Source organism: Sitophilus oryzae, unplaced genomic scaffold (assembly GCF_002938485.1).
Source record: "Sitophilus oryzae breed Bouriz unplaced genomic scaffold, Soryzae_2.0 scaffold_808_pilon_pilon, whole genome shotgun sequence".
Classification (NCBI taxonomy): domain Eukaryota; kingdom Metazoa; phylum Arthropoda; class Insecta; order Coleoptera; family Curculionidae; genus Sitophilus; species Sitophilus oryzae.
The window spans coordinates 2973420-3081782 of NW_022147426.1; the positions used below are offsets into that span (position 1 = coordinate 2973420).

The window sequence follows — 108363 nt, forward strand, 5'->3', positions numbered from 1 at the left end:
TATCTTGGATTCCACATAGACCGTGCACTCACGATGGGCCTGCACATCAAGGAGGTGTGTCTGAAATCACAACGAACTGCTAAAGCGTTGTCCGCAATACTGCCAAACGTTCGGGGCCCAACACCAGCAAAGAGAAGAGTGTTAGCATATGCGTGCCAGAATATTATTATGTATGGAGCACCTGTGTGGAACGAAGCAACCAATATGCACGTAAATAAAAAAAGACTTGAAGGTGCACAGAGAGGTCATGGCTTTGAGGGTCTGCTCGGCGTATCGGACAACTTCAACTGAGGCAGCCTTGGTGATATCGAGCCTGGTACCCTTGCATCTTCTCTCAAGAGAAAGAGAACGACTCTTTCCCAAGGGTGAAGTACAAACCAGGGCAAGCAGAGAGATGGAGGGAAACCGCACAGTGCAGCAGTGGCAGGCAGAATGGGAAGTATCACAAAAAGGAAGATGGACATATAAGCTCATCCCAAATATAAATATGTGGATTAAAAGAAAGCATGGAGAGGTCAACTTCTATCTTACTCAAATATTGAGTAGCCACGGAAATTTTGGGAGTTACCTGTGTAAAATTGGAAAGAGGGAAGTCGCGGAATGCCGATACTGTGCTGAACCCAATGATACTCCAGAACACACAATGTTTGCTTGTCCAAGATGGGAACAGGAAAGATGTGAGGCACGCATGACGATTGGTGGCAACATCTCCGCAGATACCCTCTTAAAATCGGTAACAGAAAGAAGAGAAAACTTTGAAGCCATCTCAAAACTGGCCCAAAATATACTAGAGGCAAAATACAGCGAAGAGCAGGGCTACAAAAAAGGAACAGTCCGGCGTTTACTTGAGGAGATGCGTCCAGCGGGTCCAGGTAGACGTGGCAGGACCGAGGGGGTGACGTTTAGTGGGTAGTGTCCTCCAGGCAGCTTAAGGAGAGATTGAGTCCCACACTCCGTACGTAAAGGTATTTTACACCTCCAAAAAAAAAAAAAAAAAAAAGCAAAACCTTGGGTCGGCGTTTACATGTATAGGAGTGAATCGCTATGGCAATCTAGTAAGTCGGAGAGAGCAAAAATACGAAGTATTTATTACATAACCTCTTAACCTGACGCTAGATTTCATGCGCTTGGGAAAATACTTGCCTTCTGTCTTTATTCAGTACATCTTATTTTGCTAAGCGTGTTGACCGTACTCTTCGTACACACGAAAATCGGCACCCAAGACCAGAAATGCCAGCCCTAGTATATTGTGTTATCGTTGATTGAAAGAACTGATTACATCAAAATCAAATTTCTGATGCCAAAAAACTTCAAGACACCAACTGACATCCAAATATTGACGCTACTATATAAATTATTTGAAAAAATCAAAATAAAAATGAAATTTCTACACTCTGTATCTCCGAAATTAAGCATTTTCGGACATACATTTATACGAACTTTTTTACTCATTTTTATGTGCAGTATATGCGGCCAAAGTTTCCGGAATACAGTTCGGACCTCCCTGTATAATACTTTAAACTTGACGAACGACTTTTCCGTTGCGTTTTTTTGCATATGAGTGTATTATTAGACCAACCACTTGTGGACGAAAATTTCGACCTGACAGAGCTGTAATTTTCCTCCACCTACGCCTATGCCTTTGTTCAGTTCTATTTGCATGAAACCGTGATATTTTGAGAAGTACCGACCGGTCCAAAGACCGTCTGCTCGCGGTCTACGCGCGTTTAAAATTAAATCACAGGAAATGTCTTTTTCTCTTTTCCAAATTGGAATGGCACTTAAAATGTCGACAGCGGCAGCGAAAAAAATGGAGGGAGATGGCTGACACGTTTGAAAAAGGTCGTTAAGTGGCAGATAAAAGAAAGAACGTCAAACATATCGGTAGGTCCTTAAAACGACGTGTGTGTGAGCAAGGACTTATTAGAAATGGGCTGGTATTTAGTATACCTACCATAATCTCAATTTAACTTGGCACTAATCATTATCTATACTAATTATAAAATCCTTAAGTCACTGACTCACTGATTAATCACGATCCTGCTCAAACCACTCAGCGTAAGAAGCTCAATTTTGGCATAGAGGTTGATTCTAGGGTGTAGAGGTTCGATAAGAAGGGATTTTTCGAAATTTCAGTTCCAAGGGGGTGAAACTATACTCCTCAAATATTACAATACTTTTTATTTAAAAAATGGTCAAGTTTCCGAAAAAAAAACGCTTAAACACGTATATTTTATTTTGTTTTTTACATATTTTAAGATTTTTTTAAAATGTATACAGGGTGTTTCGAAAAATCTGATCATTGATTAATCACGATCCTGCCTAAAGCGCTTGACGTAAAAAGCTGATTTTTGGAAAACGGATTGACTTTAGGGTGTAGAGGTTCGATAAGAAGGGATTTTTCGAAACTCGAATTCTAAGGGGGTGAAACCACCCCTCAAATATTAGAATATTTTTAATTTAAAAACCGGTGAGTTTTTCGGAAAAACTCTTAAGCACGTATATTTTATTTTGTTGTTTTACATATTTTAAGACTTTTTAAAAATGTATACAGGGTGTTTCATAAAATATTACCATTGAGTAATCACGACTCTGCTTAAACTGCTTGACATTTAAAGCTGATTTTTGGCAAACGGATTGACTGTGGCTTGTAGAGGTTCGATAAGCAGGGGTTTCTCGAATCCCAAATTCCACAAGAGGGTGAAAACGCCCCTCAAATACTATAATATTTCTTATTTAAAAAACGGTTAGTCTTTCGGGAAAACGCTTGGACACGCATAATTTATTTTGTTTTTTTTTACATATTTTGAAATTTTTTAAAAGAATCATACAGGGTGTTCTAAAAAGTTGGGTAATTGATAAACCAAGATTCTGCTTAAACTGCTTGACGTAAAAAGCTTATTTTTGGCAAACGGATTTTTCGAAAGTCAAATTTTAACGAGATGAAACTACCACTCAAATATTACCAAGTTATATAATAATATCGCCATATTGTTTTTTCTCATGCTGACATAAATGTGAGAAAATTTTATCCAGTTTGTATATTAATGAAAATTCTTGCTTTACTTTATCATCACCATTACAAATGATTAATTCGACGCGAACGAAGTTGCGGGTATACACTACTATTCCAATAAAACCACTTCCTATCATTCCTACTTACTAGATACACCTTTATTAAAATTTAATATACGTATTGTTTATCTATTTAAAAATCTAACTTTTCCAATTAAAGCAATTTCTGTTTCCGCTAAATCCCGATAGCTTGAAGAAGAAAGCAAAAATTTATTACACCCAGTTCTGTATAAACAATTATCACATAAAAAACTGTAAATACAACAAACAGGTGTTTTTCCTCTTTTGCTGAATCTCTTCCTCGACTATCTTAAACAAATGTTAAATAACGATTATACACGTTTTTCTTTAAACTTTCATCAAATCATTAAGTGAAAACGGTTAATGATCGCAGCTGTGTGGAAATCCAAACATGACAATAGAGAAAGAAATTTAATAAATAAAAGCAAGAAATTCTTAAACACCTGGTTTATGGAATCGTTCATGTATGCAGGTGTCCATTAAATAATTAAATTTTGAAATATCAAAGTCTATTCTTTTGTCAGTTGGGTTTCAGAAATACCTCAGTAGCACCATAGTAGAATGAAAAGAGTAGTTGCACTCTCCCAAATATTTTCTGCCAGTTTTTACAATCTGTCGAATATCGGTAGATTGCAGAGCATTTCAGGTGAGTTCCGTCCCGTCCGTCGACCTGCGAGGTTCGAGCGTTGCGTCCCAGCACAGAGACGGATTAACAAAAAATGAGTGCCTTACTGTGTGCTGCTATTGGTTGTAGTAATAATTCAAAAAATTGTTCTTTGAGTTTTTTGGGAGTCATTTGTGTTCAGGTTAATTTTCTCATGACTGATTAACTACTTAATAATTTGATACTATTTTCATTTAAACCTCAATTTTTTATCGATTTTACTTTTGACAACCATCCCTTGCTTGCTGTTTAACGAACTGCACCACCGTTGAACAAAAATTTGCTAGTATCGAAAAAAACTGGAAATCCCGGTTCCTTAGAGGTATGGTACCGAAATTACCGGTTCCGAAAAACAGCTCCGGTTCCGGAAGTAACGGGTAGTATATTTTGGCCCCAGAAATATGAGGATTTTTCAATGCAATTTTTTTTTCAGACAAAAAAATGGAAATTTTTTTAGTTTTAAGTTAAAAAACATAATTTCTTGATAATATGGTAACTATAGGGTTCAGAACCGGAAATTCCCGGTCCCTTTGAGATATCAAAGAACCGGGACTCGAAATTATTAATTCCCGGTTCTTTCTATACCTTCGGGACTCGGTAACAATAACTAAAAAATTGTTCTTTTATTACGTGAGAAAGTAGTGATGCTATTTCTCATTGTTCTTGCTTCTTTTCTATTTTGAAATTTCTGTAATGTTTATTAGCAATTATTGAAATTTAAATATGTTATTTTATTATTACTTGTTTTAAATTTAAAAAAAAGTTATAGAAAATCTTTGAAATAGATAATAATATAAAAATATGTCATTAAATATTTTTTCCGCATTTCTTCCCATCAGAAGATTTTCAGATACAGAAGAATTGTTACTTACACGAAATGTGAAAATATTCTGTTTTCAAGCAAATTTTTACTCGATGATCAATTTTATATATATTGTGAACTCATATTTTCCTAAATACATCTCTGTGTAACTATGGCGAGTGCCACGATTATACTTTGCCTAGTTATAGACCACGACTATACAGAACAAAGGATTTGACAAGGAGTAAATCTGCTAGTTTCCTTATACTATGGTAGCACCAAGGTAGCACTGACGTTTTCCATTGAAACAAATGTACATCCTGCATCTTCTTTTTTTTTTTCGTTTATCTATCTCTCAATTTATCTTAAAATATCAATCGTAAAACAATAAATGGAAAGAAATAAACAAAACTGATGTTATTGTATCTGTATTTAGAGTGGCAGTTTCCAACGGTGATATTTTTATACGTGTTATAAATATAACCCGGAAAAGAAGTCAAATATTTGCTTTAAAAATAACACGATAATAATATTTGATTAATATTTTTGTATGTAATAAAAGCATATGTATAGTGTATGTATCACAAATCATTTATTTAGGTGATTACGATATCAGTATTTGTTATTGTTGATTAAATAATTTAATAAATAATACTTGGTAGGTGCTGTAGTGACATACCTACATGGATGATGATGATAATATATTCTTTAAGAGTCCATTACACTAGTCTGAAAAAGTAGCAAAATACGCATTCGGCATTTAACGTTTTATGTAAAACTGGCCAGGTATTTTTACACAAATGAAGAATGAAATTGAAGATAAAGGATTATACTATATCCGTATTGTAGCGCATTTTTAGACAACTTCTTTATTTTTAAGATTTTGATGGCCAAGGTTAGGTTACGTTAGGTTGCTGGGGTTTGGGATCATATTTGATCCCTAACTCGGAGGCCTTGGGCCCATTGCGATACCCCTGTATTGTTTTACCAAACCTTCCTCTCATTCTTTCTTTGCGTTTAAGCACTTCCAGCTCTTTGCAAAGTTCCTGATGTCGCTGATGTTGGCTTTTGCTGCTTCCTCTAGTCCCTCCAAAAAACCTTGCCCTAAAGTTTTAAAGCGTCGGTATTCCACTGCCGGACAGTGGCACAGCAGGATTCCCTTAATCTTAGGACACCCTTAGCGGTCAGATCCTTCACGAGCTAGTCGATTGATTGCAAGTCCAGAATTGCTTCTAGCGCAGCTTGCGCTGTGTTGTTCCTTGCTCCAGTTGTACCTAGAGCTGCCAATCGCTGTACTTTTGTAAGGTTTTTTCTATTAGTCTCTTTAAGTACCGCTTCCCACCATACTAGTGCTCCATAAGTGATGATTGGTCTAACTATAGCAGTGTACATCCAGTGTATAATGTACGGTTGCAGACCCCAACTCTTTCCAAATAGTTTTTTACATGCATAGAATGCATTTATTCCCTTTATCATCCTTTCCTCCGTGTCCCTTTTCCAGGAAAGCTTCGAGCCCAGAATGATTCCTAAATATTTTGGCTCCTTAGCAAGTACAAGTGTCTTCCCTTCCAGCTTTGGTAGCGTGAACTTGGGTATCTAGTATTTTCTTCTAAACAGAATGAGTTCGGTTTTGTCTGGGTTGATGCCCAAACCATTCCTTTTTGCCCATTCCGTTAGCCCCTTTAGAGCAGATTCCATGATGTCACTGATCGTCTGCAAGTTTTTGCCAACGATCGATATTACCACGTCGTCTGCATATGCCTTTATCCTAATTCCCTTCATTGTTAGAGAGGTCAGGATCGGGTTCATTACAATCAGCCACAGTAGAGGTGATAATACCCCTCCTTGTGTGTGGCGTGCCTCTTGTTGCACACTTTTTGGCTGAGCTGTTTCCCATCTCCGATGTGAGTTTTGATCGTCAAACATCAATAAAATATTCCTTATGTTTAGACTAAATTTTCTCGAAAATAAAGGCATCATTTAAAATTCCGTTACAATACGGAAATAGATTAAAGTTTTGTGATTACAGTGATATATAATGATTTATAAGGTTGTGTTAACAAATTGCTCCCTATTTTATGGCCAATGCTGAAGCTCTGCAAACCTTAATCAATTTTTAGCAGGGATAACTTGGGCCAACAATATTATTTGTATTTAAGGACTATTGCAGCAATTAGACTATGTTTGGATGGTTCTTTTTGTAGTTTTTTTTTGTGTCTATAATATTGCAAATATCTCAATTGAAAAAATGAAAATCAAAATTTATTTACTTTTTTGTTATTTATTCGTTAAAACATTTGTTTTAGTTTAAAACTCAATAAAAGTAAATGTACATTAACAGATCAAAATAAGGTCAATGTCTTATAAATTTATCTACAAATAACAAATATAATACGAATCGTATATTATATCGAAGATTATTATCTATTTACTATACGAATTTTATGTTTCTCAGTGAACTAAATTATCAGAAAATCTGAAATCTCTTTTGATTAATGATTAATGTCAATTAATACATAAACTTAAGTGGGTTAAACGCTTGTAACGTGTTGAAATAGCAATTTGTTACTGTAAATGTTAAGGAATTTATGATATGAATGTGCATATACGATGAAACTGATTAGGGGATTGGTTGATAACTTATTTATAGCTTATAGAAATTCCGACGAAGGTATCTACTCTCAGTTGCAAAAAAACGCAACGGAGAAATTTTCGGTCAAATTTGAAGTGTTTTTTTTCTGTTATTTTTAGCCCCATTTTCATGAATTTTTTAGCAAGCTGTATATAATTATATCACTTTTTATTCGTAAACTTAGTTTTTTTTATAAACTTTAGTATTTGGCGTATTATACAGGGTTAATCGAGGGATTGTTTTTTAACCCTAACTTTAAAACACCCTGTGCAATAATTTATTGTGTAAACTCTGACCGTAAAATATAATTTTACGGTCAGAACTATGCGTCCTGAGCAGAGTTGTTAAACTACACGTAGTAATTAATAAACTACATTTACTACATGTCACAAGTAGTTTTTTAAATGTCGAGTAGTAAATGTGTAGATTGTGTAACTAATATAGTTTTTTTAAATAACAGTGAAAACATAACCTAAAAACTTTGTTTGTTGGTCAATTTAAAGAAATAAAAAATCTATATTTTGTGAATTTGTTCCTTATTATGTGATATTTTTGATATTTAGTAGTTAAAAATGCTTGGAAGACGTCGATGTCTCCATACCTTCTGGGAAGAGGGGAATTATGAAGTTGTGCCTTTAGATGTAAAAAATCATATATTCTCCTGGAGAATGTCTATGGAGAATTTCTCCATAAATAATTTATAGTTTATTTTGTCTTCAATGTTACTTTGTATTTCGTAGAAAATACACTTTTGTTGAAAAAAAATTGTCTTTTTTTCTGATGTTTAATTTATAACAAATATAATATAACTTCATACTTCCATGATAAGAATTTGGCTTGATTTTTGTTTAAAGTCTAAATTGTTTATGTTTTACTATATTTTTGTAGGTAGTTTTCAACGTAGGTTTTGTGTAGTTTTTGAAGGTAGTTTTTAAAATTTTAAAAAGTAGTTAATACAAAAAACTACGCGTAGTTTTTGGCGTAGTTTTTTGCTTCATAAACTACTTAACAACCCTGGTCCTGAGCACTTTGTTTTTTGGATTATGTCAATACATGCCTTGGTTAATTTTTAACAGCGAAATGAGCTTGCCACCAACAATATGCAATTTTTTCAATTATTATCATTTCTTTTTTTAAGTTATTTTTCAATGTGACAAGGCGGCTTTGGTGATTATTGTGAACTATATATTATCATGAACTGCTCATCATGTTCGACGTTTGGCAAAAGCTTGGCAGGAGGGTAATAGGTCGCGAAGCAATACCAGCTTCATTAAATGAACTTCGCTTGGTCTTTAAAGGAGAATAGGAAAACATAACGCAATATGTTATATGCAGCTTCAATGACAGTATGAACGGACGTATACAGGCAGTTATAGCAGCCAAGGTGGCAATACAAAGTGTTAGCAAAGAGTAGATAAGACAAGAGACGACAGTGAACAAAGAAGTCGAATTTCGCGAGAGAGACGCAGATATATTAAAATTTAAAGGTCCCATCAAGTCCCATTTTGTCTGTTGTCTGTATATTTCTTTGAAAAATAAACAAGATTTTCTGAAAATAAATTAATAATATAAGAAGGAATAAGTAACGTATGTTAATACGGAAATGTAAATTTTTAGTTTAGGTTGGTTTAGATTCTTTTTTCGCAATGTACTGATAATATCAAAGAAACAGAATGACTACGTTGATCGATTTCAAAGATAAACAGATAAAATCTGAAAATCTGACAACGGCGAATTTTATTTATTTTAACCTATGATTTTAGGACGCTAATCAGCTGTGCTAATCAGGCTTAAACATAAACAAATCTTATTAGTTGTTTTCTTGCATTTTTGCCTTTTTAAAGTGTGTTTTCAGAGTTTTTCGATATATTATCGTTTTGAGAGTTTTCAAGGTTTAATTTTAGTATTGTTTTTGTTGCGTACTAATTTGTAATTATTGTTAAATATGAATACTGGACAGGACACGAGTAGCAGGAAAAGACAAGATGGTGGCAATGTGTGTGCTTATAAAGACTGAAAAAATAGATCTTATTCTTCGACAAACATAATATTTCACTCTTTTCCAAAGGATCCTGAAAAGTATTTTTATAGAAATATACTATATAATTATGTTATTAAACTAAATGCAGTCCAAAGATCGAAGACATGGTTAGAAGCTTGTAATATAATTTTACAAAAAAAATTGAGCAACTCTATTTTTTTGTACATAAACTCCACATTGTGATATTACACTTGTTCAAGTCCATATGTAAAAAAAATACACGTAAATAATTAAATAAAACATTTCTTACAAATCGACTTGGTCACTTTATCTTGTTTACCAACGATATACAAAATATTGCTTTTATTATCTTTATTCCCCGACAAATATGTTTCTAATTATAATTTATTTTATATAATATTTAGAAAACTCATTTTTTTTTCGTTTCTATTTATTTCTTTACCCATACAGTATAACTATTTATAAGCTATACAGGCAAGTTTTAATAATAGCCTATTTCAAATTTCCCGCGAAAAAATTACGAAAATTTAAAGGGACAAGTGACCTCACTCTCCCCACCACTCAAACATGAAAGGTACCGCGCGAACTGTCGTCTCTTGTCTTATCTACTCTTTGGTGTTAGGGTATTTTTTCCAATTTGTTTTTCTGTTTGTATACTTGAGTATTACAGATATTTTCGTTAATATCGTTAGTTGAGTTATCGTTATTAATGTTTATAAAAACCCGGACTGTATCATTAGTTTTTAACGGTTTCTTTTAATTTAGTATAGAGTATCTAATGCAAGAACGGTACACTAATAAAACTGCTCATCCTCATAAGACGTACGTTCGCCTCTTCCCGCGCTGTTGTGACGTCATTGTAGTCCTTGTCATGAGAGTGTGTATTATTAGTTGCATATGGTATACTTATAAAAATAACAGCTGAGAAATTTTGAGTTAATTATTTTGTCAATTTTAACTTATTATTAAATTTTAATATTAATTTATTTTTGTGGATTGTGACAAAGTGCTTACTAGGTGCTTACGATATTGTTTATTAATTATTTTAAAGCAAAATATGGAAATACTCTAAAAAGAATGCCTGAAAAAGGTGATGCTGGGAACTACTCTTCTTAAAAATGCATTATCGGAGTATTTAATACGATTTATACAGTTAATTTTCTATACTGCATACATATAAGGTGTTTAAATAAATAAACTAAATAATGAACGTTTTGCACCCGGCAACCAATAATGCACGTGTGTGTATTATTGGTTGCCGGATAAGGACTAATAACCAAGGACTACAATGGCGTCACAAAGCGAGGAATTTTCGCATACACCTAGCTGACACTTGGCTGAATGAGCAGTCCTTTGTATCCAATGCAGTGTAATATAACGTTACGACAATAGTCACCAAAACCATCTCGTCATATTAAAAAATTACATCAAAAAGTAATGATAATTAGAAAAATTTCAAATTGTTGGTGGCAAGTTCATTTCGCTCTTAAAAATTAACCAAGGCATGTATTGACATGATCCAAAAAACGAAATGCTCGGGATTCATGGTTCTGACTTTACAATTATATTTTAGGAAAATTTACACACGAAATTATTGCACAGGGTGTTTTAAAGTTAAAGTAAAAAAAACAACTCCTCCATTAACCCTGTATAATATAAGTATATAAAAATCTGAGTTTACGAATAAAAATTTGCTTTAAAAAAACGTAAACTTAGATCAGTAGACTAATCTAGTATTCAGAATAAGTACACTAATTACATATTTTTTAACTTAATTGTTTACTTTGTTTACTTTCCTGGCTCTTATAACTAATTATTTAATCTAGCTTAAAGTTACCTTGAAGAAACTTGACAATGGAATATAAGTATTATTTTACTCTTGACTTTTGTAAAAAAACATAATTGTGTGAAACATATTGTATGCAAATTGTATTGTTCAGACGAAAGAATTTATTATTTTTTTTAATTTGCACACCACAATTTAGAAGAAAATATGTGAATATCGGTATCTTTTGATGGTAAAGCTTGATTTACATAAATTTCGACCCTGCTACCATCAACCCCTATTTTTCAATAGCGATATTAGTAATTCAATAATTATATATGCATATACAGGGTGTTTCAAAACAAATGCGAAAAACTTCAGGGGGTGATTCCCTGTTCAAAATAAAGGGTAGTTTGCTTCATAAACGTTGGGTCAAAAGTCAACCATTAGGGAGATATCGCGGTACAAAGATGGCGGAAAAATAATGTTTTTATTTTTTATCTTGAAAACGAAAAGAGATAGACTAATAAAATTTTATGGAAGCATTACTGGTATGAAAACACACTTTCTGGTAATTTTTTCACTTTTTTAAAATGAGTGGAAGGGGTTGAAATAAACTACCCCTATCATTCTTGTTAACGAAATTTAAAGAAAAATCTTATCAAACACATGCAAAAAAATTAATTTGGATAGTTTAGTTTGTTTAGAAACTTTAGCTCTTGTATTTTTTTGGTAAAACTCACCGATTTGAAATTAAAAAATAAAATGTAAAGCATTACATGCCAGGACAAAAAACATTTTCTGATAAAGAATCTAGTGGGCTGCTGTAATTTTTTTAGGAAAAAATCTAGTCGGCCGCTGTTACTTTTTAGGATGTTCCTAATATTATTTTATTTGACATTACTCTACTGCAATACGTTATCATCTAGATGATTATTATTATCGTTATTTTATATCTTTATCACTAGATTCTTAATCTAAAAATGTTTTTTGTCCTGACATGTAATGCTTTACATTTTATTTTTTAATTTCAAATCGGTGAGTTTTATCAAAAAAACACAAGAGATAAAAAAGTTTCTAAACAAACTAAACTATCCAAATTAATTTTTTTGCATGTGTTTGATAAGATTTTTCTTTAAATTTCGTTAACAAGAATGATAGGGGTAGTTTATTTCAACCCCTTCCACTCATTTTAAAAAAGTGAAAAAATTACCAGAAAGTGTGTTTTCATACCAGTAATGCTTCCATAAAATTTTATTAGTCTATCTCTTTTCGTTTTCAAGATAAAAAATAAGAACATTATTTTTCCGCCATCTTTGTACCGCGATATCTCCCTAATGGTTGACTTTTGACCCAACGTTTATGAAGCAAACTACCCTTTATTTTGAACAAGGAATCACCCCCTGAAGTTTTTCGCATTTGTTTTGAAACACCCTGTATAGTGTATTTATATAAATGTTTGCATAACAAATAAATTATATCGTTAACCTTCATTAAATATCTTTCTTTTTAATCTGACTAAACTAGAATATCTATTCCTTGTTTGCGGTTTATATAATCTACAATTAAATTAATCAAGCAATTATTACTGAAAGCGAGTTTTACAATTATAGTTGCGTAAGTATTCATATGCAACAAATTTAAAAAAATCAAATCTTAGGCGATATATCTATTTGTTTTTTTTATTGTCGGTTTGTTATTTTGCAATTATTAGTCTTGCATACAAGTAAATAATGCACTCGGTTGAATAACATAATTTAAATACGGCATTAATAATAATAAAATTGCAAAAACTATGACTGTAAATTGGAAACGATCGACCTTGCTTTCAGATTCCGATACCGAATGAATAAAAGAGAATAAATTTATTTCAGTTTGATCTAATAAATTTTATTTTTCCCTATGAATAATCTTGATCTACTCCAACAGTTGTAATTATCAATTTACTTCGAATATAACTGTTCATTAAATAACTTATTTTATTAATAACTTGTATTTTAGAAGAACTTTGACGCAGATTGTGGCTTCTTTGCATTTGTGGTGATTAATATACATTATACGGAAGGGGTTCATGTAAGGGTTGCATGTACAGTGTGGTCGAAATTGGTCTGTTTTAACAAAGAAAACCTATTTCCTGACTAGCTAGAACAAAACCGACTGACCGAACTGAGACACGTTAATGGCGTAAACCGCCTGTTGATATTTTCACTGCCAACTGAGATATGGCGTCTTTTTGAATATTTTATCATTTTGAAAATTGCTCGTAACTTTTGTATTTCGCGGAATAATAGAATTCCGTAAAAACGTTCTTAATGCACTTTTTTAAGCACAATCCAGTGGCGTATTCAGTTTTTTTCTATGCTTGCTCTTTTTATGAGAAATAATAAAAAATATAATTTTTTAAATGGAACTCATAGATAGCTATGAACTTAAAAAAATTCTGGCGTTTAATCCTTTCCAACGATATAAAGTTATGGGTATCTATTTCTAAGAATGAGAGAAACATTAGGTTTTTTTCTTTATATCGAAGCGGGCCTTGATTTTGTGTTGACCTATTTGCCTAATTATTTTTAATCACAATTTAATATTCTATATTATTATTTATCTGCATAATTAAAGACTTTTGAAAAGGTATTTTAATAACTAGCATTATTAAAATACTAATATTTCAAAGATGTTTCACAAAGAACCAAACACAGAGTACTAAAGTGACAGAAATTATTTAAAAGTACTTCATCTTCAAACAACTATCATCTGACTAATTACCTTACAGAAATCGTTAAACCATTGCAAATAGTCAATTTCAAAACAATTATAATTTGAATTATTACAAAATATACGCATTTGTGTGCACAGGAAGTATCGTGCCCATGGCATGAATTGCCTCATTCTCAATGATAAATCTTGCGATGAAACGGAAAAGTGCACAAGTTTGTTTCTTTAAGTGAAAGTATTCGTATATTAATCCGATAAAATTGTCATTTGAAAAAAAATTAGGGGCAAGCTGATTTTTTCAAAGTTTGTCATCTTCTGAATGTAAAATAAACAAAATCGGAAATTTTCTCCTTGCGGTTTTTAAGCAATAGGGGTGTTTTTTTTAAAACTGTACTACAACAAAATAATTAGACGCAAATTGTACATAAGAACATTCTCTAGAAGTTCGCCTAATGATTTTTTTTTATAAGTTTATTTCCGGACTTAGCGGCCGTTTCATGGGCCTTTTGGGGTGGTTTTCAAAAAGTTTGTTTGACAGCAAATTGACCCGTGTGAAAGTTGTTCATAATAAATGGACAAGCAACTTTTCGATAGCGTCCAGTTCATGGACAAATTGGGGTAGTTTTATAATTTTTGTTTAGTTCTACAAATTTACCAACTTAAAGGTGTTTATAACAAAATTACATGCAAACTTCCCTATGATAAGTATTTATTTCTCCAAAACGAAACATGGAATTCATCAATTTTTCCAATAGCACTTGTGAATTTCCTGAAAAAAAAAACACATTTAAAGCTACCGTATGATCGAATAAAAACGGCGTCAGCGATGGCTATGAAATGAAGGTCGCTGTCATTTTATATGTAAATTTATATGGGAAATGTCATCGTTCGTCATTTCCCAGCCAACTGGACGCCGTTTTTTTTCGATCATACGGTACCACCACTTGTTCATGATCTGGCCGCTATCTCCAAAAATAGTCAAGTTACAAAAAAAGTTCATAAGGCAAAGGTATTTTTTTAGAATTAGAATTTAGAATGAGTGGGAGGGGGGTTAATCACTTCGACCTTACAGATCCATTGTGTCCCCCTTTCTTGAATCATAACTCATCATACAGTCCCAGGGCTTTGACAAAAGCCAGTATCTGGGACGGTTTTATAGAGGGTAGTTCTCCATCTCAAAAAATAAAAAAGAAAAGAATTGCTTTGTCGTCGTAAAATGGCACGAATGGTTGTCGTCTCGGCGCACTCAGTGATGAGGTGTACTGGTGTTTCACCATCTTCCCCACAGAATCTGCATTCGCCGTTTCTTCTTGAGTTTCAATCTACTGAGGTGTTCATTGAGGAGACAGTGTCCTGTTAAAACCCCGTAAGACAATCCGAAGATTGTTCTTACTCAGACCCAGGAAGATCTGTGATTTTTCTTGATCATAAGCCTTCAGAAACTTCTTCGAGTCGTCTTAGACCATTGCAAGATTTCCATTCCAGGTTGCGGATGGAATCTTCCAAGTTCTTGAGTTCCGCCTTGAAGGGTGGTTACCACTTGGAAAGCAGAACGGTTCTGGTCCAGTTAGTGGAGTGTTCGCTCCTTTCCTAGCTTATTATTTTGCTTTTTTCTCTGCTTTCTATCCCTTGGTGAGCAGGCACCAAGGCAAAGGTATATGTACTCTTATTTTGAACGAGTTTCCTATTTGCTGAAAAAAGAGTAACATTGAAAACTACCCTAATTTGTTCATGAACTGGACGCTATCTCCAAAAATAATCAAGATACAAAAACAAATCATGAGGAACAGTTGCTTGTGTGCTTCATGAAACGGCCGCTAAGTCCGGAAATAATAAACTTATAAAACAAATTCATTAGGCGAACTTATAGAGAATATTCTTATGTACAATTTGCGTCTAATTATTTTGTTGTAGTACAGTTTTTAAAAAAAACATCCCTATTGCTCAAAAACCGCAAGGGGAAAATTTCCGATTTTGTTAATTTTACACTCAGAAGACTGTCGCTGACAAACTCTGAAAAAATCAGCTTGCCCGTAATAGGTTTTTAATCTGACAAATGAAAAATGTCACACCCGTCAAATAATACTCACGACCCGCTACTGATTAATATACCCTTAAAACAGCAACGAAAAGATTTACGAGTAATGACTAATAATAGAAAATGGGCTTGTCACATTGATTTACAACTCTATCAAGTATTTTTTCGGTTCAGGCAATTGACTTTACGGTAGTTTAACATTAGCTCTAATGGGCGTAATAACCAACAGTAAATATAGTAAGTATGCCGTAAAAATGATACACTTACTGTAGGTCTGCTTAGACCATCCATTTTTAATCTTAAGCTCTTAAGTGTTCGGTAATGTGTTAAATTACAATATAATGGTAAGTAACAGTAATGCTGTAATGATATGCTACAAATTTACAAGATTTCTAAAGGTAGTATAGGTCTCTGTAGATGACTATACAGGGTGAGTCTTAAAGGAGTGCAAATATTTTTAGGGGTAGTATATTTCGACCCCAGGAACACGTCTATGAGGTTAGAAATCAGAAAAGATCCAGTGGCTCTCAAAATTTAATGAAACAATATTTTTTATAATTTTTAAAGAAAAATAACTGGGTTATTTCAGATTTATTTGAAAACGGTAAAGAGAAAATACGTATTACATGCGTATTACCTATGATGAAGCTCGAATATGGGACAGCCTGTACAAATATGTTATACAGGGTTGTTCACCACATACGACACGGGTATTGTAGCTAAACGATTAGATTTTTTACAAATTGTAAGTTTTGGGTTCGTTGAAGGACTATTAGAGCTACAATTTAAAATATATTTTACAAGATACAGAGTGTCCCAAATAAGTAAAAATATCATAGTTGTATTTTTTAAATAGAACACCCTGTATATTATACTATTTTTGGATTCTACGATTGAAATAAAGGTAAATTTGATTAAGGTTTATCATACTTAAACCTTACCGTTTTTGAAATATTTTCAATTTTAAGAAATTGCAGTAAAAATTTTAATGCTTCATTTCTCCAAGGGTATCAAAGTTTTTAATACTAAATATTTACTGAAGATTATTTATTGATCAGATATTGTGTTGCAATAATAAAAATTTTACTACCTTATACAGAGTGTCCAAAATTTATATTAAATTATTAGCTTTAAACAGCAATAACGTGTTTAAGTTAAATGGAACACCCTGTATATTTTACGTGAATCATATGCACAATTTAATTGTCTATCAAATTTTATTATACCATTTTTTACCTATCTCTGCAACTTTTCGTAGAAAATGCATTTTCTTATAATTTAGACCTCATTTATCACTATGCCCATGGAATATTGACATTTCAGATTTTTTTTAAGCAACATATATGCACAAAATGTACAGGTGGTAAATACTGCAAGCCTATTAGTATACCAAAAAAACTATTTAAATCTTTATAAAAGAGTATACGTATTATAAATATACCACCATTATTTTCGACCAAAAATTAGTTAATTACATACTTTTAAATTGTTTTAATTAATAAAGTATTCTAAATAAATGTGGATTTGGCTCAGAAATCAATATAATAATAAATTATGAAAATAAACGTCTCTGTTTTTATAAATCAGCATTCGTCAAAAAATGAAATAAAATTTATAAGGCGTTACTTTTTACCACACTGTCTAATACACACACAAAATTCAGTTTTTTAGTATTTGGAGCAATTATTATTAATCAACATAAACAGTCAATTAATGTAGTCTGAATACTGGGATCATATTAATTGGTCCTTTTTAACAAAAATATTTAAACAGTTTTTTTAATTTTTTTTATGAAATAAGCGAGCTATATCGACAATATTAGTATCTGTACTCTTGGAAAATTTGTTACATCTTTAAAAATAATCTAAAATGTCAATATTCCATGGGTATAGTGATAAATGAGGTCTAAATTATAAGAAAATGCATTTTCTACGAAAACTCGAAGAGATAGGTAAAAAATTGTATAATACAATTTGATAGACAATTACATTGTGCATCTGATTCACGCAAAGTATATATAGGGTGTTCCATTTAAATTAAACACGCTATTGCCGTTTAAAGCTAGTAATTATTTAATATACATTTTGGACACTCTGTATAAGGTAGTAAATTTTTATTATTGCAACACAATATCTGATCAATAAATAATCTTCAGTAAATATTTAGTATTAAAAACTTTGAAACCCTTGGAGAAATGAAGCCTTAAAATTTTTACTGCAATTTCATAAAATTGAAAATATTTCAAAAACGGTAAGGTTTAAGTATGATGAACCTTAATCAAATTTACCTTTATTTTAATCGTAGAATCTAAAAATAGAATAATATACAGGGAGTTCCATTTAAAAAAATACAACTATAATATTTTTTACTTAGTTGGGACACTCTGTATCTTTTGAAAATATTTTTAAATTGTAGCTCTAATAATCCTTCAACGAACCCAAAACTTACAATTTGTAAAAATCTAATCGTTTAGCTACAATACTCCGTGTCGTATGTGGTGAACAACCCTGTATACATTATTAATATACCAAAGCTATTATTTTAACTACATTACATCCAGACTGTATTATAAAATAGTTATTTGCTGATTATTTTAGAAACCCCCATATTTTACATACTTTCAAATTTTTGTGAACATATTTTTTAAAATATATATGCGATAAAAGGAAATAACTAAAAAATCAGTCTATTGTTAATTTTTCTGGACCTTTTTTTTTATAAAAGAATGAAAAGAATAAGGTTCGGCAAGATTTTCTGTATGCTGTACGACCGACAGATGTTGGGTTTTGAGAGTGGGCACATTTAACAATGAATAAAAGAACTATCTAAAATTACCAACAGAGTTCGAATCTTTAAGGTTTAGTCCTGACGTTGAGGATGTAAAGCTTGTTCAATCAGTCAAACAAGATTTTGACAGACGATATCCAAATATGACAGAAAATACAATTTGTATCTGAAGAATTAAGATTCAAGTCAAATATCACTATCACTGTCCTCTTGTTGAATGAGTTTACTAACTTAAAAAAGAGCTTCTTAGTGATTACAAATAAATAGATTTAGTAGTGCTGAATAATTGCTGCTAATTCATATACCAAACTTAGTTGACTTCTCTAATAACAGTAAATTCAACAACGAAACAACATTGTGATGGACACAGAAAAGATGTTTGATAGTTCCATGCTATTAAAAGGTTTAAAATGTGAGAAGCTGGCAGTTAATTCTAATAAAATATTTGACATCTTTAGATTTCATTAGATTAAATTTTAAGGTGTCTATTGACCCGATCTATTTCGACCTTTACAGATATATTAGGACCCTTTCCTGATCTCTAGGATAATCGCACACTATAAGTAAGAAACAGACTAGTTTGTCTCCTCAACGAACACCTAAGTTGATTGAAGCTTAGAAACAAGGGCGAATGCAGATTCTGTGGGGAAAATGGCGAAACACTTGATCACTGATTGCACCGAGACATAAATTTTGGTACGACTTATATCGGAGATGGAGAACTAAGCTCTGTAAAACCGTCTCAGATACTGGCTTTTGTCAAAGCCCTCAGACTGTATGATGAGTTATAACTTAAGAAAGGAAGACACATATTAGATTTGTGTAAGTCTACATTCTACATGTTTGTCTGAGTGTTTCTCTATAATACCTACAGTCTCGATATATCTAATAAAGGGTAATAGTTACGTTATACACAGGGTGTACGAAAAATGCACCGGCAAATTTCAGGTGGGGATTCCTCATAACAAATATGAAAAAAACATTTTCAATATTACTTACATTTAGAGGATGTTTTGTCTCTCAAAATGTACCTGGCAATGGCACTTTTTCTCTTGTTTTGTTGTTTTTGTTTTTTCGGTTTTGTGTTTTTGTTAAACACAGTGTGCCACAGTATTTTTGTGCCAAATTTGGTTAAAATCGGTTTAGCGGTTTTTGAGTTATCGTGTTACAGACGGCAGGCGGACAGACCGACAGACAGACAGACAGACAGACAGACAGACAGACAGACACCATGAAAATATTTTGTATTTTGGTCATTTATGACCCAAATAACTCATTTTGAGTGAAATTAAAAAAACTTTTTTTTGGCCGATCTTAATAGTCTACCATACCTTTTGGTATGGTCGGCTAAAAACAGTACTAATGTTATATTTTTTAAATAAATATGTGGATTTTACAACATATTACTTATAAAAACTACTTTACCTATGTAGAAATAAATTTATTCTATCATTTTTCACAGCATAGTTAGGTTGATTTTAGCTGCACACAAATAATTAATGCAAATATACAGATAACATCTGATTGGTCGAAATGATTTAGGACTTCCTCGAGCCAACCGATCATTTATGAATGTAATGGGTGTGTCGATGTAACTGAACCTTAAATTGTTCACCGCCTAAAGTACTGACTGGTCAAGATAATGGGCTATAAATGCCGCACAGACGAAAATGGTAAGCAAAGCCAAATATGATGTACAACTCTATTATTATTAATTAATAATGTTGTCAGGTTTTGTTTTGCTTCAGATACTTGTCGATAGTAAATAATGTTTTCTATACTTTTGTGTCGGGTTCATTTCTTGCAGATGAAATCGGTAAAGATCGAAATATGCTGGTAAGTAAAAAAATAGAGTAGATACAACAAAAGGCCCAGGGCCCAGGTAAAAGATGACATCTACAGAACCCAATTCCTCAAGTGGCAATGAGGAGGACAATAGATGGACCACAAAAATTAAAGCATGGTACCCACGAAGAAATAAGAGACCTAGAAGATGGGATGGGACATTATTGAATTAGCAGGGATAACTTGGACTCGTATAGCCAACAATAAACAACAATTGGGTCCAATTACAAAGAGATTCTCTAAATGTGTAAGTGTGAATAAGTTGGAAATTATGATGATGATAATTATATGATTTTATACTATAATCTTGATTATAAAATAGTACAGCTAACAGTAGGTATTCAGTATTTTCTTAAAATATTAGTATATTCAAAATTAACATACTTTTCACGTTTAAAAAAACGGCGCCCAGTTGGCTTAGAAATGACGACCGGTGACATTCCCCATAGAATTTTACCTTTGAATAAGAAGACTAAGGAAGGAGCATATCAAAAATCTTAGGTACACCGCGATGGGCCTCAAATATGGCCGACTTAAATTCCGGTTTATCAGTGTCGTTCTAATTTTATTTAAAAAATGTAAAACTATGATATAGGCTAGACGTGGGGTAGACTCAATAATTTGTTGTTTTATTTTACGTTGTGAATAAATGTTGGTAGTTATTAAAATTGTTATAAAAATATATAATTCTAATAAAAATAGATAAGTTATAATAAGTATGTATTAACACAAACATCCGATACGTTACTGAAGCAGGTAAGTCAAATTAACGTATCTAAATTCTTTGACATCTAATCTTTGACAAGTAATAAATAAAAGCTAAAATGCAAGAAAAATATATAATTTAGTTAATTTAAGTGAATTTCATAAATGATCGGTTTACTACACGTACTACACGTATGTATATTATATAGTCACTTACTAGCGAAAAGTTGTTCCATTATTTCACTCAATTTTTGCCGAGATCTACCGCACGCTACACAACCAACTATTTTAGAGTCTTTTTCGATAAATCGCGATAGTGTTTGATTTGTTCTTTACGAGCGACAGATGTTGCGTTCTGAGAGTAGACAGATTACAAAGTATAAAAAACTATCTCAAATTACCCACAGATTTCTACTTTTGGGGATTTAAACCTGCCGTTAGACTTTTATGTGTTTAATTTTAAAGAAATTCAAAACGGAAACTGATTTTTATGAATGAAACGTTTTATGATCTCTGTTAAATTAACACAATTTTTATTAATAGGACCATTAAATCTATTATATCTAATTATACATATAGATATACAGGGTGGTCCAAACTGTATTCCGGAAACTTATAAACTTAAAAACTTAAAAATAAGCAAAAAAGTTCGTATAAATGTATGCCCTTAAATACTTAGTTTCGGAGATACAGGGTGTAGAAGTGTCATTTTTATATCGATTTTTTTCAAATAATTCTGAAGTAACGTCAATATTTGGATGAAAATTGGTGTCTGGGAGTTTTTTGACATTACAAATTTGATTTTGATGTCAATATAACTCCTATTTGTAGGGGGCGCCACCTACATGTGTTTTAACTGTTTTGAAAAGTAATAACTTTTCGTCCGTACCTGTATAAAACTGTTGAGTGAAAAAATATACATTTTCGTGGCGTTTTACATAAAAAATGTCTCTTGGTAAAAATCGTTACGAGCAACCGTTCTCAAGATATTTAGAATGGAAATAGTCAATACATATCATTATTGACAAAAAATAAACACGCATTGAGTATAAATAGTTATTTAACTGAAATAATAAATTTGGGAAATTTTTATTTTTTTAAATTAATCATAAACTTTCTGTGAAAAAATGAGAATCAACCAGTTCCTGTTGAACTTTTGACAAAAAAACATTTCAAATTTATTTGAAATGTTTTCAGGCTAATATCTATTTAGTCAACATGTTTATGTCCATTATGACAGGTATTGATCATTTCGATTCCAAATATCTCGAGAACCATTACTCGTAGCGATTTTTACAAAGAGGTCTTTTTTACGTAAAAAACATCGTAAATGTATATTTTTTTACTCAGTAGTTTTATACAGGTACGGTCGAAAAGTTATTACTCTTCAAACCAGTTAAAAATATGTAGGCGGCGCCCTCTGCAAGTAGGGGTCATATTGACATCAAAATCAAATTTCTCATGTCAAAAAACTCCCAAACACTAATTTTCATCAAAATATTAACGTTACTTCAGAAGTTATTTGGAAAAAATCGAAATAAAAATGAAACACACTGTATATCCGAAACTAAGCATTTTAGGACATACATACATTTATACAAACTTTTTTACTTATTTTTATCTCCAGAATATGCTGCCGAAGTTTCCGGAATACAGTTCGGACCACCCTGTATATTTTTGAAGTCAGTTTGATCAATCTAAAAAATAATTAGTACTGTCCTATAAAGGGTTAATTATATTATCTTTGTATTTCTTCTGACTCACGAGATCCCTTTACTTCTTACATGGGACACCGAGTATACTATAGACTGGCACGACAATGTCTAAATAACGTTATTTCCTAAACTTGTTGAAGCACTTCATTAATGACAATCATCCTAGACAATCCCAGTAAATGCACAATTATATGCATACAACCAGATGGAGATAGATATAGATACAAAAATAATCATAATTTGAAATCACTGAACATTTTGTCTTAAATAATTTGATACATAGGTATATTCTGTGAAAAATATTTTGGATGGATATATACATATAGTTTAAACAGAAAATGACAAAAATAATAGATTAATGTTCGTTTTCAAACTTACCGTAGGAAGACAACTTAAAACGAAGAATTAATCCAAAGAAAGCCAGATTCCTACTTGAACAAAAATGCAAAATAAATATTCAAGTAAAACAACAACAACAATAGTTGACAAGAAAAAGTTTTTTACACACTTTTCGACCGGCGCCGTTTTAAAAAACAAAATAAACAGCCAGACGAACTACCTCGCGACGTACCCAGGTACTCGTCTATACACGTATGTCTTCTACCGAGCCAGCAAAACGACACACTAATCCGCCATCTGATCATATTCTTCGGTTGTTCCCGCTGTTTGTTTTCGTGACCCTGGAAAGGCGGAGGGCGCGCGCCACTGCTTTCTCTTTGCGCCTTTGAAAGGGCGTAGAGTGCGGTACGGCCCCAGCCGGTGGTACCGGTGATGCGCAGTGGGACGAATATCAAAATTACCGGACAAAAACTGTTTTACAATCCTGACACAATTCTTCTGTATACAGGGTTGTTAATCACATAGGACACGGAGTATTGTAGCTAAACGATTAGATTTTTACAAATTATAAGTTTTGACTTCGTTGAAGAGAGCTATTAGAGCTACAATTTAAAAATAATTTTACGAGATACAGGGTGTCCAAAATAAGTAAAAAATATTATAGTTGTATTTTTTAAATCAAACACCCTGTATATTATTCTATTTTTAGATTCTACGATTGAAATAAAGGTAACTTTGATTAAGGTTTATCACACTTAAATCTTACCGTTTTTGAAATATTTTCAATTTTATGAAATTGCAGTAAAAATTTGAAGGTTTCATTTCTTCAAGGGCATCAAAGTTTTTAATACGAAATATTTACTGAAGTTTATTTATTAATCAGATATTGTGTTGCAATAATAAACAAAATAACTTGTTTAATTTAAATGGAACACGCTGTACATTTTACTTATTTTTATTATTTATTATTTATTATTTATTTACTTGGATTAGAATCAGATGCACAATTTAATTGTCTATCAAATTATTCTATTATACTATTTCTTACCTATCTCTTCAAGTTTTTGTAGAAAATGCATTTTCTTATAATTTAGACTTCATTTATCACTATACCTATGGAATATTGACATTTTAGATTATTTTTAAAGATGTAATTCATTAATATTTATTTTAATATTTCCAAAATCTTTCATTCTTTCTAAACAATAATCATATTTTGATTTTTCGCCAGATGCATAGTTTTTGGTTTGGCTATAAGTCCTTTTGCTTCACGGTCCATTAGCTAAAAATAAAAACGCGATAAATATATACAGGGTGCCCTACTAAAAAATACAAATTTAATGTATTTCCTTCAATTTTTTTATTCCTTTTTTCAATTAATCTAGAACATATATGTATTTGGAACAGATATAATGAAGATATAATAAAATAATAATTGTTATGAATTAGATAATCCCTCGAGTTAATGCAGGGTTATTTGATTTTATATCCTATTTTTAAAAATTAAGATATTTGATTTTTTAGTGTAAACCATAGGCAACTCTCTAAACTAAATTTTTTAAGATTATTAGGCAACTAGTAATATCTAATATCTTCAATTTTTTTTAAACCTAACCCCAAACTTTGGAACCAAAACATTAAAAACAAAACTACTGGCTAGAATTGGAAAAGTATGTATTATATTTAAATTACAGTTACGGTATTATTAATTGTTATACCTCGTAGTTATTTCGTTATTTACATTTCGTCTAAATGAACAAAAACTTGACTACACTCAGAGGCCTAATCAGAGAGCTTCGATATGCTGTACCTGATCAAACCCTGAAGAACAATTTATCATATCAATTTATCATGTCCCAGTACAGGAAATACAAAACAACAGATCAGCAATTGTGCAAAGCTAAGTATGTATAGTAAGATATTAATAAAATATGTTTTTTAAAATGGCTCTACAAAAAAACAACTATTTTAATCACAAAGTCTAGCATTCTTGTTTTTAAGCTGTTTACATTTACTAAATATATATTTTCTTTAATAAATAGGGAAGAAATGGAATTTATGGCAAACACATACTTATGCTACCTAAAAAGTTCTCGATTATCTCATGAAATCCAGGCAGAATTTCATGGTAAAGGTGAAAGAACAGTAGATGAGACAGCAAGAATGGTGGGATTCAAATTGCCTCACGATCCTAAGTGAATATATGTAAGAAATAAGACATACTGTATCATAGTCGATTTGCAATGGTTTTGCAAGCTTGTAAATAATTCATTTTAGAAATATAGTGACCACAAGTAAGTCAGTTGTTTTATAAATTTATTTATAAGCAAATTTAAACATTTTTCTGCTATAATAATCTTTTTGCTATATTCTTGAGACTTTGAGACCTACCCAAAACTTTTTGAGACTACTGATAAATATCTTAGAATATTTAAATTTTCTGTTGATATATTCTACATAATTTTGAATATTTCAGTGTATTAAAAAATTTATTTTATCTATGAGCTAATTTTAAATTGGACTTAGTAAAGGGTTATTAAATAGCAAGTCATTCATATTATCAGGTTAATTCATAAAAAAATATATTGAAACATTGTAAATAATACAGGTTATGTATATAAACAGGTATATAAAAAACAGATTTATGAAACTTTATACAAATTCAATTTAGAATTTAAGTTAAAAATTATAACTATTGTTTGTACTGCTTCTCAATTGATTTTGCTATTGTTGTAAGTTGTATATTGCTGGTTCCTTCGTAAATGCTACCTATTTTTTGCATCCCTGAAATTGAAAAACGATATTTTACAAAAGGTTCCAGAAAAACGAATATTCTGATATCTGTGCTAATATTAAGAACTCAAACTTTACCAGAATTTTTTTCATCATCGTGAACGATATTTTCACAGTAATTAAAAAGAAAAAAAATATATTTTTAATAATATACCGGGTGTTGCATCGTCGAGCGGCACATAGGAAATCCCATGTAAATTTTAATGGGGTCAATTATTGGCTTCCCTAATTATTTTAGAGAATAATTCTATTTAGGTTTATTGAAGAGCACTAAAACCCACATTGAAAAGAATAACTTTAGATATTTTTGATTAGCTCGTTTACGAGTTATCGCCGATTTCTTTTTAAATATTTCTGCTTTCTTATGGCCCTGTATTTACTTATGAGCACCAGTCAAGGTAAAAGATAACTGTCAAATGAAGTTGTCATTTACGAAATTTACCTATTTAGTGCTTTATTTGTTATTGAAAACTCATTCCTACATCGGAAATCTTAAAGATGTATTTATAAATACAAATTAATATGAATTAAAGTAAAATAAAGTAATCAATTACAAGGTTAATTATAGTATTATTACAATATTCAATAACTTATTAATTTAGGTACTATTAAATTGTTAGAACTTTAGGATTTAAGAAGATGTTCAAATATTCCTCCATCGACTGCTAGACAATAACCCAGGCGATCATAAAATTCTCTTCTTACATTCGCTAGTTGGTAAACTGAAATTTTATTGCATTCGGCAGAAATAGCATTTTTTAACTCGTCTAGATTTGGGTATTTTTTATCCTTGTATATCCTGTTTTTTAAATGGCCCCAGAGAAAGAAATCATTTGGCGAAATATCAGGAGACCTTGCTGGCCAATTTACTATATGATTTAGGCCAATAACGTTTCCGTTAAAACTATTGTCTAAATATTCCCGAACAGCCAGGGTACTATGTGCCGGGCAGCCATCCATTTGGTACCAAACTGCCTGATTTTCCCTAGCGGCATCATGTAAAGCAGGTAAAATATGATTTTCGAGTACTTCCAAATAATATTCTGCATTTAAATTTCGCGCAAGAAATAATGGCCCGATAATATTGTGTCCGAATATCCCTGCCCAAACATTTACTTTCTGTGGATATTGCGTCCTTGTTTCGACAAACCTGTGTTGGTTTTTTTGTTCCAATATCGATAATTTTGAACATTGGGTTCATTATTTAAGGTAAACGTGCATTCGTCAGTGAAACATATGTTTTTTAAAAATTCCTTATCCGTGTTTGCTCTTTCCATCATATCAAAACAAAACGCCTGCCGCCGTATTTCGTCCCCATCTCGTAGCTCTTGGTGCTTTTCATATTTGAAGGAATAGTATTTATGTCGTTTCAAAATTCGAAACGCTGTAGTGTGATCTATTCCTATTTCATCCTCAAGTTTCCTTGTGCTGATATTTCCATCGTTCTCTTTCACGCACCACGAGATATTTTTTCCAAATAGTAGATACCGAGATATGAATTTTTCTTTCTAATAATAAGGAAAAAATAGAAAGAATCGATTTCCAGTAATTCTATTACGCTGTTACCGGCGAATGAATTTGACGAATAAAATTTCTGACAGATGAATGTTTCAACTAATAGTATTACATGAAATCTATTCAGAATAAATTACACCGTCATCTCCACGCACCATTTTGTGAGGTAACGCTGCACTTCACGCACCACGACATATTTTTTTCAAAATAGTAGATACCGAGATATGAATTTTCATCTTCTAATATCAGGAAAAATAGAAACTGAAAGGCAGAAGACTTTCCTATTAAAATTAAGAGCTCATACTTGAAGATAATTTTTGAGGTGTCCACTGACCTTTTTTTCAGGGTATAAAGTGAAAAAAATAGTCGATTATTGTGACCCACCCTTATAATAGGTATATTAAAATTACCTGTAGAATTTCTCTTGTGGGGAAATCTTTGGTGAATCCCACCCCTCCCATCCAGTCGATACATTTAACAGTGGTTTGTTGGGCTGCTGGGGCTATGTATTTGGCCATGGACACAGCTTCTTTAATGAAGGGCGCTCCCTTTGGTCCAGCAATCTGGCAGCGTTGTATGTTTGTCAGCAATCGTGCCGCTTCAATTTGAGGCGGCCACGTGGGTAGTAATTTGGTGTTGCATTCCTAGAAAATTAAAAAACAATTTGTTAATAGTATTTTTCTTATTACGGTAGTGAATTAAACTTCTTTACGCTGAGTGTAAAAATTCAAAGCTGTGATGCATACACAAGCTAGCGAGACGAAAAGTGGTAAGGGACTGCCCCACGGCTTAGAAATACAGTAGTGACGGGACGTGTATTTGTGAAGCAGTCCATAATATTTATCAAAAATATTGGTATTTTAATTGGTTATTAATTTTTGGTTTTACGCGAATAAAACTATTTGTTACACGTAAAAACTTTGTTGGGCTACTTAAAACAATTTTTTTGTAGTCCTACGGTGGGAAAATCACTAGGCCCCCTACAGTGGGAAAATCACTAGGTCCCTGCAGTGGGAAGATCACTAGGAGCCCCGACGTGGGCAAATCACTAGGTCCCTGCAGTGTGTAAATCACAAGGTTCCTGCAGTAGTATATCACTTGGGTTCCTGCAGTGGGAAATCACTAGATCCCTGCAGTGGGAAAATCACTAGGCCCCCAGCAAAGTGGGAAAATCACTAGCGAGTCCCAAAGTGGTAAAATAACCCAGGTCCCCCAGTGAGGGAAATCACTGGAGGTCTCTGCAGTGGGAAAATCACAAGGTCCCCGCAGTAGGGCAAAATCACTAGGACCCTGCAGTGAGAAAATCACCAGGTCCCCCAGTGTGGAAATCACTAGGCCTCTGCAGTGGGAAAATCACAAGGTCCCCGCAGTAGGGAAATCACTACGTTCCTGTAGTGGGAAATCACTAGGACCCGCAGTGGGAAAATCACTAGGTCCCTGCAGAGAGAAAATCACCATGTCCTCCCAGTAGGGAAATCACTAGGTCCCTGCAGTGAGAAAATCACTAGGCTCCCCAGTGGGGAAATCACTAGGTCTCTACCCACGTGGGAAAAGCTCACAAGGTCCCCTGCAGTAGGTAAAATCACTAGTGAGGCCCCTGTTGTGGGAAAATCACTAGGTCCCTGCAGTTGGGAAAATCACTGGGTCCCTGCAGTGGGAAAGTCACTAGGTCCCTGCAGTGAGAAATCACTAGGTCCCCCTGTGGGCAAATAACTAGGTCCCTGCAGTGAAAAAATCACAAGGACCCCGCAGTGGGAAAATCTCGAGGCCCCGCAGGGGGAAAATGACTAGGACCCCGCAGTGGGAAAATGACTAGGACCCCGCAGTGGGAAAATCACAAGGTCCCCGCAGTAGGAAAATCACTAGGACCCTGCAGTGAGAAAATCACCAGGTCCCCCCAGTGAGGAAATCACTAGGCCTCTGCAGTGGGAAAATCACAAGGTCCCCGCAGTAGGAAAATCACTACGTTCCTGTAGTGGGAAATCACTAGGACCCGCAGTGGGAAAATCACTAGGTAGCCGCAGTGGGAAAATCACTAGGTCCCTGCAGAGAGAAAATTACCATGTCCTCCCAGTAGGGAAATCACTATGTCCCTGCAGTGAGAAAATCACTAGGTCTCTGCAGTGGGAAAGTCACAAGGTCCCCGCAGTAGGTAAATCACTAGGGCCCTGTTGTGGGAAAAATCACTAGGTCCCTGCAGTTGGAAAATCACTAGGTCCCCCTGCAGTGGGAAAATCACTGTGGTCCCTGCAGTGAGAAAATCACCAGGTCCCCCCCTGTGGGAAATCACTAGGTCCCTGCAGTGAAAAAATCACAAGGACCCCTGCAGTGGGAAAATCTCGAGGAGGCTCCGCAGGGGGAAAATGACTAGGACCCCTGCAGTGGGAAAATCACTCCGGTCGGTCCCTGCAGTGAGGTAATCACCAGGTCCCCAATGGGGAAGTCACTAGGTCTCTGCAGTGGGAAAATCACAAGGTCCCCGCAGTAGGAAAATCACTGGGTCCCTGTAGTGGGAAAATCACTAGGTCCCTGCAGTGGGAAAATCACTAAGTCTCATTGCAAATATTATTTTCGTTTTAATTTACACACTCACAGCTAGAATTTTTTTGCATTACAGCTGGCGCGCGGCGCCAGAGTTCAAAGCCTACTTATTTAAAGTGGACGCATTTTTATAAACTCTACCTTTCAAAGAGGAATCGAGCCAAATATCAAGCGTGCTATATATTTTTGGAAAGGTAATTTTAAATTCCCCTTTCAATAAATTAAAAATATACAGTGTGTCCCATATAAAAAATCAATTTTTCTGTTGATAATTCTTAAATTATTAATTTAAAAAAATTATACTTAATCCATTAAATTCTACGTAAAAAGGTGCTTTGAAATGTTTTCATAAAATACAACATTTTCCAAAGTAAAAAAGTTACAACTTGATTTGTTAAAAAATTTTGGCCCACCCTGTACAGTATCTTTTTTTCATAAAAAAGTAGCATATCTAGTAATGTGGAAACCGCATATTTGCATCTCCACTCATAAACGGAGAAACACTGTAAAGCACGCGAAAATGGGACGCTCTGTACTATTTTCAGATTATTATTTTATATCATTTACCTGAAAGTGGAATATAGGTGTCCCAAATTGCTGTCTTTCTAACGTGTAAGGAATGGTAGCATCGAAACATCCTTGAGCTAGACCTAACATTTGTGCCGCTATACCAATTCTACCTTCATTTAATACATCTATGGCAATTTTATACCTAAGATAAAAAGAGAAATTCAAATGTTAAAAAGTAGTAAAATAGTTATTTACGTGTCAAAGGAACAGAACTACAATTAAAATAAATTCTAAAAACAAAACGATTTAAGTCTTCAGTCAAATTCGCCATAAACTTCAAATGGTTTAAATAGTCTTTGACTTAAGTCAAGTCATTTTTGTAAAGACTAAAGAATAAATAAATAAAATAAATATAATTACCCTCAATACCTCACTATTAACCCTCAAGTCAAGACAACCAGAATTCAATATAAGTATCTACCCTTTTTAAATGTTAATATTAATTTTCTTGTATTACCAATTAGCGATTTTCATTCATATTATTAATTTATTGTAGAAGCAGATGAGACTGAAACCACATAAAATAAAACGGTTAATTTTCAGAGCAGCTACAATAAACAATATAAAATACAAAAACGATATAAACTTATTCAGTAAGAAATAAATTATTTTTATTCAATTAAAAAATGTCTGCTAAATTGCTACAATGTTTATTTTCCTTACCCCTGTCCAAATTGACCCACGACATTAGATGCTGGAACTTTGACATCTTCAAATGTCAACATGCACGTGCCCGAAGCTACAATTCCAAGTTTGTCCTCCGGTTTGTTTATCGTAAATCCAGGAGTGTCCCTTTCCACAATGAAACAGGTTATACCTTTGTAGCCCTACAAAAATAATATATATCTTATATTTAATGATTCTACAAACACTTAGAAGATTAATAGCAATCAAAAGTCAAAGAATATACCAATCAAAAGTAATTTGTGTCGGACAGTCAGTTCATATTTATTAATTAATGAATAATTAAATTTTGGGATTTTTCATTTTTCCTTCCCTTCAGGAGGATTCAAATTTTACTAGAGTAACTTCAGGTATCGATAGAACTAACCGAAATAATGATAATTTGTATTATAAACCATACTCCAAAAACTTTACTTTACTTTTTCGTATCCGGATTATATTATAGTTTATTAACCCAGTAATGGGCTACGTCCAATGCTTCCCGTTTAGCCAGCCATAGGTCATCGAGGGTACATCTGTGGGGGCACGCAGGACATTGAAGAAGATGTTCCATGTCCTGAAAGGCGCTGCACTCGCATTTGTCGTCATTTCTGTCCAGCAAACCCCAATTGAGTTGATCAAATTGGATTTTACTGGCCACCCCAGTTCTGATTCGGTTGAGCATTCTCCAGGTTTTCCAGTCGCTAGAAACACCATTTGGTGGGTCCTCTCTAAGGGGGTAGTGGGAGGGAGGTTCATCCAGGGGGTGGCTTAGGAAACGGCGTCTGGATTTAAGATCTACCTGTGCCGCACTCTTTGGCCAAAAATTGAGTGACGAGCATCAAAGGTTTGTTTTAACTTCTCGAGTATGTTCATGAACTTTTCTGCGTAAATCGGGGCTTGTAAAACCTGCGGCCTTGTAAAGGTTTTCTAAGGGGTGGGTTTCATACAACCTGTCACTATTCTGCATGTTTCATTCAGACTGATTTTCACCTTTTGCATGGACAGATCTACACCACACTGGGCAGCCATATTCTGCAGTTGAAAACACAGAGCTTGAGCAGAAGTTGACCACGGTAGGTTTGGCTCCCCATTTACTATTGGTCAGCTTCCTTATAAGGGAATTTCTGTGCTTCTACTTTTTGCGTGTTTTTCGCAGTGATATTTGTAAGACAATGTTCTGTCCAGCACGACGCCAAGATAGGTAGGCTTATTTGTGTGTTCTAGTAGTGTCCCGTCCCATGTAACATTAAGTCTGCGGGTCGCCTGTCTCGAATTAAGGTGGAATGCACTCACTTTAGTTTTGGTGGGGTTGGGTTTTAAAGAATTCTTTTTGTAATAGGTTGACATTGTTTTTAGGGCACTTTCTAGTTTCTCCTCGATATCTTCGAAACCTTTGCCTTCAACTGTTATTGCTAGGTCATCTGAATATGCAAAGGTTCTAGTGTTATCTGGAATAGGTTGGTCATTTGTATATATGTTGAAAAGAATTGGTGCCAGCACGCTCCCTTGTGCCAACCCATTCTTCTGGTTTCGCCATCGACTCTTTTTGCCCTCGAGCGTCACGAAAAACTGCCTGTTTTGGAGCAAGGATTCGAGTATCTTGACTAGGTGGTAATCTTTCAAGGTCTCATTGGCTTTATGCAGTAATATCTTGTGGTTTACCGTGTCATAGGCGGAACTTAGGTCGACTAGGGCCAGCCCTGTGATGTGTTTATTCTCAAAACCCTCCTCGATATATTCTGTCAAATCGAGGATTTGACTGGTGCAGGACTTTCCAGGTCTGAATCCTGCCTGTTGTGGAATCAGCTTTGAATCGACGGTCTTCTCTATTCTGTAGAGGATTAGTCTTTCGTAGAGCTTAAACAGATGGCAAAGGAGGGATATGGGTCGGTAGCTTTTCGGAGACTCTGGATCTTTTCCGGGTTTAAGGAGAGCTACTACTTTTGACTTCCGCCACAGTTTTGGAATTTGAAAGGTTTCGCGACATACGTTGAAAAGTTTAAGTATCCATTTTTTGGTTCCAGGACCGAAATTTTTGATCTGTTCCACGCATACATCGTCAATCACAGCGGCTTTTCCATTCTTCATGGTATTTATACCATTGTTCAACTTTTTCATGGTAAATGATTTCTGAAAGTTGGTGTTTTCAGTTGGTATTAGGCGTTTGATTTTGGTTTTCTGGCGTTTCGAGTTGAATTTGCCATTTAGAAGGAGTTGGTTGGCCACTTGATTGGGTGTTACATTGGAAGGGGCCTTGCTTAGTTTTGGGTCACCATCCAGTTTCTTGATTAGATTCCAAGCTATTTTACTACTATGAGACATGTCCATTCTATCCAGGGTTTCTATCCATTTCTTCCCACGTGCCTCGCTGAGAGCTGTCATTAAAGCTGTTTCGCAGGTGATGGTTTGATCGCTGAATGGATCTTCCGCAAACAATTGTTCGTACTGCTCCAGGGTGTCCTTTGAGGCATTCGAGAGCCCTGGAATGTAATGTTGTCTGCAGCCCCTAGGAATATATCGTCTGGATATCTTTCGCAGGGACTCAACAAAGATGTGGTAGTTGCTTGGTGTTGGGGCCAAATTGGCTATTTCCTCATCCAGCACTTGGGAGTATTCTGGCCACCTGGCTTTCATAAAGTTGAATCTCCTACGGAAAGGTATTTTGGTTGTTTTGATTGTAGAGTAGACTTGGATTCCGATAGGTCGGTGTTGTGTCTTTGGAATTGCATTATATACATTTTTGCAGCAGGTGTCATGGATGTTCCTACTGACAAAGCAATTATCGGGGTTATAACCTCGCTTCCAAATTTTGCTGTTGAAAGAGCAAGGGAGCTTGGGATCGTGAAGTGAGAGGCCAACTCCAGTGACCGCCAGTGAGAGGAAAGACTAAGGAAGGAGCATAATGCTATCCATGTATTCATGCATGGTGGGCGGAAAAAGCACCATAAAAGCACTCTAGGGTGGGGATCCTTGACACATCCTTAACAGTTCTGTTTGACGATTCATTTGACACATTTGAATTTGATTTGAAATTTTGTGGATTTGTCAGTCTTTACGGAGCTTATTTTATGTTATTTATTATTTATTCTACTACTGATAGTTGTATAAAGGTAGTAAATCTAGATGGAAATTGTGGCAGAACTTAAATTAACAGTGACACTATCGCGATTTATCGAAAAAGACTGTAAAATAGTTGGTTGTGTAGCGTGCGGTAGATCTCGGTCAAAAATCGAGGGAAATAATGGAATAACTTTTCGCTAGTAAGTGACTATATAATATACATACGTGTAGTAAACCGATCATTTATGAAATTCACTTAAAATTAACTAATTATATATTTTTTCTTGCATTTTTGCTTTTATTTACTACTTGTCAAAGATTAGATGTGAATGAATTTAGATATGTCAATTTGACTTACCTGGTTCAGTAGTGTATCGGATGTTTGTGTTAATAAATAATTATTATAACTTATCTATTTTTATTAGAATTTTATATTTTTATAACAATTTTAATAACTACCAACATTTATTCACAACGTAAAATAAAACAACAAATTATTGAGTCTACCCCACGTCTACCCTACATCATAGTGTTACATTTTTTAAATAAAATTAGAACGACACTGATAAACCGGAATTTAAGTCGGCCATATTTGAGGCCCATCGCGGTGTACCTAAGGTTTTTGATATGCTCCTTCCTTAGTCTTCTTATTCAAAGGCCTGGAGTTATCAATCTTATTTATAAATTACTTCCTGGGAGGGGTAATTACTAATTACCCTCTTTACCCATCCCGTATATGCGCCCCTGTTTATAGGTCAAACACTAATGCCCCACTATTTAACTAGGGCCCAACTAAAAAGGGCTTATCTAAATATGTGAGGGAGACTACACTATATTTGGAAATAGTTGAATAAGCTGAAAATGATGTTAATATGAAAATCTCATACTTTTGTAACCATTAACACAAAAGCCGCTATATTTATCTTGCCAGTGTTGTTAAACTTTTTATCACTTTGCTAGAACGAGGCTGCGGACTTTGGTTTACAATTATTGCGAGAATAAATAGAATTAGTAAATCCTCGTATCATATCATTACGCGCCTAATTGTAACAGTATTATTTCACTGACAACAGTTCTGTTGTTGATTGGGTGCTCTTATCGCATCCTTGTCGTTGCTTCAGTATATACAGTGTATAATGATAAACATTTATTTCATAATAGGTACATATTTACAGCGTTCTGTTTCACATAGATCTGGAGATAACAAATAATTACATGCGGTTTTGGTTGAACTTGACTTACTAAATGAACTTATTTGTTTAGATAATTTAAAAATATAGAACAAAGAATCTTGCTTAATCGAAGTGTGTTATTATGATTAGATTTGGGGGTTTCAAACTTTTATACCACCGAATATTCCCAAAAAAAATCGGCATCATAGACGCGGCTAGGGAATGAGAATCGATGATAATTTTGACGAGGACTATCTCTAGACGTTATTTACTAAAAATTGACATAATACTTGTCAAAATTACCACTAATTATAGATAGATTAAAAAAGTACAAGTCAGCAAGTATACCGGGTGCATCTCAAAAGTGGCTCACCCCTATAACTTTTTTATTTTTTCAGTTAAAAAAACGATATTTGGTATGTTAGTATATGACATAAATTAGGATGTATTGACGTATTCAATTGTTTTCGGTCACTTCCTGTTTCACCGGAAATGACAACAAGTTTTGATTTTTAAACCGCACCTTCGGTATTTTTTTACTATATTCGATAGAACATAACACTCTGAATAGAATGACATATCATATGTCAACTTTTGACATTTTCACATATGGTTTATTTGAAATTATAACTTGCGGTTCGTAACGAAAATTTGACTCGAAATACCAAGTGTGTGGTATCAAATTATTAGTGAAAAAATGCCTTTTCCAAATATGCTAATGAGCCATCCCCGTTCCATTTGAAAAAATTGAGGTATGATTAAAAATACGAAAGGTTAAACGCAGAAGTGTTTACAAAAAATAACTATTTTATTTTGTAGGTGTTTCTTGCAGTGCAGTGGCGGAATACCCATAAAGGATTTTTTTGGAGAGATGATCCCCCACATAGGAATAGACATTTTTTAAAAATACGATTTGATAATTTTCTGTCCAGGACAAGAGACTAAAAACATTAAACGATCCAATTTATTTTTCCAAGTCTCCTTGATTAAGAATTAGTGTTTTTAACATAGCCATGGCACTCTAGATTGAAATTTAAAACACGATTTTTTATTAAGCGAAAATGTCAAAATCGAATAAAGTAAAAAAATACCGGGGGTGCCATTTAAAAATCAAAAGTTGTAGTCATTTCCGGTGAAACAGGAATTGACCGAAAACAATTGAATACGTCAATCAATCTTAATTTATGTCATATACGAACATACCAAATCTCGTTTTTTTATCTGAAAAAATAAAAAAGTTATAGGGGGTGAGCCACTTTTGAGACGCACCCGGTATACATATAAAATCAAATAGTTTACTGAAAGTAAAAATCCTGATTATATTTTAATATCTATACTATACTTACTACTATTTATACTACTTACTTTTGAGGTATCGGCATTGGCCATAATTAAAAATACTCCTGAGAAATCTGAATTTGAAATCCACATCTTCGACCCATTTATGACATAGTCGTCCCCTACCCGTTTTGCTGTGGTTTTTAATGCGAAGGCATCGGTTCCTGATGATGGTTCTGACAGAGCGAAACTACCTACCTAATATAAAGGAATACATAAGAAAAATAATCGAAAGTGGTTCATTTTTTTCACTCAAGAATCACGGGAATAAATTCATCAATAAAGTGTGCATCTAATTTTCCACAATCCAATAGTAAATTCCCATTTAGGTATCTTGAACTACCCTACTATAATACCACAGATTATACAGATTATAATCTTTGTTTTTTCTTTATTGTTTTTCGTGGTTCCAATTTTCGGAATCGGGCACTAGTTAGGTGACTAGTTTGCGCACATAGCACGCCCACTTATGGCCTCTAAAATTGTGCACAGCGCCTGACCGGTACAGTTATTAGAGAGATATCGGAAAACCGAATAGCGTCATCCAGTATTTAAGCGTACCTTATCATGGTTACGATACGCGCGAGTCAAGAACAGTTAACCTAATAGGACTGCTCATTCAGCCAAAAGTGTCCGCCAGGTGCATGCGAAAACTACTCGCTTTGTGACGTAATTGTAGTCCTTGTCATGATTATTAGTCCTTATCCGGCAACCAATAATATACACACGTGCATTATTGGTTGCCGAATGCAAAACATTCATTATTTAGTTTATTTATTTAAACACCTTATATGTATGCAGTATAGAAAATTAACTGTATAAATCGTATTAAATACTCGGATAATGCATTTTTAAGAACAGCAGTTCCCAGCATCACCTTTTGCAAGCATTCTTTTCAGAATTACTTCCATATTTTGCTTTAAAATAATTAGTAAACAAAATCGTGGGCACTTCAAAGTATGCACTTTGTCACAATCCACAACACAAAAATGAACGTATTTATACACTCTATAGCTCTAAAAACTTTAAAGACACCTTTTTCACATTTAAAATTAACAAAATAATTAACTCAAAATTTCTCAGCTGTTATTTTTATAAGTTTACCATAGACAACTAATAATACACACTATCATGACAAGGCCACGAAGGCTTTGACAAGGACTACAATGACATCACAACTGTCAGCTGAAGCGCGGGAAGAGGCGAACGTACGTCTTATGAGGATGAGCAATCCTATTATTTTACCGTTCTTGCGCGCGAGTCAATTTTTAACGCAACACCCGCTAATAACGTTACCGCTTACCGCCTGACGTAATTTGCGGATCAATTACACCAAGCGCTCTTTCTAAATAACCTCTGATAACGTTTAAAAATCGCTTAAATGGGCATGTGCGGGTATTTGACAACCGGCCGGCGAGATCTTTTATTTTAGGTTATGTTTATGTTTGAATTGTTTTGAATTATTGCTTTAGTTTTATTAGGTAATTTGATATTTAAGTAGCTGGGATTAGTTTTAATTAAATAAATATGGCCCAAAATATGGATTCCACCTCTTCCAATACTAAAGAACCTATAAAGAGTCTTAGGTTTACATCAGATGACGATTTAGCCCTTCTAAGAGAATTTGTTGCTTGTTGCCCTAAACCCACTGGCAGACGTTGAACAATAAAGCACTGGAAATAAAGCACTTTAGCCCTTTTAGTTTTAAAATACCTAGTAAACAAAAAACAATTTCAAAGTTTTAAATTCAAAGTTAAGTTAAGTTTAAAATAGCGGACGCGACGCGATCAGAATTCTTTCTGATCCGATAACTATAAATGAAGAGAGTTAATACCACCTCACGTAAAGGAAATAACACCTGGCCTTATTAACGTCCATGCACGCTATTCGGTTTAGCGATATCTCTCTATTACGCTGTTTATTGTTATTTTACGCGAGTTTATTTTTGCGCACAGGAAATTTGACTCGTTTGCACATCGTCATAAAAAACAATTTTCGTACCACGAATTAGGGATAAGATTTTTATCTGTATACTTATAGGATACCTAATCTGTGATAATACTAACTAAATAAACCGTATTTCTTTCTTACCGTATCTGTTGCTAGACGGGGCAGGTACTTCTCCTTTTGTTCTTTGGTGCCATACCTTAGAAATACACTATTAACTAGTGTATTGTGAATGTCAACGAATGCAGCTATGGACGGGTCTACTTTGGACAATTCTTCTACTATAAGTACAGCCGTCAAAAAGTTACATTCTGATCCATCATACTCGGAAGGAGTTTGAATACCCATAAGCTGAAAATAAAAAAATAAAGAAGTGTAGTAAATAGGCATAGTCAAATATAAATAGAGATATTCTTAAAGAGTTTCATACATTTTTGATATATTGATTCATCCAATTATTATTATCGATCTATAATATCTATACTATTTTGCGATATGGACTAAAAAGGTATAATAGATGGTGAAATAAGTGTACAGAAGAGCATTTACTTGAAGTGAATGATACTATAGCTATGTTTTCTCCCCAAATTACATCTATATATACTGCTCATATATCGGGTGTTTTTCAAAAGTGGTTCACCCCATAACTTTTTTATTTTTTCAGATAATCAGATAAAAAAACGAGATTTGGTATTTTAGTATATGAAATAAATTAGGATTGATTGACGTATTCAGTTGTTTTCGGTCACTTCCTGTTTCACCGGAAATGAATAACTTTTGATTTTTAAACGGCACCCTCTGTATATTTCTACTTTATTCGATAAAAAATAATACTCTTAATAGAATGACATTATATCTCCAGTTTTGACATTTTCGCATATGGTTTATTTGAAATTGTAACATGCGGTTCATAATGACAATTTGACTCAAAATACCAAATGAGTGATACCAAATTATTCGTAAAAAATGCTTCATTGTTCCATTTGAAAAATTCAGTTATGATTTAAAATAGGATTTGGTTGATTCTTAACCCACCAGGAAAAGATAGGAAAAACATTAGACGATCAAATCTATTCTTCCAAGGCTTTTTTAACAGAAAATGTCAAAATTTGTCATATATGATAAGTAATTTTATTCAGCATATTATTTTCTATCACCAAATAAAGTAAAAAAATACCGAGAGTACTATTTTAAATTCAAAAGTTGTCTTTATTTTTGATGAAACATGACGTGACTAATGAGGAAGATGCATATATTTTATTTTTCGCCAGAAACTGTTCAATTTATTACAATAAATATGTGTAAATGCAAAAAAAAAACTTTTTTCTTGAAAGCAGTACCACAATATTATAAAACGAGCCATTAAAATACTATGGATAACGCAAACGACGCCTCGCGAATTGAAACGATATTCTATTGGTCTGACGTCACCCGCCGTTCTCGTCGACACGCGATGGCCAGCAGCAGCCAGACGTGTTCCGTTTATGTACGTATTTAGGTGGCGTACTAAGACATTTTTGTTGCTTTTAGCGTTGATTGGAGGAGCTTTTTATGCTTTTTTGTGCAGTTATTATTTGTATGTGTTGTGTGTTCTGAGAATTTTTTAAGTATTGGCAGATTCAGGTAGGGAGACGTACGGAGATAATGTTGTAGGTTATGTAGAAGTGAAAAGAGACAAAAATATTTGTTTAGTACGTGAAAAAATAACTCCAGAGCATAGCGTGAAAAAGAAAGATTTTTTTATATATTGACACCCCTTACCCTTGTTATTTTTAAAGATTGTTTTTTTACGAAATTATAGGAAATAAATTGTTTATCAGTAATGAAAATATTATACAAGGTGTCCCATAAGCAAACGCCAAAATTAAGTTACTTTTTAAGCGAAACACCCTATATATTTTGGATTCTTCGGAAATTTCTAGATATTCTAGATATATTTCATGTATAATATCCTATACCTATCTTCAAATGTTTACGAAATATTGACAGTTGTAAAGCGAAAAATACCTACAATTTTCTGGACCACCTTTTTGAGACACCCTGTATAACTAGAATTAATTTTAAAAAGAGTATATGAAAAACCATGCAACTTTTTTTATTTAATGTTTTCTTCTAAAACTTGCAGTTAAGGCTGTATGTGGGTGTCAAAATATAATGAATAACCCTGTACGTTCAAATTTCATATACCTATGTAAGACAATATATTTGCATAAATATATGAACTTACATCAAAATGATCTTCAAAACAATAAATCGTAAAAATAGAGGATAATTTAACGTTTTCCTTTTCATCTCTTCTCAAGGCCTTGGACCATTTTTTTCTGTTTTCGCTGATCCATTACTATTTATAAATATCACTAATTACTAATTATGTGTTAATTAACACAAATACTAAAATTTTGACTCGGATTCAACAGCGTTTAAAAGCAAACTGTGTAAAATAAACACGCGTCTGGCTCCACTCAACCAGAAGAACGGCGGGTGACGTCACAGCGGCAAGGCGCGGTAGAGAGCGTTTAGAATTTTAGAATTTAGAATGAGTGGGAGGGGGGTTAATCACTTCGACCTTACAGATCCATTGTGTCCCCCTTTCTTGAATCATAACTCATCATACAGTCCCAGGGCTTTGACAAAAGCCAGTATCTGGGACGGTTTTATAGAGGGTAGTTCTCCATCTCCAATATCAGTCGTACCAAAATTCATGGCACGAATGGTTGTCGTCTCGGCACTCTCAGTGATGAGGTGTACTGGTGTTTCCCCATCTTCCCCACAGAATCTGCATTCGCCGTTTCTTCTTAGTTTCAATCTACTGAGGTGTTCATTGAGGAGACAGTGTCCTGTTAAAAACCCCGTGACAATCCGAAGATTGTTCTTACTCAGACCCAGGAAGATCTGTGATTTTCCTTGATCATAAGCCTACAGAAACTTCTTCGAGTGTCTTAGACCATAAGTTCCAAGTTCTTGAGTTCTGCCTTGAGTTGGTTACCACTTGTAAAGCAGAACGGTTCTGGTCCAGTTAGTGGAGTGTTCGCTCCTTTCCTAGCTAGATTATTTGCTTTTTCATTGCCTTCTATCCCTTGGTGAGCAGGCACCCAGTGTAGGAGGACTTTGTTTTCTTTGCCTAATTTATTCAGCTTCTCTATGCATTCTTTGACCAATTTCGAATTGATTGATACTGAGTTGATCGCCTTTAACACTGCTTGACTATCAGATAAGATGGCTAGAGAGCGTTTACCCGGCCATTTAAATTAACAATATTTAATTATTTTATATTAGAGGCATTTCTTAACCGATATCAACGATTTTTTTTTGTTCAATTTGTAATTATATGAACTATTTTTTAAAACCATTATTTAAAAACATGCATTTTCCTCATTGAACACGGCAGTCAATCATATAATCAAAATATAAAAAAGTTATGGGGGAGAGCCATTATTGAAAAACGCCCGGTATAAAATACAAAATTTTGCGAAACCACATTGATTCTAATTATAAAAGTAATTATAATTACTGCATTAATAATATAATGTAACTTTGTTACGGATATTACCAAAATTTTGCTAAAATTTCATATCCCCGTGTTTTTCATTATTGAAGTCGCCTTGAAAAATGTGCGTGATATACGAACATGCAATTTTCATAATAATAAACTATAATTATGTATTTAAAAGCGAAGTATCAATGGAAAAAGTATTTTTAGTTGATAACTAAACCATGAAAATAAAAATTATATAAATATATTTATTCCATAATATAAAATATATACCGGGTGTCTCAATACATTTGAGCGTTAAAAATCAACAATTAAAAATAAAGTCAAAGTTAGTTAATTTAAAATTTGTAAAATTTTAATTTCAAATATTGATGTAAATGAATGAGTTTCAAAAAAAGAGATGTTCTTACCCCGTTTTCAAAGCATAGTTGCACTACTGAATCTTTAAATTTTTTGTCTCTCTCCATATCACGGACGTGTGGCAGAATTTGTTCTTTCGCTAACCTGGAAACTAAAAAAGAAACTCCATTTATATGTTGTTATCGAAAATATAGGATTTTATTTGTTAGGTGATACAGATATATCTTTTTGCAATATAAAAATGCATTTTTTATCTTATTAATGAAAATAAGTATAGATTATATTATATTTTTGGACAGCTCCATAACAAGGCAAGATATTATACAGGCCCGGCAATGGATCTCTAGGCATAGGAATTACATGCATTGGAATGAAACGCCTATAAAAAGTCTATGCTTAAACAGAGATGGACAACAACTTCCCCGTTTCCACTTCCACTACGACTGTCTACTTAGACAAACTCCAATAAGATAACAAATTTTGGAAATTCCGCCACCTCCCATCCACTCATGATACCCATCTCCCTGCCCTTTATTTATCGCCATTATTTTATTTCCCTTCCCGCGCCTCCGCACCACGCTATTCCGACTCCCGTCAGTTCATCACAGAGTTGCCAGGTCTACCGGTTTCGTCTGTAAGCTACCGATCTACCGATTTAAAGAAAAATCCAACGATATATTCAACTGCGTCTTTAGTTTTTACAATAGAAGCACTTTTAAAAAGCTGACTTATTTGACTAAAAATTAAGCGACTGCCGCGTTGGAATCTGTATAATCTGACTTTATTATTGTTTCATTAAATTTTATTTAGTAATAACATACATACAGGTCATCGTTCTGTCTAGTTGCAGAGTTACAGAGATATTCCTAAAAGTCCTTATTACTCCTTATTAGGCGCGGTATTGGCGACATGCCCGAAGAAGTTGATATCTTTTGAAAATATTTTATTTCATTCATCTACTAAAGTTGAACCCATATTTTCCCCCAAAAAATGTAAACAAAAAACAGAATTTAAGTTAAGAAACAACCTAAATTCGGACAAATATTTTAGTGATTTTCCCGTCAAAAAATATATTAATATGAAAAAAAGAGTTGAGAGTTGCTACAGCTTTCCCATTGAAATGAAATTAATTTTAGATATCACTGATCAAAATTTGTACAAAGGTAAAAAGTGACTGCTACACTAATTTGTGACTGCTATCCCTACTTGTTATAGTTTTATATGTTTTTATTAATATATTAATATTATTTAATTCAATATTTTTTTAATATCAAATAATATACCTAGCTATTTCTAATTCTTGTTATATTTATTATATTTGTATTTTATTTGAGTGATCTATTATTACGACACATAGGAATGCTAATTTTGGACTTAAATATTATATTTTATTTCGTTTCTGTACTTTTAATTTTTTGTTGAAGATCTACCGAGAATTTTGTTCTCGTATGGAATTATAATCTAACAAACCCGGCAACCCTGTTCGGCTACTCCTTATAAAGTTTTTTCGGCCTAATTCCTTTGTCACAGCCGCGGCTTTGTCAAGCGCCGCCGCCGACCGACTGTGTCGGGGCGACTGCTAGGAAGATCGTACAGTATTGCCATTTCATAGAATTGCACTTGCTATTTTAGAAATGATTTCAAAGTTTTGCATGTTACTTTTCGTTTTAGAAAGAAGTTATGTGCCTAGAGAAAACATTCTTAAAATTGTTTCGTACTTTATTTAATATTTCATTAAGTAGGCAAGATAATGGGATTAGAAGATTTAGGATTTTGACAAGCCAACATAATTTCGATTTAATTGAATGGCAACACTGTCCGTCCTGTTTCTATTTTTCGATTCTGTTCTATTAGTAGGCGGTAGCCCCACACAAGCGTCTTAAAGACCCGCCCGGCGCCCCCTCTCGCAGGGGCTCTCTCGTCGTATCACTTCTATGATCACTTCCCCTATACAATGGTAGGGAAAAGACACTTTATCCGTCTCTGTTGCACTGCAGTGTATTTTGCAGCCTTACCATCTTTTTTTATCGCATTGAAAACCTCCTATTGCTAATATTCCTTTGCCAGCAGTGTATAGGGCGTCCCATTAAAAAAACATAAGTTTGACAGGTTTGACTCATATTTCGGGAATGGCAGCTCCCAACAAAAAACAAGTTACGCCACTGGATTCTACGCGAAAAACTCTACTAAACCCAGTTTTCGTCTTTTCGATAAGTTATAAGATAACCGAGATAATTTACCCTGTATATCAGAAAACAAGAGGGCTAGGACAAATCTGTGTGTAGCATCTTTTCAGTTTCTTAAAAAAGTAACACAGTGATGTAAACCTCATAAAACACACAAAAATGGGACACCCTGTACATTATTAAATATAACCTTTCGCCGTCATGAATTTTGCAATGAAAATGAAATAATTTACATGCTTTTAAAATTTCGTAATTATGTTTAAGACGATAGTATAAATAACCGTTTAGAAAATTACAACATTACATTAAAAAAAGATTAATTTTTGGCTTTAGTACATAACTTTATTTCGACATTGCCTAATTTAAAAAAAATTAAATTGATTTTTGAAAATTTTCACATATTTTTGTAATTCTATGGACAGAAAATGATCAATTGAGACCTTGAACTTAACTAGTCAAAAAGACTACCATTAATTAAAAATTTGGAATATTTAAAAATATTTTTAGCTATTTGCATAGGCATGTATAATTTTTTAGTTTAAGGCTGGACCCACATAGAAAGAGCAAAATATATTTACTCACAAACTTGACTTTTATAAAAACATTATGTTTTGAAGAGAAACAAAATGTTTTATTTACTATCAAATATGCACAGCAGCAGATACAGAACAGTTCGGACTAAAATGTTTTAACATAAAATGACAATCTATCGATCGACACCGATCCGCCTGACTGAGACTAAAATAAGCCTAAACCTGTCTTAAACCTCGCGACTGATGGGTGTGTTGTGTGTTATTCTCTATTATAGTGGACAGCAAACTGCAGGAAAGAGGAATACACATTAGATACAGATACGATGGCGGTCTGTTCAACATAAAAAGACTCAGGGCAAAAACACGTACAAAATTCATCACAGAACTTCAATACGCTGATGACTGCGTTCTATTTGCTAAAACATTATAACAATTACAAGAAATGTTGAACACATATACCTGGGCATACGAGGCTTTGGGCCTTAAGCTGAACATCTATAAAACTAAAAGCATGTGCACTCTCCCGGAAGATCACAACAATCCTATAAAAATCGGAGAAGAACTATTGGAATATGTAGCGGAATTCAATTACCTCGGCAGTTTGATTTCAGAAAAGGCCAATATCGATTTCCAGGATGGACTTGAGGCAGCGCCTCAAGACCATCCTGGAAATTAAAAGACAGGGTTTTCTACAATCATATGACTTGAGCACAAAAACGAAACTTGCAGTGTACTGAGCAATAATAATACCCACCATATTGTATGTACAGGTAGGGCAATGCCCTCTATAAAAGATCAGCCCACGGGCGGACTTTTGTTTACTTCATCAGCTGTACATACTTAGATATTGGGTTAGATTCTGTATTCATATTTTGTCGGTTGATTTTTGGTATTATTTGTTATTGTAGTGCAAAAAACTAATTATTTTGGTGTTTAAGTGACATAAAGTACTACCAGATATATGGTTACTATGATGGTCACTCTGTTTCTCATAAAAAAAATATTACACGTTTTGTTAGTGAAGTGCTTTAACCTAAAAGTGCCCATAAATTTTTTATTTATCGTGATTTTTGTGTGTGTTTTTTAAGACTCTAACAATTCATCAATAAAGCTTAAGTGGAGTGTGTTTTTGGTGCTATGCCTCATCTTTGTTGTGTTCCTGGTGGAAAGGATAGTTATACTAGGCAGCTTAAAGTATCCGGAAGAGCAAGAAAAGTGGGTACGAGTTATAAATCAAGACAATTCTATTGAAAATATCTTTAATAAATTTAAAAATAATATTCTTCCAGGATGGTATTAAAGAAAACTGGACAATTATGTTTATTTTATTCATATTGTGGAATCTCCACTCCAAGTGTTGTTGGTTCAGCTTCGATAGATTCAAACACGTAAGATAAACACGTAAGTAGGTATTATGATCTAGGGAGATCTTAAATAAAGAATATGTGTATTAAAGATCATGAAAAATATTATTATTTTGAGTTCAAAATTAAAAAAGATTTTTTGTAAAGACAAGAATGATAAGGTTTAAAAGAAGAATGTGTTTTTGTTTGATAATATAATGTATGTAAAAAAGCATAACATATATTTGTTCAGTAATTTTTACTGAATAGTGTTGATTATTTATAATATCAAATATTTAAGTGATGGCTGAATACAATAACAATAAAATTGGTATATTTGCAATACAAAATTAAGTTTTAAGAATAAAGATATTACTAAAAATACTAAGAAATTCATATTTCTTCGTTTTAATTGGTCGAATGTTATTTACATTTTATGTAAGAATTATACCGTATCATCGAAAAAAATTGGCGTCTAGTTGGCTTGGAAATGAACATCGATGACATTCCCTAAATAATTGTACACATAAAATAATTAACTAGAATTTTACAATCTTGGAAAATTTTATATTCTTGAACCTTGTTTCTAAATATTCTAATTTTTTTTATTTTCTTGGGATTTAGGTTCGGGAAAAACGCTGATTAAGTTTTCATTTGGTTTTTCATTATTTTTATTTGGTTTAAAAAAAAACGTTTTGGCTAACATTAGAGCCTTCATCAGTGTCATATGAAAAAAATAGTGTCGAATATAATCCAAAAAATTACATATAAAATATTCACACCACGCACCACATAATGTTTACTGCATACTCCATAGTCAATGTAGGTAGTTTTAGTGTTAAGAATAATAATTCTAAAAAATATGTGGTCATCTTTTGATAAGTTTATATTAGTTTATTAATTGCAGTAAACATTATGTGGTGTGAATATTTTATATGTAATTTTTTGGATTATATTCGACACTATTAGTAGTTATTAACTGTATATTATGTATATTTCCTGTAAACTATATCATTTTTAAAATACAAATAAAAAATTTGAGGAATAATTATGTTTTCGATGTATTCTACTACATATTTGTTAATCCGTAGTATCTAACTAGCGTGACGTCATAAATCTCGCCCCAAGGCTGTTCTATTAGAGACGGCATTGGGTAGGGTATAATACAGGTAGATAGAAATAATCCCCTAATAATAACGGTAAATAGAAATAATTATTCTATAGGTATTTGCTTACCTGTTTCTTGCATCGCTTTCTCATCCTCAGACAAAAATGTCAGTGGCAATTGACCACCAGCGTGTTCGCAATTTTTGGAAGAAAGAAAAACAGTCCTTACGCCAGTTTTTCTAAAATTACGAAGTATCTATAAAAACCAAAAAATTAAATAGAACATAACTTTAAATTAACATTTTTTCGATATGAAATATAGGAAAGTCTCGTTTATTATAATTATAGTATATAATACACGTTTATATAGAGACTTTTTATCATATTTTTTATGAGGAATCGTCCCCTGGAATTTAGCAGTGCATTTTTGGGACACCCTCTAAACTTTAAAAAATTTGGTACTATCATCAATTTTAATATTCTGTTAATATAAAAAGAATATGTAAATATTTAAAACATTTACCTGTCTTGTTATCGCAGCCATGGTCAAATTTCTTCTGTAGGTGGTACCGGCGAACAAAAACGACCCGAACCAAACGACGGTACTTTATACACTGTGCCAGAGTTGATCCCTTTAATGAAATGTTTATCTTTTCCCATTGCAAAACTTGTTTGACTTGTTTTTGAATTATCTCTGTATTTGTAGTTAATCAAAATTTATTTATATCAGAACGTTAGCTAACACAAAAATATCAACAAAAACTGGCTATAGAGACTAATATCTTGCTAATATGATAATCTTTTTAGAAGATTCCCCACATTTTTCAAATGAAATTGGTGTTTTTATTCGCAATAAAAATGATAATTAAACTGATTTTAATCACTAAATATTTTATGTTTGAAAAAATATTGTTGTATTGCATTTGTTTTATACTCTGGCAGTTTAAAAACGTTCTCATGTTCAAAAATCTAATTTTTAAAAAATCATGCATCAATTTTAAAGTATAATTAACAATTAGATGGTACAACTGATTCATATAAACAAAAAATACATGTATAGTTATTTTATTGTATACTTAGTTTATTATTTTTTCTAATATATTTACGAGAAGAAAATTATTGCATTTATATTATACCTTTTTACTTTAAACCAACTTTATAAACATTTTTTAAAATTTACATTTTAAAAATTAAAGTTTTTCATATAATGCTAGGGTATGCCAAGGAGGGTATGCAACTTTTTATACGCTTATCTCCGGTATAGGGCAGAGATATAGGGCAAACAAAACCAACAAATACCTGTCAAAGTATTTTTTAAATATTTTTATTTATTGTGCTCTTCATTACAGCAAGAAATACCGAAAAATAGGAAGTTTTTTCTTAAAATTTACTTAAAAATTTAGGATGAGATGGGGATTAAAAACCTTATTTATTATAAAAGTTAAATATTATTCTTAGAGCTGTAAATTGTTTGAATATATCATCAAAATTTGTGTTTTTTTAGAAGATTTAAACAAAAAAAATAATTTAAGGTTCTTCTAAGTTTCTAAATATAATAATTCATTAAATTTATAATAATTATAATGAGTAAAAATTGTTAAATAAGAAATAAGTATGCTTTAATAAATAAGAGCTGCTATAATCGTCTAGAGAGGTAAATAATATAAATCGTCTAGAGAGGTAAACATCTCTAAAAGGTTTAGTCAGGATTTAGTCTTACAGCTTAGTTTAAGGGAATAATCATTTATTTTTATCAATATTTATCGATTTGTTTAAATTTCCTCTATATCTCTGATTTTTCTGTAGCATATGCAACTATTTATACACGAATTTTTTTGAAATTTTAATGACACTTGCGCGCGTCCCTGTCTTTTTGACAAGTTTGATTTGCTGTGATCGGTAGGTTCATTTTTCAGTTTCCTAAAAATCTAAATTCATCTATTATTTTCACACACAAAGTGCTTTATAATTACTTTTAAATCATGCAATACATTCATCTCTACGAGTTTGCAGAAATATTTTTCTGTATACTATTTTCTAATAAACCAAAAAGTAAGGTAAACATTGGACTTAGCCTGAACACACCATGTCATTTTATTTTTAGGGGCGAGAAACAGCACTCAAAATGAAGTTCAACAAACTGGTCACCGCTTCGAGGAGTAAAAACAGGAAAAGGCATTTCTCCGCACCTTCCCACATTAAGAGGAGGCTTATGTCTGCACCCCTTTCAAAGGAATTGAGACAGAAATACAATGTTCGTTCCATGCCCATTCGTAAAGACGATGAAGTTCAAGTAAGTTAAATGTCATTAAAAGTACGATAATACTGTTAATTTAGTTAGTTAATGTTGTTTTCATGATGAACCAAACCATTCGTAGACTGTAAGATTTAAGACAGAGCAGAGTTCCGGTTCTAAAGGTTTTCTTTAGAATGCAGGCACTTAGCTTAGTCTGGCTTACATTTTGGTGAAACTCTGGCACTGATTTTATCTAGTTTTATATAATATTTAAAGAAAACTGTGTTAAATGAGTTAATAATAGAAATATTAATTTTTAGGTTGTACGAGGACACTACAAAGGCCAACAGGTTGGTAAAGTTGTTCAAGTTTACAGGAAAAAATTCGTTATCTACATTGAAAGAATACAAAGAGAAAAAGCCAACGGTGCTAGTGTATATGTAGGCATTCACCCTTCCAAAGTAAGTACAGGATTATAATTTGATGTATTATTGTTAATATGATATACATTTTTCTTGCAGGCTGTAATTGTAAAGCTTAAAATGGACAAAGACAGAAAGAAAATCATTGATCGCAGAGCAAAGGGACGATTGGCTGCATTGGGCAAGGACAAGGGCAAATACACCGAAGAATCAGCTGCAGCGGCAGTTGAGACATCTTAAGTGTATTATAGTTCATTTTCTATTTAATAAATAAGACAAAAACTTCATACACTGTGTTTGGACCTTATTTTCTTTTTATTAATGTGTTATTATTAAAGTGTTTTTTAAGGATACTTTTATAACAAACGTCCTATTTAAAAGTGTTATTGACATGTTGCTGTTTTTTTAATATCAAAAAGGCTTTAAATGGTTTAATCTAAATGTCGCCATAGATAATTTATGGTGTTTTATAACAAATTTTACTTGATGGAAAAATATGAATTCCGTTTAAAAAAAAATTACTCTAAAAATATATTGAGTCCCATCTAAAGAAGATGTACCCTATGATTATGGAGTCTAAAAGGCCTATGATCAAAAAAACGGCGTCCAGTTGGCTTGGAAATGACGATCGATGACATTTCCCATATAAATTTACATATAAAATGACAGCGATCTTCATAGCCATCGCTGACGCCGTTTTTATTCGATCATACGGTATATTATCTTTGTAAACATTTTTTTGCAATAAGCTTGGTGCTCACGCGGCTCTACGATGTCTTACTTGATACATTTTGCCTGAACAGGTAAAACATTACGTGTAGACATAGTAGACAAGGCTTTAAAGAATAACATTCAATACTAATTTAAATAAACTTTTTAACAATTCTACAACCTCTTTTATATCAAAAATTGATCGAAAACTACAGGAAATTCTAGAAAAGAAAAAAATAATAAAATTAAATGCTCATTTTATTAATACTTATTTCATAATTTTTTTATTAAATAACCCTTAGAACTAAAGTGAGTTTTATAAACGAATTAAAAAAATTCTTAACTATCTTCAGCTTTAGGGTCCTTGATAGGTTCTGGCATAAACTTGACCCTCAAACAGTCATTAATACCTTCCCTGTTTCTCGCTATTTCCACAGCAAAAAACTGAATTTTTGTAACGAGCATAGTATTCTCTTCACTGTAGTCACTGGAAGCATCAGATCTTAGCAAAGTTCCATAATTATAATCTAAAAAATAATATATCTTTAACTAACTACACAATTATAGTGCTATAACAAGCCATAAAAGTTGTGTACAATAGTAAAATAATATTTATTTTTAACACTTACCTTCTACAATATTCTTAAATCTTTCGCAAAATGGTCTCCATTTCGCCTTCTCCTTTGTGCTTTTTAACTCACTCTCAATAATAATATCAATTTTCAAGTCAGGAAACTCTTCCCGAAACAATTTATAAATCAGATCATCTTGAGGAGTCAAACGTAGAATTTTTGGATCTACTGAGCACAGAATCTAAAAAAGAAAGTATATAGACAAAAATGTCGCCAATACAAAGAACTGGATAGTAAAAATTAACTATTTTTACGCACATTAAAGTAAATCTCTGCATGTTCGTATGCCTTCATTGCCCATAATGCTTCTACGCTTTGATCGTTTTCAAATTCGTCAGCTGGACGGGATAACACATCCTAGAAAATATATTTAATTCCATATAATACTAAACTTATTAAAACATATTTAAATTTTACCATTGTAGGTATTTTATATTTTCAAATTATCCCGACAAAAAATTGCAACTTTTAACCTCAAAATAAAAATGTCAACATGTTGTTTTGTCCTTGTCTAAAGTAGAGCTGGGAAATTTGTATCGAATAAAAAATAAATTCGATTTACTTGAATTTTTTCTTGATTTTCTTGAATTTAGAACTAATTTATCAAATAAAGAACGATTTTGGGCTACGTAAATTGCAACAAGTTTGCTGCAAAGATTTTGAATTTTGAATTAAGTAAACTCTGTATTTTTTACAAATTTTAAAACTTTAATTAATTCACCTTCACCATTTTGTCAAGAAATATTATGTTAACATTTAATAATCTTATTTTTTTCTTCTTTATTACTAAAATAATCTATTTTTTGATAATTTTTAAAGCTTCTAAACAAAAAATAAAGGTGTGGTATTGACTGAAGTAATATATGTTTTTTTTTCAATAATAAGCTTAATTTTCAATAATTGGCTGCCTTATTTCAGATCACTGAAAAATTATTAAAAATACAAGTACTGTTCTGAAATCAAAACTATATTAGGTATTTACTTTAGATAGTCTATACACACTTTGCTATAAATATCGTATTCTTAAATAATACAGGATGTTAAAAATTCTACGCAAAATTTTCTAAAAAATAAATTTTTTTTTTCGTTTTTTTAAATGGTACACCGTTTATATTATTTTTTTATTAGATGGAGAGTTATAAAATAAACATTTTTTGTATTTAAAGTATTTGAAAATTTTTAATGGTTTAGCGGATACACGCAGTATTATTTCATATGGCTCTTTGAACGGAAAAATACGAGAGAAAAATCATTGGGTGGCTTTGATAAAAATTTACTGTGGAAAATGCCATGTGAAATATAAAACCGCGAATATCCTTTGAAATACTCTAAATACAAAAAATGTCCGTTTTTTAATTTTCCATTAATTGAAAAAATAATATATAGGGTATTCAGGAATATTAATAAATAAATATTTTTTTTAAAATACAAGAAATGTCCTGAAAACAAAAATATACTAGGTATTTACTATAGTGGGCCTGTACTTACTTTGGTGTAAATATCGTAATCTTATACCGTACAGGGTGTTCAAAATTCTATGCCAAACTTTCCAAAATATAAATAAACAGAGGTTTTCTTCGTTTTTTAAATGGAACCGCTAAAAATTCTAAAATGCTTTAAATACAAAAAATGTTCATCTTTTAATTCTCCATTTATTGAAAAAATAATATATACTTGATGTTCCATTTAAAAAAACGAAGAAAAATTATTGTATATTTTAGAAAGTTTGGCGTAGAATTTTAAACATCCTGTATGATATACGATTACCGTATTTATAGCAAAATAAGTGTAGACCTTCTAAAGTAAATATATAATATATAGTTTTGATTCCAGGATAGTTTTTGTATTTTTAAGATTTTTTTTTAAAGTTTGAAAAATATATATTTTTTATTTATTTATTAATATCTCTGAAACTATCGAAATACATATATTTACTTATAAATAAATAAATAAATTTTTATTTATTCTCATGCTCAAATACAACTATTGATGTAGGAGTACGTCTAAAATATGCATATTCCCAATAATTCGCATAATTTGTAAATAGAGTAAAATAAGATCGAAACATATAAAATTCTAAATATGTACAATAAACGTTCAAAGTAAAAAAAGAAAAAAAATACTGTTATATACAGGGTGTCCCAAAAATGATGGATCAAATTAAAGTAGGAGGTAGGGGAGGTTATTTCCAACAAAAAAAGTCCTAAGACATATGTCCAGACTTATCCACTAAATATTCAGTGACTCTTAGGAATATGTAAAGTGATCCGAAAGAAAGCAAAAAATGCAATAATATACAGGATGTTCCATTTAAAAAAGTCATCCCAATTCACTCACACTTTTTTGAGCCACCCTGTAGAAGTTAAAATATTTTCCTGAAATACATCCTGATACATACTTTAGGTTCGCATTTAAACAAAATTCTCAAGTTTTTTATTCTAGGAGCTACAGATGCCCGACCCACTATTGCCTTACCCTGTATAGCGTAGATTTCTGATTGAAGGATGAAGGCCGGTACTAAAAAGGGTAATTTATAATTACGTATCACAGAAATATATTTCGACAACAACGTTAGGTGTATACAAAAAATAAGGGACATTTTCCATACATCTATCATTATTCTACCACCTTCCAAAAAATTTGACAAAGAACAGCTTTTTTTTATTAAAAATTTTTTCTTTAAAAAAGTCCTATGGCTATTTCGCCACAGTGAGAAAATCTACAAAATAAAACAACTAGACCCTTAAATCTTCGAGTTAAAGAACAAAAAGATTATTTAACGAAGGGCGATTTTCACAAATCTAAGATTTGTCAGCATTCATGGGACACAGGGCACAGGGTAGATTTTAACAACGCAAAAATTATAATGAAAAATGTGATAGCCTCTAAAAGAAAAACAAAAGAGGCTTTTTTTAATACAATCTAATAAAAATAAATGTATTGCTCATGCATCTGTAGATGTTAGTAATATATGGCAATAGCTTCTTTGATTTTAAAGAACATAACATAAATAAACATAAAGTAGAGTGTAAAATCGCTTGTATAGTATTGTTGATATAGTTCGTGTATTTCGTTAAAAAAAACTGTTTAAATACTTGTAAAAGGGGACCAATTAATATAATCCCAATATTCAAACTACATTGATTGACTGTTTGGGTTGATTAATAACTCCTCTAAATACCAAAAAAACTGAATTTTGTATGCGTATTATGTGGTAAAAAAGTAACACCATATAAATTTTATTTAGTTTTTTGACAAATGCTTATTTAGAACGTACGTATTATATTTATTATTGCAACACAAAATTCAGTAAATAGAAAAACTTCAGTAGAATATTTGGTTTTAATGTATTTTCACAAAATCGTAAATATTTCAGAGACGGTAAGATTAAAGTGCGGTAAACCTTAATTAAATTTACCTTTATTTTAAGCGTAGAAACTAAAAATGTAATAATGTACGGGTTTTTATTGTTCCCTATAAAAATACAACTTTGATATTTTTTTATTTATTATGGACACTCTTTACCTTTTGAAAATAAATTGTAGCTTTAGTAGTCCTCCAACGATCCAATCACTCACAATTTCTAAAAATCTAGTCGTCTGAATAAAGGTTGATTCTCACTATACCTTCCGTTTCCATTCTATATCCGTTCCTAGCAACAGTTTGGGTTAGTCAGTGGTATCTATAGAGAAAGCGTAATATTTAGCTTATAAAACAATAAACTTTTGATTTATATACAGGGTGGTCCAAACTGTATTCCGGAAACTTCAGCAGCATATTCTGCAGATAAAAATATGTAAAAAAGCTCTTATAAATGTATGTCTTAAAATGCTTAGTTTCGGAGATACAGGGTGTAGAAGTTTCATCTTTATTTCGATTTTTTCTAAATAATTTCTGAAGTAACATCAATATTTGGATGAAATTTGGTGTCTGGGAGGTTTTTGATATGAGAGATTCGATTTTGATGTCAATATGACTCTTACTTGTAGAGGGCGCCACCTACATATTTTTAACTGGTTTGAAGAGTAATAACTTTTCGTCCGTACCTGTATAAAACTACTAAGTAAAAAATATACATTTACGACGTTTTAACGTAAAAAAGATCTCTTGGTAAAAATCGCTACGAGTAATAGTTCTCGAGATATTTGAAATCGAAATTATCAATACCTGTCATCATTGACATAAATTATATAAACATGTTGACGAAATAGTTAATAGACGGAAATCATAAATTTGAAATGTTTTTGTGCCAAACCATCATCAATCATAATTTTTTCATTATAAAATGTGATAGCCTCTAAAAGAAAAACAAAAGAGGCTTTTTTTAATACAATCTAATAAAAATAAATGTATTGCTCATGCATCTGTAGATGTTAGTAATATATGGCAATAGCTTCTTAGATTTTAAAGAACATAACATAAATAAACATAAAATAAAGTGTAAAATCGCTTATTTCTGGGGCTTACTCAACCGGGTCTTACAATGCAAATTCACCTCAAATATCCATTTAGTTGGTCATTGGCAAGCAGGCTCTCATTGTAAAAGAAAACAACGAAACAAACATTTACTGATCTGGACAAAATTGATAGTTAAATAGTAAAACTCACCCGGGGGTACTCCGCCCCCTAGCCACTGGTATTCTATTCATTATATCCCATTCCATATCTTCCATCTAATTCAAATATTATTCGGTTATCTATTGGTTAATCTTCAACAACTAGCTGGTGTCACCTGAAATAAGTATAGGGGCTTTCCCCGGACGCAAATCTGCAGCTAAACAGATTCGCATCCCTAATAGACAAAAAGACTCGTATCCTTAATAGTCATAAAGACTCGCATCCTAGTACTCAAAAGACTCGCGTCCTTTGCATCCTTAATAGTCATAAAGACTCGCATCCTAATAGTCAAAAGACTCGCATCCTTAATAGTCTTAAATACTCGCATTTTAATAAGCTTAAAGACTCGCATCCTAATAGTCAATAAGACTCGTATCCAAATAGTCAATAAGACTCGTATCCTAATAGTCAATAAGACTCGTATCCAAATAGTATATATATCCTATAGTATAGTATATCCTAATCCTTTATACCTAACCTAACCTAACCTTAGTCATAAGACTCGCAACCTCCAAATGTCAGCTCTGTGACAAAACACAACACAACACTACTTTACAGCCGGCCGTCCCGTCTACTACTGACTCGCCGGTAAGCTAAGCCTGTCCTCTTACATCACAATTTTACCTAATCGCAAATATTTACATCGCTTGCCAATGAATCATACTATTTTCTCTAATCGACTTTCAAATTAATAGAGTGTTCTAGCATTGCTAGATAAATAAATAAAGAGTTTCCGAATTATAAAACCATTATTATAACCAACTTATTTTCTAAGTTTTACAAAAGTAAAGTAAAGATTTCAGTTAACGTCTCCTTTTTGCTGCCAGGGCTAATCTGGACGGGGCCTACTTTGTTTACGCGGAATCCGAACCGCGGTCCTCGGCCATATCGTGGTCAATGGCCTACCGGCTTGGCAAGTGTCTAAATGAACTCTTACTCACGAGATATGCGATATCATCCGGCCTCGAACCGGCGTGAATGAGCAGTGTGTGTCAATAGATTTTACACTTTTGGCTTTTTTTTGGACAACAGCACGATACAGAGTTTCGAACCGGTCACCCGTCCATCCACTAGTATCGCCTTACGTCGCTTAACTTCGGTGTTCTAATGGGAACCGGTGTTTCGACGTAGCTGGGCCGTTGCACATAAATAAACATAACATACGTAAAAATTAAAAACTAATTAAAAAAATAATCATACAGAAAGTTTGAAGCTTATTTTTTTGGTTTTACCTTATGTAATTGTTATCTGTTGTTATCATTATTTATTTATGAAGTTTAAATTGATATAGTGTCATTTTAATAGAACGTAATTATGTGTTAAAAAACTAAAGTGTTCTAGACAATGACTAAAGAATCCAACGACAAATAACACCCGAGAGCAAATTGTGACGATGACACCAAACAGTGCCGTGGCACATATTTTTCTTAACCTAGCTGTTTGAAGCAATATTTATATTTTTTGATAATTGTTTTGACTACGCCTATGGTGTATCATCCTAATTAATTACGAAAAAAACGTATTAAAATGTTAACAAAAGGTACAAAACTAGTATCGACGTATAGCACATATCAAGTACATATAGATTTTAATTGAAATTGAAGAATAATTATCGAATTCAATAAGAAAACGCTAAAAAGTTGGAGTGGACGTAGCTCCTGGCCCTTTCTTATCGCTGCTGCTTTTACACTTGAAAGGTGAACAACTAATCACCATTGTAATAAAGTTTATACAAAGTTTTCTACACACAAACTATTAAAAATCGCTAAAATTGTCGCTGGTGACCAAATGATGACTCATTGTTTGCCACCAAAACAAAAAAAAAAGATCACAAATTCTGCTGCAGCCCGTATAGGGGCGTTACATGTCCTTATATTCTTTAGTCATTGGTTCTAGAATAGTTGCATTTAAATATTTTAAATATATTTAAATGCAACTTTTTTTTCTTTGTTCTTTGTGTTGTTTTTGCTTTCGACGACGGGACGAGACATACTTCCCGAAACGTTAAGCGTATTTTTGTCCGTTACGTAAATTTGTTTATTAGTAAACCACTGCTGACAATAATTAGTCTCCGTTGGATTAACCTAGGTTTTCTCACAGTGGCAAAATAACCATAAGACTTTTTTTAAACAGACGAATTCGCCACAGAGGTATAGACATTTTTTAAAAATCTTTTGCTACACCTTTGTAACATTTAACATTAACGTACATGACGTTTTACGAGTGACATAATGTGCTTACGAGCGTACATAAGCCGCTTTTATGGTTCCGTAGTCATCGGGTTTTTCGATTTTGGCGATAGGATGGATACATTTCTGGAAAAAGTTTAAAGAAGGCAGGTAAGCCGTGGAAACTACGGCTTTTTCACATTCACAACTCCGTACGAGAAAATACTATTACCGTTTTTTGACTTTCCAACTCACCTGTTTCTATTTTATCTAAATCCGTTTCAATCTTTAGCGCAGCCAATTGAAATATTTAGTCTTAAGAGTCCATTTCACTAGTCCAAAAAAGTAGCAAAATAAGCGTTCGGCATTTAATGTTTTATATAAAACTTGCTAGGTATTTTTACACAAATGAAGAAGGAAATTAAAGATAAAGGATTATACTATATCCGTATTGTAGCACATTTTTAGACAACTTCTCTATTTTTAAGATTTTGATGGTCAAACGTCAACAAAATATTCCTTATGTTTGGACTAAATTTTCTCGAAAATAAAGACTTAATCTAAAATTCCGTTACAATATGGAAATAGATTGAAGTTTTGTGATTACAGTGGTATATAATGTATCTGGTTTTGTAACAGATTGTTCGCTATTTTATGGCAAATGCTGAAGCTCTGCAAACTTTAATCCAGCCTTAATTAAAGCACGTGTGTTTGGAATTTTGGGTGTGGCTCAACACGACAGGATCGGGCTAAGCCTTGGGCAGATTTTTTCTCATTACTTTATGATGTTATTTTTTTACGAAGTAGCTATGGTGACTATTGTCGTAAAGTTATATCGACACTGATTAGAACTCTATATTAAGATTAAGAAAAAAAAACGTTAAAAAAGAACGATACAGTCTTGGTTTTAATAAATATTTGAAACACTAACAGAACTTAGGATATAAACAAAGTAACTGTAATTAACTAAGTGTACAAACAAACAAAAAAAGAACGTGTTGAAACGAACAAAAGATTTTTTTGCATCTAAGTGTATAGTAAAATAACGCAAATGCTAGTTTTCTTTGTAATTTTATTAACAAACTTTGAAAACAAATACAAAAATAAATAAATAAATTAATTTAATTATTTAGGTACCCAAGCAGGATTTGGACGTCAGGACAACGTTGTGTCACGCGACCAAACGTCGGGGCGCAACGTCGGCACAACCTCGTGCCAACCCTAGTTTGCACTAGTTTGGAGAATAATTTTTAGGTCGAAACGACGTCGGATACCGACGTTGGCTAGCAGCCTAATTTAGTACAAACTGCAACGTTGTTTAAAATCCTAATTCACAGAAATACAAAACTATAATAATATAGCGTCTAAGTCGCGTTTTATCCTAAATTGGGATAATTATAGTAAAAATATTATTTTTATGATTTAGTTAGAGACATATGCCAGATGGCAGTAAAGGAAAACAAAACAAAAGTATTTAAGTGTGGAGGATGTTTGAAGATTATAATTATTGAAACACTTTAACCGACTCTGTAACTCGTTACCCAAGGCAAAAAAAGTTAAACGCAAACAACTTTATTGATAAATGTATTGTTTCTACTTTGAAAAATACTAATGGGCCTTAAAATTAAAGAAGTTTTAAACAATTTCTTGAATTCTTTTTTTAGTAAAATGAGAATAATTTATTCGCAGTCGAAAAAATTGTTTCCGCGTGTTGTTTAGGGTCAAATATTTCAAGTTAATGTATTCAAAAAGTAGGAATTGCTATTTTAAGAACGAACCATTTTCTTATTCAACAACATGGCGGCTTTCACTTTGTTGTTTTGGAGATTAAGATGGAGTAGTTCGAGTAGTCGCATACTGGACTAATAAAGTCGCAGTTCAGCCTTAACAGGTAGTATACTAGTCGCAAGATTACCTAATTTAGTCATCCTAGAGTCTAGCTTGTGCCGCCCTCTATATTCTAAATAAACGAGGGAGTGGATAAAGTATCGGTAATATGTCGATGTATATTTAAATTTAGTTTTATATGTACCTTTCTTATGTTCCATTTTAATTAAGTTTTTTTTATAAAAACAAAAACTGCACTGCACTGTCTGATTGAACAGAACAATGAAGTGAAAATTTAAGATTTAAGGTTATGGTTCAATACAATTGCAAAAAGGTAGTGGCTCGACGTCCTACCAACGTAAGAATAAGGAAATCTAAACAACGTTGGAATTAGTAAAACAGACGACGTTTGCATAACGTTGGAATAGGTCCTGAAAGTGACGTCGGAAAACTCTTTATTGCCCAACATTGTAACTACGTTGCCCGAATCACCTAAAGATCACTTAAGCAAAAAACGTTACAAAAGACAACGTTTATTCGACGTCGCAGAAGCTTTTACTTTGTTGTAGTACTAGTTCAACGTCGGCACAACGTTACAACAACGTTGACATTTATTTTAATACCTAAGGTACGGAGCTAATTATTTTTTGTAACTAATCCAACGTTGTGTTTAGTTAACATGTGGTCGCAAGTCGTGAAAATGTCACTTGGGTACCAGAAGTTATAATATACATTTTTTATTATAACCATAGATATTCTGCAATTCTGTCTCAATACCCTTCATAATTTGTTTGGTCTTCTTCACTTGATCGCTGTACTTTTCATCTTGGACTTTCACTTTCTTTATTCCTGGTTTGTGAACCAAGAAGGCGTTGTCTAATACCACGAAATCGTAGTCCATTAAACAGAAAGCGTATACCTGAAAAACATAAAGATCGAAAAAAAAACGGCCTCAGCGATGGCAATTAAATGAAGATCGCTGTGTCATTTTATAATATGTACCTAAAATTATATGGGGAATGTCATTGATGTTTATTCCCATGCCAACTGGACACCGCTTTTTGTCAATCATACGGTATTACAAGTGAATTTGCATAATGAAGTTACAGGGTGGTCAAAAGTTCCGTGAGTTGTTTCGAGTAAAGGATATGGTATAGTTGTGCTTGAGTTGGTTGATAAATATTTACTTACGTGTACGTGCTTATCTCGTTGACCTTCCCAAACAAATCTCTCGTCCCAAAATTGTTCTTTCTGGGTGGATAAAAAGAACGGTTCCCAATATTGGTAAGCGCCCTGTCTTTTACCGACAGAAAATAAGTTCAAACCTTCAGTTTCTGCAGCTTCTATCCACTTGTCTCCATCTATAACCTGAACAATTAGTTGAAACAATTTGAGGTTTTTTTATGTTCTTTTTTTTTTATTTTTTTTATTTTCTTTTTATTCTTTGACATTGTAAATATTTATAAATGTTTATTTTAAACAATAAGACTGACAATGTAATTTGTATACTTGTTTTGTATTCTATTTTGTTTGTTTACTTTACCTTTGTCTACAAATTGTAAAATTTTTTGACAATAAATTATTTATTTATTTATTTATTTATAAAACGAGAGTGTATCGAAGAGTGTCCATAATATAGTTTGACTTGTGTTTTATTTTCATAATAGAAGTGTATCTGATTCTCATATATTTACTTTTCCTTATTATTAGAAAGAAAAATTCATATCTCGGTATCTACAATTTTGAAAAAATATCTCTTCTCATCTGTTTATAGGAAATTAAATTATCTACAAAAAAGGTTTCTTACAATTTTTGTGTAAACCTCACCGTTCGAAAGTTATTAAAGATTGAAATTTGATTATTTTAAGACAGATTTCTTTTTTCTTACGAATTTTATAACTCGTTAACAAAAAATCATTACGATACGCGCAAGCCATGGTTTTGTAGGAAATTTACTGCTCTACAAAAATGATTTCTCACGATTAGTTGATTAAACTAACCGTTTAACTTGAATGCACAATAATTTTATCAGTTTTTGATTAATCATTCGAACAATTCAAAAAAATTGTCTGAATTCGCTGTGTATTATATAGGTAATAATTGTCGTCTAAGCATTTTCTATGCAAATTTCGTGTGATAAAAATTTAAAAATATAGAAACAAATCTATTTGTGACGTTTATTTCTTTTCATTTAGTACACCAAAGTTACAGCTCGGATGATATTTTCCAAAATCGTTAACATATTCTGTATAATTTCGATCATTTCTCTTAGGATGTGAGTCCCTCGTTTCTCGTTCTCTTCCTTAAATAATGAACCCAATGTTCAAAATTATCGATATTGGAACAAAGAAAAACCAACACAGGTTTGTCGAAACAAGGACGCAATATCCACAGAAAGTAAATGTTTGGGCAGGGATATTCGGACACAATATTATCGGGCCATTAATTCTTACGCGAAATTTAAATATAGAATATTATTTGGAAATACTCGAGAATTATATTTTACCTGCTTTACATGATGCCGCTAGGGAAAATCAGGAAGTTTGGTACCAAATGGATGGCTGCCCGGCACATAGTACCCTGGCTGTTCGGGAATATTTAGGCAATAGGTTTAACGGAAACGTTATTGGCCTAAATCATACAGTAAATTGGCCAGCAAGGTCTCCTGATATTTCGCCAAATGATTTCTTTCTCTGGGGCCATTTAAAAAGAGGATATACAAGGATAAAAATACCCAAATCTAGACGAGTTAAAATGCTATTTCTGCCGAATGCAATAGAATTTCAGTTTACCAACTAGCGAATGTAAGAAGAGAATTTTATGATCGCCTGGGTTTTTGTCTAGCAGTCGATGGAGGAATATTTGAACATCTTCTTAAATCCTACAGTTCTAACAATTTAATAGTACCTAAATTAATGAGTTATTGAATATTGTAATAATACTATAATTAACCTTGTAATTGATTACTTTATTTTACTTTAATTCATATTAATTTGTATTTATAAATACATCTTTAAGATCTCCGATGTAGGAATGAGTTTTCAATAATAGTAAAGCACTAAATAATTAGCACTCTTCTGAATTTGGGTTTTAGAGCTCTTCAATAAACCTAAATAGAATTATTCTCTAAAATAATTAGGGAAGCCAATAATTGACCCCATTAAAATTTACATGGGATTTCCTATGTCCCGTCCGACGATGCAACACCCGGTATACTATTTGCTTTAACAGTCTTTGGTTGAAAAAACAACCACCACTCCCTTTGTGGTAGTTTATATATTTTTTTCAAGTCAATTTGATCAAAATAGAAAATAATTAGTCCTGCCCTATAAAGAGTTAAAAAAACAAACTTTAGCGTAAAAGTTTCCACACCGAAACCACTAATTTGTTCCACTAATTGCGAGGTTCAGAATGAAGCTTAAAGCTTCATTCGAACCTTCAATTAACTTAGAAGCTTGTTTCTTTAATTTCAATATAAACATTCAGGACGTTAAAATTAGTGGTAGACCTTTTCAATTAGTAGAAAAAGTTATCAAACGTTTAACTTTTCCACTAATTATACTTGAAAATTTGCGAGAAATGTTATTTTGGCCTTTGATTATCTTCCGTCAAGAGAATTTGTGGTTAGAAATCAAAATTTGATTGTCCTGGTAACATTGCAGTAGAATTGTTAAAGTGTGGGACCGAGAAATTGCGCTGGCGCCTGGCAGAGCTGTTCAACCAGTGCTGTTTGCAAAATAAACTACCCCAAGAATGGAGAGTGGCTCATATAGTGTCTATCTTTAAAAAGGGAAATCGCAACGACCCCGGTTGTTATAGAGGCCTGAGCATTAACAGTTCAGTGAGCAGGCTTTTTGGAAAAGTTCTGCAGGGTCTCAGGGATAATATTGGTGACAAAATCTCGGAAGATCAAAACGGATTCACACCGGGGAAATCTTGCACAGATAACCTCTTTGTCCTACAGCAGGTGATGGAAAAAAAGATAGCAGTAGATCAAGAAGTCCATCTAGCGTTTATTGATTTGGAGAAAGCGTACGACTCTATTCCTCGCAACAAGATATGGGAAGCCTTGAATATTTTAGAAGTAGATAGATCCCTACTTAAGATAATAAAAGAGCTCTATAAAGAAAATAAAGCGTATGTTAAGATAGGACACAGACTATCCAATCCAATAAATAACACAAAAGGGTTGCGACAAGGATGCAGCTTATCATCTCTAATCTTCAATGCTTACGTTGAAGTAGCCCTTAGGGAATGGAAGAGGAGATGCCAAGGCATGGGAATACCCATTGGGGAAGATACACTGTTTACTCTGAGCTTTGCAGACGATCAGGTCGTGATTGCGCAGGACTCTTTCGATCTGGAGTTCATGACTAAGAGGCTTTACCAAGAATATAGCAAATGGGGACTTCAGGTTAGTCTAAAAAAGACAGAATACTTAGCTGTCAATTCCAACGCTTGTTTTGAAGTCTTCATAGATGATGACGTCCAGATTCAACAAGTAGACAAATTTAAATACCTGGGTGCTACTATCAACAACGAGGGTTTGGGCAAAGAAGAAATACAAACCCGAATTCAGAAGAGCAAACAAGTTATTGGTTGTCTTAATAGCCTCTGGTGGGACCGAAACTTGTCTGCAACAACTAAAAAGAGACTTGGACGAACATTGGTGGAGTCAGTTCTTTGCTATGGGTCAGAGCTATGGACTTTGAGTGCAGATACGAAGCGCAAAATCCAAGTTGTTGAAATGGACTATCTTAGAAGGAGCGCAGGTATATCTAGGATGGAAAAAAAGACAAACATCGAGGTCAGGCGTATCATGAATGCATCGGAGGAGACAGTGCTAGATCGAATTGAAAAATTCAGCTTAAAGTGGTTTGGACATGTTCTACGTATGCCGGAGGAAGTTTTTTTCAGACCTAGAAAATCCTGGAACGGAACGGTTAAGGAAGCAATGGAAGCTCGTAACCTAGAAGCTGATGACGCACTAAATCGAGACGTGTGGCGTAGGGTAACGGGAAGGCAGCAATAGGCTGTAGTTGGAAAAAAGTATCAAATACTTATACCAAATCCCGTTTATATATAAAAAAAAAATTATAAAAAATATATATATAAAATTATAAATATATAGTTTATAAATCAAAATTTGATTGTTTTATAAACGAAATATTAGGCTTTCTCTATGGATACAATTCACTAACGCAAGTTGTTGCTAGGATATTCTATTAATTTTAATTGCGTTTTTTAAACATTGAGAATGATTGTAAACTAAAAAGTATAAAGTGTAATTGAAACCACTAATTTATTCTACTAATTGGGAGGTTCTGAACGAAGCTTAATTTTCACGTTCTGAATGCTTACATTGTAATTAAAGGAACGTTACGTTTAGCGTAAAAGTTTGTTTTACTGAAACCACTAATTTCGAGATTCAGAATGAGGGTTTAAAGCTTACCTTGTGACATTCCAAACAAATATTTTTATGAAAAACTATAGCCTTCCCATTTTTCAACATCTCCTGCAAGGTCGTCTTGTTTTCCGGTATTGTCTGTCCCTCCTCTATCTCAAAGATCGGCAATACAAACACACTTTTCGAGTTCTCTTGGAATAATTTCAAGTTTTCCTTGGCGAACTGCAGAAAGTTTCCCACGAAGTTTCTGGGCGGGAACAATTCCATGTCGCTGGGAAAGAGCACGTAAGTTCTGGCGGCCGACTTGGCAACGTTGCGCGCCACGTTCAAAGGATAGAACAATTTGTTTTGGCGTCTGTATGTGTCTTCTTGTTTTATTGTTTCCCAAGGTGGCGGGATTGAACAGTCGTAATGATCGATGTAGGAATCTATTAGAGGAGTATTGTTCTAAAAATTAATAAAAGTTTGTTAAATATTTTATTATTAAAGAGAAAATATTAAAATAATATTAAATGAATTGTACAGAGTGAGTCAACGATATAGTAAGGTTCATTAACTCATTTGTTTGGAGGTTTACAAAAAAAATTAAATATAAAAGTTATAAGGAAGGTTAAAATACACATTTTAAAATTATTAGAGAGTATACAAGATGCTTCAGACATATGTTTTTTTTTAAATGTAACGCCGTATATTTTATTTAATTTTTAGATTCTGCTTAAAATTCCATAACTTTCTCATATACCGGGTACGTCTCAAAAGTGGCTCACCTCTGTAACTTTTTTATTTTTTCAGATAAAAAAACGAGATTTGGTATGCTAGTATATGACATAAATTAGGATTGATTGGTGTATTCAATTGTTTTTGGTCACTTCTTGTTTCACCGCAAATAACTACAACTTTTGATTTTTAAATGGCACTCTCGGTAATTTTTTAATAACCGTCTAACTTTAAAATACAATTTTTTATTAAGCGAGAATGTCAAAAGTTGACATATGATGTGTCATTCTATTCAGAATGTCATTTCCTATCGAATAAAGTCACAAAATACCGGGAGTGCCTTTTAAAAATCAAAAGTTGTCATTTCCGGTGAAACAGGAAGTGACCAAAAAGAATTGAATACACCAGTCAATCCTAATTTATGTCAGATACTAACAATTTAATAGTACCTAAATTAATGAGTTATTGAATATTGTAATAATACTATAATTAACCTTGTAATTGATTACTTTATTTTACTTTAATTCATATTAATTTGTATTTATAAATACATCTTTAAGATCTCCGATGTAGGAATGAGTTTTCAATAATAGTAAAGCACTAAATAATTAGCACTCTTCTGAATTTGGGTTTTAGAGCTCTTCAATAAACCTAAATAGAATTATTCTCTAAAATAATTAGGGAAGCCAATAATTGACCCCATTAAAATTTACATGGGATTTCCTATGTCCCGTCCGACGATGCAACACCCGGTATACTATTTGCTTTAACAGTCTTTGGTTGAAAAAACAACCACCACTCCCTTTGTGGTAGTTTATATATTTTTTTCAAGTCAATTTGAAGTGACCAAAAAGAATTGAATACACCAGTCAATCCTAATTTATGTCAGATACTAACATACCAAATCTCGATTTTTTAACTAAAAAAATAAAAAAGTTAGAGGGGTGAGCCACTTTTGAGACGCACCCGGTATTATGTTATATACCTAAAATTAATAGTTTTTGTAATATTTCAATTTGTTTAAACAAATGTTAAATTGCAATGTGGTAAAAAATTGTCAGTGGTGCCATTAATTGTTTCTGAAGTTGGAATACCAAAATTTGGATAAAAAAAAGATTATTTAATAATCTAAAAATTATTTTAGTTAAATGATACAGGGTGTTCAAAATATATTTATGAATTTCAACTACTTAAAATTAAAAAATCTTAAATTTTTTAAATGGTACACTCTTCAACTTTTATTAAGTATTTAGTAGTAGCGATTTATTCCATTTTTTTCTATTTTTATCCCTATTTTTAATACCATTACTCTATAACATCCTAGTTGCCATGACAAAACAAAACTATTTATTACTTATCTTTAACAAGTAGCTTAATAATTAGTTACAATTGTTAGTATTAGTTAAAATTAATTAACTTTACTAAAAGAAAATCGCAGTCGTGAATTTCTTGGTGTATTTCTATATTATGAAAGATGACACTTGGGGAGGGGGGGGGGGTTCCGTCGGGGCGAATAGCCACAGATTAGAGTAATACTAGATTACCTAATTGTTGAAGACTACTGATTATTCTCTTCGACATACTGTATTTTTTTTTCTCGTAGTAATTCTGGTTTATAATTAATTTCGTAAATTTTTATTCAAATCTACCTGTGAATTTGGAACATGGTCTACGTCAAAAATCAAATGGAACGAAACCAGTTCCTTGATTAGTGTTTCTTCACAATTTCTTAGATAAGCTATTGATGCTAGTGCCATATGGAAGTCATTTCCTGGGGCATATACTCCAATACTTACAGCACCTTGCCATACTCTTATAAGGGGTACTAAATTCTCCAGAAATCTGTAAAGAAAGAAATTGGAATAAAATGAAATTAGCATACTGCAATTCTGATTTTTACCACTGAACAAAAATCTACAAAATAAAAAAGTAATTTTTCTTGTAGACTGCTTTGAACAACACAACTTTTTTATTTTTTCAGATAAAAAACGAGATTTGGTATATTAGTATATGTCATAAATTAAGATTGATTGACGCATTCAATTGTTTTCTGTTACTTCCTGTTTCACCGGAAATGACTACAACTTTTGATTTTTAAGTAGCACCCTCGGTATATTTTTACTTTATTTGATAGAAAATGACACTCTGAATAAAATCACGTATCATTCATATGTCAACTTTGTAAATTTTCACTTAAAAAAAATTGTAGATATTTTAAATTTCAATCTAGAGTGCCATGGCTGTGTTAAAAACACTAATTTTTCATTAAGAAGCCTTGGAAAAATAGATTTGATCGTCTGATGTTTTTAGTGTCTTATTCTGACCGATTAAAAGATGCCCAAATCGATGCTCATATCTCAATTATTTGAAATGGAACGAGGCTGGCTCATTAGCATATTTGGAAAAAGCATTTTTTTACGATAATTTGGTACCACACACTTGATATTTCGAATCAAATTCTCCTTATGAACCGCATGTTGCAATTTCAAATAAACCATATTCGAAAATGTCAAAAGTTAACATATATTATGTCATATTATTCAGAGTATTATTTTCTATCGAATAAAGTAACAAAATACCGATGGTGCCATTTAAAAATCAAAAGTTGTCACAGCCACTTTTTAGGTGCACCCTGGAAACATTATTTAGGATACTACAGTTTATTCAACGCCAAGATATCCACCAAACGATAGCGCGAAAATAGCGTGCATAATTAGCATAAAAAGTAAAAAAAATATGGGTGATGTCACAGGTACTAGCCCAGTTAGTTGGGAATAGGACTAAAAATAACAAAATTTTATACACTTTTAGGGCTGCATTTCAAATTTCAGCCCATGTTTTCTGTGGCTTTTAAAATATAAACTACTTATCAAACTTTTTTCTAACAAACATCTAGAAATGGTCTTACTGAAAATCACCTGGAGCAGTCAATGTAATAGTTTCAGAACATCCAAAATTCCTCTGTGCTACAACAAAATTGAACAGAACATAGTACAGTCCCCGTTGTTCCAGATATTTCCTTTCTGGAATGTTGTTGCACGTGAACGGATCTGTGAGGATATCTAGTTCTCTGAAACAGAAAAAGGAAATAAAAATAGTATGTAGGGGCTAATATCACACCCCCATACACCAGTAGGTATATTTTCTTTTTTATTTATTTTTTTTCCATAGCAACTGTTAAAATTGCCTTATATCTATCAAAAATAGTAGATAAAATAGTACTTTAACCGCCAGGGTAGATTAAATGATACTTTAACAGCGAGGATAGGTTAAAAATTTTATTTCTTCTCGCACGTTTTTTAATTGTTTCCATTTTTGAAAATTTTTGTATTCCTTTTCAAAGTTATTCCGGATGTAAAAGTAGTTTGATTATGGCGTTTGTCGTCTCAGCCTGAATATCTATTGGTAATTTACTTAGTTCCTTTTGAGTCATTTCTGGCTCCAATTCAATCAGCAATCGACACGAAAGAGAATTAAAAAATATTGACTCAAAACTCAAAACTGACAACCAAAGAGACAGCTTTATTTATTTGTCAAATTACATAAAAACCAACGCCAACCCAGCACAATATTTTTTCTAATCGTAATAAATTTCTTAAAATAATAATTTCTGAATATTTTTTAAAACGTAACTCGCTATGGAAAAAATATTGTCTTATCTCTCTCTCTCTCTCTCTCTCTCTCTCTCTCTCTCTCTCTCTCTCTGTAGTGGTCAGGTGATGTGCGAGGTTTGTCTCCATAATTCCCTGTCTTGTGCTTCATGTACAAGCGTGTGCACTGGCTTGTGGGTGATTTTTGATAGCTGGTCTATCCATCGGGAGGGCGAGCGGCCTCTTGGTCTTCTTTCCGGAACCTTGCCCTGTATAATGAGTTTTTCCATACAGTCAGTATCCCTCCTCATAACGTGACCGAAATATTTAAGTATACGTGACTGTATAGAAGTTGAGAGGCGTTGAGTGATGTTCAGTTTTTCGATTATGGATTCATTGGTTCGCCGGGCAGTCCAGGGAATTCTGAGCATTCATCGCCAACAGTACATTTCAGTTGCGTCAATTTTTTTCATTTCTGACTGTCTCATCGTCCAGGACTCGGAGCCATACATTAATATAGGAAATATTAGGCAGTGAACAAGCCTTTTTTTTAAGTGTTTAGATATGTTTTTGTCTCGCCATATCTTTGAGAGTTTTCGCACTGCCACTCTTGTCATTTCACATCTTCTTCTTATTTCGCCTTCTAATGATCCCGTGTTGTTTATAAGTGATTGTCTTATACACGACGATAAAATTGCACCATCGTCTCCCGAAATTAATTCAGTCTTTTCGGTCGACAATAAAATACCATTTTATCGTCTTGTATAAAAAATAACTAATTCTATTTGAAGAATTTGGGTTAATTTCACTTAATTTTTCCACTTGAGAAAGGTCTAGGTTATAAAAATGCTGAACTTGAATTATACCGATAAATACTAATAAAAATTGCAGTAGACAGTTAATTTGTTTGAAGTGGATTATACAGGGTGAGTCTTAAATAAGTGCAAATGTTTTTAGGGCTGGTAGATCTCGATAAAAAAAAAGAAACATATTTTCTCTTCACCGTTTTTCAAGTAAATCGAAAAAACAGAGATATTTTACTTTGAAAATTTAAAAAAAAAATGATTTTTTGCTTACATTTTGAAAACCGCTAGGTCTTTTCTGGGATTTCTTTGTTGGAAATTTAATCTAATACATAATGTTGCCATATTATGAAGATAAGATTAAGTTTTTTTTAATTAAAATTAAAAAAAAATTAAAATTTTTTTCAACAAATTTGTTCACGAAAAAAATGTGTTTCTGCGGCGATAATACTTTTTATCTACGTCAGTGAGTTAAGAAGCTCTTAACTCACGCATTTTGAGTGAGTGTAAGAGTTTCTTAACTCACGCATTTTCATTATTGCACTCCATGTTTAGATGACTACCAAACAGAAAAAAATAATTTTAAAACATTTATTTTGCACTAAATTGGAAAAATATGTTATGAGTACCTATCCATAGTTGTGTACTTTTTTTTCGGTGCACCATTGTTCATACTTAGAGTATGTATATTCATATACTTCTGTTTCGATCTTGCTGGAAGCAATCCAGAAATGGCTCTGAATGCCTCTTCTTCAATGTCAGAGGGAATACTTTCCGAATCGCCCATTTTTTAAACTAGTGACATCAATATTATTTACTGTCATATTGACATTGCCATGCATGGTGTTATTTGAACAAAGGTATTAAGATAATTGATTTTTAGGATAGGTATACCGGGTATTGCATCGTCGGACGGGACATAAAAAATCCCATGTAAAATTTAATGGGCTCAATTATTGGCTTCCCTAATTATTTTGGAGAATAATTCTATTTAGGTTGTAACCCACATTCAAAACAATAACTTTAGATATTTTTGATTAGCTCGTTTACGAGTTATCGCCGATTTCTTTTTAAATATTTCTCCTTTCTTATGGCCCTGTATTTACTTATGAGCACCAGTCAAGGTAAAAAATAACTGTCAAATGAAGTTGTCATTTCAGAAATTTACCTATTTAGTGCTTTATTATTATTGAAAACTCATTCCTACATCGGAAATCTAAAAGATGTATTTATAAATACAAATTAATATGAATTAAAGTAAAATAAAGTAATCAATTACAAGGTTAATTATAGTAATATTACAATATTCAATAACTTATTAATGTAGGTAGGTACTATTAAATTGTTAGAACTTTAGGATTTAAGATGTTCAAATATTCCTCCATCGACTGCTAGACAATAACCCAGGCGATCATAAAATTCTCTTCTTACATTCGCTAGTTGGTAAACTGAAATTCTATTGCATTCGGCAGAAATATTATTTTTTAACTCGTCTAGATTTGGGTATTTTTTATCCTTGTATAACCTGTTTTTTTTAAATGGCCCCAGAGAAAGAAATCATTTGGCAAAATAAAAAAAAAATTTAGGCCAATAACGTTTCCTTTAAAACTATTGTCTAAATATTCCCGAACAGCCAGGTTACTATGTGCCGGGCAGCCATCCATTTGGTACCAAACTTCCTGATTTTCCCTAGCTGCATCATGTAAAGCAGGTAAAATATGATTTTCGAGTAGTTCCAAATAATATTCTGCATTTAAATTTCGCGTAAGAAATAATGGCCCGATAATATTGTGTCCCAATATCCCTGCCAAAACATTTACTTTCTGTGGATATTGCGTCCTTGTTTCGACAAACCTGTGTTGGTTTTCTTTGTTCCAATATCGATAATTTTAAACATTGGGTTCATTATTTATGGTAAACGTGCATTCGTCAGTGAAACATTCATTGTGTGTTTTTATAGTTAGACGTAGATAAAATATTGTACAATACACGCGAGTTAACTCCATTAAGATACTTGTGTGGTTACACAACTCGTGCTACGCACTCGTGCAACTTTCACACGCGTATCTTAACTCACTTGTATCGTAAATATCTATTATACTACCCCAAAAAATATTTGCACTTACTTAAGGCTCGCCCTGTATATTAATAAAAATTGCAGTAGACAGATATCTGCTTGAAGTGGATTATATTTTAGATAAATTATTATTTGCAAATAATCTGCTATCATAAATAGTAATACCGATATAAGTGCACTAATGGAAAATGCAGTTTTTTAGTAGCGAGATAAGATAACACACGATATATTAAAAGATAATATTTATATTGGAACTATTAATTTATATTATACAGGGTGTCCCAATATTCCCTGGACATAGAACTACTACGTATTTTTGGAATCAAAATAAGTTAATTTTTTAAAGTACAATATGACCGAAAAGAAAACGGTGTCAGAGACGGCTATGAAGTAAAGATCGCTGTCATTTTATATGTAAATCAGTATAATTTTTTTTTCGATCACTAATTTTAATCACAATAACAGAAGTGTATTTTAATGCTTATAAATAATAATAAATATATTTTTAAAAATCATTTTAACCATTTTCACGTGTTATGATGTTTTTAAAAACATCCCCGAAATTTTTCCACAAAGAGACGCTGCTCAATATAATCTTTGTAAATAATATGAAAATTAATAAATAAAATTACTCATTATAAATATAAAAAATGATTTAAAATTGGTTGTTGGTCATTTAAAAATTCTTGGACAAAATATCTCCATTTTCATGATATAAAATTCAATAAGTTTCTTACTATAATATTTATATTGTCGAAAAAACGTACACATTTATTGGTAAACTCATTTTTTAAATAATATTTATAGCATACCTGTTTATATACGAATAATTCCCTACCGAATTGAAAGGTCTGCTTCTATCGTATATATAAAAAAATAAAAACACTACCACTATACCTAAAAATAAATTTAGACGGGCTTTGGGAGTCATATTAATATGGCTGCACTATTATTCTTAATCGGATCAGTTATCTAACTCAGTACCCGAAATTCAAGATAAAATACCTGCCAGTAGTGATAAGATGAAAATAGGTGTGCGATATCAAACGAGATTAATCATATTCCGCAATCGACACTGCAAATTTCAAATAAGTTATTGTTTTTAAATATTTATATTATACAAAGTTTAGTAGTGTATAGAGGTATATATGCTTGTTTAATATATTAATAGTTTAAGCAATAGCTGCCTTGTTATAATCGGACTGTAGCACTGTGCAGGAAATTAAAAACGCTAAATACAGGGGCGGAGACTATTGAACTTGGCAAAGAAGTAGGGAATAGGAATTCTTCGAATTTAATACTCGGTAAAGAATAAAGATATCTTATCTGATTCGACCGAATTTATACAGTCAAAGGATAGCGTTATTACAGTTCTCATTTATTTTTATTTTTGGACATTGGATTTATATATAATTTTTGATTGTTTCATGGCCCTACGTTGATTGGCGATACTAAGACAGGGTATATCAATTTAGTATGAAGAGAAGTATTATTTTTAGATGGGATAATTAAAGAATATTAATATGAATACTATAAGCCTACTCTACGTCATAGGGTAACTTCTGTCAAAAAGTCGTGGCGGGATTTAACCATATCATGTTTTTTTTTTAAAATGTAACATCCTATTTATTTTAGATTCTGCGTAAAGATTCTATTATGTTTTTTTACGATATATTTCTTTGTAATAAATGTGTAAGCTAAACTTGTTTTATAGATATGTAATTGTTAGAAGAATAAATATTAGATAATTTATATTAGACTATTTAAGGTAATCTACAGGGGGTGTTCTAACCTATATCTTTTTGAAATCGGACTGACTACGTTTTAAATAGAAGATAGTCTGCAGACGTCCTTTCAACGTCAGCAGCCTGTATGAGTGTTTTTTCAAGAAGGGTTCTCGACCTCTTTAACTTGTTTTATTGTGTTTTTGCGGTGTAATGTCGTCGTATCCGTCTGTAGTTTAATACCGCGCGTCCACTTGTCTTGGCGTTCTCCGGAATAAGCATCGTACTGCGAAGTACCACGACATTGATTTTGTAAAGTGGTACCTGGCATTCGCGTAGTGTTGTGTTAATACTTTATTTTGACTAGAGAATATGAACATTCGCTTGATATAGAGAAGTAGACAAATATACATAATATGTCAACTTTGACATTGTTCCAATTTGAAAGAAAAATTAGCATTATGTATTGAAAACTTATTCATTAAAAATGTTTAAATACAAAAAAAAATTTAATTTTTAATCAAGACGGAGCTTGGGAAAATTGATTTAATCGTGCTAATATTTTTTGTGTCTTTTTCTTTTTTTTTTTTTTTTTTTTTTTTTTTATTAATAGTTTGGTACCACATACTTCGTATATCGAGTCAAAATGTCGTTAGCCGATTTATAGACCGGTTAACCATGGTGTTCTTTTATACATGGGCACTGCGCTAGATTGTGTAATTTTAAAATACAATTTTTGTAAGTAAATAAGTTCACGAATTTAACGGACGATTAAATTTATTCTAGCTTCACAGGGGATGGCCATAGGTCTGTCAAAGGTACAAGTAAGAAAAATCTGGTACGAGTACCCTAGTTAAAAACCAAGATATGTATAGTCTATATCCGGTGAGAACAACGGAATTGATAAGCCGGATGAGACTAATTGAATACGGTCAATGCAAGCCACATTTTTGAAAAACACCCGGTATAGTTAATAAACTGCATAGTTACGTAAAATATAATATATTAAAAAAAAAAAAAAAAAAAAAAATAATATAGTAAATATATGCTTGTAATGCTTGAAATAGATTAAGCGTGAATTTTGTATTTGTCCATGCCAAAACGTTTGTTATAGTGTAAGAAGTATGAAAAGGAAGGATAAAAAATTGAAAAATCAGACGATTGCAAGCTGTATACGAGTATAGATGTAGCTGATCAATTATAAACTTTTCTTCAAAAAAAAAAAAAAAAAAAAAAAAAAAAAAAAAAATCAGAAAAAAATAATAATAGATAGGGATCAGGCCAAAAAAACACCTGTTTGACTACAGTTTAGCATGCAACTTCTATTTTTTACAGTATATGCTTTTTCTTCAACCTCTTGTAAACACTCCTACAAATCTTGTCGTGCCCATTCCTGGGACAACAACGCACATTATATGTAAAACAGGATAGAAGTCATTGTTTTTTTGCCAAATCTAACTTATTTATATAAAAAAAAGTCTATATGAATTATTAGGCAGAATCGACAAATAACCAATAAAGAGTTTAATAAAATAGAGTTTTTGCGATAAAGAAATGTTACTCTATAGTCGGCACACCGTGTCTTTTTTGAAGCATGGCACCCATATATACTAAAATAATGTTGAACTGTGTCTCATGTAGATTTGGTCGATGCCTCTTGGTTTTTTATTGACTTTTGAATTCCAAGACAAACGGAGATAAATTAACTTTATTGGCTATTATCCATGATATCTCATTTTATAATATTACGGAAGAATCAATCAGGTATCTTATTTTTATATGATTAGAAATAGGATCGTCATTAAAGGATAGGGGAGAGGTAGAAGTGGTATAGCAACGACGTAGAAAAACGGGCGTTCGCAGTAGGTGCTTGGAAATGAAGTATCGATGTCAGTATTATTGTTGTACGTATCATATATAGACGGCCGAGTTTTTTTTTTCGCATCATTGAGGGGACCGTTAAGAACAAATTTAATACAGAGCGGTTGTATTATATATTATAGATTAACAGGTTTTGAAGAATTCGCATTTGTAATCTCTGAAGGTCTATCATGGTCCCACCCATAGGTTGGTTAAAGTGGCGAGGACGACCACTTAGCAGTCACCCTATCAATAATTAATAAAAATGAAGAATATAATAAACAAACCTTATTTCTTTTAGAGTTTTTTAAATTTTTTTTTTTTTTTTTAAAAGATTTTTTTGATTATTTTAGACTAAATTTTTTAGACATATGATTATTTTAGACCAGATTGTCTGCCCATTCAAATGTCTTTCAAAATTATTAGTAGGAAATTTCTTTATATAATGGTTAATTTGGAATACTTTTAGAAAGTTTCATTTTCACCAAACAAAACTACGTATGTATAATAAATTGCAGTATGATCAACTATAATGCATGATGTATACTGGTGGCGTCAAAACTAATGTTGGGTTTTTCTCGATTATTTCAAAGAGAACTTATGACATAAACGTAGTGTTTTTCACACTTTTCGTTTTGAACAAAATATTTAAAAAAGTTTTTTTTTTTTTTTTTTTTTTTTTTTTTTTTTTTTTTTTTTTTTTTTATTACATAATTATTATTTGCTGCAGCGATAAAATAAATAATTATTACACTGATACGCCAAGTAAAAAAATAAATAGAAAAGGAAAATTATTTTAGACATCCAATTCATTAATATTTTGTTACGCTGATAAATATGTAGAGTACATCACTTATACCAGACACAACCCTCATAATAATACAAATTGCGAAAAACAAATCATGTTTATTCTCAAAGAGAATTATTGAAACAATTCTTTTTATTGAAGATTAGTTAAAAGTTGGATAAAAGATTTGTTGATTTATGATAATAATATACAGTCGTTCATTTGAAATAAGAGGCATATAATCTAGTTTTGACTTCATCCTGTAATATAACAAAAAAATAATATAAGAAATTTAATCATCTAAATGAATGTTTAAGAATACCTATCCATCTTAAACTTCTGTTTAGCTACAATACTCAAAAACACAACCCAAACAGGGTAAACAACCCTGTATATTACTTATTTTTAACTTAGAAGGGCTTTAATATATATTTTATTATATAACAAAAAAATTAATCCAAAAGGGTCAAAATGAACTCTATAAGATTACGACATTATAGTATATTTTCTGGAATGACAAATTTCTTGACAAATCTCACCAAGAAAAAATAAAATATTGTTTTTTTTTTTTTTTTTTTTTTTTTTTTTTAAAAGTAAATATGTATTTAAATCTATGAACTGTATATGCTATAAAAATAGCCTTCCCTGTCAAATTTACGCTACTTTTGCATGCAAGCATACCATTTTCAAAATCATGATAATTTTGAGTGAAAATATAAAATAGGAAGTCTGATATGAAGCTTTATCTAAACACGGGGTTGAATGTAGAATAAACACTATTTTACGCTTATTATATTTACAGAAAACTTGTAAAATACAAAATTTCTGACAGTTCGAAACAAAGCAAGTAAGAATGAAAACATAATTATAGAGCATAAAATCAGTATTTTTAATATGTTTTTTTTTTTTTTTTTTTTTTTTTTTTTTTTTTTTTTTTTATATTTATAGAAAATAAAGTTTATAATTACCTTCTGTATAAAGATAAGATACACAACTCTAAGATTCTAAAGACCAAGAGTGATTTAAAATCTATATGAATTTAGAGAAATAAATATATTTTTTTTAGAATTCATATTTCACTTATACTAGTTTCTTGTTTAATTAAATATGTTCAAAACTATTATTTCAGCAGGTAGAATACGACATTACACACTTTCTAACGTAAGCACGAACACATAAACGTCATGAGAAATAATAGTTTGTAATGCCTCAAATATCAAAAAATGAATACTGTTTCGTTTCTTCGCGAGGACGAAAAATGATTTTTTTAATTATGTTAGATTGCATTTAAGGTATTTCACTCGAATAAGCTTATAATAATTAATTTTTTTAAGACATAAACTAAACGAAACGCAGAAGTCGAGAAAGATAACAAAACTGCCGAATTTAGAAACGAATATGATTTTTTTCCCTTTTTTTTTTTTATTAATATAGATAGAATTGAAAATACAGCTTATTTTCGTAAAACATCGCGTGAACGGTGTAATAAGGAGCCAATAGATGTGACTCGCGCCCTTGAGTAGTGGTGAAGAGCATTTTTGAACGTTGGGCGGGTTTAACGGATTTCCCTCAAAGAATATCGTAGGGGAATACAAAAATTCAGAACGGGCAAGGCGCCATCTAGAAGATAGGATTTTACTAAGCCCTCATTGTATATCTATTTATACATAATCAAGGGTATTACGATTGGCGTAGGTATATGAACGGTATGAAGAAATTAATAAATAAAAAATATAACTTTTTTCAGCCTTTTTTAAAATAAATAAATAAATAAATAACGGTTTATTGCACAAAAAGCCAAAATAGATTCATCGACAAAGCATTTACAAATCAAACAAAAGCCCAAAAAATATACAATACAAATCATACAATTCAAAAAAAAAAAAATTAAGTCATTGAAGTTACAAATAGAACATACATGGGCACTACAGAACACAAAAAAAGGCGTATCAATAAACTTTTACAATAGGAAAATAATTGTAAATGGATATAACTTGTTAAGGGTTATTAAAATATTATAAGTCTAGACTTTACAGTGTGTGAGATGATAAAATTTTAAAATTCAAAATTCGTTTACAATTAACATCAACAAAACAAGTCGTTTACCGCATATATGGCTCTCTCCAGTACGTATGATTTCAGAGTTTTGCGAAATGCGGGAAGGAATGAAAAGCGACTTGATAACTGCAGAAGACAGATGATTGACATTTTTTTGGCATTTGGTAACCTGGGGTGTCCTACTAAGAATAGTTCTCGGCTGTATCTCGAAAGGTATTAGCCGTAGGGTTTTAACGAAAAAATATTTATAACTAAAAGGGCTAATGAGAAATTGTGGGAAATTATTTTTCGAAAAGTTTCGTAGAACGACGGCTAGGGGGCGCAACTGCAAAAAAAATATGAAAATGGAGTTTGTTAACACAATTTTTGCTAGATAAGGTGTACTATAATTAATAGCTTCATAATCTTCATAATTTTGCATATTTTTGTTTCGTTTTACTAATGTCATTAATTAGTTAGATCTTGTATTAGGTAATTCTTGTCGATTTTGAAAATAAACTAACTAGTTCTATCTGTATTTTTTTAGATGGGACATAATACAAGAGGCTTATGATACCGGTTTGTAAAAAACTAAGGTAACTTAAGGGCTTATTTTTTGGCCAGTTTATTATAATTTTTGCCTAATATCTTCGGTTTGAAGAAGATCATTCAAGATGCGGTTTTCGCTGACTTTTTAAGCTTTTACTACTCTTTACTATCAGCTAAAATTACATATACTTTTTCCTTTTAATTTTTTTAACTGCATTTAATTTTTATTAACATCTGGGCCTCTCCAAGTGAAACTATATAGTATCGTCCGCAAAGAGGCAGATTTTACCGCAAATGTCTAGATTGCCATGTTCGTTTGATAAACATCCAGAACACAAATAGGGCAGTACTTAAAAATATATATTGAAATTTTTTTTTTTTTTTTATAAAATCAAACTATATTAGGTATTTTACTTTAGATGGTCGGTAGCTTACTTTGCTAAAAATATGGTAATCGAAATCACTCAGGATGTAAAATATTCTACGCCAAACTATTCAGCCAAATTAAAAATAACTATCTTCTTCGTTTTTTTTAAATGAAACACCCTGTATTATTATTTTTCAATAGGCGGAGAATTAAAAAATGAATTATTTTTTTGATTTAAAATTTCAATTTTCTAGATAGTTTCGCAGAATACATGCCCAGTTCCTTATTTTCATTATGGGTCTTTATTTTTTTTCACCCCCCCAACCCCGAGGAGGGAGACATGGAGACCTCCACCGAACTCCGGCATCGAACATCCCACTTCTCTAACAGGGGAGGAGGGGTTTTGCTTTTGGTGTTCAATCATTGAACCCAAAATATTACTGGTAATATTACCCCTTTACATCATTTCCTACTACTAATTATTTTTGTTAAATTAATTTCTATATAATTTCCGTTTTTAGAACAAGATGCTAGATAGAAACTAATTATTTTCTCTAATTCATGCATTATTAATTGAAACTTCTCTATCTAGTCTCGTTCACATAGAGCAGATATTCGTCTCAATAGTTATTTAAGCCTATAACTAATCGATTACACCAGGCTATTTAGAGAAATACATATTACAATACTCTATATATAACATATAATTTAAAGTGTGAGCGAGAGTAAGAACATTTCTCTAGCAAAATTAGTACTATTAATCCAGAGAATATCTAATCATGTGGAGCTCGTGGCCTTTGGGACTGGGTAACGACAAAAACTCTTGAACACAAAACAAATTGTTTATCCCGCTACTCTGACGACTACAGTTTTTTTGCCATAATGGACATGTATGGACTGTTCCTATTCTAAATATCTTGAGAACGGTTGCTTGTAGCGATTTTTACCAAGAGACATTTTTTACGTAAAAAATCACGGAAATTATATTTTTTTACTCAGTGGTTTTATACAGGTACGAACGAAAAGTTATTACTCTTCAAAATAGTTAAAATACATGTAGGTGGCGCCCCTACAAATTGGAGTCATACTGACATCAAAATCAAATTTCTCATGTCAAAAAACTCCCAGATACCAATTTTCATCCAAATATTGACGTTACTTCAGAAATTATTTGGAAAAAATCGTAATAAAAACGAAATTTTTCAACCTGTATCTTCGAAACTAAGCATTTTGGGACATACGTTTATATAAACTTTTTTACTTATTTTTATCTGCAGAATATGCTGTCAAAGTTTCCGGAATACAGTTCGGACCACCCTGTATAGACAAACAAATTTACAAAGAAAAACAGATTATCTTATTGATGTACAGCTGGTTCCAATAAAATTGAATACGATTTAAAACATATTTTATTATTTCGGGCAATATATTCTATGATACGAGTCCCCCATTTATCTACTCATGTCATGCTGCCATTCTGAAAAATTTATTTGCCACTTTGTCAAAAGCAAATTTGTTTTAATGTCACAATAACCTTAATATGTCAAAATACTTGACACATGAATATACACTGCTCAAATATTCAAAATAAATGTGTAAAGAGTCGTATTCATTTTTTTTGGAACCAGCTGTACATATTTCGAGAATCATAAACAAAGCGAAAGAATAATTACTTTTTATATATGAAATTGATTCGCCGATTTCTTAATAAAGAAAATTTATTTATTATTATATTTGTAAAGTTATCAGATTGTTTAAGGGCTGAAAATATCTTTTTCGATTCAAAGTAAGGCAAGTGACGATAAACGTTTATTTTTCATTGAATTTCTAGTGTAATTTTTTGGCGTTTCAAACATGAAAAATGTCTCTCAACCGAAGTACTTGTAAATGGTATGAATGTATTTATACGTCGCGTAAATTGTGTGAATAGGATTATCCATATTGAAAATCAAAATTAATTGCTCCAAATTTTAACCTAAATTAATACTTATCCATATCTGCTCCTTGTTAACTTAGAAATTAACAACCAAATGCAATGTACACTAACAGGAACACCAAATGCACTGTACACAATAATTCAAGTCAATAATAGGCAGTCGACAATCATATTTTAATTAAAGTTTTAAATACCGATAACGTATGATGAATAATATAATATGGGAACCACCGAATTTCTAAAACCTATCGCAGTGTTCCCAACTCTCAAAAATTTATCTCCCTAAAAATCTAAAACGCTCGCATCAAAAATCCCCAAAATATCCCTAAAAACCTAAAAAAATATCCCGAAAAAACTCTAAAAATATAAATAATAATAAATAAACAATTTGTTGTGTTTTAAGTGGTTGACCTTGAAATGTCTGATCACAGCCATTGCAACCATTAGCCAACTGTTCGAAACTTTCCATTAAAGCAATATCAAACCTTCTTAAATCCAAACAACTAAAATCCCCACAACTATTATCCAAGATTTGGTGATTAAAATAAATAAATTATTTTGTTTTATTTATACTTTCCTATTAATTTTGAAAAATAGCAGTAGCGGTCTTATCTCCTCTTTGGTCGGTAAAATTCCATTGAAATTTTATCCCTAAAAATATCCCCAAAAAATTTTACTCCCTAAAAAAATCCCCATATAGATTTTTTCTCCCCAAATTTAGGGATAAAATCCCGGAGTTGGTAACACTGCCGAAGATATCGCCTAAACCCCGCCTTAATTCGACGTAGTCATCGATTTCCGTCGCTACCGCACGATGAGTTAGACAGAGACAAAAGACACACATCGACGGCTGAGTGGAAGATCAAAATTTAATTTGAAAGGCGATGCTAGAAATCGCCGAACAAAGACGGCAGGCATTATACTCCAACGGTCAAAATTATTTTGATTTCTAACGCTGCATACGCCAGCGGTAGTTAATATATTAATATAAAACACTACAAATATTAAATTAATATTAATTGTTACAACTCATTTCCGTGTATTAATAGTAGGTATTTTTATATGTATTGGCAACATTAATAGAGTAAATATTATAATGTAAAAAAAAATCTGGCAAAATTGTAGGGTCGACCCTGACGAGTCGCTACTGAATATTATGGAGTAAAGTATAATATAACAAGATCATACTAGTATGCGATATATTTAGAGAAACAGTCTAAACCATGAGTTTGGCATCGATTCCAAAAATATGTATGTTGATGTGGGGCATCTGGCCCCCAGAGTTCATAAAAAATCCCAGTTTAAGAACTTGGTACCTGATTTATAAATATATTTTGGTGGTTTATGTTTCGATCCTTGCAGGTTCTTTAATATCTGAGTGGATCAGACTCATTATTTTCCACAAATCAGCTGAAAGAATCAGCAGCAGCGGTTCTCTGGTGGTTACTATAATCCTGCTCTCAATCAAGATGCTCATTTATCAGAAAAACAAGATTCCTCAAAGGTTTGCTAAGTTTGTGGAAGTGGAAACAGATATTGAAGATTCCAACGATCCTGAAGTTCAAAAAATATACTATACAGTTCTCAGATACGATAGATACTTGAATATTGGAGTTATTATAGCGACAACTTTGGCAGTGAGTTCGTTTGCTATCATAGATATAATTAAATTATGGGAGATTGGAGTGGAAGCCTGGAATTTTGATGAAGCTTCATTCATGTATGAGTTGTATTTTCCATTTGATAAGAAAAAATACATGATTGTGGTGGTTGCTTTTAATTTGTATACAATATATATGGGAGGAGTTCTTAATGTTGTGTGTTTGTTGCTCATATATACTTTAATAGTTTTTTCCGCCTTGCAATTGAGAATTTTACGAGTGAGGCTCAGAAAGTTTCATACATTTGTCGGAAAATATGGTAAAGATATAAGCGAGACCCTTTATTACTTCATTGTTAAACATCAGAAGTCTATAGAGTATGTACATACAAGAAAAAAAATGATTTATTGTTTATAAAATTAGGTATATTTTAGGTTTGTTGAGACGTTGAATCAATCAGTAAAATATGTCATGCTTATTGAATTTTTGTTGAATTCAGCCAACGTTGCTTCGGTCTTGTTTTACATTATAACAGTAAGTTAGAAAATTGTACTGAATTCTTCAAGATGATTTAATTAGTTTTTATCAGTATTGGTGAATCATGATTTACAAGGTTGTGAATAGGTATACTAGGTTACTTTATGGGCGTGGTCTGTATTTAATGCATACGACAGAGATAAATATAAATGACCGGTTGACAAACAGAGAGATAAAATAAAAAGCGGCATACAATGTTGTCGGTTTTTCCGTGTGTAGGAAAGTGTATGTAGAAAAAAATAAACTATTTTAAAAACTTTCATGTATACTACTGAAATAAAGATCATATATCTAAACTAAATATAATCTATTATAGCTGTAGTAAAATGAATAACTAATTGTAAAAAATAAACATTTTTCGTAAACACCTACTTGTGCGGTTTGAAATGTTGATGCAAAATCCGGCAATACCGCATAGAAGAAATGTATCAACCTAACTTTCACCTCTTTTTGATACATTTGATTTTTCATTTAAGCTGTCTACAACACTGTCTTACATGTTTAAATTCAGAACACGCAGTTTCGATGACCAGATCGGTATATTTTGTGGTGGGAATATTTCTTGACAAAAGCCTATTTTTTGCCAGTGAAACAGAAATCAAAAAATGTAATTTTTGTGTAAAACAAGTGTTAGATGTCCTGTAGAATGCGCATTTATTGTCTTATAGTCGAAGATTCCCTTAACATTAGGACCATTTAATCTGCGTTATGTAAAAATACGAAACATATTATTCAGCAAAAAATCGTTGTAGAGATCAGTTATTGCTATTAAATACTTATTTTCTATTAAACAACATTATTATTTGAGAGATTCCTTTCATCAGAAGTGGGATTTTTTTGTGTAGTGTGTGCCAATTTATCGCAGTGAATTCTTGTAATTTTGTAGCATATATATAAGAATCGCTTTTAAAACGTCCTTCGACGTTGTGCTATGCCTAGTCGCCATTGATTTCGTTCATTCCTGCCTCCGTCACGCAGATCCCTTGAGCTCATCGCCTTCTTGACATTTTCCATCCAGTTTGTCCTTGGTCTTCCCCGTTTCCTTCTCTTTTGTGGAAGCCAGTTTTGTACCTTCTGAGGCAGTCGCGTGTTGTCCATCCTTCTCACATGTTCATACCACTTCAGTTGGGCACTCTCTATTACCTCTACTATAGTTTTTTGTCTACCCATTTTGTCCCTGAAAAAGTCCCCTGTCCCTTTTTGTTCCAGTAAAATTATGCAAAAGAAGAAAAAATTATCTACATCTAGTTCATCTGACACTAACTTCATGTCCACTTCTTCAACATGTTCGTCTTTGTCGTCTAGTAAAAAAGCTGTCGAACCAGAGATATTTCAAATTGGTGACTTTAGCTCACTAAAATTGAGATCAAGCCCACCAAGTAATAACAACAAGGAAAAAACTGTACATATTTTCTAAACGGAATGCCTTTATATTGAGTATTAAATTTCTTAGGTTGAGTACAATTACACTTAAACGTGTTTAATTATTGTATGTAAAGTTTTTTTACTCATATATGCCTCATATACATTTTTAGTTTAAATTAGATTTGTTTCAGGTCAAGTCTACGGATTTTTTCTATGCAATCTGTTTACTAGCTCTTCAACTTCTACAGGTATTTGTTATAGCTTGGATATCAAACGAAGTGAAACTTGAGGTAATAATGCTAATAATCTACAGGGTTGTCACCACATACGACACGGAGTATTATAGCTAAACGATTAGATTTTTACAAATTGTAAGTTTTGGGTTCGTTGAAGGACTATTAGTGCTACAATTTAAAAATATTTTTACAAGATACAGAGTGTCCCTAATAAGTAAAAAATATCAAATTTGTATTTTTTTAAATGGAACACCCTGTATATTATTACATTTTTAGTTTCTACGATTAAAATAAAGGTAAATTTGATTAAGGTTTATTATACTTAAACATTACCGTTTTTGAAATATTTTCAATTTTGTGAAATTGCAGTAAAAATTTTAAAGCTTTATTTCTCCAAGGGTATCAATGTTTTTAATACTAAATATTTAATGAAGTTTATTTATTGATCAGTTATTGTGTTGCAATAATAAAAATAATACTACTTTATAGAGAGTGTCTAAAAATTTACTTTAAATAATTATTAACTTCAAACGGCAACAACTTCTTTAATTTAAATAGAATGCCCTGTATATTTTAGGAGAATCAGATGCACAATTAAATTGTCTATCAAATTGTATTATGCCATTTTTTATCTATCCCTTCAAGTTTTCGTAGAAAATGCATTTTCTTATAATTTAGACTTCATTTATCAATATATCCATGGAATATTGACATTTTAGATTGTTTTTAAAGCAGCAAATGTACAAAATGTACAGACTAGTAATATTATCGTTTTTAGCAAAACGATAATATTACTAGCCCATTTGTATGCAAAAAGAAAACTATTTAAATCTTTATCAAAGAGTATACCATTAATTAAATATAACACCATTATTTCCGCCCATATATAATTAATTACATACTTAATTGTGTTCGTTAAAAATTATTATAAATAAATGTGGATTTGAGTCAGAAATCAATATAATAATAAGTTATCAAATTAAAGTCTCTGTTGTTATAAATAAGCATTTATTAAAAAATAAAATATCATTTTTAAGGTGTTACTTTTTATCACACTGTCTAATGCCCATACAAAATTCAGTTTTTTAGTATTTGTAGCAATTATTATTAATCAACGCAAACAGTCAGTTAATGTAGTTTGAATACTGGAATCATATTAATTGGTCCTCTTTAACAAATATTTAAACAGTTTTTTTTTATTTTTTAATGAAATAAACGAATTATATCGACAATATTAGTATCTGTACTCTTTAAAAATTTGGTACATCTTCAAAAATAATCTAAAATATCAATAGTCCATGGGTATATTGATAAATAAGTTCTAAATTACAAGAAAATGCATTTTCTACGGAAACTTAAAGAGATATGTAAAAAATGGTATAATATAATTTGATAGACAATTAAACTGTGCATCTGATTCTCGTAAAATATACAGGGTGTTCCATTTAAATTAAACAAGTTATTGCCGTTTGAAGCTAATAATTATTTATTTAAAATAAATTTTTAGACACTTTGTATAAGGTAGTATTATTTTTATTATTGCAACACAATAACTGATCAGTAAATAAACTTCAGTAAATATTTAGTATTAAAAACTTTGATACCCTTGGAGAAATGAAGCCTTCAAATTTTTACTGCAATTTCACAAAATTGAAAATATTTCAAAAACGGTAAGGTTTAAGTATAATAAACCTTAATTAAATTTACCTTTATTTTAATCGTAGAAACTAAAAATGTAATAATATACAGGGTGTTCCATTTAAAAAAATACAACTTTGATATTTTTTACTTATTTGGGACACTCTGTATTTTGTAAAATTATTTTTAAATTGTACCTCTAATAGTCCTTCATCGAACCCAAAACTTACAATTTGTAAAAATCTCATCGTTTAGCTACAATAGATACTACTCCGTGTCGTATGTGGTGAACAACCCTGTATAAAATCCTTAAGTGACTGACATACTGATAAATCACGATCCTGCTCAAACCAATCAACGTAAGAAGCTAAATTTTGGCATACAGGTTGATTCTAGGGTGTAGAGGTTCGATAAGAAGGGATTTTTCGAAATTCCAGTTCCAAGAGGGTGAAACCACCCCTCAATATTACAATATTTTTTATTTAAAAAACGGTCAAGTTTCCCAAAAAACGCTTAAAGACGTATATTTTATTTCGTTTTTTTACATACGAATGTGTCAGAAGTTCAACAACTATAGTAAAAACGTATACAGGGTGTTTCGAAAAATCTGGTCATTGATTAATCACGATCCTGCTTAAAGCGCTTGACGTAAAAAGCTGATTTTTGGAAAACAGATTGACTTTAGGGTGTAGAGGTTCGAAGTTCGATAAGAAGGGACTTTTCGAAACTCGAATTCTAAGGGGGTGAAACTATCCCTCAAATATTAAAATATTTTATATTTAAAAACCGGTGAGTTTTTCGGAGAAACTATTAAACACGTATATTTTATTTTGTTGTTTTACATATTTCAAGATTTTTTATAAATTTATACAGGGTGTTTCATAAAATATGACCATTGAGTAATCACGATTCTGCTTAAACTGCTTGATGTTTAAAGCTGATTTTTGGCAAACGGATTGACTGTGGGGTGTAGAGGTTCGACATGGAGGGGTTTCTCGAATCTCAAATTCCAAGAGGGTGAAAACGCCCCTCAAATATTACAATATTTGATATTTAAAAAACGGTCAGTCTTTTGGGAAAACGCTTGGACAAGCATAATTTATTTGGGTTTTTTACATATTTTGAAATTTTTTAAAAAATCATACAGGGTGTTCTAACAAGTTGGGTAATTTCTTAACCACGATTCTGCTTAAACTGCTTGACGTAAAAAGCTTATTTTTGGCAAACGGATTTTTCGAAAGTCAAATTCCAACGAGATGAAACTACCCCTCAAATATTACCAAGTTATATAATAATATCGCCATATTGTTTTTTTTCATGCTGACATAAATGTGAGAAAATTTATTTATATTTTATTAGTGATATTATAAATCCATTTACAACAAAACTCAACAAGGTAAACTTGGTGTTAAGTAGAAAATTGGTGTTTTCAATGCCGTTTTCCTTGCATGCTACAATTTCACATAAAAAAATGTCAAAAGTTGACATATGGAATGTCATTCTATTCAGAGTATCATTTTCTATCGAATGAAGTAAAAAATGCCGAGGGTGCCATTTAAAAATCAAAAGTTGTGGTCATTTCCGGTTAAACAGGAAGTGACCGAAAACAATTGAATACGTCAATCAATCATAATTTATGTCATATACTAACATACCAAATCTCGTTTATTTATCTGAAAAACTAAAAAGTTATGGGGGTGATGTGGGGTAAATTAACCCAGAATTGTATGTATGCTGTTAAATTATTCAAAATTTAATTTAATTTGTATAAATTTTTGATAGATTCGAATTTTGGGGTTTAGGTTTGAATTAAAATAGTCAAATTGAAAAAAAAAACTGAACTATAACCGACGATAACGACAAAAACGTAACCTAAAAAGGATACTGAATATTAAAACGTTGAAAAAACCTACTGTTCTAGATAGGTACACACGGAAATCAATTTTCATTGTTCCTTTCATTAAACAGAAATTTGTTCGACACAGCATTTAACGGAACCTGTGATGTGTAAATAGCTGACTATTATCGGCGAAAAAAAGCTGACTAAACTATAGTAAAAACTTTGAAGGTAGAATAAAAGCAGCTTTTTTAAAGCGGAGCACATTGTAAGCGAGTGATACGGAAAATTGGACAGAAATCAGATTATGCTTTTCATATAAAACAGTACACCTATATTTTAAAGCTTTTTAAAGATATACAGGATGGTACAAATTCGAGGTACGAGTATTTGTATCTCGGTAACTGTAATAGATACGATTGCTGAGTTTTTTGGAATAGAAAAAGTTCAAAGAACTATAAATAAATAATGTGTTCTTTTTTTATAAATTGGATTAGGATCGAAAGAAATCAACAGAAGTCCTTTGTTTTAAATTTGTCGACGTTTCGCAAAATTTATTTGCATCTTCAGGACACTACAAAGTTAAGAGAGCAAAAATACAATCAAATAAAAGTTTTTCCAAAAATTCAACAAACAACCTAAAATACATATCAGTGGAATTCCACACATATACAATTGGTAAAACTACCCTAATGTTAACAATTAAATAAAATATATGTATATGTTACTCACATTTAAATCTGGACTTTCTTAGTCATATCCATTAATACACGGATGGTATAGAGGGGAGTGGTATATATCCCTTTTTTCCTTTTAAAACACATAACACACTTACATAAAAAAAAACATATAACACAATTATGTATAGAGAAATATCACGAAAATCTTTTCCTTTCACAGACAAGCAGTGCAGATGTACCTACGTTGACCGTATACAGAGAGCAACTAATTCTAGTTGATAAAATACTAATATAATTTTTACCTGGAGATAAAGAACAGTTGAAAAAAGAAACATATAAAAATATTATTTGGATTTAAACCATTATTTTGAAGTTATATTATTTAATTTTTGAAAGAATATTAAAATATGCTGTACTCAGGTTTTCTACGTCTGTTCTTTTATTAACGCAATTTTTGTTTTTTTGGATTTCTATCATCTCTGCAAATAATCTTTTCTTATAATTAGATTGTGTTTGTAAAATAGTGGTATTGTCAAAATCGAAGTTATGGCCTGTCTCTATTTTGTGTTCTACTAATGCGGTAGGATTAGATTTCAAAAGAAAGTTCCTTTGATCATTTTTATGTTCATTCAATCTTTGTTTTAAATATCTACCGGTCTGCCCAACATAGCTTTTAGGACATTGAGTACAAGGAATGTTATATATTATGCCGGATTTCAGTTCTTTTTTATTCTTTGATTTTGTTTTTGAAAAGAACCGTCTCTTTATGGTGTTATGACTCCTTGTTGTAATTTTTATTTTTTCCTGTTTTTTTGTAGTATGACCCTTAAATGTGTTTTTAATTTGTTCTGACAGACAGTCGATATAAGGTATTTTACAATAAACTTCTCTATCATTTTGGTTAGTAGATTTTACAACGGTTTTCTTGTTAAGAATTTTTTTAATCATAGATATTGGATAATTATTTTTAATCAACATGCTTTCGATATATTTTAAATTTTTATTATGAAAATTAATTGATGATAGTGATGTAGCTCTGATTTTCAGGTTATTAATAACATTAATTTTTTGTTTCAAAGAATGTTCGGAGGAATAATTGAGAAATCTCTCAGAGAATGTCGGCTTGTGATACCAATCTGTCTCTATTAATTGATTGTGTCTAATTAGTCTCACGTCAAGGAATGCTATGCTGTTGTTTATTTCTTTCTCCAATGTAAATTGTAGTTTAGGGTGATAACAATTAAATATGTCTAATATACTTTGTTCTTGATTAATAGGAATTGAAGTTATAATATCATCAACATAACGTTTAAAAAACGGCAATTGAAAAGGAAGTTTTTTAATACATTGATCCTGTAAATCCTGCATAACTAAATCAGAACAAATCGGTGATACACAATTACCCATTCCCAGTCCATATATCTGTTGATAATAAAATTTTTGGAAAAACTTTTATTTGATTGTATTTTTGCTCTCTTAACTTTGTAGTGTCCTGAAGATGCAAATAAATTTTGCGAAACGTCGACAAATTTAAAACAAAGGACTTCTGTTGATTTCTTTCGATCCTAATCCAATTTATAAAAAAAGAACACATTATATATTATTGGATCGACAACAATAAAAATTATACTGTAAATAAAATTGAACGAAAAATAAATTTGTGCAATAGGGAGGGTGGTAACCCTTTTGAAACATGTAGAGCATTAGAAACTAGTTAGAAGTTGATTTATCTATAATAACTACGATTAATATTATTCTTATTATGAGATCACACATTGACATTTCAAATTCACAATAAAGAAAGTTAAAAATAATAACTTGCTGATTTGCTGAAATTGCTGACCTGGATATTATTTATTTGAATCTTCCAATTGGCTCGATTTTCTTTATTCAATGTTAATTAGCCTTGATTAATATTTATATGTAAAATTAAATAGGGAATGCTATCGACTTTTGGGGGGTAATAACTTTTTTAAAAAAGGAAAAAAAATTCTAGGTCCCCATTTACAAAAAAAAAAGTTTAAGCAGGTTTTAGAAAAACAAAACGTCTAATTGATCTACCACGCGATCAAATGATGAAGGTAAAAAAGTTTCTTAAAGAATGTGTTTATGGATTTTTCTAACTGTTAAAATAAACTCGTAAAAAACAAAAGCGACAACCGGAGATTTCATTTTCCGCCATATTTCCGAAAATGACACAGAAAACTTCAACAATTCAACTCATTACATTATTGGGCTCATTGACAGGTAACTTTGAGCCAGTTTGACCAACCCTGTGTCTCTTACTGTTGAAAATATAGCATAATATGGCATTAGTGATTACAAAAATAATAAACAACACTGTTTTCTTGGCTTTTGCAAAGATTTTGCAATGTTTCCATTTTACAAATTTTGCATAAATATAAAATTAAAAATAAAATTTGCAATTGAGAAATTTCAATTGCAAATTTTATTTTTTGTGAAGATTTTTATTAACAATTTACAGTAATTGGTATTTTGTTGATTTAGAGTCTGAAGGTTGCCGATGCTGTATATGACAGTCCCTGGTATGAACAAGATGAAAAAATAAAGAAGTTACTTCATATAATTTTGTTGCGAGGACAGAAACCATTGACATTCACCATTGGGCCATTCAAGCCTATGGTAGCTGAAACGGCCATAATGGTATGTACCTATCTATAGTTCATATCAAACAAAGTTTTAGTCACGTGATTAAGCTTGACCGGCACTCACAGCGTTGGCTACTTTTTCATATTTTCTTTTAATCAAAATATTTTAGGAAAAAAAATTAATTAATTATAAATATTATAAACTCACCGGCAAAAAAAAACGGCCACTAAAAACTAGACCCAATTTCAAAGTTGGATTTCTCGCGAACCACTCATTAGATTTTGATGATTTTTCTTTTAAATTGTAAATTAATTCCTTTTTAACGCATTCTACGTCAGAAATTTTTATTTCGAATTTATTTTGAGCATATACAGGGCACAACAATAAGACGAAATTTTTCGCCCGAACTTTGTAACACCCTGTAGGGTGCAGCAGCGGTAGTAGCTATTGCTAAATTAAATGACATTGTAGCCTCGTCTTTTTTGAGCATTTTATTTTTTTAATCATCATATTATATCTTTTTGTATTGGAGATATGCTGTTTTAAAACGAACGTCTCGGAAAAATTCAGGATTCATCTCGGAAAAAGCAGAAAGTACCGTTTGATCGAAAAAAAACGGCGTCCAGTTGGCTTGGAAATGACGATCGATGACATTTCCCATATAATTTTACATATAAAATGACAGCGATCTTCATTTCATAGCCATCGTTGACGCCGTTTTTATTCGATCATACGGTATTATGTGTAAATAATCAAGGCGACATAGGCGAAAACAGATTTATGAGTATTTGCAATACATTTATGAGTATTTACAACATAATTCGTTTAAACCGAATACTTCTAATTCAAAACTAAAATGTCAAAAAGAAAAAATGACAATGTCAGGAAACAAATCCTTTTTATGATTATCACTTTTTAACCAACCAAACTATTTTTTTTGATAATTACTGTTCAATAAAATTATTCATTAGTAAAGGTATATTTACACACAATCAAGTCTCAGAATTGTCATGAATAATATGTTTTTCTTTTTTCAGACAATTCAAGCTGCATATTCTTATGCTACTTTAATGATGAAGACCTACAATAAATAAGAAAATTATCAAGAACACGTATAGGGTGATTCAAACTTCCCGCCCTTGGCTTATAACAGGAAAAGGAAACCTGCAAATACAAATTTCGAAGACAGGATTTGAATGGCAGTGTGTAAGGAATATTTATTATAACGGTGAAATTGGGGAACCCATCGGTAACCCATTTAAACAGAAAGATGGGTTACCGATGGGTTCCCCAATTTCACCGTTATTCGCAGAAATATTTATGGCAGATTTTGAAAAGAAGCTATTTAAAAACAAGAGTAGTTTAATATCAAAAATAAATTATTGGGCAAGATATGTAGATGACATTTTTTGAATTTGGTCAGGCACCGAGAGAAATTTAAACAGTTTTTTAACATTATTAAATTCAATTAACCCGAGAATACAATTTACTATTGAAAAAGGTATTAATACCATCAATTTTCTTGATGTTACAATTATAAAACAGTCTAATAGATTACAATTTGATATTTACAGGAAACCCACTACCACAGACACTGTAATACATAGTCAATCACACCAATCCTGGCAAATCAAAATGTCACCCTTTCATAGTTTAATTCATAGATTAGTAATGTTTCCACTGAGCCCAGAGAATTTTAAAAAAGAGTTAAATATTATTAAACAGATCGCCATCAACAATGGATATAAGTGTTCCCTTATTGATAATATGCTAAAGAAAAAACAAAACAAAATATTAATGAAAAATTTTTAATCCGCTAATTCTAAAGACAATAACAATTATCAACCTTTAAACTACATTCCTAATTTAACTAACAAAATATCAAATAATCTCAATAAAATAGGATGTAAAACTATTAACGTAAATAAAAGAAATTTAGGTCAAATTTTATTAAATAATAAAGACAAAACTAATGTCAAAAATAAGTCGGGTGTATATAGGGTGGATTGCAATACTGTGATGCCGTGTACATAGGCCAAACAGGTAGAAATTTAGATATAAGGATTAAAGAACATGTAAAGTATATTAATAATCTCCAGCATAGTTCTGGTCTTGCAACTCATTGTATAGTAAATAATCACAAAATTAATGAAAACTCAATTAAGTTACTACACAGAGAAACAAAGGTAGACGCTTAAATTACATTGAACAGTTAGAAATACTAAAATCTGTTAAAAACGAAAATAATGTTAACGACCAACAAGGATTTCTAAACACATTTTTTATTACCCCTATTGTAAACTCTCTGAACCCACCCCCATAGCAAATATATATATAGTTACAGTGTAGTTAGACGATTAGTTCTCAAAAAACTCTTGAAAAAGGTCTAACAAGCCGAAACATATATGTAGAGTTAAAGTTACTCTTATTAAAAGTTTTTTGAAACATCTAAAAGCGTGCTTTATTAAAATACTAATTTATTTATTTATTTTTTTTTATAAACTTTTTTAATGAAAGTTGTTTAAAATATATGTTCTTTCAGAATATGAAAAAAAACGATGACTTTGTGAAAAAAAATATTTTTTTTGACGTCATTTTCACCATTTTAAAAAAAGTTGAAAAATGTTTAAATGCGAAAAAATATACCTTACACACTGCCATTCAAATCCTGTCTTCGAAATTTGTATTTGCAGGTTTCCTTTTCCTGTTATAAGCCAAGGGCGGGAAGTTTGAATCACCCTGTACATATAAAACTATAATATAATTCTATTATAAACAATACAGCATTAATTTATAGCATTACACTCAGCATTATTATACACAATTATAATATATCTATAGCAAAACGAAAGCAAATGGATATACGAGTATTTCAGTAATTATTCTTTTCAAGCCTTTTTATATAAAATTATTGAAAATTGACTTTTGAATTTTCATGTTGAAGTTACTGAGATTTGATAAAAGTTAAAATGTTCTTAATCAAAATCAATCGACTGTTTAATGGCCTAAATTATAGTCAATGTTTTATATACACTAATTAGCAACACTGGTAATAAAACGTATAATTTATATGGGCATTTTTCTATCCTTTCTTTGTCACGCATAGAATATAGTAGATTTCGCAAGTTTGTTTATCTTTTTGCTTATATTTATTCCATAATTTTTATTTAATATAGTACATTATGAGGTTCTGTATTTGTTATAATTCTAACTGTTTACTATCAACGAGGATGACACTTTTTAAATTTCAGAAAATATCCAAATATCATCGTATCATTTTTTACAGGAAATAGGACTCCACATAGATATAATTTTCCACGGATTCCTTTTTCTTTTTACTAAAAATCGTCGCTAACACCAGAGATTTTCCAGCCACCATGTCGTTTTAATCTTAAAACATTCCAAAGTTTTCAGAAATGAATAGCGGGTATGAAATTTTGTATAGTTTCAAATATTCAGCAGTTTCATAGAAACTTTTCATACCATATACTATCTGACTTCTGCAGTGTGTCGTATTTGGTACATGTAAAAATAATTTAAGTTTAATTTTGCAGATGTTTAATACTAATTATTTAAATTTGAAATATTCTACAGAACTTTTAATGAAAAGAAAATTCAAAAATACTAGTGATGGGTTGTTATTTAACTATCTGTTATTTTATAACAATTATTTATAAATAACATAACGCAACCGTTACTACTTCTAAAAAATAACAGATATAAAATAACGACACGTAGAGGTCGGCCGCTGGTGAAACGAAAAACGAAGTTGGCGCTCTGCACCGCCACGAAATTCTATGCTGCTCGAAGCAATTCCAAAAAACAACTAGTATGGATGGAAAACATGTTATTTCGTCAACCATCAATACAGGCGGCGAGACAACGGACAACGGAGTGGGGAATGCGCTACTGCGAACGTAGCTGCTTCGGTCGACGCCGTCGATGGTCGTATTGGGCTTACAACAGCTTAGAAATAATAGGATATAAAAGAAGCAGGTTTTTTGAAACAGTTGCGGGCATAACGCCTGGCGGTCGAGATAACAGGAGTGGGAAAGGAACGCTGCTGCATCGGTCGATTGTGGATGGAGGCTCGCAACGGGTTGGAGAAGCAGTCATTTTAGATACGTTGTTTTTCAACCTGTTACGAGCATAACAGGGCGGCGGCGGTCGAGATAATCGGAGTAAGAAAGGAACGTTGCTGCATTGGTCGATTGTCGATGGAGGTTCGAAACATGTTGGAGAATAACGCATCAGTTGTTTTAGATACATTGTTTTTCAACCTGTTACGAGCATAATGGGCGGAGGTCGAGATATTATGGCGCTGTATGTTTCAGTACTTACTTATTAAGTTTCATTATTTAGGTATTTATTTATTCTGAAAAATTTTCAGAATAATATTTTAAGATTTTTTAAAAATGTATACAGGGTGTTTTGAAAAATCTGGTTATTGATTAATCACGATCCTGCTTAAAGCCCTTGACGTAAAAAGCTGATTTTTGGAAAACGGATTGAATTTAGGGTGTAGAGGTTCGATAAGAAGGGATTTTTCGAAACTCGAATTCTAAGGGGGTGAAACTACTCTGAAATATTAGAATATTTTTTATTTAAAAACCAGTGAGTTTTTCGGAAAAACTCTTAAAACACGTATATTTTATTATGTTGTTTTACATATTTTAAGATTTTTTAAAAATTTATACAGGGTGTTTCATAAAATATAACCATTGAGTAATCACGGTTCTACTAAAACTGCTTGACGTTTAAAGCTGATTTTTGGTAAACGGATTGACTGTGGGGTGTAGAGGTTCGATAAGGGGGGTTTCTTGAATCTCAAATTTCAAAAGGGTGAAAACGCCCCCCAAATATTACAATATTTGTTATTTAAAAAACCGTTAGTCTTTCGGGAAAACGCTTGGACAGGCATATTTTATTTTGTTTTTATACATATTTTGAAATTTTTTAAAAAATCATACAGGGTGTTAGGTTAGGTTGTTAAACTGCTTGACTTAAAAAGCTTATTTTTGGCAAACGGATTTTTCGAAAGTCAAATTCCATCGAAAGTGAATTCCATCGTTTTTTCTCATGCTGACATAAATGTGAGAAAATTTTATCCAGTTTGTATGTTAATGGAAATTCTTGCTTTGATTTATCATCACCATTACAAATGATTAATTCGACGCGAACGAAGTCGCGAGTACACGCTAGTATATTATAAATAGTAACAGATATTATTGTTTTTTTTAACCATTGTTATTGATATTTTAAGGCGTCTCTATGTTCAGTTATTTTTCTGAGGATGTTGCTTTACTATAAACTTTTTTAAACATCGTGAATTTCCAGGGGAAATATTTTACTAACGGGGTTTTAGAAGCGTCATTGTAATAAATAAACAAACGGTGACCATACACGGTAAAGCATAAACAACAAAAACGCTCCGGCTACATGCAGTTTGGCGGTATAAAGCGCGTTATTATATGACGCGCGTAGCCCTAAAGGAACAAAGGCTTTGCCCGGCTCAAAGGCCTGCTGTTGGTGTTTCTCTCTGCAATTTGCGATAGAATAAGGGACCTTTGTCGCCTGGTGTTAATATGAAAATTATTTTTCATACGCCATTTATTAAAGCCGGTGTTGAGGTGGCGTTTATGTACGAAAACACCTTTGAATAAAATCAAAGTTGGGTGTTTTCGTTGGTTAAAAATTAATTAAAAAAGACTGAAAAGCGATATAGGTGCGTGAAAACGTACAATGAAAAAATTAATTTGTGAATTTAAAAACAATATTGAGTTTTTTTTAACAGAAACAAATAGTTTTTGACGTGTAAAAAATAGTTTTTTACGTGTAACAAATAGTTCTTTTACACGTAATTTTTTTTTCTGTAAAAAAGTTTTTTTACCAGAAACAATAAGTTTTTGACGCGTAAAAATTAGTTTTTTACGTGTAACAAATAGTTTTTTACACGTAAAATTTTTTTTTTGTTGCGTAAGAAAGTTTTTTTTACCAGAAACAATAAGTTTTTGACGCGTAAAAAAATAGTTTTTTACATGTAACAAAAATTTTTTACACGTAACAAATAGTTTTTTTTCACGTAAAATTTTTTTTTGTGTAAAAAAGTTTTTTACCAGAAAAAATAAGTTTTTGACGCGTGAAAAATTAGTTTTTTACATGTAACAAATAGTTTTTTACACGTAAAAAATATTTTTTTTGGGTAAATAAGTTTTTTTACCAGAAACACTAAGTTTTTGACGCAAAAAAAAATTACGTCTAACAAATAGTTTTTTACACGTAAAAAATATTTCTTTTTTCGTAAAAAAGGTTTTTTTACCAGAAACAATAAGTTTTTGACGCGTAAAAAATAGTTTTTTACGTTTAACAAATAGATTTTTACACGTAACAAATAGTTTTATACGCGTAAAAAATAGTTTTCTACCAGTAACAAATAGTTTTATACGCGTAAAAAATAGTTTTTTACGTATAACAGTTTTATTCGCGTTTTTGCAGTTTTGCAGTTTTTAAACATGCTTTCATGAAAAATTATCGGTAATTTTGTGTAATGCAATTGGGTAATTACTTCCGAAAATAATACAGTTTTAGTAATAAAATATTAATAAACTGTTTTGTAAAATTACATTTTTTGTGCAACTATGTAAGAACTTTTGTGAAACTTTTAAAAAGTTTTTTTATTAAAAATACTCTAATGTATCAATATCTTTTTTGTAAAATTATTTAGGAATAAAATTATTACAAGGATTTTTATTATAACCCAAAAGATAAAAAATTAAAGAGTGACATAATCTATTCCTGCAGCAGCTATATTTATATCCAGATAAACCTCTTTTAACCTTCTGACCTTATCAGCACCATCCCCAGCCACAATGTGGGTGTTCGGCTATTTGATATTAGTAAATATTTTAATAGTTGGTTGCACACAAACTGGGTTTTATAAATAAATCTGCATATACATTTAAGGATCCATAAATCTTCTATATGAAGCAAATAAAGCAATGAAAGCCGCAGGTGTTATTTGTTAAAAATATATTATATTCTATACACAGTAGTTTTTGAAATGTGATTATTTTTAGACTAAATTTCCGCAAAAATAAAGTTACTAAATTTGATCCGCTTACTCAATCTGTAGAAAAATTCTCTAGCACTTGTATTTTAGTATACAGAGTGTATACAGAGTATTTCAACTCCAAATATCGCGAGAACCATTACTCGTAGCAATTTTTACCAGGAGACCTTTTACGTAAAACATGTCGTAAATGTATACTTTTTAATTCAGAAGTTTTATACGGGTACGGACGAAAAGTTATTACTCTTCAAACTAGTTAAAAATATGTAGGTGGCGCCCTCTACAAGAAGGATGACATATTGACATCAAAATCAAATTTCTCATGTCAAAAAACTCCCAGACACCAATTTTCATCCAAATATTGACGTTGATTTATAAATTATTTGAAAAAAATCGAAATAAAAATGAAACTTCTACACCCTGTAAGGCGTACGAAATTAAGCATTTTAAAACATACATTTATACAAACTTTTTTACTTATTTCTATCTGCTGATTGATGCAAATAAATTATTAGGGTAGTTAGGTGAGTGTCCATTTTCATTTTATAGCTATAGTGTTACTCAATCATCTCTATTGTATTTCATCGTTGTTCTCTATAAAAGGCAGAGAGGATTATGGCATTTTAATTCCCGTTAATAATATCGCAAGGGAGTTGGAGTTATGATTCCCTCTATTTATGGCAAATTTATGGCTAGCGTAACCAAGATGATATAAGCTTATTATACTTTAATTTAGTAAGAAATAAATAAAAGAAATCTATGAAAAAATAAATGAACCGATTAAAATTATAAAAATTACATAAAAAGTAACAGTCTGAACTAAAAAAATAAAAATAAAATATTAGACAACAAAATTACCGAGGTATGTCAGTTGTCCCGTTTTTATAACAACACTACTTTTAGGTAAAAACTTAATGGTATATAATAACATGCCGCGGTAATCTAATTACAGTTTTTTCTCTTGGTACACCTATAAAACAAAGAGGCATTTAGGAGGGTGTTTTGGGTTCCATTTAACTTTTCGGGTTCTGTCAGGTAGCAATTATCAGGTCGCATCAATCTTTGAAATGACGAAAATGATGTTATGAATTTGATTTCAAATGGCAGATGATTGTGCATTTTTTTCGAGCTATATAATATTGAACTTTTAACTAACTCTGGCGTGGGGTAGGTAGATAAAGATCTTGCTCCGGGTTCCTGAGTGGATAAGTGTGAGATGGCCTTTCTTGAGAAGCTGATACATGCTTACGTATTAGGCAAACGGATTCAAATATAAATAAGGAAGGAAGAGTTAATATTTTTAATTTTTTAAAAAAGTCCTGGCAATGAGTTCTGCTCTTTAGTCCCAGTGAATATCGAACAGCTCTCTTCTGGAGCTTGAAAATGCGGTCAAATTCAGTCGCACAACACGTACCCCAGAATGGAAGGGCATATTTGGGGTGCGACTCGAAAAGTGCATAATAAATAGTTCTAGCCACTGACAAGTTAAGCTCCTTAGAAACAGATCTTAATGCAAAATAGGCAGAGCTTAATTTTTTCGACAGAGCATCGATATGCATGTCCCATTTTAGAGAATTGTCTACAACAAGCCCTAAGATCTTTACAGATTTTACGACGTCAATGGTAGTGTTGTTAAGTACAAAAAGCTGCAGCAAGTTTTTATACGACAAAGCTTTAGTTTTAGAAATGTTGAGATTCAGGAGATTCGAATCGCACCAAGATTTAATGGTGATTAAGTCATTTGATATAATCCTATGAAGTGCCGTGACGTCCTTGTTACTCCAAGTGAAGTTAGTGTCGTCTGCAAAAAGAAAAGACATATTTTACCACTGATGTTTATGTTAGCAATGTCGTTAATAAAAAGAAGAAACAAAATAGGGCCTAGTACTGAGCCTGGAGGTACTCCACATTCTATTGGCTTGCTAGAAGACAACGTGGTATCCACCCTCACAAGTTGACTTCTCTTGCTCAGATACGACTTAAACCATTCGAGAGATGTTCCCCTGAACCCATAGTGCTGCAGTTTGTTAATTAGGACCTTATGATATACACAGTATTTCGCCTACAACCATAACGTGGTATACTGATGCTGTTAAAATCAAAACAGGGACAGAAATAGGAGTATTTGGGCCGAAAACTAAATACTCTGAACCCATTAGCACATCAAAATCAAATATCTCATGTCAAAAAAATCCCAGACACCAATTTTTATCCAAATATTGACGTTACTTCAGAAATTATTTGGAAAAAATCGAAATAAAAATGAAACTTCTACACCCTGTATCTCCGAAACTAAGCATTTTAGGACATACATTTATACGAACTTTTTTACTTATTTTTATGTGCAGAATATGCTGCCGAAGTTTCCGGAATACAGCTCGGACCACCCTGTAGATCTATAAGTTTTCAGAGAGACGGCCCTGTACAAATTTTATTTGCAATTTAATTTCACTTGGCCAACTCAGGCATAAAGCAAGCATAAAAATCTGTGGTTTATCGTTATGGCCCTTAACGGAAGTAAAAATGGTGGAAACAAAGCTGGCGCGCATTCATACCGTTCATGTTTTCTGTTTTATTTCTCTCGGAGGAGAAAAAGTGTTCCTGATGCTGAAAACCGACATTTGTTTCCCTAAAACTCCGCGCTTTTGCAAATTTAATGGTTTATTTTATTACTTCTTTATGTGATATACGTTGAAGGATTTAAGCCAGAATATAAAGCGGGTTTTATTATGCTAATGCATTTCAAAACATATGACGCCAATTCGAGAGTTAGATTTGCTTTGTTTGTTCTTAAATTATAGAATCATGGACCGTCAAGAGCGCTGATAGACACCGTATAGATGCATTTGAGATGTGGTGCTGGAGGAGAATCCCATGCTCCGTATCCCATGGCCAGCTCGAAGAACGAACCAGTCAATTCTCAATGAACTCGGCATCACAGATCGATTATCCACCATCTGCCGTAGACGCATTCTGCAATACTTCGTTCATATCACTCGCAACCTTGAGAAACTCATAGTACAAGGCAAAGTAGAAGACCGAAGTCCCAGAGGACGATACCATCAATATGGCTTGACCAAATAGCAAATATTACAGGTCATCCATTTCAATCAAATCTCCGAGAGGTGGAATATCGCCAACGATGGAAGATCAAAATCACCAGCTGCGCATAGCCATAATAGTAGCTTCTGAATAACGGTCTAGGTAAAGCATCTAGCTCATTTGTCAGTTCAGAATTAAAAAAAATTTAGAGTTACTCGCATTTTCATTGGAGGACATATTGTCTTATTTATGTCAATACCAATAATCAACGAGAATATTTGAATAATTTAATAAAATTACTGTAAATCACTATAAATAATGAATTGTTTGTAACTGAATTGTAATTTCTGTATTGTTAATCTGGTAAATGATGGAGATAAACAATTGTGATTGATTAAAATTTTATTTTAAGATCAAACTTTTGATAACAACATTCTGAGGATTGGAATAATGAATTGAATAATGACAAGATAAGTGACATCTGTCTAAAAAAGACAGCGATTTAGAGTGACAATTTTGATTACGTAAAAGAATTACATATTGAGATGAATATATTACGCAGGTGAGTAATGGCTATAAATTGCGAGTTGAATAGTATACTTTGTCCACGGCCATTATAATAATTATGAGGAGTGTTTGAATTTGTATTTTTAATGTTAATCTTACTATTAATTATTGTATTCATGTTTTAGGGGAAAATGTCACTACCTACTTAAAATTTGGCAATTTCATACGTCAAAATTAACTAAAAGATAATAAAAACGTCAATATCATCAGTTGCTATGCATCGAGAGTCGCAGTCATCTCGAACTATTCTATTTTCAAATATTTGGAAAGTTTATTATTAGATGTGTTTTACGACATTTAGTGAAATTTTACGCGGTAGTTATTCAGAGTTTATGTCTTTCTCGGTTGAGTGGGTAGTACTTTGTATTGTGTTAAATAGTATGGGAAAATTAGAAAGAGACATTAATTTAAAAATTACGAAGCAATACAGGGCGAGTCTTCAATACGACTTGCATCCTCAACAGTGTTGCCATTTGTTGTCCCTTAATTTCATGATTTTCAATTGTTAGCTAAACTAGAGACGTTTATTTAAATTGGTTTATTTCAAAGCGTGATTGTTATTTGTTTATTTTCTGAGAACGTTCTTAATAGTAATCAGAATGGTTATATTTATCAATAATACCAAGTTTTGTGCGTTTTAGTGTAGTTGTTTATTCTGTTATAATCTAATATTTACTAGAGATTTAAAATTTGTTGGGATCTTTCCTGCCCTGAGATAGCTAGCAGATAGATGTAATATCTAATGAATCTCTAAAGAAGTGTCAGGAAATAGCTATAATAAAGTCATATACAGGGTGAGTTTCCTACGATGTTCTCTATGGTTATCGCGGAAACTACTGGAGATAGAGAGTGGGTTAAATGGGGAAAGAATTGCAGTTTTGTGAGGTCATAAATATGCACCTTTCAGATTTTTGAAAAAGTTCATGGCTTATTAGATATTTCGAAAAAAAAACGAAGTTTGGCTATTTTAAAAATTGTCCCTAATTCCATTATAATCTATTTTAGACAAAAAGTTTTCAGATAAAAGTTGTAGATAATCACATCCCTAATGAGTTTATGTTCTCTGATTTTTTCTAAAGCCTGTCATTTTTGACATATGAAACAGACATATGTTTTTTTTTAAATGGTAACCATAGTTGGCCACGACTTCATAAATTCATAAAAAGCGCCATTTTTTAAGCTTCTCAGCAATATAAGCTATAATATGTTTTTTTCAAAAAAAATTTGAAAAATAAATCACCATAGATCACAAAATAGACACAAAGAGTTATAGCCAATACTTATCTTTCTTGACTGCCTTTTGTCCTGAGAATGTACGATGAATTATAACTTAAGAAACGGAGACACAATATATCTATAAAAGTGCATATTTACAGAAAATGTAAATTTACAGAAAAAGTGTACATTTGCAGAAAAAGTGTACATTTGCAGAAAAAGTGTAAATTTACAGAAAAAGTGTAAATTTACAGAAAAAGTGTAAATTTACAGAAAAAGTGTACATATATTAATTTGCAAAAAAGTGTAAATTTACAGAAAAAGTGTACATTTGCAAGAAAAGTGTAAATTTAAAGAAAAAATGTAAATTTACAGAAAAAGTGTAAAATTACAGAAAAAGTGTAAAATTACAGAAAAAGTGTAAACTTACAGAAAAAGTTTACATTTGCAGAAAAAGTGTAAATTTACAGAAAAAGTGTAAATTTACAGAAAATGTGTAAATTTGTAAAAAAAGTGTAATTTTACAGAAAAAAGTGTAAATTTACAGAAAAAGTGTACCTACATTAATTTGCAAAAAAGTGTAAATTTACAGAAAAAGTGTACATTTGCAGGAAAAGTGTAAATTTAAAGAAAAAATGTAAATTTACAGAAAAAGTGTAAAATTACAGAAAAAGTGTAAAATTACAGAAAAAGTGTAAATTTACAGAAAAAGTGTACATTTGCAAGAAAAGTGTAAATTTAAAGAAAAAATGTAAATTTACAGAAAAAGTGTAAAATTACAGAAAAAGTGTAAAATTACAGAAAAAGTGTAAATTTACAGAAAAAGTTTACATTTGCAGAAAAAGTGTAAATTTACAGAAAAAGTGTAAATTTACAGAAAATGTGTAAATTTGTAAAAAAAGTGTAATTTTACAGAAAAAGTGTACCTACATTAATTTGCAAAAAAGTGTAAATTTACAGAAAAAGTGTACATTTGCAGGAAAAGTGTAAATTTAAAGAAAAAATGTAAATTTACAGAAAAAGTGTAAAATTACAGAAAAAGTGTAAAATTACAGAAAAAGTGTAAATTTACAGGAAAAGTTTACATTTGCAGAAAAAGTGTAAATTTACAGAAAATGTGTAAATTTGTAAAAAAAGTGTAAATTTACAGAAAAAAGTGTAAATTTACAGAAAAAGTGTACCTACATTAATTTGCAAAAAAGTGTAAATTTACAGAAAAAGTGTACATTTGCAGGAAAAGTGTAAATTTAATGAAAAAATGTAAATTTACAGAAAAAGTGTATAATTACAGAAAAAGTGTAAATTTACAGAAAAAGTTTACATTTGCAGAGGAAGTGTAAATTTACAGAAAAAGTGTAAATTTACAGAAAAAGTGTAAATTTACAGAAAATGTGTAAATTTGTAAAAAAAAAGTGTAAATTTACAGAAAAAGTGTAAATTTACAGAAAAAGTGTACCTACATTAATTTGCAAAAAAAGAGTAAATTTACAGAAAAAGTGTGCATTTGCAGGAAAAGTGTAAATTTACAGAAAAAATGTAAATTTGCAGAAAAATTGTAAATTTAAAGAAAAATTGTACATTTGCAGAAAAAGTGTAAATTTACAGAAAATGTAAATTTGCAGAAAAAATGTAATTTCACACAAAAGTGTAAATTTACAGAAAAACCGTGAACTGGTTAACCAACATATATAGGTGTTCTCCTTTTTCGTCACTCAATATTTTATATTGTGGTGGATTATTATTTCATTTTGCTATTAAAAGCGATGATATTTCATGAAGATAGCCTATTTCTAATCTTTTTCTTTTGAAAATTATATTTCCTTGGCTAATGCTTGAAAGAAAATAATATAAAACAATTTACCAACTTTGTTGCATCTAACGCTAATGAATTATATATGTAAACTTTTGGCGTACTTACTGCGACTTTATTTTTCGCGATAAAGATTTCACAACTTTCAGGTGTCAAGTTTGAAAGTTTTAAGTTCATTAGACACAGATTAAAAAGTTTGTTTCAACATTCTTTTATCGAATTAACTAGATATCTAGGAAAGCGCATTAATTTTGTATCCATTGCTTCCTGTGAAAATAATTAATAGGGAAGAGTTGCAAGTTGGTATTTAGGTATACAATTTAATGATACTGTACACTGTGTCTCAGAAATAAGTGCAAGCATTTTTTAGGCATCCCGACGTCGCTCTGTTTATTAAGACATCTAAATAAAGGGAGACAAAACAATTTATATTTTATCGCGATCAAGAGCCGTGTTCCGCAAAAATCGATATGTGATGGAATACGGTTCAAGTTCCAAATGTTATTATTGTTATTAATTTTTGGGTACCTCCTAGAGAAACGTTAAACTAAATATTTGTAGGTATATAACTTTAATTAATATACATAGATTGTGCCAGGATTATAGCTTCAAAATTATTTTTAGTTTTCTAATTAAATTATATTAGGGAAATTACAATGACAACTAGCGGCATCGCTGTAGATTCATCTTTACTACGAAATTGTCGAAATCTGTAGGAATTACGCTAATATTTGACGTTTTCATTTGTTTTCATTCAACTTATATTCGACAGCGCGCCGTTTTGGGGTTTCTGCGGTAATTGAAAGTTTTTGTAGCTTTTGAACAACTTTCTAATAATTATTGGTTTATTGCAAAGAAAACTATTTAAAGTAGTTTTTAACTATCTACGATGATTCGCCAGTGCATAGTTTGTGAAAAGGTGGACTATTCTAACCCGGAATTGATATTTCGACGGCAAGTGTCATTACGTTTTTTTACCTTTAGCCATGCTTACAGTAGCCGTATTTAGATACTTTTAGCTATAAGTAGATTATTACAAAACTACGTATATTTTCTTATTTGTTGGCTCTTTCGATTGTGAAATTAGAGTTACCCTCAGTTAGACCTCAGGCAAGACTAGTTATAATAGAAAATTGGTCTGAGGCAATCCCAATCAATTTTTGATAAAATTTATCAATTCTTGATAAAAAACATAACGCCACCGTCACGCCAGTGATAGGGCCAAATGACAGAAAGATACACGAAACTCAACCATGTCATATTTATGTACCCATCTCTTTTTAACCCTCATAAAAGTGTGAAACCATGTATGATTCTGAAAAATTGAGTTTTATGAAAGAAAAATTGAGTTTTATAAAAAAATTTTAATTCACAGTTTAGAATAAAAAAAAAATGTGTGTATTTTTTTGAGTTCAATAAAAATCAAGGTAAATTTGAAAAATTCGGTAAATGTCGCATTTTTATTTCCAATACGTCCTGTAAACTATTTGTTTTTTTTTAATTTTATTATATCAGAAATGAAAATAATAAAATTACTGACGATGGCTGTATAAAATTGTAATATCCCTAGACTTTTCCGGTGTATGTATAAGCTAACTATTTAGAGACATCATTTTGTCACTTTTGTTTGGTCTTCTTCTTTTAAGGATCACATTGTATATTTCGCAACAATAAGTACATTTTAGATTGCTCTATTTTGCCATGGCAATATAATATATACCGTTCCTCGATTCGTACAAAAGCCGGTTTAGTTCTAGCTTTGAAATATTTCACATATTGAAATATACCAGCTAAAGGAACTATAAATGCTCACTATTGTGCACAATTGATCTTTTTGTATTCGTTTTGTCGTATCTATATTTTCGTACAGCCTTTGATATATAAATTCCCATTCAAGGAAATATTTAAATATAGCATTGTGTGTTTTAATAATAACCATAAATAAAGTAACGTAAGCTTT

General features: G+C 31.7%; 5 protein-coding genes across 5 annotated transcripts; 2 read left to right on the plus strand and 3 right to left on the minus strand.

Annotated features, from left to right (window-relative positions):
- Positions 1-25670: 25670 nt before the first annotated feature.
- Positions 25671-48431, minus strand: LOC115888800 (short/branched chain specific acyl-CoA dehydrogenase, mitochondrial). The gene is made up of 9 exons (XM_030908640.1): positions 48253-48431; positions 47859-47985; positions 42611-42711; positions 38852-39058; positions 36788-36958; positions 31188-31351; positions 30522-30666; positions 27826-28057; positions 25671-25889 (listed from the first exon to the last, which is right to left on the minus strand). Exons 1-9 carry the CDS (start codon positions 48271-48273, stop codon positions 25798-25800), a joined length of 1260 nt encoding a protein of 419 aa, XP_030764500.1. The 5' UTR covers positions 48274-48431; the 3' UTR covers positions 25671-25797.
- A 1111-nt stretch (positions 48432-49542) lies between these two features.
- Positions 49543-50674, plus strand: LOC115888833 (60S ribosomal protein L26). The gene is made up of 4 exons (XM_030908691.1): positions 49543-49628; positions 49834-50022; positions 50286-50426; positions 50487-50674. The coding sequence occupies exons 2-4, from the start codon at positions 49855-49857 to the stop codon at positions 50625-50627; spliced, it is 450 nt and encodes a 149-aa protein (XP_030764551.1). The 5' UTR covers positions 49543-49628; positions 49834-49854; the 3' UTR covers positions 50628-50674.
- Positions 50675-51338: 664 nt separating this feature from the next.
- Positions 51339-52237, minus strand: LOC115888811 (protein PBDC1-like). The gene is made up of 4 exons (XM_030908655.1): positions 52148-52237; positions 51989-52087; positions 51728-51911; positions 51339-51625 (listed from the first exon to the last, which is right to left on the minus strand). The coding sequence occupies exons 1-4, from the start codon at positions 52148-52150 to the stop codon at positions 51438-51440; spliced, it is 474 nt and encodes a 157-aa protein (XP_030764515.1). The 5' UTR covers positions 52151-52237; the 3' UTR covers positions 51339-51437.
- Positions 52238-60913: 8676 nt separating this feature from the next.
- On the minus strand, positions 60914-73884 carry LOC115888836 (beta-1,4-glucuronyltransferase 1-like). Its single transcript, XM_030908694.1, has 6 exons — positions 73749-73884; positions 69375-69536; positions 68116-68308; positions 65795-66196; positions 61534-61710; positions 60914-61261 (listed from the first exon to the last, which is right to left on the minus strand). The coding sequence occupies exons 1-6, from the start codon at positions 73865-73867 to the stop codon at positions 61064-61066; spliced, it is 1251 nt and encodes a 416-aa protein (XP_030764554.1). The 5' UTR covers positions 73868-73884; the 3' UTR covers positions 60914-61063.
- A 9535-nt stretch (positions 73885-83419) lies between these two features.
- On the plus strand, positions 83420-93800 carry LOC115888881 (odorant receptor 49b-like). Its single transcript, XM_030908748.1, has 5 exons — positions 83420-84174; positions 84232-84331; positions 85891-85989; positions 92599-92754; positions 93738-93800. The coding sequence occupies exons 1-5, from the start codon at positions 83420-83422 to the stop codon at positions 93792-93794; spliced, it is 1167 nt and encodes a 388-aa protein (XP_030764608.1). The 3' UTR covers positions 93795-93800.
- The last annotated feature ends 14563 nt before the right edge of the window (positions 93801-108363 follow it).

What these genes read in the sequence shown, in the direction of transcription:
- LOC115888800 (XM_030908640.1), bottom strand. Translation starts at nt 48,273, where the DNA reads ATGGCTGCGATAACAAGACAG. An exon ending in GAAAGCGATGCAAGAAACAG is followed by an intron (nt 42,712 to 47,858) that starts GTAAGCAAATAC and finishes TTTCTTTTTTAG; the next exon opens with TTTCCAGGTTAGCGAAAGAA. An exon ending in GTGGGTCAATTTGGACAGGG is followed by an intron (nt 30,667 to 31,187) that starts GTAAGGAAAATA and finishes TTTTTATCTTAG; the next exon opens with GTATAAAATTGCCATAGATG.
- LOC115888833 (XM_030908691.1), top strand. Translation starts at nt 49,855, where the DNA reads ATGAAGTTCAACAAACTGGTCACCGCTTCGAGGAGTAAAAACAGGAAA. An exon ending in GTAAAGACGATGAAGTTCAA is followed by an intron (nt 50,023 to 50,285) that starts GTAAGTTAAATG and finishes ATTAATTTTTAG; the next exon opens with GTTGTACGAGGACACTACAA. An exon ending in TAGGCATTCACCCTTCCAAA is followed by an intron (nt 50,427 to 50,486) that starts GTAAGTACAGGA and finishes TTTTTCTTGCAG; the next exon opens with GCTGTAATTGTAAAGCTTAA.
- LOC115888811 (XM_030908655.1), bottom strand. An exon ending in ATGCAGAGATTTACTTTAAT is followed by an intron (nt 51,912 to 51,988) that starts GTGCGTAAAAAT and finishes TTTCTTTTTTAG; the next exon opens with ATTCTGTGCTCAGTAGATCC. An exon ending in ATTTAAGAATATTGTAGAAG is followed by an intron (nt 51,626 to 51,727) that starts GTAAGTGTTAAA and finishes ATTATTTTTTAG; the next exon opens with ATTATAATTATGGAACTTTG.
- LOC115888836 (XM_030908694.1), bottom strand. Translation starts at nt 73,867, where the DNA reads ATGACTCCCAAAGCCCGTCTAAATTTATTTTTAGGTATAGTGGTAGTG. An exon ending in ACTGCTCCAGGTGATTTTCA is followed by an intron (nt 68,309 to 69,374) that starts GTAAGACCATTT and finishes CTTTCTTTACAG; the next exon opens with ATTTCTGGAGAATTTAGTAC. An exon ending in ACCATGTTCCAAATTCACAG is followed by an intron (nt 66,197 to 68,115) that starts GTAGATTTGAAT and finishes ATTAATTTTTAG; the next exon opens with AACAATACTCCTCTAATAGA.
- LOC115888881 (XM_030908748.1), top strand. Translation starts at nt 83,420, where the DNA reads ATGAGTTTGGCATCGATTCCAAAAATATGTATGTTGATGTGGGGCATC. An exon ending in TCTTGTTTTACATTATAACA is followed by an intron (nt 84,332 to 85,890) that starts GTAAGTTAGAAA and finishes GATTTGTTTCAG; the next exon opens with GTCAAGTCTACGGATTTTTT. An exon ending in TAGCTGAAACGGCCATAATG is followed by an intron (nt 92,755 to 93,737) that starts GTATGTACCTAT and finishes TTCTTTTTTCAG; the next exon opens with ACAATTCAAGCTGCATATTC.